The sequence below is a fragment of the Martes martes genome (assembly GCF_963455335.1).
Source record: "Martes martes genome assembly, chromosome: 8".
Taxonomy (NCBI): Eukaryota; Metazoa; Chordata; class Mammalia; order Carnivora; family Mustelidae; genus Martes; species Martes martes.
In genome coordinates this window covers 19,870,649-20,014,827 of record NC_137895.1, presented here as the reverse complement: position 1 = coordinate 20,014,827, position 144,179 = coordinate 19,870,649, and the positions used below count along the sequence as shown (strand labels likewise).

The 144,179-nt window shown below is 38.4% G+C and overlaps 1 protein-coding gene across 11 annotated transcripts; it reads left to right on the top strand.

The window, feature by feature from the left end:
- The first annotated feature begins 50,174 nt into the window (after positions 1 to 50,174).
- MYBPC1 (myosin binding protein C1) lies at positions 50,175 to 137,494 on the top strand. Of its 11 annotated transcripts, none has more exons than XM_080811283.1 (32): positions 50,175 to 50,476; positions 67,921 to 67,965; positions 70,136 to 70,177; positions 77,892 to 77,930; positions 78,448 to 78,483; positions 80,093 to 80,203; positions 82,154 to 82,302; positions 82,639 to 82,756; positions 84,194 to 84,245; positions 86,311 to 86,367; positions 91,858 to 92,024; positions 94,121 to 94,253; positions 95,789 to 95,913; positions 96,817 to 96,922; positions 97,912 to 98,078; positions 99,740 to 99,902; positions 100,856 to 100,962; positions 101,319 to 101,452; positions 110,312 to 110,471; positions 111,827 to 111,931; positions 112,722 to 112,910; positions 114,000 to 114,134; positions 118,321 to 118,488; positions 122,368 to 122,456; positions 123,762 to 123,957; positions 126,124 to 126,263; positions 128,912 to 129,071; positions 130,045 to 130,181; positions 131,823 to 132,009; positions 133,713 to 133,771; positions 135,194 to 135,236; positions 136,597 to 137,494. In XM_080811283.1, the coding sequence occupies exons 1-31, from the start codon at positions 50,452 to 50,454 to the stop codon at positions 135,197 to 135,199; spliced, it is 3,507 nt and encodes a 1,168-aa protein (XP_080667409.1). In that variant the 5' UTR covers positions 50,175 to 50,451; the 3' UTR covers positions 135,200 to 135,236; positions 136,597 to 137,494. The 11 variants fall into 11 exon arrangements, with proteins under 11 accessions (XP_080667409.1, XP_080667414.1, XP_080667412.1 ...); XM_080811282.1 differs by having other exon boundaries at positions 50,202 to 50,476; positions 133,713 to 133,780; positions 136,597 to 137,492; XM_080811284.1 differs by lacking the exon at positions 78,448 to 78,483 and having other exon boundaries at positions 50,202 to 50,476.
- The last annotated feature ends 6,685 nt before the right edge of the window (positions 137,495 to 144,179 follow it).

Sequence of the window (144,179 nt, the reverse complement as noted above, 5' to 3'; positions counted from 1 at the left end):
ACTTAAATTTAAATTTTTTACTTTGAAAAGTCTGTTGACTGATTTTAACAAATAAATCAGATGAGAGTTTTGTAAACATGTTTTTGAAACTGCATATTTACTTCCCAGGAGTAAAAGGAAATGTATGATGTTGTGGGAACATGGTGTTAAGGATCAACATGCTACTTCATTTTGGAGAACAAATTCTATGCAGACAGAGACAAGAAAAATCATTATTTTTTTATTAAAACAAATTTCAATGCATTAGTGATAGAACACAGTATTTCCATTAATTTTATTTATTTGACATATAATGTATTATTTGCTTCAGGGGTATAGGTCTGTGACCATTAATTCTTATACTAAATCATAAAATGATTTTTTACTTCTGGTGAACTGTTTCAGTTTACATACTCCAGAAATCATTCTCCTTGAACTTAAATGGGGAATTTTTTTTTTAAAGATTTTATTTATTTGACAGACAGAGATCACAAGCAGGCAGAGAGGCAGGCAGAGAGAGAGGAGGAAGCAGGCTCCCCGCCGAGCAGAGAGCCCGATGCGGGGCTCGATCCCAGGACCCTGAGATCATGACCCAAGCCTAAGGCAGAGGCTCAACCCACTAAGCCACCCAGGCGCCCCTTAAATGGGGAAGTTTGAGAAGCAGTGATTGCATCTAATTTGCTTTTTCCTCCTTCCTTATTGCTACAATGGCCAGGAAATTCAAAACATAACATCATAAACATTTAATAACAATCCGTCCCTTTCATTTATTTAACCATTTAAACACTCTAATTCATAATCCTGATTTAATTATCCATCTTTTGTATATGCTTATTTATTTTTTCTTATCTTCATTTATCAAGCATATTTTTTTTTTTTTTGAAGGGGAGAGCTCTCAAGCAGGGTGGGGAGGGGCAAGGGGAGAAGGAGAGAGAATCTTAAGCAGGCTCCGTGCCCAGCACAGAGCCCCCGCACAGGGCTCTATCTCTCGACTCTAAGATCATGACCTGAGCCGAAAACCAAGAGTTGGATGCTTAACTGACTAAGCCACCCAGGTGCCCCTATCAAACACACTTTCATGTGTATTTATTGCCTGCTTCTTTATGGCTTTCTTGGATAGATTGGAGCATAGACTACATGTGTATCTATCTATCTATCTATCCACTTACTGCATTATTTTTTTTGGTAAGCCTACTGAGTTTTCCTTGAAAGACAGTGACATGACTTTTACATTTTGTGTGGCACTTCTACTAAAATCACTGGGAAATCAACCTAATCTAATATAAAGAGATTATTCTAATCTAATCTAATCTAATCTAAGAATATAAGAGACATTAGTGTTTCTTAGGCTATTCAAATGGATTTATTATACTGCAGTACTTTAAAATATGTAAGGTACTTTAAAAAAACAAGGAAAACCATTACTTGTATGCATTTGGTTACAGGAGATTAATATTTCTTTTAGGTTTCCTTATGTAAATTTTTTCAGAGGCAAAAACAACCCAACATTTATTATGGATATTTTTAGAAGCCTTATATGTAGGGACTACATGATATCAGGATGATGTAAAAACATTTTTGTAAAGCAAGAATATCCTATCATGTCCCCTGAGTGACAGAAGGAATATGTCATTCAAACTCATAAAAATATTTTTGCTATCTTATTACCTCCATACTGAATAACTTAATCAGCTTATTTGACTTTGGGTCCACGGTCACACAGCTAAAAAGGGGCAGAGCTGGAATTTAAGCCTAGACTGTCTGACTATTGAGACTCTGATCTTAACTACCATGCCGGTACTACAAAAATCAAATAAGTCATTAGGCCTGTGAATAAATTTGGAAATTTAATTTACTAGCCTTATGTAGAAACATTTCTTTTCTGTTGATTGTGCCAGATTTTCAGCCTAAAATGCATTATCATATATTAAGATTCCTCTACTTCTACACAGCGCCCATCATTCCATTATGTCTTCCGTATGGGGTTAAGGAAGAAACCCTTCAGCCTCTCATAGAGTGTGTGGTGTACCTGACTTTGTTAAAAATCTTCCTACTTCTACACTAGCATTAAGAATTGACATCAATAGAATTTGACTGCAACATCCTATAAAACTGCTTAACTTCTTTGTTAATTTACTTCAAAATGATCTATTTCTTTATTCAGTAAACATTTATTAAAGGCTGCTATGCTCCAGACACCAGAGATACAGTGGGGCACAGGATAGACAAGGTCTCAGCTCTCATGGATCTCACGTTCTAGAAGGGAGAGACAGATCATAAACAAACAAAAATGTCATAAATGTCTTGCAGAGAACTAAAACTGGGGACATAAAAGTGAAATGGTGGAGAGAGGCTCTGTCACTGCTCACAGATCCTTAAGACTTTTCATTTTAGATGATGGTTTTCTTCCCTTGGAGAAAACTCAGCAAGCACAAAGTCTTCCTTCAATTTACCATGTTACCAGTAATAATAGATCCAGGACTCCTTCTGCTATTGATGGGTAAAATGTCTACATCTCTTCAAGGGATTGGTTTGGTTGGGATAAATGGGTTTACCATTTGTGATATCCTTCTAAGGATTGGATTGAGAACAGTTTCTGGAGGAACCCAGATATAGAAAGAGAACACGGAGATAACTTCCAACTTGGACTGGCCTTAGGCATGCTCTTCACTTAGAGCTGGTGATATCCCCTATAGAAGAGGAAAATATGATGATCCAACTCAAATGCCTATTATTAGAATTTAACACACACATATCCTTAGGATATATTGTTTCTTGTATTCATTTGCTAAAGTTTCTGTAACAAAGTACACCAAATTGGGTGGCTGAAACAATAGAAGTTTATTGTCTTTAAGTTCTGTAGACTAGCAGCTTGGAAATCAAGATGTCAGAGTTGGCTCCTTCTAAGAGCAGTGAGGGAAGAATCTGTTCTTGGTCTCTTTTCCGGTGTCTCTTTACATCATCTTCCCTTTATGCATCTCTCTGTGTCCAAATTTCCCTTTTTCATAAGGACACTGGTCATATTGTATTAAAAGCCCACCCTACAGTGGCATGACCTCAAATTAACTAACTATGTATTAATTCTATTTCCAAATAAGTTCACATTCTGAGATACTGGGGGTTGGGACCTCAACATATGAATTTTGGGGAGACACAATTCAACCCAAACCCAGCCACAGAGAACTTTGTGCTACATGTGATAATTGCATAATATTTAATATATTTTTTAAAGTATTAATAAAAAAAACCCTCTTTCCAATTAAATATTTACTCAAAATGTTATGCAGTTTAAATGCATTGACATTTAGGCAGAATATCCAGTCAAGGGGAGCTTGAGAGGAAAAAACCATACCTCTAAATTAAAGAGCTAAGAAAATTAACATGGCAGCACATGTTGATTTGTGACACTAGCACATGGAGAGGTAAGTTTTATTTTCTCTCTGCAGTGTGTCCATTATATTAACTCTTGTGGTCAAGGTACCTGAAACTCTTGCAGCATTTAGTTTCTTTTCTCACAGAGCTCTCTGCCTTCGGTAGACTTCTATTACCCCTATGTAAATAGTGGTCCTGGTCCCAGCCAAAGCTTTCCATATTAATTAGTTCCTGTGAACTGACTATAAATGTGTGGATATAATGGCTAGTTAGTTTTTATTTCTTCTTTTTTCCTTCATTGACTTTTCAGATATTCTTTGAACCCAAAACTATACATCTAATCTTGATCTCACATGTAATCATCACAGTATAAGAAATTTGATATAATTTCAGGAATAGAACACTTTCTTTCATGATGATGAAAACCAAGCACATGCTAAGGACTTTGGCCTTTTCTTACCTAATCTTTACCTTACAGGATTCCCCTTAATCAGTTGGTCAGGGACCCCTTAGATCACCATCTTTTTTCTTCAAAATGGCAATTGCTTCATTTTTTTTCTGGTTGCACACATACAGGGAATATGTCTGGTAAAAAGTTTGTAAAATACAGATATGAAGGCCCAGTAATACCTAATACCTTTTAAAAATATCTCCTTCCAAACCTTATCTGTACACATATACATGTGCATGTATTTTACAAAATGGTGCCGTAAGTGTGCACTCTGTTTGCAATCATCTCTTTGCACAGAAAAATGTAGTATGAACATATTTCTTTGTAGGCAAATAGAGCTTCATATTATCATCTTAATAGCTTCATGGTATTCCTTGTATAGATATGGCATGATGTATTTAATAGATCCCAATCTTGATCCATAACATTTCCAGAAAATTTTTCCAGATTTCATACCGATCTTTACCTATTTCTTAGGGTCCAGCCATTTTCAGTTCAAATTGCAAGTTTTAACAATAAAATTAGAAACCCAGGGCCCTGACGCCTGAGACAACTCCCGTCAGGTCACATCCTGTGCAGAGTGCCACCATTTTTTCCACTGTGAAACGTTACTTGAACAGATTCTCAAAATAGCACTCCCTCTTTTTAGCATGCCAGCGTCTCACTTGTGTTATCTGGCCCTCCCAAGCGGCCAGCAAGAATTCTCAACTCCTCGGCCTCGGAGTCCCTCTGTCCCTGTGCCAGACTAGACTTAGCAATCAGAGCATCACGTCGGGGATCTGCAAGCAGTTGGACCTTTGGGACAGCAAGTGGGAATGTAGACACATGGAGCCGGCCAGCTCCCTGTCTCCACCCATGACAAGATATCCTGGTGTCATGCATAGTAGTGTTCTGAGTTGGGGATAAAAGGTCAGGGGTACAGGCTTACGGAATGCTCTAAACCCAACCTAGCCAACTCCCATTTTGTACTTGCTGTTACCTACAAGTTACAGAGCAAATCTAGGGAGATTACAGATTTTTCAATTCTCTAATTTTCACTAGACATAGTATAACTTAGTAAAAGAGCATTGGCTTCAGAAACAGTCTTCAGTTCAGACTAGATCTGCCACTTATCCATGAGCCTGACACAAGGTACTCAATAAACACTTGAGTAAATGTGTTGAAGGTATGTCTGTGAATTTCAGTTTCGGTAAAAAGGGGATGATAATAGCAAAAAGGGGATGATAATTACACCACTTCACTAGATTGTTGCGAGGACCGTTAATGAATGCACAATTGGCATGTAAAAGGTGTTTCATAAGTTAGAGCTGCCACTTTACTATTCTCAGAAGAAAAAATAGAGCTCTTCTTACTAGAATCAGTTCTACAATGCCCTTGACCGATTTGCTTGTTCAACAAATATTATTGAATAGGTACTATGATCATGCCATTCCTCTGCTAAAGCATAAAACATAAAACATAAAGCATAAAACATAAAATCCCACTTAGAATAAAATGCAAATTTCTTATCTTGGCCCACACGCCCTGCATGACCTGGCTCTTTCTTGCATGTCCAACCTCAACTTAGCTTTCCCTTCACCCTCTTACGCTCCAAAGATTGTCAGCTCCTAGAACCAGCTAAGCTTTCTTCTGCCTCAGGCCTTTGCATGTTCTGTTCTCTCCATCTGGAATGCCATCTCCTAGGCTCTTTGGATGACAGGCTTCTTCTCATCCTTCATGTATCGGCCTGAAGGTGAGCTTCTCAGAGAAGTTATCCCTATGCCCAATGACCAGCATTTATTCCCCTAGCACAGCTCTTAGCATCTTGTTTATTTCCTTCCTACTACTTTTTACAATGTGTTTATCATTTCTATTTATTGGCTTACCTGTTTATTGTCTATTTTTCCCACTAGAACACAAGCCCCATGAGCAGGAACCTCCTCCCTTAACCATTGTTTGCTCTTCATTGCCTAGGACTGTGCCTGTCACATAAAAGGCATTTGATAACTTGTTATATGGAACAATGAAGGAATGAATATTTATTTATTTATTTATTTATTTTTATAAAGATTTTATTTATTTATTTGACAGACAGAGATCACAAGTAGGCAGAGAGGCAGGCAGAGAGAGAGGGGGAGACAGGCTGGCCTGCTGAGCAGAGAGCCTGATGCGGGACTCGATCCCAGGACCCTGGGATCATGACCTGAGCCGAAGGCAGAGGCTTTAACCCACTGAGCCACCCAGGCGCCCCGAATATTTATTATTGGAAACCTTCAGGAATAGAAATTCTGAACCTCTATGTTGGCACTCTCTAGAGCAGAGGTATTTTGATGTGAAAAATTATTTTTATGTTAGGATACACTTTGTAAAAAAAATTCCAGTATAATTAATGTACAATGTCATAGTAGTTTCAGGTGTACAATATAGTGATTCAGCAATTCTATATATTATTCAGTGCTCATTAAGATAAATGTACTCTTAATCTCCTTCACTTGTTCCACCCATCCCCGCACCTGCCTCCCTGTGTGATACACTTTAAGAAATGGATAGATTGTGACTTGGGGAGAAGGGACAGTCTGTATCCTTTAGGAGACAAGCAATGAGGAGGACATTCCAGCAGCAGAGAATTTGAAAACTCATTTTTATTCAGGGATACCAAGAGTTGCTTCTCCACGATTTTCTGAGTAAGGGTTCATGGTGAAGAGGATGGGCTTTGGGGCCAGGAGCCTAGATTCACATGCCTGCCTCACCACTTAGAAACTGTGTGACTGGGGACAAGTCAGATGATGGCTCCAAGTCCATTTGAGTGAGAGATGGCCCCCTGAGTCTACTACAGAGTAAGTGCTCAGTACATGTTAATTAATTATCCTTTTTATCTGCTAAAAGGACTCTTTTAGACATACAATTGCAAATTTAAGTTACACCAGTAATGGGGTACCTAGGTGGCTCAATTGGTTAAGTGTCCCATTCAATAACTACTACCTGCATGCGGCTATTGAGCATTTGAAATGTGGCTAACACAGTTGAAGCACTGAATGTTTAATGTTTAATTAATTTTTATTAATTTAAATTTAAATAGACACATATAGTTAGAAAAGCACAAATTTCTACTTAACAGTCTCCCCACCCGCCCCCCCACGCCCCAGACCTGGGCAGAGCTTCCTTGTGGCAGCTCTTTGGAAAGCTGACAAACACAGGGCAGTGTGAAGACCTGGGTGTGTATGGATCTACTACTTTCTAACAGCTTGACCTTAACCAAGCAACTCCATTTCTCAGCAACACAACCTCATCTGTAATGTTAAAAATTTCCTCAGAAATTCTCTGTTTGTTCTATTGTGATAATTTAAAATCATAAACGGAATACAATTGGAAGGATTTTTTAAAAAAACATTTTATTTATTTATCTGAAGAGAGAGAGAGCGAGAGAACACAAATAGGGGGAGCAGCAGATGGAGAGGGAGAGGTAGGCTTCTTGCTCAGGGCTTGAAACCCAGGACTCTGAGATCATGACCTGAGCTAAAGGCAGACACTTAATCGACTGAGCCACCCAGGTGCCCCGGCAAGGATTTTTAAAAATTAATTAATTTATTTATTTGACACAGAGAGATATATCACAAGTAGGCAGAGAGGAAGGCAGAGAGAGAGAGGGGAAGCAGGTTCCCCACTGAGCAGAGAGCCCAACGTGGGGCTCGATCCCAGGACCCTGGGACCACGACCCGAGCCGAAGGCAGAGGCCTCAACCCACTGAGCCACCCAGGCACCCCAAGAATTTTTTTTAAAGCTTTATACCACCCTTTCAGATTTTCTTTCCTATGACCTGCTTTAAGGGCAATGGCTTTATCATCTTCAGCCTTCTGTGTCCATAGTACCCAAATACATAATAGGTCCTGAGTTAAAATACAGCCTCCATGCTGAATGTCTTCTAGTTTGACCTGCATGTCTCGGTGCCCCAGGGCATATAGTAAAAAAGAGAGAATATCTATATTATTTTTATTTATTTATTTGTTTATTTATTTAGTAGATTCCATGCCCAGTGTGGGGCTCAAACTCACAATCCTGAGATGAAGAGTCACATGCTGTACTGACTGAGCCAGCCAGGTGCCCCCTTCCCCTTTGCAAAAATATTTATATTATTTTAAATACACTAATATGCCTTAAAAATTAATCATCTGGAAGTTTTTTTAGTCTTTATTTTGTCCCAGTTGTAATTCATAGTTATTTTAAAGTTGGAAAATGCAAAATATTAAAAAGAAAAAATACAGTTCATCTATAATATCTCTACCTCATCAACATTTTGAAGCACTTTTTCCTATTATATATTAATTTCTTCATTCATTTAACAAATATCTCAAGTATTTGCTATGCGCCAGGCATTTTCTAAGTGATGATACTACAGCAATGAACAAACTAAATAAAAAACTCTGCCTTCATGGAACTACATTCTAGTGCATGATACATGAAGACTCAGTAAAACATATACACAAATTAAAAAACTAAATCAAGCTAATGTTGTTTATATTCTTGCATTTCCATTTGTTGTTTATTTCACTTTCTGTTAGGTTGGGAGCCATTTCTAGTTTTTGTTTTTTAAGTACGTCTGACCTTAACATCCATTGCCTGCTGAGTCAACACATGGGGCTTGCTGGGGCAAAAGGAAAAATAAATACTTGAGTTATGTCTTTAGGAAATTTATCTGGGGCATATTGTTCTTGGGGGATCAATGACTGTCCAGTGAAGGTCCCATACTGCGTACCTTGGAGTATCCTGTTCAGAGAGCCAAAGAATCCCAAGTCTGGGACTCAATGTTCACATCTCAGTTTCTGAGTCTTCAGGCATTACCATCTCATCTTGTGACTCTGAAACATTTCTTTAAGTCTTAAAAAGACATTTTTCTGATGTCATCAGGACCCATGTAGTTTGTGGTCCACCCTTTTCTATTCCTGTATGAATAACCTCTGGCTAATTACTCTCTCCCTTTGCAGACTCAGATGAAAACAACTAAAACATAAACCCTGAAATAGGTGGCCAAGTCAAAGTAGTGAGGAGATGGTGAATGGGGAAGGGAGAGCAAAACTCATACTGTGACAGGGGGTTGTGGCCACTGGACAGAGAGACAAGGAGAGTTGGTCCTCTTTTTACCCTGGAGCATGACCACCATGGTACCCTCCTCTTCAGTGGAGTCCCTCTCTTCTTGTTTCTTTCTTTCTCTCTGCATGTCCCCACACCCATTGCCACTTAGGATCTGCAAAAAGGGAGAAAAGGAGGCTATATTTCCTCAAAACATCAAAGGCAAGGATTTCATCTGACTTGGGAATAAAAGACCAAATCTATGAATGGATGCCATTTCTAGGTAGGGGGAAACATTATGTTGAAGGGCCCCAAGGTAAATCATCAGGAAGAATGTTTTGTTTTGCTCTGTTGTGTTTTTTTATTGTCTACAAGGGAGTAAGGAAGATGTTAATTGGTTGCTGGTGTCTACCCATTAAAGGCTTGAACCAGGACAGAGTCTAGAAATGAGCAGGCATTCTATACAACAAATAGTGCCACAGAGCTATATGTACTGAAGACAATAGCCAACATGTCTCACTGTTTTGACATTTTACTGCTGATGACTTAAAGGGACATCTCTGCTTCTCTTTTGTTACACCTGATTTGCATTGCTAATAGTCCTATATAAAATGCAACCATTAGCAATGAAAGGCCTTGCTACCAGATGAAAAGACAGTATAATGCAGTTTAAGAGTATGGATCAGTGCTGTCCAATAGAAATAGAACACAAGCCATGAATGTAATTGAAAATTTTTCTCATATCTTCATGAAAAAAAGAAATAAATGAAACTAACTTTAATCATGTCTTCATAAACTCTATCTAAAATATCATTTCAACATATAACCAATAGAAAAATTTAATGAGATGTATGTGTTTTATACTAAGTCTTCAAGATCTAGCATATAGCGCATCTCAATTCTGACTGGCCACATTTCATTTGTTCAACAGCCACATGAATTAGTGGGCACTATATTGGGCAGTGTGGGTACTCTGCAGCCAGAGTACCTAGGGGTGTAATCTTAGAAAAGTTAAATAACCTCTGTGTTTCAGTTTGTTCATCTATAAGCTGGGAGAAATGATAGTCCCTACTTAATTTAGAATTGTTATATGGATTAAATGAGCACTTAGAACATTGCCTGACACAGAGTTGGCGCTCAGTAAATTTTACCTTTTATTATCATCAGATATCCATTTAACTACATCCTTATAATGATCAAAGCAATCTTTCTTTTTTTTTTTAAAGATTTTTTATTTATTTATTTGACGGACAGAGAGATCACAAGTAGGCAGAGAGGCAGGCAGAGAGAGAGGAGGAAGCAGGCTCCCCACTGAGCGAAGAGCCTGATGCGGGGCTTGATCCCAGGACCCTGGGATCATGACCTGAGCCGAAGGCAGAGGCTTTAACCCACTGAGCCACCCAGGCGCCCCAAAGCAATCTTTCAATAAGGTCCAGCTCTGAGCTTTCCAAATAGGGACTATATGTCTGACATTTTGCAAAGATAATCATATGCCACTCCAGAATTCCTACCTCACTTCAAATAAAGACTATCAGGGAGAGTTTGGTCTTGAGCTGTGCTTTCACAAAGCTGGGTAGCCTGTAACTCAACAAAGCTCCTTATATTATTATTTTTTAAGTTCCTTATACTATTAAGTCTGCAGAAAGGTTTTTTTTTTTAAGTAGGCCCTAGGCCCAACATGAGGCTTGAACTCATGACCCCATGATCAAGAGTCATACTCTCTACAAACTTAGCCAGCCAGGTGCTCTTGCAAATAGACTTTTTTTTTCTTAAAGATTTTATTTATTTATTTGTCAGAGAGAGTGAGCACAGGCAGAGGCAGAGGGAGAAGCGGGCTCCCCGCTGAGCAAGGAGCCCGACGCGGGACCCGATCCCAGGACGCCAGGATCATGACCCGAGCTGAAGGCAGCCGCTTAACCAACTGAGCCACCCAGGCGTCCCACAAATAGACTTTTATTGAATTTTCCAAATAAACAATATCATATTTTTATTGGGATATAAAATTAGGCTCACAGCTATAAAAGTATCCCAGCTTGCTTTCCAGTGATCTTCTCAGAGATTGAAATCATGATTCACTATAATAGAAGATAGCACTTGTCTTCTTGAAACTACAGCTTACAGCTACAAATCCATATTAATACCCCAGGATATATTTGAGGGCCTAAGTACCATGATATATTAATTGTTACCTGGAGCACTTTTATGACAGTTTTTGAATAAACAATGGAGTAATTCTACAACAGTTGTTTTGGACCACTTACAAATATATTTTTGATGTCTCTAAATCTTAATTCTTTCATTTATTTACATGTATGGTCATTCAACTATCCATTTATTCAACAAATGCATATTGAATGCTTACTATGGGCCAGAAATTTTGCTAGGTACTGAGGAGTCAATAGTAAACAGAACATACAGTCCCTGCCCCATGAGCTTACAATCCAGTGGGGGATAAAAATGTTAACCAAATAGGGCACCTGGGTGGCTCAGTGGGTTAAGGCCTCTGTCTTCAGCTCAGGTCATGATCTCTTGGTCCTGGAATCGAGTCCCGCATCGGGCTCTCTGCTCAGCAGGGAGCCTGCTTCCCGCCACCTCCACCCCACCTGCTTCTCTGCCTACTTGTGATCTCTGTCTGTCAACTAAATAAATAAAATCTTTTAAAAAATGTTAACCAAATAATTACACAAATAAAATTGCCAACTGACATAATTGCTATTGAGAAGAGAAAGGATTGCTTTGAGAGCCTAGGAGGAAGGCATTTGATTTGGTCAGGGAAGTTTTCCCCAAGGAAGTGCTAATAGGGCTGAGAGCTGGATGAGTAGGAGTTAACCAAGTAGAGAGAGCGGGGAACTGCATTCCAGGCAGAGGAAACAACAGGAACAGAAGTTGTGGGGTGGCAGGGGCACAGTGAGGAAGGGACAGAGACTGAAACAGTGAGGGCAGGTTGCCTGAGCTTTAGCTAGAAGTAAGTAGGGCTCAGCATCTTTATATTTACATAAAGAACATTGGGAAGCTGTCATTGGGTCTCCAAAACTTAGGGACACTTTTCTTTGCTGGGTCAAACCTCACTTTGATTCTTTGTCATTATGATGAAATAAAATGTCAGAACACCAAGACATAGAGACCAGGCAAAGGGCTACACATGGTCTTGTTTCTTTTTTTTTAAGATTTTATTTATTTATTTGACAGACAAAGATCACAAGTAGGCAGAGAGGGAGAGAGGAGGAAGCAGGCTCACCACTGAGCAAAGAGCCCAATGCGGGGCTCGATTTCAGGACCCCGAGACTATGACCTGAGCTGAAGGCAGAGGCTTTAACCCACTGAGCCACCCAGGCACCCCCTACACATGGTCTTTATTTCTTATCAAGTGCAACCCAAAATAACAGCCAATCCAGCTCTGCCTCTGGTCCTCCCTTTAGCTGCTCTTCTTCAGTTACCCAACCAATTCTGAGCCTCAAGCTTATGCTTCTCTCAGTGTTTAGCAGAGCATATGATAGCAATGTTTTGATCATAGCTTATGTGAACTCCTAAAGAAACCAACTGTTCCAGAAAAGGAAGTGAAGCTCTTACATATTTAAGTCTGACCAAAGAATCTCCATTCTAGGTAAGATCAGAGGAAAGACATGATCATATTGACCTTTTGAAAAAAATAGCTAGAGGGGTGCTTGGCTGGGTCAGTTGGAAGACCATGTGACTCTTTTTTTTTTTTTTAAGATTATTTATTTATTTATTTGACAGAGAGAGAGAGAGAGATCACAAGTGGACAGAGAGGCAGGCAGAGAGAGGAACGGAAGCAGGCTCCCTGCCGAACAGAGAGCCTGATGTGGGGCTTGATCCAAAGACCCTGAGATCATGACCTGAGCCGAAGGCAGAGGCTTAACCTACTGAGCCAGGCAGGTGCCCTGCGCATGTGACTCTTGATCTCAATGTGTGTTTGGATCCCACACTGGGTGCAGAGATTACTTTAAAAAAAAAAAAAAGAAAGGAAGGAAAAGATAACTAGATAACAAGGTGGGGAAAAGAGTAGAGAAGGTTAAGAGAGGATGCAGGTTGATAGCAATACCATTGCTATCTCCAGGCAATAGGTAAAGTCAAATGTGAAGACAAGTAGATGGATCTGAAAGATAGAAGGTAAAACCAACCTGGCTTAGAGATGTAATGGTTATAGAAAGTAAGAGAGAGGGGCATGTCAGGAATAACTCCCAGAATTTTAAGCAGTCTAACTGGATGGATGGCCATACCCTTCCTCAAAAGATGAAGCACAGAGGGAACAAAATTTGAGGTGAGAAACACACTGAGTGCAATTTTTGACTTGTGGGGTTGGCAATGCCTCAAAGATATCCAAGAGAAGAGGTAGTGTAAACAGTGGATGTTAAGATCTGGGACTAGACACTTACATTCTCCAAGATGCTTGATGGATGTTTTCAGTCTAGAAGCTCACATACTTCAGTCTGTGAAACGTTCTTGAATATTTCTTTGAGGCTTTCCTTGCCTTCTTTTTCTCTGTTCTTTCTTACTATAACTCTTATTATTCAGGTGTTACGTTTGCTCTATTTTTCTTCTCTTTTTCTTTTTGACATATTGGAAGATTTCATCAAACTTGTCATCTAATATTTCTATTGCACATCAGAGAAAAAGGAATAAATGTAGGCTGGGCCTCACAGGGAGATATCTAAAAATTACCACACAGACCTGCCTAGTGGTTAACACCACTGTAGACTGAATGTTTGCATCCCCACTAAATGTCTTTTTATAAAAAAGATTATTCATTTATTTATTTGACAGACAGAGATCACAAGAAGGGAGAGAGGCACTCAGAGAGTGAGGAAGGGAAGCAGGCTCCCGGCTGAGCAGAGAGCCCAGTTCGGGTATCGATCCCAGGACCCCGGCATCATGACCAGAGCAGAAGGCAGGGACTTTAACCCACTGAGCCACCCAGGGGCCCCACCTACCAAATCTCTTATATTGAAACCTATTTTTCAAGTCACCTTTGCAAACTCCTACAATTGAGTCCTGAAAATATGGTGAGGAAAACCACTGTAGTCCCTTTCCTAGGTAGAGGGACCCTACATAACTCTCTGTGCCTCAGTTTCCTCATCTGTCAAAGGAGAGGAACAATAACACCTATCTCAGAGAGCTGTTGCATAAGTAAATCAATCAACATATATAAAATGTCTACACATACAAAATAGTTTTTATGTTTTGATCACTAAAAAAGCATTAGTGATTTCTTTGTCATTATTATCAATACTAATATACGACAGCTGGGTGGCTGATAGGAGACATTCCTGGTCTAGCGTTTTCTTGAGATGGTATCAGAGAGAGTGAATTAGTCTTTGAGAGTTCCTGATCTGTCTGGAATGGATGAATGTGCTACAGTGTCCTTTTTGTACCCGCCAGAGACTCATGTGGACCTTAAACACAGCTCTTGAGACTTTTCCAAGGTATACAGAGTTACCGAGCAGACTGAAGATTCCTTGAGATTCAAACCACCAGACATTTAAACCTATCAACCCAAAAGTTATGGGGCACCTGGGTGGCTCAGTGGGTTAAAGCCTGTGCCTTCAGCTTAGGTCAAGATCTCAGGGTGCTAGGATCGAGCCCCACCTCAGGCACTCTGCTCAGCAGGGAGCCTGCTTCCCCCTTTCTCTCTCTCTGCCTGCCTCTCTGCCTACTTGTGATTTCTCTCTGTCAAATAAATAAATAAAATATTTTTTAAAAATAAATAAAATCTAAAAAAAAAAAATCCAAAAGATAATACCCTCCACTCTTAAAAGGAGCCCAAAGTAGAAGGCTTTATCCATCCCTGCATCGTAATACCAAGAGGACAAACCGAAGCAAAGGTGGCACGACCGTGATAGGGTAAGTGCCATGGTTGATGCAGCAAAGCACAATTTCACAAAAAAAAAAAGCCCTGATCAGATTTTTATTTAGAGAATGTTAGGCCTTGCTATTCCTGGAGCTGATCCATTTGCTCAGCAACCCTTGCCCCTTGCCCCTCACCCAGGGTGTGATTTATGCATGACTGAAAGCACACCAGCTAATTCTCTTTGAGCCTGAACTTCTCCCCAGCTTGCATTTGAAGATGGTTTATGGGCACAGAGCTCATTTCTGGAATGCTGAAAGAGCTAAATATTTGCCCAGTGGGCACTGCACCAAAGGCGGCTGCAGCTTTTTAGCTTCGATGGTTGTTTCAAGGTAGGCTTTTACAAATCTGTTTCGCTGCACGCTTAACCATAGAGACAGAACTCTCGGTTTGGGGAAGGCAAGCCGATACACAAATTCCCTTACCCAAACTGAATCAATTCCCCTAGACTGCCCCAGCTTTCTGATTCTTTCACATTACTCCTTTCACATTACTCCTGTTAATTAACTATGATTAGAGAGGTGTCAAAGAGCTTCAGATAAAATCTGAATTAACTTTGAAGTGAGGGATTCTCGTCACTGAGTTTGAGAAGGTCCGTTCCCTTCAGCAGCAGGTGGTGTATTTTCATACGTATATAAAAGCATTCTCTGGAAATGTCAATCCTACAGATCTGGGGGCAGGACATAAGGTAGATTTAACCAATCGGGAGATATTTTTCATGCCATCTCAAAGTAACTCACAGATGCCTGACAGCTGCAGCTGTCCCGGCCCCTTGAGATGGCATTGCTCTATGACTCAGAGGGATGTTTATGCCAGAGAATGCTACCACTGCAACACTACCCCAGAGATGCCCCAGGAGAAAATAATTTGAAAATAAGTGAGAGAGGAAGGTCCTTGGGCAGATTTGGTCAAACCCAGCTCCATATGTAAGTGCAAATAGTAGTATATGGGAAGGCGGAAAATGCATAGGTTTGGGGGTCAGACAGACCCGCCCATAATTCTGAGCTCTGGTATTTTATATTCAGCCAGTTATTAATGCATTCACCCACTCATTCAGCTAATATTTATTGAGGATCTACTATGTGCCAGACACTGTGTTCAGTGCTGAGATAAAAGATAAGCAGGACTAGCTACATACTTTGTGAGGCCAGTGAAAAAGGAAAATGCAGGTCCCTTGTTCAAAAAGCATTAAAAATTTCAAGATGGTGACCACAGAGCATTAAACCAAGCAGGGGGCCCTTCTGAGCATAGGGACTGTGTGACTACATTACATGAAGCCAGTTCTTATGATAAGCCTTGGGAAGTGAGCATTTGTACTCTTGGAGCTAAATTCTGGAGGGAATTCATTAATCACACCAATTAACTGAAAATCATGACTCTCTAAGGACATCTGAAGGACAGGAGCATGGTGCCATGCCTGGAAGGGAGCGTGCCTCAGTCTGCTCAGGCTGCCACCACAAAATACCACAGACTAGGCAGCTTTAACAACAGAGATCTATTATAGTTCTGGAGACCGGAAGTCCATGATCAGAGTGCCAGCATGGTCAGGTTCTGGTGAAATCTCTCTTCCTGGCTTGCACATGGCCACATTTTCTGTGTCCTCACATGGCAGAGAGAGAGAGAGGGAGAGAGAGAGCTCTGGTCTCTTCCTCTTCTTAAAAAGACTAATCCCACCATGGGGCCCAACTCTCATGACCTCATCCAAACTTAATTATGTCCCTAAACCTTATCTCCAAATACCATCACATTGGAGGTTAAAATTTCAATATATGAATTTTAGAGGGACACAAACATTCCATTCACATGGGGGTTTGATTAGTCAAGGAGACCAGGAAAGCCCTTCACCAAGGAACTGATGCTTAAAATGAGATTTGAGTGATAAATAGGCACTAACCAGCAAAAATGAGATCTGACCTGTGAAGGACACCCATCATTCCAGAGCCAGTGATGAGCTTGCAAAGGAGAAAAAGAAGCAAATGTCAACACAGGAGGAAACTGGGAGAGGCATGAGTCATGGGAGCTAAGGGAAGGAAGTGTTTCAGGAAGCACAGAAATCCTACGTGGGTGACCCTGGCAAGTGGTCTCATGTATCAACACAGGGATATGCCCCTGAAGGTTTAGTGGGATTGGTGGCACACATCATTTTTTATTCCTTCCTGGTAATTGTGTCTATCCGAAAGCAGGTTTATCTTTTCCCAAATAAGTAGTCCAGTTATGAATCTTAGTGCATATTTCAGATAGGGAATTGAGGCAAAGAAAATCCCAGTTTAAGAGATTTCCAGGAGTGAAATAATGATCTAGGGAATAACATGTGAATACACATGGTATGAAGCCACCAGACGCCACCTCCAACTCCAACCCCATCTCCCCACTCTTCATCTCATTCACTAGACTCTACCTTCCCTGTGCTTTCAATCCCAGAATGTAGCACCATATTCCCCACTCCTTAACCTTTGCAGGGCTGTTGCTCTGCCTCCATTTCCACCCTCAGACATGGCTCAGCACCATCACTCATTCTTCTGATCGTAGTTTGCTAATGTTTCCTTAGAAAGCTTCCCTTCCCCCAAGCTTCTCTCTGTTTTCCCCTTGTATGCTACCACAAATAGGATATGGAAATAAATAACAAATGTAAAATAGAATTCTCCTTATAGCCCCTGTTCTTTGCTTGGTGCCATGTATCCTACTTATGGTTCTACTTGCTAATGACGGTGTCTTATTTCACCATTGACCCCTGGCAGGCAGGTATGTGTTTACCATAGTAGGTCAATTACCTACCACACTGAAGTTATTAAATGAATGAACATAAAAATGTGTTCATCACAAGCCAAGGGAGCCCAAAGTGATGCTCTTGCTCAAGCCTGACTTTGAGAGGAAAACGTTCTTGAAGATTACTTAAGCTTCATTTATAATCACTTCCACAGGCTCCTCCAATTCTGCCACTCTCCCATCACCATAGCAACTCACATATTAAAAGAGAAATTTTCTGAAGCTTGTACTCTGACTCTTCACTTACGTTGTGTGTGTGTGTGTGTGTGTGTGTGTGTGGAGGGGAGTCTTTTAATCCATTGAACAGGATGTGGAGTCAAGATGAATACTGTGCTCTGAGATCTCCTGTGACTGAGAATTTACTTATCAGTCAGGTTGTGTTCCTAACTGGGAGATGGCACCGGGGTAGGGCTGGGGTAAAGGATGTAAACACTTGGGATTGATTATGGAAACATATCTCAAGTTAGACATGTTCATGCCAAATTCCTAGCAAAGAATGGGAAAAAGAGCAGATTCCAAGTTTTCTGCCTCTTTTCTGTTCACTCCAACACCATCTGAATATTAGACCTCCTTAAGAACAATGTTGGGCTCGGCAGCATTTGTTTCCTGCAACTTACACTTGCTGATGCTATTCAACAAGTTCGGAAGCAAAAAACAAAAAAAATAAGACTAAGTTCACATGGAGAAGAACCTTGGCCATCTTCCTCAACAGAGTGTAGCCAGCAGTTCAAAAAGGGCTTGGCTTGAAGTAGATATTCCTGCAGGAAGCATTAATAAAGAGGCAGAGAAGAGAGACATGGAAGAGAAGGCCAATAATGGTGTGTCACTGAGCACCTGACACGATCACATTGGGGAAATCTGGGAGACCATCTCAGAGGCATCTCAAAATTATTTGCCTTCCCCAGAGGGGAAGAAGCTAAGGTATTTATCCTCCAATTCCCAACCACTTAGCCTGTTTCCAGGGGACCAAGAACAGGCCCTTAAGGGAAGATGACTCCTACAGGCATGACTGGAATGGTTAGTGCCCAGGGGTCATGGAAAGGGCACCAACAGGATCTGTTATGGAGAAAGAGAAAAGTAGAGTGAAAAGCAAAATGAAGAGAACACAAAAACAACTGTCTGTGTGCACACAGAGTAATATCTATAAAAAATTTTTTAACTAGTAAATAGAAAAACCTCAAAATCAACCCCCTATACAACTCCTCTCTCTACCTTAAATAAGCTCTTTTACATTTATCAATTTATAAAGATTTATAAAGACTGTTGTTTCTCATTCATGGATGTTCAATTAGAGCAACACATTATAAAGCACTTATAAATAAAAATGGATTCATAGAAGAGAAACTTCCCTCCAGGGCTAATAAACATGATAAATACATGAAAAGATATTCTACCTCACTGATAATCATCAAAATGTATATTAAAACAATGAGATACCATTGGGGGGAGTACTTGAGGAAATATTAAAAATATTAAAAATAACCAGTGTTGACAAGGATATGGGGGAATAGACATTGTCATGCATTGCTATTAAAAATTTAAATTACTAAAAAAAATTTTGAGTTACTACAACTTTCAGGGAAAGAAATGTAGGGTATACACTAAAATTCAAAACATTCATACACTTTGGTTCTTTCTGGAGTCTCTCCTGGATAAATAAAAGCACCAGAATATAAGGATATTTATACAAGGATGTTTAGTGTGACATTATTTGAGCAAAAATATTAATTCCATTAATATAAAAATATTAATTCCATTATATAAAAATATATATAAATATTAATTCCATTAATATAAAAAAGAAAATTTGTAGTATATCCATACTAGTAAAAATAATACTGTATGTATTTATTTTAAGTACGATTCATGATACAGTGAGAAAATAAGTTATACTATAATGTGTATAGCTCAATCCATTCAAGTTAAAAAAGGTAAGAGGAAAAGCCCTCCATATATACATATATATATACACATATAGCCCTCTATATATACATATATATATATACACACACACATATATTTGTATGTGACAGAGAAAGATATGGAATGATATATTTCAACTGTTACTATTAATTACCTTGAAATTTGAGGAAGAATGATTTTTGTGGTAGTGGAAATTGTATTGTTGGCTTGTGGCAAAAAGCAGGCATTTCTTTTGAGATTTGAAAAGAAAATCAAATAAAGGGTGAGGGAAAAAATCCTCATGGTTGGCAGGACTGTTGAGCAGCAGATATTGTTGACAGGTAATTGGGGGCTGTAAGAATCAGTAACGTCATTGTTGAAAGGAGCTGAGCCACGTAAACAAATTTCCTAGAATAAATGGCACTCACTTTGGGAATATACCCTGAAGAGATAGCTACCTCTCCCCTCTTTATGACCCCTTTTATTTAAAAAAAAAAATTGTATAAATTTTTCTTCAACAATGCAATAGAAAACTCACATGGTTGAAAACCAGGGTGTAATTATGCAAACTGTAATGTACTAAGTACATTGCAATACAATCATTAAGGCCGGAACTAGATATATACTCTGCCTGTGATTGAGTCCTGGGTCTATCGCTTGCTGACTGTGTGACTTTAAGAATGTGAGTTAATGGGGCACCTGCGTGGCTCAGTTGGTTAAGCCACTGCTTTGGGCTCAGGTCATGATCCTAGAGTCCCAGGATCAAGTCCCAGGATCGAGTCCTGCATCAGGCTCCCAGCTCCGTGGGGAGTCTGCTTTCCCCTCTGACCTTCTGCCCTCTCATATTCTCTCTCTCAAATAAATAAATAAAATCTTTTTTTAAAATGTCAGTTAATTTCTTTGGGCTTTAGTTTCTTCATTTTGAGATGGAGATAACAAGAGTATCTAACAAATATATTTGCTTTGATGATTAGCTAAGATACACATATCCTTATGGTTACTACTACTACTTCATAATTTATGAAATAAGTGAGAAAATGAATAGATAAATGGAGAACTCTGTATGGGATACAGCTAAGTGAAAAAGTAGAACAGGACATGTGTGCTTTATACTAGTCATATAAAAATGATTTACACAATGATTGAAGGAAAAAAGAAAATTTATAATGCTAGCAGTTCATATTTTAACATGGAATTATTTGCCTCTTTAATTTTATTGACCTTTTACTTTAAGGTTAGTTAATTACATAATAACAAAAATATATATATAATATTGAAATCTGATTTAAGAAACAAAATTTCTTAGATGTTTGTCCTTTGACAACAAAAACAATGTTTTCTGGTGTGCTTGGGACAAATGTTTATTATGTCTCTCCCCATGCCCCTTCAGACACACACACACACACACACACACACACACACACACATCTCCAGAATATCCTCATTGTTCCAGGCTTCTCATCAAGCTGTGGCGGGCAGTTGCAGTCTTACCAAAACAGAGTTTTCTAGGACTTCTTACCAAAAGGACCAAGGTACAGGCTGGTGGAAGCATTGAAGCAGGTCCACTCAGAGACTAGAGAACAAGGAATGCACAGCTATATGTCTATGCAAGAAAACTATATAAGCCTGGTTATTTAAAACAAAACAAACAAACAAAAAAAGTGGGAGGGATGTGTGAGGGACTCAGTCATTGAGAGTCTGCCCTTGGCTCAGGTCTTGATCCCGGAGTCCTGGGATCGAGCCCTGTGCCAGGCTCCGTGCTCAGCCGAGGAACCTACTTATCCCTCTCCCACTGCCTGCCACTCCCCCTACTTGTGCTCTCTCTCTGTCAAATAAATAAAATGTTTAAATAAATAAATAAATAAATAAATAAACAAACATTTAAAAAATTTAAAAAAGAAAGAGGAAGCCTGAGTTCCTTAGCAGAGCAGATAAGGCCCCTCAGAATCTGGTTCAGCCACCTTGTTGTCTCTGCCCCTGGTACCGTGCAGGCTCCAAAAGACACTTTGCACCAGCCCCACCAGCCTTTCTGCCAGCCCCTGAACACAGCATGATACGTATGCTTCCATGCCCTTGCTTTGGCTGCTTTCTCTATCTGGAATGTCCTTTCTACCCTCCAGGGTTCCTCTGCAAATTTTTCCCTGATTATTTTCTTCTTTCCCATAGAAGATGGAACTACTGTCCGCTGTTCCCAGCACTGGGCACATTTCTCCACCAGACCACCCACCCTCCTGTACTGTTTGGTTCTACATTGTGATGCCCCCAATGAGATTATCATTCCTACTCATTTTTTGTTCCTCTTTTACCCTGCACAGTCAGTCACTAGTAAATAACAGGACTCCAAATATGTTGGTTGGCAAAATCCATGCAGAATGAAAACCCAGAAAGAAAACTGGATATTCAGTGACATCTAAGGACGACTTAATTCAACAGCTCACTGTTATGCAACCAACTCTAACACAGAATTAGGCATAAACCAAGGTCATGTTCAGATGTCACCAAGGGGTTCTAGTTAGAAGAAGCACAGAAACAACCATGATAATAATTTCACCTAATTTTATCACTGCCTTCCAAGAGTTCAAGCACAGTAATAAATGCCACTTGCCAACAATTTCCTTTTTTTTCTTCTCTCTCATTTTTAAAAAAAGATTTATTTACTTATTTCAGAGAGAGAGAGCATGAAGGAATGGGCAGAGGGAGAGGGAGAGTCTGCTTAAGACTCCATGCTGAGCATGGAGCCCAGTGTGGTGTTTGATCCCACCACCATGAGATCACGACCTGAGCCAAAACTAAGAGTCAGATGCTTTACTGACTGCACCACCCAGATGCCCCGCTTTTCTTCTCTCTTTTCCTCTTTTCCTTCCTATCCATTTCATTTACACAAATTTTGACCAAGCATGTAGCCCCATGCTACCATGTTGTGTACAAGCATTCATAAGATGTCATTCCAGCACCATTTAGATTTAGAATCTTGGTGTTATCATTTAACCACAGAATGAACTTTTGGGATAGCAACCTCTATGACTCAGTTTCCTCATCTTTGAATTGACCTAGCTTTTCTTTCACCAAGCAAAAATTCTTCTTTTTTGGGGGGCTTTGGGGAAAGAGAGAATTCTCTTTGGTGAGGCAGTGAGGAAAGGAAAGTTGTAGATATTCTGGCATCACTTTTTTTTTTTCTTGGTCCCATCACAAGGGACCTTTCACATGCCCTTCCACTGCTAACTTGGTTCTCCTCTTCCATTTGAGTCTGTCACATTCCTTCCTGCAGGTTGCCAAAGGAGTAACAACAGCAGGTGGGTTGCCAGGACAGAAAGGAGAAAGGGGTGACTAACCACCTGACTGTAACTTAAAATATCTTTTTTACCCTACTGATATGGCTGTTGGATGTTATTAGTATGGTAGAATTTGCGCAGCTAGTGAATGAATACTATCCAGAGGGATAAGATAATCTGGTATCTTTGGAGAAGATGTTATTGCTTCAATCTTTAAGTATTATGTGTGAAAGTGAATTATTGAAGAATTGTATTAGCAACAAACACCTCACTGAATTGTGCTCAAAATATATGAACAAGCTGACATTGAGTGGGGAGATAAAATGAAAGACTGAGGGTATTACTGAGCTTATATTTTCTCCAAGCTTCAAACTACGGGCTTGGAACCTAATAATCCGGAGTCAGATCTCATCTCCACCACTTACTAGCTGTGTAACTTGGGCGAAAGGAGTTCCTTCATCTGAAGAATAAAGTTGATAGTACTACCTGCCACAAAGGATTGTCGTAGTGATCAATAGTAAGGAGTAATATTACATTAGCCCTCTTGAGATGGGGAGTTGAGAATGATTTTCTTCTTAAAGTAAATGTTTGATGAAATAGAACTTGAGCATTATAATTGAATCTGAATGGGATGAGGATAGAAAGCAAAGGGGCTAGGAGAAATCTTCATTTGAATGACTTGTAATTAGCTTGGATAATAGAATCACAATATATTACAAGGAAAGAGAGCACAGCAGATGTTTTGCCAGGTCCTCACTGAAACTTAGCACTTCGTATATCAGAAGTTAAACCTAACCCCATGAGTAAGGCAGTTTGAGCCTATATTTATAACTGCCCTGGAAGTCTGTTGCTTAGATGAAAGGTCCTCGTTCATTTGGGATCCAAGTCAAGTTCAGGCCAATGAAGGAAGGGGGAAAAAACTCTAGGTGGCTGGTACTGACCTATAACAGGGCTTGGAATCTACATTTTAACTTGCTACAGAGCTTTTTTCCAGAGCGGATACTGAGTAATATTGAACTTGAAGGGAAGTTAATATTATCCAACTAACCACAGTGTGGTTTGTTTTTTATCATAAAGTGTTTTTCTCACTCCAGAAACCAATATTGCACTGTATGTTAATTAATTAATTAAATTTTTTCTTAAAAAATGATTTTCTCTGTATTAGTATTTAAAAAGTTATTCTCCTGTAGGAAAGTCTTGAAAGCTTGAATATTCCTGAATTGCTTACCGGCAAAGGAAAATGACTTTGGTCATGCGTTCTTGGTAGTGCTGTTTTTCCTTTTCTAAATTCAACTCCCACCAGTAGCCAAGGCAGTGCTCTGAGGACAAAGTTGGCTATAACCAGGTGTAACCAGAGTTAGTGACATTTCCTTACTGTACCTGTCACCAGCTGTATCAGATGCCCACTCTGTTTCATCAGTCCTATCAAATACCCCCTAAGCAGACAATTATAAATGCCATGAGAAAACGAGCCTAACATGCATTTGGGAAGTTACTGGTTTTTAGGAGAAAGGCAGGCCGAAAGAATGGAAAAGACCCCCATCCATTAGCCTTTTGGTTGGAGTTTCACAGTTGCTTTAGATTTGGGGCACTTGAAACACTTCACTCCCATCTGCAGGAGGATAAGGGAAGGAGAGGTTCTTTGTTCAGGGTTCAAGTACTCTTGTGACCATCTCAAAATAACTCCCAGTGTAATACAGTGGGGCCTCACATAGCAAAACCCTCAAGCCTCCAGCTCCCTATCATTGTCACCCCAATTGTTCTCTCCTTCTTTCTTAGGTGAGCCAGGCACTTGAATGAAATTTTCCGTCAACACTCAGGGTTGCATAAATCCCTGTTTTTGTTTTCCAAGTCTACTGGGAGCCTCCCTGTCAGTTAAAGAGAAAGTACATAAGCCGGACTTATCAAGTACTTCTCTAAGTAAGTTTTCCTAGTGGCTTACACTGTTCTTCACTCAGATTCGAACCAGATTAAGTCAATCTTCCCAGCTGGTTTCATTTCACCAAAGGATCTGATTTTCTTAATTGGTCAGATTTTGCAAGAATTGGGATATTTGCAACCAGTCCTTTATTTACGAGGCCCTGTGTGCCACTCTTTAACATGCATTTATTCCATCAGCCAAGTTATTATGCTGAGTTGAGCATTAAAGAAATCTGATCGTTTCCTTGGTCTCTATTTTGGAAGATGCTAGAGTTTTATCCTTAGTGACGGCATGAAAACAATATTTAAACTAGGTTAACAAAGAGAAGGGGCTGAAATGGGAGGGTAAAACTGCGAATGCTTTGTGTTTGAAATTACCTCAGGATGCAGCATAGGAAATGAAAAGGAGCGTCTTTAAAACTGGGCAGTTTCTAGAGTTATTGTAAAGTGGCGCAGAAAAGCAGCACATAAACCGTGTGTATAAAGAATAGTGTGGAACCGACACCAAAAGGAAGGAAACAGACCAACAACATTGAATACTTGGGTAGTCGAATTTCAGGGGACTAATTTTTTTCTTTTGTATATCATGTGGGATTTTTCCCCTCTCTATTTCTATAGCTTTTCTATATCTGCATGATTTTACACAATCTTTGCTATTTCATTCAAGTGCTTTTTGTACAATAAATTTCTAGAAAAGGAAGTGCATATGTAAATCAAAATTTTTTAAAAGGGCATGAACCATTTTTATTTTAGAAATAAAATTTAAATAATAAAATATTACATAGCTTAATCTTGCAAACTTCTTACTTTCCTTTAAAAATAATTTATGTTGGGTTTTTATAATCCTAGTTACAAATGGGACATGGTATAAGAACTGTCACTATTTTAGTGAATAATCCTCCATATTATTATTTACAAAACAGGTTCACATTAGATATCTAATCAGTTTCCTATTACTGGGCCCTTGGCTCATTTTCTTAGTAATTGCAAACAGTGCTACAGTAAATACCCTTTTACGTAATCTTTACCATCTTGTGCACAGAGTTTTGTGAGTAAATTTTTAGAAATGGAAATGTAAGTTTCCAAAGCAGGCTGGGGAATGTGCTTGACAGCCTTTCCAGCTTATCATGACAACAGGATGATGATTTGTATATCCTGTAACCAGCTCCTGCACACTGCATTGTCTGGAAAGACACTTAAGTTTTGTTGGAAAAATGGGGAGTGTTCAGTTTCTTCACCAGTAGATGGCACCTAATCTTCCTTTATATTGACTAAAATCCCCCCTAACTTCCACGCATTCCCGAGGTGTCACTGAGCCCGCACTAACAAAGCGATGATCACATCACGTACAAATGCTCCTGTCTCATTCCACTTAGCCCATGTTTGTATTGTTCTGGTTCCAGGACGCTGAGACTTTAAGCCCGAGGCTCTAACTTGAGCAGGAAGAGTTTATTTTGGGATGAAGAATCTTCCCCCATAGGAGGGCCTCTCAACCAGTGTCTCTAGTTCTTTGTCTTTAGAAACTGGGAAATTCTGGAGGGGAGAACTTTCTTTAAGTCCGCAGAGCTGTCTTTTTCTCTCAGAAAATTTCAGACTCCTGTGTTGGTCACTCAGTTTACAGAGGGGAACACAGCTGCAGGGACATTGAGAGGTCTCGAAGAACAATTTTAGTCCATTATGCTTGGGAAAGGGACTCTATAAATCTCCTTAAGTATATAGAGTTGGTGGGATAAATATATACAGAGTATGCATTTCATCAAACCTATAAATATACGTGTTTAAAGTGGCCAAAGGGAAAGGAAGGAACAGCAAAGTCTAATTTTTAAAAAATGTGATGACACATCATTTTGCTTTGAGCAGGCAGCAGTGTCTTTTAAAATAAATGTATCAGAAAAGCTCAGCGTAAGAGTTTAATATTTTACTTTCTTTTAAAAAAAGCTATTTTGATCAGAGTGACTGTAAAGTTTTTCCTACAAAAAAAAAAACACAAACATTAATATGACCTTGAATGTACCTTGAAGAGAAATATAAGAGAGAACTGGAAATGTATGATTTATTTTTTCTGTAAATATGGGAATGTCCCGACGGAGTTCTTTTCTCTCTGAAAGAACAATTCAAGCACATGGGATTTTCTCAGAATAGATAAGAAAGACGGGCTTTTGGGTTTGGCAGGAAAGGGAAGATAACAATTTATGACATATTTGACCAATTGCGCCATGTAGCACTGTGAAAATTCCACTTTGGTCCCTCTGGGGCTGATTTTATACTCTGACACACGGGTTTGCTTATCATCAGCATAACCTGCAAAAGTATAGTCTTCAAAAAATATCCAGATCTTCTTTCTTTCTCCCATTTCCCTTTCAAATCAATTAGAAAATGTGAAGTTAGGGTCTTTTCTAACAGACAATTTCATAAACAATCGGGTGATGTGGACCAGTAATATACTAAAAACACCTTTGTTTTGTTCTAAGTTAGTTGAACATATCATTGACCCCTCCCCTGGAATATCATGATATTGTTATTGGGGAGGGGGGAAATAGGCGGTGAATTTTCACACATCTTTAAAAGTTATATAATGCAGAATTATTAGATCATTGCTATTTGACAAAGAAGCTGAAGTATCAGTGAGCAGCCATGAAAGAAAAAATGGTCTTTTGAAATTATAAAGTTAGTGAGCAAGAAGATGTTTATAATTTCAGTGACCTTTCAGGAATAACCCCACTGTAAAAGGGAGCTACACCTGCAGGAATCCTTCCTTTGGACCAATCAACCACACCACTTGGTCCTTAAGAGTCTGACTGCTGAGACCTGTAGTTACAGACTTGGCTGTGCTTTTTAATCACCTGGAAGAACATGAGTTAAAAAAATCCTTATGCTGGTGCTCTCTCCTATCCACCCCAATTAAGTCTGAATGTGGACCCGAACAAGGCAGTGAAAGGCCTGATATAGGTATTTTTTCAAAGTTCCCCAGGAAATTCTGATGGATAGGAGGGTTGCAAACCCCCTCAATCTGAAAGAAATTTTCTATTTCAAATTCTCTGAGCAACTTGCAAGCATCTGCTTAGAACTTGACATTTTTTCCCTCCCTTCCTCAGAAGAGGGCAATTGGACTGTAATAACCAAGACAGTTGAGGGAGAGAAGAGAATCTGACTTGTGTAAAGATACCCATGGAAATTATTTAAGGAAAGTGAACTTGTCTTACTGACGGTGCCTCGTGGCTACTATTTATGACGTTGTGCTTACCAAGGTCCTTTGCATCCTTCAGAACTTTTCCTAAGAAAGGATGAAGCCAGTTGGCTTCCTCTGATGTCTTGCCCTCTCCCCTATTTAGTAAGCCCTCAAAATGTGAGCCTGTGACACTTTCAAGTGGAGGACATTTTTGGTCAAACGGCATTCTCCTACTTTAGGAAATAGGGACATGTCTTAACAATTTCTTCCCAGCTTTTCGTGATTGACTGAAAGTGAGAAGCAGAGACCACAGCAGTTAAAGGGTGGTGTTGGAGACAGACCACATAAATTGAAATTCTGACTCTTCTACTTCCTAAATATCTATATATTTGGACAAATGACTCAAATTCTATCAAACTTGTTTTTTTCATCTGTGAAATGGTGATGATAATTTCAGGGATAGTGGAAGAATTCAATGAAATAGTAAATGCAGAATCCTTAATAAAGGATTAAATCGAATCATCTATACAAAATGCTCAACATAATGCTTGAGTTAGATACCCTATCTAAGTAGTCAAGGAATAATAGATATTATTACCTTTTTAAAAAATATTTTATTTATTTATTTGACGGAGAGAGAGAGAGAGAAAGTGCAAAAAACAACCCTCAATTTGTTTCCTGAGATTAAGAGTCTTTTATGGTTTGTCTCCCACCCTGGTCCCATCTTGCTTCATTTTTTCCCCGCCCTACCCCCCACTATACTCCACCCTCCCTCTCAAATTCCTCATAACAGAGAGATCATATGATCATTGTCTTTCTCTGATTGACTTATTTCACTTAGCATAATATCCTCTAATTTCATCCATATCATTGCAAATAGCAAGATTTCATTTTTTGATGACTGCATAGTATTCCATTGTGTGTGTGTGTGTGTGTGTGTGTGTGTGTGTGTGTGTGTGTGTGTATACCACATCTTCTTTATCCATTCATCTGTTGATGGACATCTAGATTCTTCCCATAGTTTGGCTATTGTGGAACATTGCTGCCATAAAACTGGGGTGCCAGTGCCCCTTTGGGTCATTATGTATCTTTAGGGTAAATACCCAGTAGCGTGATTGCTGGGTCGTAGGGTAGTTCTATTTTCAACTTTTTGAGGAACCTCCATGCTGTTTTCCAGAGTGGCTGCACCAGCTTGCATTCCTACCAACAGTGTAGAAGGGTTCCCCTTTCTCCGCATCCTCACCAGCATCTGTCATTCCCTGATTTGTTAATTTTAGCCATTGTGACTGGTGTGAGGTGCTATCTCACTGTGGTTTTGATTTGTATTTCCCTGATGCCAAGTGATGTGGAGCACTTTTTCATGTGTCTGTTGGCCATTTGGATGTCTTCTTTGCAGAAACATCTGTTCATGTCTTCTGCCCATTCCTTGATTAGATAATCTGTTCTTTGGGTGTTGAGTTTGATAAGTTCTTTATAGATTTTGGATACTAGCCCTTTATCTGATATGTCATTTGCAAATATCTTTTCCCATTCTTTCAGTTATCTCTTGGTTTTGTTGACCATTTCCTTTGCTGTGCAAAAGCTTTTGATCTGGGTGAAATCCCAATAGTTCATTTTTGCCCTTGCTTCCCTTGCCTTTGGCGATGTTTCTAGGAAGAAGTTGCTGCAGCTGAGGTTGAAGAGGTTGCTTCCTGTGTTCTCCTCAAGGATTTTGATGGATTCCTGTCTCACATTGAGGTCTTTCATCCATTTGGAGTCTATTTGTGTGTGTGGCATAAGGAAATGGTCCACTTTCATTCTTCTACATGTGGCTGTCCAATTTCCCAACACCATTTGTTGAAGAGACTGTCTTTTTTCCACTGGACATTCTTTCCTACTTTGTTGAAGATTAGTTGACCATAGAGTTGAGGGTCCATTTCTGGGCTCTCTATTACATTCCATTGTGTATGTCTGTTTTTGTGTCTGTTCTTATGCCAGTACCATACTGTCTTGATGATGACAGCTTTATAATAGAGCTTGAAGTCTGGAATCATGATGCCACCAAATTTGGTCTTCTTTTTCAACATTCCTCTAGCCATTCAGGGTCTTTTCTGGTTCCACATAAATTTTAGGATTATTTATTCCACTTCTTTGAAAAAAACTGATGGGATTTTGATAGGGATTGCATTAAATGTGTAGATTGCTTTAGGGAGCATAGACATTTTCACAATATTTGCTCTTCCAATCCATGAGCATGGAACATTTTTCCATTTCTTTGTGTCTTCTTCAGTTTATTTCATAAGTGCTTTATAGTTTTCTGAGCACAGATTCTTTGCCTCTTTGGTTAGGTTTATTCCTAGGTATCTTATGGTTTTGGATGCATTTGTAAATGGGATCAACTCCTTAATTTCTCTTTCTTCTGTCTTGCTGTTGGTATACAGAAATACAACAGATTTCTGTGCATTGATTTTATATCCTCACACTTTACTGAATTCCTGTACAAGTTCTAGCAGTTTTGGAGTGGAGTGTTTTGGGTTTTCCACATAAAGTATCATATCATCTACAAAGTATGAGAGTTTAACTCCTTCTTTGCCATTTTGGATGCCTTTTATTTCTTTTTGTTGTCTGATTGCTGAGGCTAGGACTTTTACTACTATGTTGATTAGCAGTGGTAATAGTGGACAGCCTTGCCATGTTCCTGACCTTAGAAGAAAAGCTCTCAGTTTTTCCCATATTGAGAATGATATTTGCTGTGGGTTTTTCATAGATGGCTGTGGTGATATTGAGGTATGTACCCTATATCCCTACACTTTGAAGAGTTTTGATCAAGAAAGCCTTTGTTCAAAGGCTTTTTCAGCATCTACTGAGAGTATCATATGTTTCTTGTTCTTTATTTTATTAATGTATTGTATCACATTGATTGATTTGCAGATATTGAACCAACCTTGCAGCCCAGGAATAAATCCCACTAGGTTGTGGTGAATAATCCTCTTAACGTACTGTTGGATTCTATCGGCTAGTATTTAGGTGAGAATTTTTGCATCCATGTTCATTAAGGATATTGGTCTCTAATTCACCTTTTTGATGGGGTCTTTGTGGGGTTTTGGGGGTCAAAGTAGTGCTGGCTTCATAAAATGAGTTTGGAAGTTTTCTTTCCATTTTTTGAAACAGTTTCAGGAGAACAGGTATTAATTCTTCTTTAAATGTTTGGTAGAATTCCCCTGGGAAACCATCTGGCCCTGAGCTCTTGTTTGTTGGGAGATTTTTGATGACTGCTTCAATCTCCTTACTAGTTTTGGGTCTGTTCAGGTTTTCTATTTCTTCCTGGTTCAGTTTTGGAAGTTTATACATCTCTAGGAATGCATCCATTTCTTCAGATTGTCAAATTTGCTGGCATATAGTAGCTCATACTATGTTCTTATAATTGTTTGTATTTCTTTGGTGTTGGTTGTGATCTCTCCTCTTTCATTCATGATTTTATTAATTTTGGTCCTTTCTCTTCTCTTTTTGATAAGTCTGGCCAGGGGTTTATCGATCTTATTAATTCTTTCAAAGAACCAGCTCCTAGTTTCATTGATCTGTTCTACTGTTCTTTTGGTTTCTATTTCATTGATTTCTGTTCTGGTCTTTATTATTTCTCCTCTCCTGCTGGGTTCAGGGTTTCTTTGCTGTTCTCCAGCTCCTTTAGGTATAGGGTTAGGTTGTGTTTTTGAGACCTTTCTTGTTTCTTGAGAAAGGCTTGTATGGCTATATACTTTCTCTCAGGACCGCCTTTGCTGTATCCCAATGTGTTTTCATTTTCACTTGTTTCCATGAATTTTTAAAAATTCTTCTTTAATTTCCTGGTTGACCGATTCATTCTTTAGTAGGATGCTCTTTAGCTTCCATGTGTTTGAGTTCTTTCCAACTTTCCTCATGTGGTTGAGTTCTAGTTTCAAAGCATTGTGGTCTGAGAATATGAAGGAAATGATCCCAATTTTTGGTACTGGTTGAGACCTGATTTATGACCCAGGATGGGATCTATTCTGGAGAATGTTCCATGTGCACTAGAGAAGAATGTGTATTCTGTTGTGTGGGAGGGAATATTTTGAATATATCTGTATGTCCACCTGGTCCAGTATATCATTTAAAGCCTTTATTTCCTTGTTCATCTTTTGCTTAGATAATCTGTCCATTTCAGTGAGCATGGTGTTAAAGTTCCCTACTATTATTGTATTATTGTCAATGTGTTTATTTGACTTTGTTATTAATTGGTTTATATAATTGGCTGCTCCCATGTTAGGGGCATAGATATTTAAAACTGCTAGATCTTCTTGTTGGACAGACCCTTTAAGTATGATATAGTGTCCTTCCTCAACTTTTATTGTAGTCTTTGGCTTAATATCTAATTTTTCTGATATAAGGATTGCCACCCCAGCTTTCTTTTGATGTCCATTAGCATGGTAAATTGTTTTCTATCCTGTCACTTTAAATCTGGAGAAGTCTTTGGGTCTAAAATGAGTTTCTTATAGACAGCATATCGATGGGTCTTGTTTTTTCATCCATTCTGGCACCCTGTGTATTTTGACTGGAGTATTTAGCTGATTTACATTCAATGTATCTATTGAAAGATATGAATTTAGTGCCATTGTATTGCCTGTAAGGTGACCATTACTGTATATTGTCTCTGTTCCTTTCTGGTCTGTTACCTTTAGGCTCTCTCTGCTTAGAGGACCCCTTTCAATATTTCCTGTAGGGATGGTTTGGTGTTTGTAAATTCTTTTAGTTTTTGTTTGTCCTGGAAGCTTTTTATGTCTTCTTCTATTTTCAATGACAGCCTTCTTGGATGTAGTATTCCTGGCTACATATTTTTCTCATTTAGTGCTCTGAATATGTCATGCCAGTCCTTTCTGGCCTGCCAGGTGTCTGTGGATAGGTCTGCTGTCATTCTAATATTTCTACCATTTTATGTTACAGACCTCTTGTCCCAAGCTGCTTTCAGGATTTTCTCTTTGTCACTGAGACTTATAAGTTTTACTATTAGATGACATGGTGTTGACCTATTTTTATTGATTTTTGAGGGGGTTCTCTGTGCCTCCTGGATTTTGATGCTTGCTCCCTTCACCAAATTAGGGAAATTCTCTACTATAATTTGCTCCAATGTACCTTCTACCCCTCTCTCTCCTTCTTCTTCTGGGATCCCAATTATTCTAATATTGTTTTGTCTTATGGTATCACTTATCTCCCGAATTCTCCCCTTATGGTCCAGTAGTTATTTATCTCTCTTTTTCTCAGCTCCTTTATTCTCCATCATTTGGTATTCTTTATCACTAATTCTTTCTTCTGCCTCATTTGTCCTAGCAGTAACAGCCTTTGTTTTTTATTGCACCTCATTAATAGCTTTTTTTATTTCAACTTGGTTGGATTTTAGTTCTTTTATTTCTCCAGAAAGGGATCCTCTAGTATCTTCTTTACTTTTTTCGAGCCCAGCTAGCACCTTGATAATTGTCATTATGAACTCTAGTTCTGACATATAACTAATGTCCATATTGATTAGGTCCCTAGCCATTGGTACTGCCTCTTGTTCTTTTTTTTTTTTTTTTTGAGGTGAGTTTTTCTGCCTTCTCATATTATGCAGATAAAAAAATAGATGAATGAGAGGACAAATACTAAAAGGGTAGCAATGACCCCAGAAGAATATACACTAACCAAATTGGAAGAGACCTGAAACCAGGTGGAGAAGAAAGGAGAAAGAAAAAACAAAAACATATGTATATATATTAGACTGGTGAATAGAACAGAGCCACACATTTGATTTTGGGTGTATTTTCATCTCTTAGAAGAAACTGCCTCCCAAAATTTTAAAGAAAGAAAAACTTACAGATATACAAAAATAAGGCTAAACATGGTGAAGGGATGTACTATGACTGTAAAGATGGAAATTTAAGATTCTTTTTTTTTTTAATTTTTTTTTTAAGATTTTATTTATTTGCTAGAGAGAGAGAGAGAGTACACACAAGCAGGCAGAGAGGCAGGCAGAGGCAGCGAGAGAAGCAGGCTCCCTGCCAAGCAAGGAACCCGATGCGGGACTCGATCCCAGGACTCTGGGATCATGACCTGGGCCGAAGGCAGCGGCTTAACCAACTGAGCCACCCAGGCGTCCCAGAAATTTAAGATTCTTAAAAAAGGGATTGATAAGATAAGAAGTTGCTTGGAAAAAGAAAAAAAAAAAAAGAGGAAAGAATGTGAATAGGCTGGAGACCAGAACAAAGCCATGTGTTAGATTTAGGGTATATTTTGACCTGTTAGAAGAAATTGTATCCAGAAATTTTAAAGAAAGAAAAACCTATATTTTTAATTTTTTTTTAATTAAGGTTAAATATTAAAATTAAGGTTAAATACAATGAAGGGATAGAATATGACTATAACAATGAAAATTTTAAAAGATTTTTTAAAAGGTATTGGTAAGATAAAATAGTTAAAAAACATTAAAATAAGAAAGAAGAAAAAATTTTAAAAATAGAATAAGAAAAAAGTAAAATTTAAAAAATTTAACTTTGAAAGACTAAAGAATCATGGGGGAAAAGCCATGAATTCTATGTGCTGTATTCCCATAGCTCTGAAATTTTGCACTTCTCATTGATCGGTGAACTTGATTTTGGCAGAGTGTTCTTGTTGATTTTCTGGGGGAGGGGCCTGTTACAGTTCTCAAATGTCTTTGCCTGAGGTGGAATTGCACCACCTTTGCCTGGGGCCAGGCTAAGTAATCTGCTCCGGTTTGCTCTGGGTAGCTTTTGTTCCATTAATATTTTCCATACAGCTTTGGAGGATAGGAATGAAAATGGGGACCTCCCAATCTCTGGCCCTGTAGGAGCCAAGAGCTTGGGTCCCCACTCCTCATTGCACCCTCAGAGAAAAGCAGTCAATCCCTCCCGTCTCCCTGGTCTCCAGCCACACTCCAAGCTCACCCAGCCTGTGATCGAGGATTTCTATCTCTGGCTCATGGCCCCATTTGAGTCTCCAAACCCAGCAGATCTTTGCAGTGTGCTCTCGCATCACTCCTCCCAGAAGAGGAAGGAGGAGGTCTCCCCAGATCTGCCACCTGTGGAGTCCCTGCTTGAAGATAGTGGCCCGACTGTGCCTTGGATCACAGTTTAAGGTAATCCCAAGCTGAAGACCCACTCCTCCTCTCCATCTCCATCTCTGCAGCTAGTTTCCCTCCTCTAATACCTAAGAGCTCTGCCACACTCAGACACTGCTGGCCTTTTTGTACCATGTGGGTTCTGAGACCACACTGTCCCAGAGAGGCATTCACCCCCTCGCTTGGCCTCTGGAGTTACATCCCTCAGTGGAGCAAACTTCTAAAAGTTCCGATTTTGTGCTCCGCTGCTCTACCGCTTGCCGGAAGCCAGCACCTCCCCACCGTGCTCTATCTTCCCATGTATTGCCTCAGATTCACTTCTCTGCACATCCTACCTTCCAGAAAGTGGTCACTTTTCTGTTCCTATAATTGCTGCTCTTCTTCTCTTCAATCTCCTATTGAGTCTGTAGGTGTTCAGAATGGTTTGATAACTATCTAGCTGAACTCCTGGAATCCAATGATGTTTAGGTCTCTTACTTGTCCACCATCTTGCTTCTCCTTGTGGTCTCTTCTGAATAACAAGCAGCGCTGCCTTAACCTACCATTTTATCATGTTGAATAAAGAAGCTTTTACTAAATTATTATTTTCCAAGTGTTTCACACTAGAAGAAAATGGGGAAAGGTGATTTCATTTCCTCCAGGCAGAGTCTTTCCAGTCACAATTAACCTGAGAGAAGTAGTCAGCTTTTTTCTCTGGTTTTTGTATTATTATAAAAAAATTCAAACAGAAGAATAAGATCATGAACTTTCATTCTATGGGTATAATGACCCATCACCCACTTTCAACAACTATCAACTCATAGCCAATCTTTTTGATTTATATGCTACCAAGTCCCTTGCTTCCTGTATTATTTTGGAGCAAATCCTATATTCCCAAAGTTGATCTTTTCCATAGCTAAAATACTTATTTTATTGTTTCCATTTAGAAAATGTTATTGAAATTTAATATGCTTATGGAAAAGTGCATAGATAATAATAATATAGCTCAATTAATTTTACAGACACAATGCATTGGTGTAACCAGCATCTAGATTGAGAAACAGAACATTATAACTTCTAACAGCATAGGTTAGCTTTGCCTGTTTTGTTCTTCATAGATGGAAGTGTATAGTATGTTCTCTCTGTGTCTTTTGCTTCTGTACAGCTTTTGGTTAGCATTAGGTTTGTGACATTCATCCATATCATTTATTCTCATTGCTAGCTAATATGTCATGACTTATCCATTATAGTGGTGGTGAACAATTGGATTATTTCCAGTTTTCTTTATATTATGACAAACATTATTTATCTTGTCAGGTGCATAAAAAATGCACTTCTGTTGGGTATGTGACTAGGAGTGGAATTGCAAGGTCAGATTCAGCTTTTTATAAATATTGCCAAGTATTTCTCCAAGTCGGTTGTTTTAGTTTCAGTTTTTAAGTATTTGTTTTGTGGTGTTATCCTGGGAGGTTCAGAACCCATCCACATGGTCCTGAGGAGCTGAAGGGCCTGTGTGGGAAAGTTCTTAATCCCTAGAAAGAAGATCTAAGAGGTTTTAGATACCATATCTGTACCTTCTCCCTCTTTAGTAACTTTCTTTGGAGAAAATGTTTAATTCCCTAATTGGGATTATAGAACAGACCAAACTTCAAGGGAGCTTGCTAACTAAGGTCCTGTGTAGGTGGCCCAGGATCACATACATGCAAACCGCAGGGTTTAAAAAATGTTATTGGAGGCTTAGACCATTTATGTAATATAAGTTTGGTAGATCTTCTACTTGGGAATATGTCCCAAGAGACAAATCATACACAAATAGAGACACATGGATATAACAGGAAACTTGGTCTAGATGTGCAATGTGAAGATCTCCCTTTGTCTATAAAAGGGTGAATGGGGGTGACTGGGTGGCTCAGTGGGTTAAGCCTCTGCCTTCGGCTCAGATCATGATCTCGGGGTCCTGGGATCAAGCCCCACATCAGGCTCTCTGCTCAGCAGGGAGCCTGCTTCCCCCTCCACCCCTGCCTGCCTCTCTGCCTACTTGTAATCTCTGTCTGTCAAATAAATAAATAAAATCTTAAAAAAATAAAATAAAAGGATAAATGACCATGGTGTTATGGTGGAAATAGACTTAGTAGAGCTTGAAGGATAGTGGGGACAATGTGAAATCAAATACTCTAGCTTAGATGACTGGATTGGCGGTAGAGCTATTAACCCTGGCAAGGAATATGGAAAAGCAATAGCCATGCTCTGTGGCTAATGCAACTTTGACTGCAAGAAGTCTTTCATGCAGGTGGGGATAGATCCTTCTTCAACCAATGAAAGAAATCGTATCTGGCTTCTTGAATAGTTTCATGGTGTCACCAACAATCACACTAAATCAACAGTGGCATCAGAAACAGTGAGCTCTGGTCCACTAGGTAGTATTGAAGAAGTGTCAACCCATCCCTCCACCATGAGTCTGATAATGCGGTGAACTGCCTTGAGGTGAATTATTAGTGTCTGTCTCCCCAGCAAACTATAGGCTCTTTGAGGGCAGGCACTGGGTCTTTTCATTGTTGAAAACCCAGGCTAACACTGTGTTAGGCCCAAAGGAGGTAATCAATAAATAGACATAGAATTGAATTGTATTGAAGTCCCTTATAAGGATTAGTCATAGGAGTCTTGGATATCTTAGGAAACCGTAATTGAATCAAATGATAGATAAGAGACGCTTCTTGCCCATGGGTTTAAGGTATGCTAGAGGCTTTTGTATGCAGAAAAGATTATTCAGAAACTAATTTGGAATAAACAATTTATTTTCATTGCACATTATAAATCTAGGGTTTTTTTAAAGCTTTTAAATTGAACTTACAAATATATTTTTACCTGGGTAATATTTAGCCATCATTTTTAAAGAGGTAACATTAGATTGTTCTATTTGAAAATCTAGTGAGCTAAATCATCTTTCTAAAACAGGACATCACTCTAATAGGCTGTTTTATAAATTTATGTATTTGGTATTCTTTTAAGAGATTTTACTTTTATTAATTAAATAACACCTTAAATATTTAAATAACTTGTGTGTGTATATAAAATAAAATTTTCTGAGATATGCTGATATTGCCCAAAATCTCAATGAGGTTTCAACTTAAAACAATTACACATTTTACACTGGAATTATGAGGCTGTCTCCTAAATAGTACAGTACAAATGCCAAAGAGCAATACAAAAATATTCATAACATGATTTTGCCTCTCTGAAGCTTTTCTACACTTAGTTTTAAATATTTCCAGAGTTTAAAGAAACACATTGTCAGTTAATGAAGATGATTACTATGTTAGTTAACTAAGCTTGCCCTTTTCACAATGAAAAAACTATTCTAGAGATTTTGTCCAGATAGGAGACCTAGAACTCCAGAGATATTCTGCACTCCACTGTCAACCTGGAGGTCCTTCTTGTAGTCATTATAGTTTGGGCTTTGAAAATTGATGGGAGGCTGTCCTCTATCTTGTAGTACCCAGTTCTCCATTGTCAAGAGTCTGCAGCTCCCTACCAACTCTGAACCATGATAATCAGATGACTATATTTAGTGTTTCTTCAGCTCTTAAGATATGTGTGTAGGTTTCTCACTTATTCCTGAAGACTTTTGGACTTGATATAATTTGAAGATACATAAATGTTTTTCTTCTTAACTTTAAAGACTTAGAAGTTGGGGCTCCTAGGTGGCTTAGTTAGTTAAGCATCCGACTCTTGATTTCCACTCAGGTCCTGATCTCAGGAATGTGAGATGAGTCCCACACCAGGCTCTGAGCTGGGAGTGGAGCCTGCTTGGGATTCTCTCTCTCTCTGTCTCTCTGCCCCTTTTTTCCCTGCCCTCATCCCAGGTTCATGCAGGCGCTCTCTCTCTTAAAAAAAAAAAAAAATGATTTAGAACTTGACAAAGTCCTAAGATAAGAAAGTGTTTCTCTACTTTACTTTATTGAAATTAAAGACAATATACCCTTCAAGAATATTAAGATCGTGCTATGACTTTGATTTGTGGTCCTAACTCATGAAATCATTCTATTGATACGTTCCCTCAAAATGAAGAAACAAAGATCCTTTCTTATGGATCTTTCCACTTCATAATCAATAGATAGACATTCTGAAAGTCCGTAGCAGATTTTGCTAATGGATCACTCCTTTTTCCTCACTTAGCCCAAATGGTATTCAATGTCCTTAAAGTCCTGCTGGTGGTGACATTACAGAGTTCTATGAAGTAAGCCTACAGAGGGAATCTCTTTGTCATCCTCGTCATCATGCTAAAGGAACATTAAACAACTGAGGGTTGGAAGAAATATGTTTTCAAAGGAAAGATGTTCACCTAAATTTGAGGAAGTATAGTTTAATTGTTAAGACTATGGATTTCTGGGGCGCCTGGGTGGCTCAGTGGGTTGAAGCCTCTGCCTTCGGCTCAGGTCATGATCCCAGGATCCTGGGATCGAGCCCCGCATCAGGCTTTCTGCTCAGCGGGGAGCCTGCTTCCCCCTCTCTCTGTCTGCCTCTCTGCCTACTTATGATCTCTCTCTCTGTCAAATAAATAAATAAAATCTTAAAAAAAAAAAAAAGACTATGGATTTCTGGGGGTCCCTGGGCGGTTCAGTTAGTTAAGTGTCTGACTCTTGATTTCAGCTCAGGTCATGATCTTAGGGTCCTGGGATCAAGTCCCACATTAGTTCCCTGCTCACTGGGGAGTCTCTCATGCCCTGCATGCCCTCACTCTCTCTGTTTTACAAAACAAAAACCAAACAACAACAACAACAACAAAACCCCATGGATTCTGAGAAACAACTGCTTTCAAATACTTGCTTCACTTCTTATTAGCTTTGGAAAACTTTTAATCTCTTTGTACCTCAGTTTCTTCATCTTAAAATGATGATAACAGTGTTGCCCATCTCACAGAGTTTTTAAAGAATTAAATGAGATAATACATGTAAAATGCTTAGCAAGATGTCCAGGACACTATAAATGTTTACTAATAAATGGTGACGGTGATTGCCCTGAATTCTCTGGGAGACAGCTGAGGGAGGAAACACACCTTCACCCAGAGAGGCAAACTGAGGGCACTGTGGGGCAGCAGCAGCAGTCAGGGCAGCTGAGAGGGACCAGAGTCTTTTCAAACAAAGGACAGGGCAGAAAATAAATCTGAGCCCCAGAATCCCATCTCGGAGGCCCCAGGGCTGCAAATAGCAGCTGCAGCTGCAGCCCCAGGACTGGCCATTACATGTCCACAGTGTGAAAGGACTCCCAGCGACAAACCCGTCTTTTCCATCACACCCACACACACACACAGCATCAGCAATCCCTCATAGGAGTAAAGTCTGAATATTAAATGGCCATTTTTAGCAGAATATAGCCACCTAACTGATAATATGGACTAGGTGAGAAAGAGGGCTTGGCAAATTTCCTCAAGCGATGAGATGTTCTTGTATCTACCACAGGTGATTCTGAATCACTTCACTGCCAGGAATGACCACTTCCACCCGTAAAACCCTTAGCAGGTCCAGACACGGTGCCACGCACTTCACATGTGTTAGCTCATTTAAGCCTCCCACATCTCTACAGTGCTGATGTTATTATTGTGCCCATCTAGATCTTGAAAGGGGGCCAGCAAGAGTTGAAGGAAACTGAGGCTCAGAGGGCAAATACTTTGTTCAGTATTAGAAGATTCTAAGTACAGGGCCAAGATCTAGACCCAATTCTATCTGGTTCCAGCATCTCATCTGTTTAATACTTCTCTGTGTGGCCTTGAAATGGCAGTGATATCTCAGTCACAAATTATTCCATGTGTATATTTCTTGTTACCTCAAATAGTCCCTTTTGTGATGAGGCAGGGTGCTGCACTCACTTGTTTTGTATCTCCAAGTTTTCAGCAAATAGTAGAAGATGAGTAGATACTTACTGACAGATTTGGAACAATGTTACGAAGCGATAGGGGGATGGGAGGAATTGGTCACATCTCAATGGCATACTCCAAACTTGCTTAAAAAAATACTTGCCTCTTGGACCAGATGCATTTATTTTTTTCAGCTGCTGTAAGGCTATAAATATGATTAAGAGAAAATCCTGCCTCAAGAATACTATAGTCTAGACAAAATATTGCAAGTTCAAATGCCCACCTGGACCAGGCATGTAACACAAATGATTGAAGTGGCCCAAGAAACAACTAGGGTGGCCCTATAAGTTCCACCATATTGTTTCTATCTGGACCAGATATTTCCAAGGGAAACCATACATTCATATTTTATATGATATTTATATTTTTTGTATGAAGTATGTGGGCCTAGCAAAATTCACCTGCAAACTGGATTTCGCTTATAGGCTACCAGTCTGAGATCTCTGGCTTAAGCAATAAGACACATAAATAAGGACCATATGAGGTAAACAAGACTGTAATTACCCTGCAAGGATTGTATATGAAGTATTCAGAGAAGTAAAATATAATTTGCAGCTAGAACATTAGAGAAGACTCTGAAAGAAGTCACCTTCGAGTTTATCCTTCCAAAATGGGTCAGCTTTGGAGCCACTGTGATGGGCAGGAATGCTGCTTCAGCTGCCGGAAACAGTAGGAATGAAGATCTGCAGATGGGAAGTGATGGGTCAAGGTCAGGGAACTTGAGTTCCATTCCACTCTACTTTGGTTTTTGTTTTGCTTTGTTTTTAGTTTCTTACTGAAAAAAACGTATTTTACACATCATCTACAGTCATCAAACTTAGGAAAAATTTTGCGTGTTTTCAGTAAGCACTGTAAGCACAGAGAAAGAGATACGGAGGCTGGAAATTGTTAGGTTCCATAAATCCATGGAGATTTTTGAGGCCAAGGAACTCTCACTGCTTGTAGTCTACGGCATGGTGTGTGGTAGGACATGAAGCTTAAAAGAACATCCGAGTCTTGGAAAGGGTCCAGCAAAGGCACCAGGACTAATTTGGGAGATGAAGGGTATGTCTTATGAGAGGAGGCTTAGAGAGCTTAACATGCTTCTGCTTTAAAATAAGGCGGGTGAGCAGAGTTCTATTGATAGCCTGCAAGGCTTCCAGCATGAACTTGTACTTGGTGTGAGATGAAATTCAAAGTCACACTAAGGAATGTCAAGAAGGCAGGTTTCTTTCTTTCTCGTTTCAAGAATGAGGAATCCAGGAGCATTTTGCGCAAGAAAGTTTTTAAAAATGGAATAGATTCTCCTTGAGTATTGGGGGGGGGCATCTTCCATTTATCACCATCTGTTCATTAGCGGGCTAAATTTAAAGACTGGTTATCCATAATGTCAATTTATAATGCCATGAGTAGAAACATCACTGTCCTGGTAGTTGTAAGGGCACATAGAACAAACTTCATACACACACACACGGAAAGAAAAAGAAATAAAATTCATTTTAGTCATTGCTTTGCAAAACTCTACTAAAGCTTTCACCATCTTTGCCTCTTCTTCCTTCTTGTTTCACATACAATGAGGCAGTTTATGATCGGGAAAATTGATGGACATGAGGGTATCAGTAAGAATTCTGTGGGGTCAGGTTTCACATTTTAAATTACTAGATAACCTGTTTTCTGTTGTATTTTGATTCATCTCATTTTGGATCCTGGGCCTGTGCTTTTCACAACTTAGTTAAAACTCAAAACTCTCCATAATATATGTATGGGAAGAAAATGGAAGAAAATATAACAAATATAACAAATAGGGCACCTGGGTGGCTCAGTGGGTTAAGCCCCTGCCTTTGGCTCAGGTCATGATCTCAGGGTCCTGGAATGGAGCCCCACATCAGGCTCTCTGTTCAGCAGGGAGTCTGCTTCCCTCTCTCTCTGCCCGGCTCTCTGCCTACTTGTGATCTCTCTCTCTCGGTCAAATAAATAAATAAAATCTTTTAAAAATTAAAAAAAAAAAAAACAGAAAACCCCAAATATAACAAATAAATATAACAAATATAAAATATGTATGGGAAGAAAATGGAAGGAAATATAACAATATAACAATTATAACATCTCTAATGGATTAAATTTTTAATATCCAATACACATGGTAGGTTCAGAAGTGGAACTCGGGAATGAGGTCAGAGATGGGTTCTGGGAGTCATTCACACAGTATTAGCTGAGAATGCGAGAGGGAATTAGCTCACCAAGGGAGAGAATGTACATAGGGAGCAGAGGGCCAGCAGCAGAATCTTGGGGAAAGCCCCCCAACCCTAAAACCCCAAGGGCCCAGGCAAAGAGAGAGAGGAAAATCAGGGGAGAGGCAGGGTCTGTTTCCTGCCACTTAGATATACAGACCTCTTCTTCCTGACCACTGTCCTCTTCTGAAATGGGTCATTTAAACAAGGCCTTGAAGCTATTTTGTTCACATATCTTTTGCTATGAACTGAACTGTGTGCCTCCAAAATTCATATGCTAAGTCCTAAGCCTAAACTGATGGTATTTGGAGATTGGGTCTTTGGGAGGTAACTAGGCTTAGATGAGGTCTTGAGGATGAGATCGTCATGATGGGATTAGCGACCTTATAAGAAGAGACACCAGAGGGGCACCTAGGTGGCTCAGTAAGTTAAGTGTCCAACCCTTGATTTTGGTTCAGATCATGATCTCAGGATTGTGAGTTGGAGCCCCATATCTGCTCTGCACTCAGCGGGGGCTCTGAGGATTCTCTCGCCTTCTCTGCCCCTCCCCACTCTAAAATAAATAAATCTTTTTTTTTTTTTTAAAGATTTTATTTATTTGTTAGAGAGAGAGAGAGCACAAGAGGGGGAGGAGCAGATAGAAGGAGAAGTAGGCTCCCTGGTGGGCAGGGAGCCTGATGTGGGATTCAATCCCAGGACCCTGAGATCATGACCTGAGCCGAAGGCAGATGTTTAACCAACTGAGCCACCCAGGTGTCCTTAAAATAAATAAATATTAATTAAAAAAAAAAGTGGCACCAGAGAGCTTGACCTCTGTGTCTCCCTGCCACATGAAGACACAATGGAATGCCCCTGTCTGAAGACGGGGAAGAAGGCCAGAACCTGACCATGCTGGTACTCTGATCTAGACTTATAGCCTCCAGACTTGTGAGAAGTAAATGTCTGCTGTTTAAGATACCCAATCTATGGTATTTTGTTATGGAAGCCTGAGCAGACTACCGCACCTTCAAAGAAAATTTTGGGCAATCTTTACAGATTTTCAAAGTGCTTTTTTTTTTTTTTTTTTTAAGTAGGCCCATACCCAGTGTGGAATCCAACACTGGACTTGAACTCATGACCCTGAGATCAAGACCTGAGCTGAGATCAAGAGTCAGACACTTAGAGGCACCTGGGTGGTTCAGTCCAGTAAGTGTCTGACTCTTGATTTTGGCTCAGGTCATGATCTCAGGGTTGTGAGATCAAGCCCTTTGTTGGATCCCACACTGGGTGTGGAACCTGCTTGAGATTCTTTTTCTCTTCCTCTCCCTCTGCCCTGACCCACAAACCCTGCACATGTGTGCACACTCTCTCTAAAAAAATAATAATAATAATAATAATAATGCTTAACTAAGCCATCCAGGCACCTCTTTCCAATTGCTATTTAAAATTTTCTGTCATAAGCTTAAATAGTTGCAAAGAATGCCATTTCCAACCTTCTATAAAAGTTGGCATCAAAAATAAAAATAAAGCTGTAACCTCACTGTTTTAAATATCTCCATGGAATAAAAATGTCAGAGTGATACTACTAGCTATCATAATATATTCTAAACATATAAATAAGTTCTTTAATCCCTGGAAATTTAACATTATTCCCCTTCTCCCTGAGTAAATATTTTCATTCTATAGGATTCTACTCCATTTAACATAATTTCTTGACTTAGGTTTTGTTTTGTTTGTTTTTTTAAGATTATTTATTTTGAGAGGGAGGGAGAGAGAGAGAGTATGAGCGGGAGGGGCAGAAGGAGAGAGAGAGAGAATCTCACATAGACTCTGCGCTGAGCGCTGAGCACACAGCTTGATGTGAGACTTGATGGGGGGCGTCGATCTCATGACCCTGAGAGCCAAAATCAGGAGTTGCATGCTTAACTGATGGCCCCATCCAGGCTTTCTGCCTTAAGTTTTAAAAAACTTTTATCTTATATTTCTCTGCTTCAAAAGTTATATAATTAGAAATTTTTAGAAACCTTTTTTTTCTGTGACCACAGAGCTTTAGTGTTAGCAGTGTATTTAGAATTAAGTTATTTTTATAAATATTGTTTATACACAATTGATTAAAGCAACATAAAAGATACTACTAGATAAGTAATTATTAAGCACAAAATAATATTTTATTGAAAATAAAATACTTTTTTCCCAATTAATATATTTATTCATACTTGGATATTATCTATTGTCAGAAAGGGATAGAGGTTGGCATCAATATCAGAGAGACTATTCCAGCCACAAAAGGTCACATACTATATGATCATTTATATAAAATAATCACAGGATAGGTAAATCCACAGAGACAGAAAACATATTGTTGGTTGCCAGGGCTGGGCAGGAGGGTGAATAAGGAGAAATGGCTTAATGGATTTAAAGAGAAAGCACACTAACCAGTGAAAAATATACACTGCATCTATGAATAGATTCAAGTTTATGTGGGAACTTAACATAAAAGCTAGGTAACATTTCAGGTCAGTGGTAAAGTAACAGTGACATGGTGCTGGCATGAGTCCCTGTTAAGTTGGGGAATGGGAACAAAAACAAGTTTATAGTCCCTAATTCACACAATAAAAAATTTTAATATTTAAAAGGACTTGAAGAAAATTTATAAGAGTCTTTGAATAATCCTGGTTGGAGAGACTTTTTTTTTTTTTAAGTAAGTCAAGAAATCTAGAAACCATAAAGGAAAAGATGACATATTTGAATAAATACAAATTTTAAAAATTTGTTCTATTGAAAGACATCATAAAATCAAAAGACAAAAAAGGGGAAACTTATTTGAAACATACATTACAGAGTTAATATTGTTAATAAAAACTAAAGTATTTGAAAAAAGCAATTCACAGAAAAAGAAACAGATCACCAATAAACATGAAATATTGCCTAACCTTTTGGAAAAGTGGAAACTTAGATAGATAATAAATAATAATTTCTTACATATTGAGTTGACTAGATTTTGGTTTTTTAAATGATAACATCCAGAATATGAGAAAAATAGATAATCTTATATATTGCTGATTGATCTGTTGTATAGGCAACATTTTTTGGGGAAAATATTCTAGTAAAAATCTATTAAGATTCAAACTATGCATCTGAACCAGCAAGCTCACTATTAAGAATCTATCCTACTAATTAGAAAGTATCAATATATAAGGTTATAGTCTATAATGTTTGCTACAGTATTAATTGTGGTGGTGAAACACTGAAAACAATCTAAATGTCTACCAAAAGGAAAGTTAGTTGAAAAAATAAGGCACATTACAGCATACACATACCATGAATGATTATTCAGCAATTGAAAAGATTGAGTTAGGGGCATCTGGATGACTCAGTGGGTTAAGCCTCTGCCTTCGGCTCAGGTCATGATCTTAGGGTTCTGGAATCGAGGCCCGCGTTGAGCTCTCTGCTGAGCAGGGAGTCTGCTTCCCCCCCGCCCCCGCCTGCCTCTCTGCCTACTTGTGATCTCTGTCTGTCAAATAAATAAATAAAATCTTAAAAAAAAAAGACTGAGTTAGGTATATGTATGTGTACATATACACATGTGTATATATGTGTATGCATGCACACACATATATATAGATACACATATGTGTATATATGTATGCATTCACACACACATATTAGCATGAAGTGACAGGTTAAGTGAAAAAAGCAAGTTGAAGAGTAATGTAAATTAAAAAATAGATGAATAACTCCCCATATATGAATATATACGTTTGTGTTTTTATACACAAGGGAATTTAGACCTTAATTCACATCATGGAGTGAGAACAAGGTTAAGAAAAGGATGAGGCTTATATTTATACTTCTCTGTATTCTTTGGTTGGGGCCGGGAACATTATTGCTTTTGTTTTGGAAGCTGTGGCAGAGATTGATACTTGCAGGTCCAACACCCATTCTCTTTACTCTTTTTAGCAATAAAAGTCCATTGCCACTGAGAACAAAAAAACCACACTTCCCAAATTCTTTTGTAGCCAAATGCAGCCATATAATCAAGTTCTAGCCAACAGAATGTTTCTTTTTTGCTGCCGCCTGGAATGTGGATGTAATGGCCAGAGCAGTAGCAGCCAAACTCGGCCATGAAGTTACCTGGAGAATGGTGGAGCAGGAAGAAGCAGCTTGGATTTCTGATGACACTGCAGAACCACTCTAGTGACCCTAATCTAGTTACTTTTGGATTTGCTTTATGTGAGCAAGAAATACCTTGGTTTAACTGTTGTTGTTTTAGAGCTATATTCACCCAAATAAACCCTAAATAATAAAAAAGGAAAAACCCAAAAAAGCATTTAATAAAATACTTTTTCTTTAATAAAAGAAAAAAAGAGCCTTTTTGACCATTTTCCCCACTTCCTGAGAGTGTTGTTGAAGTCTGTAACCTACTAGATGGATATATAAGATCTGAAACAAGGATTATGTGTTCCTAAAAACAATACAGTCCTAGAAAAATTACATATATCTACTTACTATTCTAATTTAAATCTTACTTGAAACATTTTGTACACTTCACAACCATTTGTCCTAGAATTTGTCCGTACTCCAATTCCTCCAGTAAGTTCTTGTCTTTTTATAATCAAGTCCTGTATCACTAAAATTTTTACAGGTCATAAAATATTTTCTCCATGGGTTGCAATGTATCCTGGCATTTGTTCACTTCAGTAAAATGATCAGTGCATTAAAAACCCAATGGAGTTTCTGCAGAAGCCAATGATGGCATGGCACCTCTTTTGTGGCACGTGTGAAATCTGTCCATCACTATAGACATTCTTCTGCAACATGACACCTTGTCCTTATGTCCCTTTCATATGTGGTGTCCAGCGTGCTGGGAATGTTGGGGGGGAAAAGATTCTTTTTAGGGACCACTCATAAAGAATCATGATGTTAAACCTAGAAGGGGCCTCAGAGGTCATTTTTTTTTCAACCCCTCACTTTACACAGAAGAAAGCTGAGGCCTAGAAAGGCCACCCCTTTCTTAGACTAACTCAGCTGGTTAATGGTAGGTTGAAAAATAGAACCCAAGGGTCTGACTTCAGATTCTAGCCTCTTTACTTGGTTTCATCTGTGAATAGATATTCTCATGGTAGGCTCAGGAAAAAAAGTTACTGTTTCTTTCAAGGCACTTCTAACTTTATATTACAGAATCTGCTGTTTTCTGGCTGACGTTTAGCTGTTTCACATCTAAGAGCACAAGAATATCTTAAAAAGCAGAACAATGTGGCCGGTCTCATTATGTGGTTGAAAAAGTCTTTCTTTGTGGAAGATGTTCACTGACCTTCTTAACTGGCTTTCCTCCCCCTCCCCACCACATAGCTAAAGCATGATGCCATTGAGTTCTAAGTTGAGTTTCCATCCTTATATGAAAAGTTAGCTTGGCACAGAGTTTGGTAGAACTAAGTCTGACCAGCTGCGCTCTTAGCCACAAGGGAAATTAAACGAGACAGTGTGGCTGGTTCAGTACAAATCAATCAAAGTCCCTTGAAAATAATCTCAAAAACACATACCAATAAAGATACCTGAACAGTCGTCTTGTCACGTAAACTAATTTTAGTCCCGGTCTTTGAGGTGCCATGTATGAGACAAAGAAAGCAAGGTGTGTTTTTTAATTTGACCACGTGATAGTTCATATTTCTTCATCAGTTCCATGAGAGTTTTGGAAGAAAGTGGCCAAATCTGACACAGTCTGCCAATGTGTGAGTTTACATTTGTGTGTCTGCTTGCCATCCTGAAGCAAGACAATGGCTACTGGTCTGACTATCTTTCCTCACAGCCCAAATATTTTTAAGTGTACAATTCCTTGGCTTTTAATATATCCACACAGTTGTACAACCATCACCACTACCGGATTCTAGAACACATTTTCATCATCCCTCAAAGAAATTCCATGTCTATTAGCAGTGACTCCCAATTCCAGCTCCCTTTGGCCCCTGACAACCACGAACTGACTTTCTGACTCTATGGATTTGCCTAACACGGACTTTTCATATGAGTGGAATTGTACACTGTGGTCTTTTGCACCTGGCTTCTCTCACTTAGCATATCATTCTCAAGCTTCACGCATGTTGTAACTTCTGTCGTTACTTCATTCTTTTACACGCCCTGTAATTTTTTTAAAGGACATTTCTTTTTTTAAAATTATTTTTATTAACACATAATGTATTATTTGCCCCAGGGTACAGGTCTATGAATCACCAGGCTTATATATTTCACAACAATCCCCATAGCACATACCCTCCCCAATGTCCATAACCCAGCCACCCTATCCCTACCGCCCCACCCGCCAGCAACCCTCAGTTTGTTTTGTAAGATTAAGAGTCTCTTATGGTTTGTCTCCCTCCTGAACCCATCTTGTTTCATTTTTTTAAAGGACATTTCTTGAAAAAAGTAAACGCTATGTATTCCTCAACAGAAACACTTGATATTCTTCAGAAAGAAAATGAGGCAGGATCATCAGTATAGAAATTTGGCTTGATGGGGAGCCTGGGTGGCTCGGGTGGTTAAGTGTCCAAGTATCTGACTTCAGCTCAGGATCTGGGATCGAGCCCCAAGTCGGACTCTCTGTTCACCGGCGATTCTGCTTCTCCCTCAGCCTCTCTCCCTGGTTGTGAGCTCGCTCTCTCTCTAATAAATAAATAAAATCTTAAAAAAATAAATTTGGCTTGACAAATTAATGTTAACGTGTTAATAAAAATGGGAAAGAAAATTAAAACCAGGGCGCCTGGATGGCTCAGTTGGTTAAGCATCTGCCTTCAGCTCACGTCATGATCCCAGGGTCCTGGGATCTAGCCCTGCATCAGGCTCCCTGCTCAGCCCAGAGTCTGCATCGCCCTCTCCTTCTGTTCCTCCTCCCCACTCGTGCTCTCTCTTTCTCTCTCTTTCTCTGTCATTCTGCTCCCTCTCTCTCAAATAAATAGATTAAAAATCTTTTTAAAAAGAACATTAAAACCAATGATTGAGAACAGATAAATAGGAAAAGCTAATGGGAGCATAAAATTGTTCTCCAAACACAGAGATTTTTTTTCCTTATAATCTTAGTGAAAATTAAGGTGTATGCTGAATGAGCATATTATGATTTTTAACTTAATTTTTTACCATCTGACAAACATTTTGCGCTCCTGAGTTGACACATGCCTCTGTCAGACAGAAAGAGAAAAGTAAGAAGGAACACGAAGGTGCAGCTGAATTTAGAAAGTTAGAGTGCTCTCATAGCCACATGAGATGGACAGGAGATTCCTTCCAGTAGGCGAGAGAGCAGAGTGCAGACAACAGATGTGAGAAAGGTCCTCCTAGCTGTCAAGTTCCAGCATCCTTGTGTTGAAGAAAGGGAGGTGCCAACATGATTGCTGTGCAGACAGCGTATAAAAGCCCTGGACTTTTCCCCAGCTGCTTGTCACGCTGACCTGCACCCTTTCTGACTGCTTGTGGGGTTTCTGTCAACCGGTGTCGGAGGGGAACAAACTCTTTGGAGAATAACATTTTCTTGTGGTCATGCCAGAACCCACTAAGAAAGAGGGTAAGACTCATCCATAAATCTCTTTGTTGCACTTTTTAATAAAATATGTTTATTTCTTCAACAGACTACAAGATAATAGAATCACTGTGATTTAAGGAAAAGATCCTTTACAATAAACAGACCAGAGGAAAATTATAGGAAAAGTATAACGGACTGAAAAATATCTGATACAGATGGTTTATGAAGGTATAGGGACTAAAATGATCAAATTTTAATGTTATCATTAAGTTGAAAAGGATCATCAGAGTGTCATGTAAAAAAGTTAATTGCTCATGATGAATAGACTGCATTTTCAAGCATATTCTCTTAGATTCAGTAACAAAGTTTTCACCATGTGTTTGAAACTCGTGGGTGGTGGGAGGGACTTGTAGCGCTTTCTTAGTTAATAAATTTGATCGAGATTTCAAAAAAGAATTTATGACAGTATCTCCAGATTTGCTATAGTTTTTCATGGAAAGACATTTAAAATATACAGATACACAGATGCAGGTATTTTTTTTGTTTTTATCGGTGTTTTGAAACTTCATTACTTACTATATTGCTAAATTCTTGCATGCAAAAAGAAAATCAGACAACTTGATAAAGGAATATTACTGCTAGGTTGTGTTCTTTAATGGGTTTTGTTGTAGACCTATTCATAATATGTAGCCTTTTAAAAATAATTACACTGAAAATATGATAATATTCTTCATTAGAAGAAATGCTTCCTCCAAAAAGTAGTTTCTTCTTTCTATGAGAAAATAAGTATTTGAAAACTACTGATTAGCAAAAAAATAAATTAGAATTAGAAATTACTAAAATAACTAATGAAAAAACCCAAATTAGCTGCACAAGTACATTGAGTTTAATTTTTAATGGAAATATCTTTTAAAAATATTATTTCATTCATGTTAGTCTTCATTAGTGCTTACTGAATCTTTACTTTTTACTTCTGCAAATAAAACAAAGCAAAAAAAAAAAGATGAGCAGGAAGCATAAAAATAGTATTTAGTATTTTCAATTTTAATTCTTAAAACTGCTTTTAACCACTGTTTTGAAGAACTTTGGAAAAGATGCTAGACATTGAACCCGAAGTTGAAATACTACCCAAATTATCAAAAGTCTTTGAAATGTATTTTCTTTATGTAATTAAGTAACTAGTGTTGACAGGCTGGGGTGATCAGTTTACAGGTTGGCTTTACTTAGTGGTGGAGGGCATTGATGGATGAAGTCTGCCACCCAAAATAACCACACCAAATGCATGCATTAATATGGGAACTTAATCCCGACGATCAGGCAGTGAGTCCAACCCCTGCTAAAGTGTCTTATTTGTAATGCAAATGATTTACATGTGTATTAAGTGTCCTTTTTATTTGATCTGTCACTTGACTGGCCTCTTCAAGGTTTATTTGGGTGAATTGCATTCTAAGTTTCCTGACTAAGGACAGAATATTGTTTTAATTATCCTGCATTTAGTGGATGAATTTGCGTGTGTTATTTTAGCACTCCATTGAAAATGACAAGCTGAAAAACTAATAAATAAGAGGACAGACTGTAGAGCCTATAAAGCTAATTAAATTATTCTGATTGCTAGAGGTGATGAAGTTTTACTCTTGGTCTGACAACGGAATCTGACCCACTCCGCTTTTAGAGACAATGACATTTTAGAGCTACAAAGAGGAAGATCTATCTTTAACTTCAGCATACTGCCCCAAAAGGTTTCTTTTTTCCTTTTGAATTAATCAAAAGGAAAAAGATCGTCGCCGCGATCATCTTTTGCCATAAAAGCACTGTTGATATGCTATGTCGGAGTCCCCAGACCCAGGAGAGTAATTATATACTCATAGATTCTTTGGTTAGTTTAAATTTGGATGGTGGGGATAAAAAGAGTTTGACTGATCTATTTGAAATCGTTTGAGGAAGCACAGGAAGTTATTTGTTTCCTTGTCAGCAGAACTGATTCTTAAGGGAACTGCACCTTACACAGTTTTCCTAATGAAATCACTGCCTTTTAATAGTGTTTCCATTAGGGAGTAAGGAGTGCGGCAGTTCAGGAACGGTTCTGGTTCTTGCACCTTCTCCTAACTGATTTCATTTTCACTGGGGGTGGTTTTGTTCCATAAAAGCATCCCCCTGGACGATAGCCTCAAGAATAAAACATGTCACCAAACCAGTTCTTCAGGGTCATTTTGAACTATCAGCAGAAACACCCCCAAGGGACGGGTTCCTCCCGTCCCTATAGATCTCCTGACATCTCTTCTCCAGCTGGGAGAACCATGCCCAGGAAGGACGTCACCACTTGCTCTGAATCTTAACAGGGTACATGGGCCTAGGATCCAGGAGGACCTGGCAATTCCTCAAAAGAGGCTGAGCTTTCAGCACCTGTAAAAGATATCTCTCTTAATCACCTCCCAACCTACAGTGGCTGACTTCTGGGAGCTTCAAGTTGGGTCTTGGGAGAACTAAAATCTTCTGAGGAGGTGGAGGAAGGACAGGTGTAACTTTGTCCCTCAAGGAGGAAGTCTAGTGGAAGTAATTAGTCAACAGTCCTGATTTAGGCTCTTGAAAATATTCTGGACAGCTCAGTAACCCCTTTTGGAGAAAGAAAGCCCTGTTTTAAGGAGTAACCATTTCCCATTGCCCTCCTCTCCACCTTCGTCAATTGTAGAGTTACTCATTAGAGAACTGTAATATTTGTACTGGTCATTTGGAAATAAAAGACCTATCTCGCACTGGGGAATCATGCAGAACCCGAGGCCTAGCAAAATTAGGTTATTCCAATCGAATAGTAACAGGATGTGAGCGGAAGTTTCAGATTTGTGGGAATCTCCCAGAATGCCTTACTGATACATGTATTTACGTATCAGCCATTAACTGAGGACTTACTATATGCTAGTCTCTGGGATTCTGTTCTAAAAACCCTCATGGTTAATTGCCTCTGGGTTCTACCATGTAAAGAAATCACCTTTCACTAGAAATTTCTCTTTTCCTGTCAAAAAGTGATTTCTATCAACGTGAAACTAGGAAATTTCTAATTAGAAATTAGAAAATTCTTCTGCAGTAGAATCCCTAATAGTTTAAAATACTGTAAATGGCTTTTCAATCCACAAAAATGATTTCCTCAGAATTCTGTCTCCACAGTACGTGATCGTTAAAATCTGGTTCTTTAATATACTTAGACAGTTGTTAACTGCCACAATCGATAGGGCTTAGAAAAATTAGCTTCTAAAATACCAAGTTGAGGCCTTAACAAGAATTTCACTTTTTGTTATGCGATATATCAAGCCCTGTTATATTTCATGTGCTTAACTTGTAGGGAAAAGGCCTAAGTTCTCTTTGGTGCTTGGGTGCGATTCATAAAACCTTGGGAGAGACACGGTAGCCTTCTCGTCTTCCATGTAAAACCTCTTCCTGAAAATTCAAACATATGGCAAAACATAGGTTCACTTATGACCGTAACTTTAAGGGGCCATTCCGACAACTCCAGGGATCAAAGGTATGGCATTGTTGCTATGGACTCTTTTGTCATATCAACATACAAGATCGATCTGTCAAAACCATCTTGGCCTTTTTCACTAGGAATAAACAGGAACATGGTAATAGAGAAAAACTTTCTTTCAGTCCATGGCAGATTTTCCTTTGCTTTATCCTTCCTTCTTGGTCCCTAGAGATTTCATCACAATTTAAACTTCTGTCCCAAACCCATCTGAATGTAGAGCAGGATTCATGACCTCTTGCTTATTCCTCAGCATCGCCCAAGGCTTAGTCATCGTCAGAAAATGTGCCCTGGTGATGGCAAACCTCCCTCTCAGATTTACTCCTTGACCTTCAAGTTCTACCTGCATGAGACTGGAAGGCCTATTTCAAACACCAAAATAAATTTGGGGGGGAAATGTCATCTCACATATAGAATACCACCTTTCATTCAAATTGAGGGAGAAGGGGCTCCTGGGTGGCTCAGGTCATGATCCCGGGGTCCTGGGATGGAATCCCGCATCAGGTTCCCTGCTTTGCAGGAAGCCTGCTTCCCCTTTTCCTACTCCCCCTGCTTGTGTTCCCTCCCTCCCTCTCTCTCTCTCTCTCTCTGTCTGTCATATATATAAATAAAATCTTTTAAAAAAAATTGAGGGAGAGTTAATTTGTAGGAAGTAAGGGAAAGAATGGGAGAAGAGGGAGGAGCTATTTGATCAAGGGCAACGACTTTCCTGCAAATTTGAAATGGTTCGTGTAGGCCAAATTGCAGATTTGGATGAGGAATAAAGAAGTTGTATGAATGAATGCCATGCTCTTTTCCCCCTGAAAAAGTTTTGCCACGTCGAACAGGAGATGGGTGGGGGAGATCCGAGCTCTTTGCTGTAAGAAGGAATACTCTGGGGCAAATGCACACCAGAGAGGCTTAATACTTGGCAAAATCATTCTTTTTCAGTAGCCTGCTTTTATGACTGCCCGGGCTGCACCTGTTAGGAAGATAAATAAAGGACTGGCCAATTCTTTCCTCTCAAGCGTCCTAAATATATCGCTTCAAAAAAACTTTGGAAAAACAAATTGTATCCCTGCTTCTCATCCAGTAAATCTGAAGAAGTCTTCCCCAGGCCTTTCAAACCCCAGCCAAGTCAGCGGTAAGAAAGTTCCTGAAATGAACAAAGGAAAAGGCTGGGCTCTCCCGTGTGTCCAAGGGACCTAAGAGAAGGGAAAAAGGAAAGCACCCACAGGCCTCCCTTCCCGCAATGACTCCCTTTATTTTGGACGCAAGACATGGCCTTGAAACATGTTATTTTAGGCCCCTTATGGACACACAATTCACACTTTTCCTTATTTATAGCAACTTCAAAGAATCCCTGAATCTGACATGAACGTTGAAGAAACCATCCAGGCTGAAGTCGCTTTTAAGAAATGAATGGGCGCAATGACTAAATAAACAAGTGGCCTTTTTAGAAACTTGAGCAAATATAAAAACAATGGTTTTGTAATACTTTCGTAAGCAAATAGATTCCTTTTTTAAGTGTTAGAGAGTTGTGGGATGAAACGGCCATGAAAGAAAATAAGTGTGTTTTTTTTACTGCCCTAGAAAGCATTTTTGTTATTTTTGCTGAAATTTCTTATAATTACTTTCTCTAAAATTTACTTGTAGGTTCTTTACGCACACACAGAGAAGAATTTTTATTATTGTTAATAATGACTATTTTTATCTGTGCTCCTCCTTAACTAGTCTTTGAAACCTATATTAAGAGACACAAAATATTCTTGGCAGCCTATGACTTCTGGTAATTCTAGACCTCATCTCTAGACATACTTGGATGTGTTAGGTAATAAAGAACAGGATTAAAGAAAGCTCAAGCAATCAAAAATAAGCAGAGAATTTTTATTTTATGTGTGTACCTGAGGGACTTCGGCCATGTCTTCTTTCTTTGTTTTTATTCTATGTTAGTTCTTGACAGGAACAGATGTGTTTTCTGGAGTACTTGTTGGTACAGCCTATTACACCCTAGGAAAACCCAAAAAATATGTAGAAAGGCAGTTACTGACTTACAGTGTTCCTAGTTAGGGTAATCACGAAGTAGCTATTATTTACTCAGGAGCAGCTTCCTCAAAGTTGAAAGTATAGTGATAAAAGAATATGAAGCTGTGAAAAAGAAGACTTTATCACTTAACTTCCTCTAAGTATGCAAATTGTCTCATAACCAGAGAGAACAGGGCTTCAGTCCCCACAGCTTTTTATAAAGACGAGCCCAAACTATAAGAGTGACAATATTGTTTGCTCTCCTTTGTGTGGCTAGGCCCAGTTTTAACTTTAAAAAAGTACATTTGTTTTGGACAGCCTCACCAGTAGACAACAAGCCGAATTTCAGGATGTTCCCATTCACGGACAGATTATTTATGGGTTTTCCACTCCTGTGTTATGGGCAGTGCATTATTTATGCATTTCCAGAGTAAAATTTTAGATTCCATCAGACTGGGGCATGAAGTAGTCGATTTGGCAAACCAGGATCATTTAATCACACGCTTACTTCTCTCTCTAAAATGAGTTCATAAAAAGCTAACTGTAATCTGACTTTCATTATGCCTTTCAAGTCTGAAATCCACTTTGATAAGTCTTTTGCCCTTTTACACTCCCTTAGGAATCTTTTTATGGGCCAGTTTGGCACATCAATATAACACCTAAAGTTATGTTTAATAATATGTCAGATGTTAGATCTTATAATTTTTGTTTTATTCATTTTTTGGCTTGTACTGTAGATATTTACAAGAACCTAGGCTAGAAAATATATTTTCTTCCTCCAAAATCATCTAATTCTCCCTCTAAATAGTACCAAATTTCTTTTTAAACTCCTCAGGAATTCTTTGCTTGTATCAGCTATTAGCTTTTGCATTTAATAAAATTTTATATATCTTGCAACAGATGCTCTATTTATAACTAAAAATTCACCTATTTGTATAATTCTTCATTTTAATTTCTCATTTTTTAGAAGTTAGAGTTGTCCTGCATATAGTATGCATTTGGGCTTTTTCCTTATGCCTATTAACTAATATTCATTATTAAGCAGAGTGACATAAACAAAGTGTACTATTCATAGAACATTCTAGATTCTTCCAATTCCAGCTGAACCATGTATTGAGTTAGTTACACTACATATGCCTCACCTTCCTCCTCTGTGAAATGTGAATAATAATAATACCTAACCCATTAGGTCTTTACACGAAGGAAATAAGATAAATAAGGTAAAAAGCTTGGAACAGGACCTAGCTCATAAGAGCTTAACTCTTTTCCTTCTAAAACAGTAAGCTCAGAATGTAGCATAAGGTGTTACATGCCTTCTTCTTCACATACGTTTTGAGGGCATTCCAGAAACCCATAACAACCACTGTAAGGTACCTAACAATGCCTGCTCCTCTACTCAATATTTATTTAATAAATATTGTCAATATTTAGAATACATTCCCAAACAGTTGCTGTTATTATCCTAGCCATGATCACCACCAACATAAGTATTTCCTTTTTTTACTTGTAAATCATCTTAGCTTCCCCCAACAGAAGCCCAGATCAAATAAGAGGTCTATGCTCCAGGGCCTCTGCTGTGTTCCCACTGAAATATGCCATGTCCAGTTGGGGATCTCCAACTGTTAAACAGATAAAGATGACCAGTTGTTTCTTCACTGTTCCATTGTGGGAGCATGGCCTTTCCCACTTAGATGAAAGAGTCACCCTGCACAGTTGACCGTGTAATTATAACCACCCCCAAAGTTTGAAAGGCTTGGGTTTGTGGAACATTAAGATTTCCCTCCCCACCAGGGGTGCTTTTAGCAGGTGGGGTCTTCCTCACGTTTGAATATTTCTAGGATATCCACGTAACGAACTCTCCATGACCACATATGGATGTAATTGATTGAGTGCCACTGTGTTTACTGCTGTGGAATTTTATTTTTATGACCCCACCTGGCAGCAGGCCTGTCCTTCCTCTATTTTTAAAAAGTCACCCAATGTGAGGCCCAGCAATGCCTTGGGGCAAGGCCTTTAGGGGATTTATCTGATAACCATAGAACCACTTAAGAATGGTGTGATTGTGGTGATGGTCTGCCCAGGAACAGACTCTCAGGAGAGGCATAATCAGGGACTAAAAGGGGAAATTGTTAACAATTCGAATCACTTTTGCAATAATTTCCTTGTGACCTGTGCTAAATTTTTAAACTTTTTCTATTTGCGTAAAGATTTTCCCATACCACCACCCCCATCTATGCCACTCCAACCCCTGTTTGATTCTTACTTCAAAACATGATAAGAATAACATAAAAGAGACAATTCATCAGATATCAGCAAATGACCTCATTTTCATCCAGCCCCATGTTAACAATGAGAGGCATAGTGTTGCTATGCAATACTAACTATATTTTAATCCTCTTCCTGTGTGGAATGACATCTGCAAGCTGAAACACAGTGTAATTAGAAAGACGTAAGAACAATTTGACTAGAAGGGGGAAAAAATCCTGTGAGTTCAGGGAAATTCCATCAAACTGAATAATGAGTCATTGAAAATTTGCATACTTGATGCACAATTAGATTCATCTCTTCAGAGTCTTAGAATATGGTCTGACAATATTTAGCCACAGTGAATGAATATGGATTTAATTGACTGAAGCTTTCTGAAACAGCTGATTTCCTTGGATATCTAAAAGTTTATTTTGCTCTTGAACCTTATTATTTTAACCATTTTGGGTAGAAACATACTGAAAATGGAACATATTACTCCTTGCTTTAAAAAAAAAGGACAGCTGCGTATAACTTTGTCTTAAATTATAGATGTCAGTTAGTGTACATGATATCCTGAGAGCCCAAATTATTTGCTTTTGTATTAAATGGGCTCATATTACTTATATTTTGAGTTTGTGTACAGTTTTTCATAGCTCTCCTGTTTTATCCCTTGCTACAAGTCCACTGTCTTCTTTTATTACTCTTGTCAATCAGTATGTGACGCTACCCTCTCTTTTCTTTGTTGTTTGTTGTGGACCCAAGGCTAGGTCTTTAATCCCCCAGAGTGGGGCTGCACTGTGGAGTGTCCCTGGGACACCTGTGGCAACATGTTTAAGGAGGCACTCACTCTCAGGGTCGTGCAAGTGCTGGATTGGCACTTGTGAGCAAGTGCCTCCTTAAATCTGGCCCCTGGCCTGCCTCACCCTAGTCCCACTTCCCAGGCTAGCTGAGGACCTGGGTGGGCTCTCTTGTGAGTAAAGCATTTGGCGCTCTCAGTGCACAGAGCTTGAGGAGCTGGAGACAAATCCACTTTGCATTTTGGAGACCTTTCTAAACTGGCTGGTCAGCAGCTGTTATCTGGACAAGTGAGGTTGCTAGATACTTGAATTCTGAGTAGGGAGATGGGAGGTACTAGACAATATTGCCCTTTTGTCTCTATTACTGTACACAAAGGAAAATAACTTATATTTCAGCCCACTAAATCAATTTATGGCTTTTGACTGCTTCATTCATTTTATTAATCAAAGCTACAGATTTTTGCTTAATGATATATGACATGATTCTTTTTTTAAAGATTTCATTTATTTATTTTACAGAGAGATCACAGGTAGGCAGAGAGGAAGGCAGAGAGAGAGATGGGGAAGCAGACCCCCTGCCAAGCAGAAAGCCTGATGTGGGGCTCGATCCTAGGACCTGGGATTGTGACCTGAGCCGAAGGTAGAGGCTTTAACCCACTGAGCCACCCAGGCGCCCTATTTTTTTTTTCTTTAAATCCATAGACAGAAAATAATTTTTAAGAAGATTTACCACAAATTCTAAGTGTTTCTTAAACTTTTTGGTCTCAGATACATTGGCACTTAATAATTATTGAGATACTAAAATGTGTTTGTTTACACACATTATATCTGTCAATATTTACTATATTAGAAATTAAAATTGATAAAATTTTAAAACATAAAAATACACAGTACACGTTCTATTAGCTTTCAGACAATTGATGTCATCACACGTTATATATCCTCTGCATATTTGTTGAGAGAATATGAGTGAAAAAGGCAAATAATGTCTTAACATTATTATGAAAATAGTTTGGCTTGATAGACTCCCCAAAAAAGTCTCATGAGTGCTTGAGGAGCCTAGACAATACTTTAGGAGTCACTATTATAAATCAGTAAAGAATTGCCTCCAAAAAAGTATCTAAATCCTTAAATACCAAGGTATAAGATATCCACACCCACAGCCTATAATGAATAGAATAGGGGACAAATTAAGCATATAACTATGAAAATGACACATTAAACATTCATTTATGTCCAAAATCTAGATTCTGATGCATAAAGAATATGACCAGTACAAATGCATTGTCATTGTGTTTGCTGATATTTTTGATGATACTTATAATTCATATATCCAAAACTTCTCCAAGTATTATTAACACCTTCATGCAAATAATATTTTATGTTAAAGCAGTCTCCATTGTGCTGGACACATGAGGTCTAGGCTGCAACATGCACGCAGTCCCAAACCCCACTATCAATGGGGGATATGACAGACGTGTTTAGCCTATTTAACCTAAGAAGAAAGATAACTTGCTATACTACCAAAAATGACAAAAACAGGAGTTGACCAGATATATCGAGCCTCATTCACCACAATGTTTACAATATATAAAGCATTCACATAGCTTATTTCAAACCAAGAGTGAGACTTTGAGAATAAATAATATTTAAGAATAACGTAACAGGGGCTCCTGAGTGGCTCAGTCGGTTAAGCGTTTGCCTTCAGCTCACGTCATGATCCCAGGGTCCTGGGATCGAGCCCCGCCTTGGGCTCTCTGCTCAGAAGGAAGCCTGTTTCTCCCTCTCCCTCTCGTCCTGCTTGTGCTCTCTCTCTCTCTCTGTCAAATAAATAAATAAAATCTTAAAAAAAAAAAAAAGAATAACATGTCTTCATCTACACACCAAATTACCAAAACATGGTTTTAGCACATTTAATTTATCCCAAAAAAGTGACAAAAAGAAAGCCACAAAAAAGACATACAATCCTACCACTCAGTCATAACAACTGTTATTATTATGTTCTCCCTGTCTTTTCCATGCCTATACAACACATTCATATGTTGTAATTACGCCCTCCATGCTAACAAAAGGCTAAATTGAGGGTCAATAAGATACTTTTTTTTTTAATAAGATACTTTTAAGTAGGTCAAACAATGTATTATATGAGCCCGTGAGCCCATGGGAAGGAGAGAGCTGGGATGTTTCTATCATTTTGGTGTGGAGACACCTAGATAGAGAGAGGCAGGTTAATTAATGTCTCCTAAGACTGAAGATTTTTCTTCCTCCTTCAGTTTACTGACTATGGAACCCTTGATCCTGGAAAATAGGAATGGACCTCATTGGAGAAAACCTGACCATTTATGGAGTGACTAGGTTCTGGTCTTCCAGCAGAGCACCAAGGCCACATATGGGCTGTCTGTTTACTAGCTGCCACCAGCGCCCGTCAGTTAGAATGCCCTGGCACACTCCGTGCAGGCATGCCATTGGTGGCATACCTGTGCTTTTTACAGTAGGTGGTCATAGGAAAAATCCACCATAAATAGATCAAGCCCTTTGAACACGTTTCAGGGTTGCAGAGGGAGGGAAAGACTATATCTGTGAACTAAAAAGGATCAAAGAACAGCCGTCCTTGCCTAAGGAAGAAGGAGGTAGCTTTCGTGGCTGGTTCAGAATCTAGTTAGTTTTCATGTTGTCCATAAGAATATTTCCTTGGGCTTATTATTTTCTGGGTTTCTGAGTTTCTTCCTTTTATTAAAAAGAAGTTGAAAACAGCAGCTTCTGTATCCTTTAGTCCATCCCGTCTGTGTGCTTCCTAATCAAGGCAAGAGGAAGAGGGAGACAAAAATCCGACTTCATTCACCTGGCAGAGAAGTCCTACAAAAGCTGCCTTTGGGTTTTTGAATAAGCAGAAGCATAGCAGGGCCTCCCTTCAATAAATAACCTTCTGCTCGAAGTCTAAAGACGTGGAGAGCTTCCCAAGGACAGGTGTCTCCTGAGAGTGTGGACAGGGCTAAGCTAGTTGACAGTGGAGCTGGCATGGCTGATTGAGGGTTATTTGGTGAGATTTTTATTATTTGGGTTATTTGCAGCCCAGATTTTGGAAGGCGGAATTCCTTAGAAAGGCAAGCGTTGTATTGGCACCAAGGGGCAAAACTCTAGCCTGATTGCTCTCCTGCCATTGTTAAGAAACGATGGGGTTGGGTGAATGCCTCCCAGCATTCAGCCAGCAGGAGGGTCGCCAATGGGAGACATAGTGTTCTCTGTGGGTAACGCAGATGAAGAAAGTTACCCTTGGAGTGCCAGCAAATGGTTCTTGATTTCTTGGCAATGAGAAGAAGGGGTTTTTGTGCGGGTAGGAACAGTCTGCCAGTCAACTATATTTATAGAGCACCTGCTGTGCAGAATTTGAAAAGGAGGAGGAGACAGGCCTTGTCCTCAAGAAGCTTGTGATCAGAGAGGAAAACTCCCCATGTACTGTAAACCCTTCACCACTTACAATCACGTTTGAAATGGGACAGGAATAGGTGCTATTTAGGGCATAGTCTGAGCTTACTTACCCAAAGTGTGGGGTGTGGACTAGCAGCATCAGAATCACCTGGGAGCCTGTTAGAAATGCAGAAACGTGGGGCGCCTGGGTGGCTCAGTGGGTTAAGCCTCTGCCTTCGGCTCAGGTCATGATCTCAGGGTCCTGGGATCGAGCCCCGCATTGGGCTCTCTGCTCAGCAGGGAGCCTGCTTCCACTTTCTCTCTGCCTACTTGTGATCGATCTCTCTCTGTCAAATAAAATCTTTAAAAAAAAAAAAAAAAGAAATGCAGAAACTTAAACCCTGCCACAGACCCCCAGAATCAGAATCTGCACTTGACCAAATCCCTAGGTGATTCATATGTGCACAGCAACTTCAGAAGCCCTAGAGGGACTATAGATGTTGAGTCTTGAATGTTTTGAGAGTGCAAAGCCACCTGCTTTTGTGACTGACTTGATAGAAAAGAGTAGTTAATTTACCTGTGAGCTTCTTCTTTTTTTTTTTAATTAAAAAATGTTTAAAATAATCTCTATACCCAACATGGGGTTTGAACTCACAACCCCAAGATCAAGAGTTGCATGCACCACTGACTGAGCCAGCCAGGAGCCCCAACCTGTGAGTTTCTTAAACACAGGCATCCCATCTTATCAGTGCCCACTCTTGGGAGATTTATAATAGATTTATGCTCAATGAATTCTGGCCACCTGGGTCCTTCTTCCTACAGTCCCCATTTAGTGGGTACTGTGGAAATCGTTGTGAATGAGTCGTTGTTATAGAGGCAGCTAATGAATCTGGGGAACATACAAATGGCTCTTAGAAGTGTGGGTGAAGCTGGGCTTGGCACAACCTGTCAGCGACAAAAGATGCCTTGGAGTAAGAGAGATGTATGAGCAGTTCCTTGAGGCAAAAGGGGATGCCTTGGGTTCTGAGACATACCTGTAATCGTGCATTTTCAACCTAATTCCTTTAATTCCTTTAATTCGTGGCCTTTACCATTCCAGCTTCCCCATTTCTCTAGGTCTAAGACAGCTGGAATTCTTCGTTTCAAATGTCTTGCAAACTATTGAGAGTTCATCTTTTTATCCTTTCTGTTCTACCAGGATTTACTGATTGGTGGGTCCATTTATCTACATTGTACAGACTCTGCCGTGTATGTAAATTTCATCAAAAATCAGTTATTATTACCATTTTACGGTCAGGAGAGTGAGGGGTCTACCTCCTCTGCTTCCTCACTCCCCCCAACCCAATTCCAAACATGTTCTAACGTGATACAGCCACAGACCTAGAAATAAGGCAAATCCCTAGCAAATGGCATGTGTAGAAAGACAGGAGTGCTGTTCTCACAGATGTGTCAGAGTAAAATTACGACAATAACAATGATAACAGTAAAAAGAGATTGAAGTGTATATGGTGTCTACCACATTCCTTGCTTCTGCAGGAATTCATCCACTTCTCCCAACAACTCTTAAGATAGGTTACGCTATTGTTTCCACTACAAAGATAAGGAACTTCAGGCACATTCCACTCCTACAGCTAGTACAACACCCATAGGAGGTTATGTGGCCGTGGCAATAGATCCACCAACTCACCAGGAAAAATGGAGTGATATTTCTGGAAAGCCCATCAGTCCACTTCTGCCTTCACCGAATATGAAAGCTGAGAAGGGAAGCGCAGCCCCACGTGACAAAGTCCGGGTTCTGAGTCAGGCAGACCCAGACCGAGCCTGGCTCCACCCTTCAATGGGCTGTGGGACCTCAAAGGGCCTCACTTCCCATCTGCAAAATGGGGATAATCAAAGCACTGATTTCAGAGAGTAGTAAGGATGGTAAGGATTAACACACATTAGCATACACTGTGTCCTTCATGCAGTGGGTGCCTGTAAGTAGTTGTTGCCTATTTATTTCTCCACTGGCTATAAAGTAACAGGGTTTCTATGATTCCAAGAAGGAAAAGTTCTGGCTCTGCCTTCATACCAGGCAGGCATGCATTTTCCTACTTCCACTTCCTGCAAACATTCTAAAAATATCGGCATTAATATTCTATAATATTTCTGTAGTTCTGATGATAATCCAATTGGCAGTTAATGATGGAAGTTCTGTGGATTTGTTGGAACTTGAACCAAGCCCTTTAAATTCTCATTTTGTTTTGATTTGGGGGCTTTTACACACAAACACAATGGAAACGGACAATTCACATTCAGAACACATTTAGTTTCAGTATCCAGAGTAATCCTCTTTTATTTATTTTTATTAGAGTTCACCCTTGGCCTTACTTCAAAAACAGGATTTTAAGTAAGCACAGCTTCCCTTACAAAAATGGGCTTTTGTTTACATAGATGCTGAGAAAGCATGGCCAGTGTGATAGTCCCTACACGATCACCAATGAAGCCCTTTGAATTCTTTTTTATCAATTCACTATGCATTTAATGTGTTTCCAACAAGAAAATGAGATATTAGGGAGACAAGAAAGGAAATGAAAGATCCCTGTCCTTGTTCAGCTAGGAGGGAAAAGAAACAAATACACTGAGATAAATGGAAAATAATTTTATTTTTAAATTTTTTAAAGATTTTATTTATTTATTTGACAGAAAGAGATCACAAGTAGGCGGAGAGGCAGACAGAGAGAGAGGAAGGGAAGCAGGCTCCCTGCTGAGCAGAGAGCCCAATGATGCCGGGGCTCGATCCCAGGACCCTGAGATCATGCCCCAAGCCGAAGGCAGAGGCTTAACCCACTCAGCCACCCAGGCGCCCCTGGAAAATAATTTTAAAATAATTAGTGAATAAAGAGTATATTATCATGGGGTTCAGAATGCCAAGAGAATAAGGGAGGGGAACAGAAGGGAAAATCAGTTCTGGGAATCCTCAGAGAAATATAAAAAGATAGACCAAGACTGACAAAATAATGATAGTAGTTATTGTTATAAATTATAGAGCTCTATCTACATACGGGAACTGTGCTTATAATTTAGTTAGATTAGTACCTTGTTGTTATTTCACAAATGAGTTCACGGAGGCTGACAGAGATTAAGGCATTGCTCTAGATTACACAACTAATAAGGTGTAGAGTCAGGATTCGAACTGGGATCTACCTGAAACAATCACATTCAGAGAATAAACAAAGTCTGTTGGGGAGATCATCCCTCTTCTCAGGGTCAAAAAGGTCAGACGTTGAAAAGAGAAACCAGAACAGAGGGGGCCACCAGGGTGTGCTAAGGGAAGGGAAGGAGGAAGTGCCCACTGGCAATGGCTTTGAATGTGAACTTGAAGAATGTAGACCTAACCAAATAGGTAACAGAGACCCTCTCTGGTAGAATAACAGGATGAAACACAGTTGTGGCATTAATTAAGCCCTGCAGTTATGGGAAAAAGAGGCTGGAAGGCAGAGAAACTCATCTGCAAGGAGAGCAGGGCAGAGGTTCTCAGGCATTAGGCAACAATGACCCTGTCCAAAAGATAGTATGCCAAAGAAGTTGGCTTCTTGCTCTCTGTATTCTGATATCTGTGTGCTGCAACGACTCACCCAAAGCCAAGGGGTCAACATTAGATTCCCATTTCTGCACTCAGATCTCTGAAAATAAAATGCTTTGGCCGAGGGCTTTGTCTTCTGGTTGATCTGGCACTACAGATCCTTTCCATGACGTGGTAAAGGAACTAAAGCGTTTCCCTCGATGCCATCCAGGGACACTTGTTTCACTGTATCCTCAAACTACATTGCATCCTGCCACATTACTTTCTGCCCAAAAGCTATACGTTTTCTCTCCTTTGGTTTTATTTCTTCCTCTTTAGTAAATAGTACCGTATTTATGGGCATCTGAATGAAAATAATTTTTTTTTTAAATTTGGAGTTTGTACCCAGCACACACACAAAAAATTAGTGATGGAAGGAGATATTATGGCATCCTGACAGTGCTGTGTTGTTCCTTTCTTGTGTGTGTGTGTGTGTGTGTGTGTGTGTGTGTGTGTGTGTGTTGTTCCTTTCCTGATTTCTGTTGGGGTGCAGTCCATTCTTTCTTCTATGTTCATTCCAGCCTGCCTGGACTACACATAGTGATGACCTTTGGGCTAAACTGTTTGCTGTGAGCTGTTTTCCTCTTTGCATAGAAAGAGCCAGTCGTGGGAAAAATAACTAGAAAATCCTAGATCTGGACAAGAACAGAGCTCCTGGGGTCCCTCATGTGCTTATAATACGAAAATTTTTCTCTGACAAGCAGAAAATAAGTTTAAAGGAGATTACCTTCATTAACTGCCTCTTCCTGCCCTGGAGTAGGAGAAGCTGATTCACACACATGTCACTAATTCCCAGTTCACGGAATCCATGGGGATTCAACAGGGGAAATTCCATGCCCTTTGGTCATGGGATATGCCTTTAGCTACTTGGACATAGTATATTTTTTAACAGAAGTTTCTTTAACAGAATTCACTGCCAGCCTTCTCTATAATTCTGGATATCCAAAGCCAGGTATAAAAACCTCAGAACCAAAGCTCTCAAAAATTTGGATATGTGTAGATAGAAATCTACTCCAGGGGGTGTCTGAGTGACTCGGTTGGTTAAGCTTCCGAATTTTTATTTCCACTCAGGTCTTGATGTCAGGGTCCTACGGTCAGGCCCTGCATTGGGCTCCGTGCTGGGTGTGGAGCCTGCTAGAGATTCTCTCTTTTCTTCACCCTCTGCCCCTCCATTTGTCTTCACATGCACTCTCTCTCTCAAATAAATAAATAGACAAATAAATAAAATTTTTTTAAAAAAAGGAAAGAAATCTACACCAGATACGTGCATTCCCAGAAATGACCGGGAGAGGATTTGATTCTGTTTCCCAATGAGTCTTGCTTTGCCTTGTGATAACTCTGCAGAGCCAGAGGACTTTGGTCTCATCACCATTCAGGAAGTATGTCTCATGGGGGCAAGATGATGTCAGAGATGCTGCAGTGTCATTGCTCTCTGGGGAAAGCGGGCGCTCATTTACCGAGCACTGCCCTCACCTTAGGCTCTGCAGGGTGTGAGTACTTTGGACCATGAGGGACATGCATGCCACTCAGTGTGTCTCATCTTATCCTCTTTGCAACCTGTGCATATGGGACAGGTGTTGTATTCACTTTTCCAGAAAAGGAAAACAGGCTCAGTTTAAATGCCATTAAATGTTCTGTCTGCTGGCCAGGACACCCTGGATCCCCATTTTACCTGTGCTCTGCCCATCAGTACCATGGAAATCTATAGAGTACCATTTAGATCCTCACCTCATACCACACACTAAAAGGCAGTATGTCTTGGCCACAGGTTGAAGCTTTTCCTGCTCCATCCCTCTTGTCAGTACAGGTGAGTTGGCTGCTTACAGCTGAGTGCAGTGTGGGGCTGTGGAAAATAGCTTTTGCCTGTGAGAAGTGAGACTAACACTTCCCTTCTTCTTTTCATTTCCAGAAAATGAAGTGTCTACCCCAGCCCCAGCCCCAGCCCCACCCCCAGGTGAGTAAAAACACCACTTCACGTGTTTGGGCCGCAAATACAGAACGTCCATCCCAGCATGATCTGGCCTCCACTGAAGCTGTGAGTTTTAACCTAACTCCTATGGAGAAGTTGGATGACCACACCTGTCATAAGTTTTTACTAATAATAATAGTCATAATAATAATGTACTGTATTTATATATCCCTCTCATGGTACCTGATTTGAATGGCATGTCATATACTTACAAAACCTTTCTAGCGATGCCAAAGTTGTTGTTATGCCCATGTTTTAGCTTGCCCTTCATTGCCCAAGGGAATGAAGGATTTGCAGCACTTCTTCACATAGAGCTAAAGGCAAGCAAAGCCCACATCTTTCTTGTGAGTTTAGGGAACGCATTTTACCTCAGTCCTGGAAGACAAGCAGCCCCCTGCCCACTTGAGCTGTATCACCAGCAAGCACCTGGAGAAACAGTTTCCAGGACAGTTTGGTGGCCTCTGAGGCTCCACTTCTCCCATTCTTAGTACCCTGTTGTCCACCAGGTGGCAACAAAAAAACAAGGAGTAAAGAGTTGTAGGGAGTGGCAGTGGGCATTACTACTTCACAGAGCAGGTGAAGCCCGCTTTTGCGTTCACGTAGACCTAAGGAAGAGAAAAAGACTGGAACTCTAAGCGGAAAACATTTCCCTGGATTCTGTCTGCTTACAACCGAGTAGAAGATAAAATACAGCCTGAAGAACCCCTCAGTATAACACAACCACCATACTGAAACACAACCAACACCAGGAGAACCTCCCAAGGCCATCTGTGATTTAAGGCAGGTTTCTTAAATTGACAATATGGTGTGAAGGAAGGGGGTGAGAGGGCACTGGAGACCACAGTCTAGGTGAAAGAGAAGCTGACTAGGCCTTAGTTGCTGATGATCTTTTTGCATGGACATTTATAAGGGGATTATGAAGCTCTTCCATCCTGGAGATCATTTTCAGGAGGGAACTTTGAGAAATCTGACTGTTCACAGGAGCCCCTTTGTCCAGCTAAGAACACTGGATTCACACACTCTCCAAGCCCTTAAACAGTATAGAAGAATATTGGTATGTATCAAAATGAATGATTGAGGCTCAGTGCCATGTGGGTTCAAACAGGGACAAGCTCTGTTTAGTCTTCTTTTAGCCGGTATAGTGTGACATTCTTCTTAGGATGTTCTTTGGTATGTTTTCTCCTTGCACATACCAATTTATTTTTGACAATACTGAGTACGCTGAGGATCTACAGGCCATTACAGACATAACTTTTCCTTCTGTTCTTCAGATCAGTTGCTGTCACTGAGCCGCTCTAAAGTTTCCCTTGTTATAGCATAAGCATATTTCATATTCATTGTGTGATACTGACCTCCTGTTGCTAAAACAGGTCTCCTCCCAAACTCCGCTAAAATAGTTATTAGGTAACTGAGATTCAGACCTCTGTTCATCAATCCAAGAAAGAGAGAGAAGTCATGCTTAAAATAATTATTTTCTTACATATATCACAAGTCAGACACCATTTGCAGGTATCTAAATATGATTCCGGACAGAGAGAAGTAAGCTAGATAGTCTGTCTCAGCTGATGAAATCGGATGTTACTGCTCTTGGGTTGCATTAATTGCAACTCAACTCAACCTAGAAGATTAGTACATGCACCAAAATATTTTCCTTGAAACTACTGGACAAAATATTTTCCTTGAAACTGCTGGACAATTATAGATTTTATACCCTGACTCATTACTATTATATTAACCGGAAGTCTAAACAGTTGGAATCATTATATGGGTCAAGCTTCCTTAAAAAGTCAGTCCCTTTTGGGATCTAAAATGAAATGACCCACATTTTATACTCATTTTCACACCAGCATGTTTAACCTAGTCCCTGCATAGCTAAGTATATTTTAACAAAATCTGTATTGCATGTTTCTGTGTATACTTTTTTCAAAAGTGATCAGATTTATTCATTGCTTTTATTAAAAGTTTAATGTGATTCTGCATTATCATTCCCAAGTTCATAACTCATGTATAGAATAATAAATGAATATGTAGCATCATTTATGATCTCTTCTGTTCTCATTAATTTCTCTTCTCCCACCCTTCACCCATTGCTCATCACATAATAAAATGGTTTCTTTAAGACACTTTTAAAAATGTGCTTGTACTTTCCACACAGAACCAAATAAAGAGAAGGAGGCTGGAACTACACCAGCAAAAGGTGAGTTAGAGGGAGGGAAAACAAGGCTGAATTCAACAAAATTAGAAGCAGAAAGAGGTCAGTAATGATTGTCATGATGGTCTGATAGAATTTCTCTGCATTTCCTTTCATCAGTATGGTTTTGAGTTCTTCATTTGCATCTTCTCTGCATGACCAGTCAGCATAATGAATGAATCAGTTTTCATGATACGTATTTCTAAAAGAAAAACAACAATAATAAAAATATCACAAGTGTTTGTCGAGATGCCAGCAAATTAATTGGTAGTTTGCAAGTTATGTGCATGTGAAGGAAAAGACGTGTCTGATCTTTAGGGGGTTACGCCAATTTGAAAAGTTATCTGGATTACACATAATTTTTAAAAAAAATAAACTGTTTTTGTATTACTGTGTGAACTGTTCCAGATTTCACTAGTAATCTCGAAGGCTAGCATCTCATTTTGTAGCACTATGTATTTGCATGGACTTATATAATGGCTTATATATGTTGACACATACAACCTTAAGCAAACATTATATTGCTCCTTATTGAGCTGGAAACTCATTTATCATTACAATATTATTCTATTTTTACTTTATATGGACATAATTCAATCTGAGAAAATGAATAATCTTTATCATGTACTGCTGTGGATCCATGAAATATTCATTCCTTTGTCTCCCCATGGAGGAAGTCATTGTCATTACTGACCAACTCTTCTAAGCTAGGGAGCATTACTCTTCCATAAAAGAAAGTTTTCACAGAGGTAGATTTGACAATTCTGCCTATATGTTTGTATCATCATTTTTAAACATTCATCTTTTATTTGTGAATTGAATCACATAGTTTAAATTTTGGAATAACCAATTATTTCCTGATTGCAACAAGATGTTTCTCTTTGTCTTGGATGCTACTCAAAATTATGCTAAGTATTTCTTTGTTCTTACTATGTCATATTTCATTACCTAATTCCTATGGTATTATTGTCTCCTATACATTAATAAAATACTCTTTTCTTTTTTTCAGTACACTGGACCTCTTTACTTCAGCTACCTTAAACTTACACTCTCATAAATGAACACACAATGTTGGTGCACTCATTTTGTCCTTGACCTTCAGTGGCTCCCATGGATAGTAACATGAATACTACTCCTGGCCATGTGGGCTACAGTCTGAAGGTTATTTGCTTATGGAATGCAGACAGTGTAAACTCCTAGAACTCCTTCCATGAGATGGGTTCAAGGATGTTTGGGCATCTTGGCTGAAGCTATTGTAACATTATTCTCTACAAGACCAATGGCATACACCTCTGTTTCCAAATTTGGAAAGGTAGTTGGACTAGGCTGTAAGGCTCAACCAACAAAGTAGATGATATAATCCCAGAGAGCAAGCTGTCAGTGTTTCAACAAAGCCTGTGACTGACCCTTAATGTGAAAAGTCATTATATTCATATGCTTACATGAGAATATGGTTAAAATCAACCAGTCAACGTACAATAAAAGCTCATTACTATATGCAGAACACAGTATGATGAAAGAGCAAAGGCAGATGACTAAGGAATCCTGAAATTAGCCTCACTTTTTCTGACATTTGCAGAAATTAAGCAAGTCCATGGCCACATGTAGTCACGTGCCCAACCACATAAACTGCCATGTTTATATTTGCTCTACGAGATTAGGAAGCAAATCGGTTTATGATACAAAGTGACATCCCTAAATAAAGAAAGTAGGTGGTTGGAAGTTATTTCTTAATACACAATCCTCTTCAACTATTACTCACTTTCATCAAGGACAGGGAAATTTCAAAGAAAATGCTTAAGTAAAAGGTAGACATAATCATGGCTATATGTATTTCCCTGGCTGAGAAAGAAGGCTTGCATGAGCATAGCAAGACTGACAGGGGCAACGAGACATGTTCTTCTGCATTGACCAGAATGTCCCTTCCTACCCTTCACCCTCCCCCAGCCCTCCACCCATTCCATTGTTCTTTAACCAGTCAACTCAGGTTCCACTCCTCTGTGCGGCTTCCACCTGACTGTCTTAGCTCACTTTCATCTGCCCTTCCTCCTCCTGATTTCTCTTGGACCTATCGCCTCTGTTGCTAAATCGCTCTTTTCTCCACTTAATCACGTATTAGTGGTTCACTCCTTTCCCTAACAGGTTGGAAGTTTTCTGACAGTCAGGCACCATGTCTTAACACCTCTTTGGTCCCCTTAGCTCATTTCTTCCAGTGTTTGGCAGAGAGCTGCATGTGGCAATCTCCTAGTAAATACTTGTAGAATGAACAACTGAGTTTCCAGGAGGGCTTAGCTGTTGATGATACAGACAGTGGTCATCTCCAGAGATTTGTATTCCCCTTTGCCATGTTTGCTGGACAGGAGCATGAATATCCCATGCATACTTTTAGTCAATGAGATTGAGGAGGAGACACTGGTGTTGTGCATTCTGAGTGTTCTTCCTCAGAACATATGGATGACTTTTACTGTAAGGCCAACTCACTTAAAACTATTGAAAATGGTCACTCCTGGATGTTAGTACTTTTTCAGTACTTTAATTCGTCCTCTGTTGAGTTAGTTGAAGTATATTCAGTTAATAGCTCCAAAACTATTACCGGTAAGAACATTATTCACAAGAAAGTAGCCTTAATATTTTTCTCAGGTTGCCTGAATTTTTCTACAACAATCTGGAAATGTTCTGAAGTGTTTTTTGTTTTTTTCATAGCTGCAAAATGTTGTTTGTTTCCGAAATCAATCTTATAAGAAGTGTTTGTGATTAGATTTGCCAAATTTTTCACATTTACTAAGGGTCTCTATCTGGGAAATAGCTGGTTTCCCAGGAAGGAGTTTTAATATGTGTTTGTTAATTTGCTCGCTTGCCTCTGGAGTTGTCCATCCAGCTATCCTGCTCCCTAGTACTGCCAACTTTCTCCTGGAATTGAAACAAAAGAGATGACAATATAGAAATGTATGTAATCAAACAACAATACCAGAAATTAGATGCACAAATCCCATTTAGAGTAATCATACTGGGAAGCAATGTCCTCATAAAAACAACGCTATCATGGCTTAGAATTCATCCAGAATAATACAGGTGGCAAATCAACGAAGTACTTTCTATATGCTCAGGGGGACCAAAGATCTGTCTTTTATCCCAATGTCCTTTTATTCAGCAAGTTTTCACTAAGTGTTGGCTCTGTGCCAGGCACGGGTCTGGCTGCTGGGTCCTGCAGTTCTGAAGCCAACTTTAGGGAGCTTTGGAGAGGAGAGCGACTGTCAGCAGAGGACAGTTTTAGAAGCAGGCAATTGTCACGGAGAGCTATGTGTAAAGAATAATGTGGGTGATCAAGTAGGATCATACTTTTTTTGATCAGCCAACCTTGGTACATGTGAACACAGGGTAATGAGATTGAGTCTCTTCTCTACCTTAAGAATTGGCCCTAAGGGAGGTTCAAAACAGGTCTTGAAAGTGGCTCCAGATGTGTCAGAGCATAGAATCAGACACTACTTTGAAGAGCAGTATTCATTTCAATGCATAACTTCTGACATTTAAAAACAATTTTTTGTTTTTGCATCTTAGTTTATAGTCTGTCCATATTTCAGTAAGCCCAACTGGGATATTTATTGCATCTTTTTATTTTTCTTCCAGAAGAATATTTGGTTTTGTAATCACTGCAAGTGAATAAAGATGTATTTTCTTTTTCTAGGCATTAACATTAATATTTCCACATAAACTATCATGAATGAACCTTGTACATATTAAAGATCTCACATAACTTGAGATGAAGAATCTTTTATTTGGCGTGAATGTGGTTGGCAGATGAGGAAGTGAATCAGACCAAGTTCCAGCAAGTTTTCTCCTAACTGATATGAAAATTCTTAAAAGAATGACTAAACTTTTTTTTCTTCATTTAGATCCCTTTTCTGCAATAACATTATTCTGGTGCTTTTTACTCACATGCTACATTTTTTTGTGTGTAATTTTACCTTTAGGTGTCAGACAACCAACCATCTAATGGACTTTCTCTATGCTTTCTAATTACATTAATTTTTTGTAATGATCTTTGTTAGAAGCTAATATTACCACACTTTTCAATTCTGGGACACAACCATTATAAGTTGCAACATAGATTTAATAGATTTGGAGGGGGAAAAGACTCATCAAATATATGTATTTGATTTTAGAAGCATCAAGGTGTGAAGGCATGTGCCTTTTCATTACGAAACTATGATAAATTTATCCAATGCCTCCAAACATGATGAATTCATGTTAGCTGTTGATGCTATTGCCTTCCACACATGGTTGTTGTTGCTGGTGGTGTTATTTTTGTCATGGGAGCCAACGTTTTCCACAATTGATTTCTCCACTTGAGGATTCTGAACTTGGTCACAATCAAACAAGGTATTATATCAGCATTTAAATGAGGTTTGTTAACCTTCACATATATTTTAATTTTATGTGCTTTTTGGTCTTTTCAAAGATCTCATCAATTGTCCCAAGTTTGCATGACTTAAAAATTAATTTAGAAAGGCAACTTAAATCAGTCACAGGTAGAAGTCATTTTATGGCAAAGTAAGTATGTAGAATCATAAGAATCTATATATTCTACTCTCTCTTCAGTTCTCACCCTGCATTCCAGATTTCATGTGTGCCCCCCTAAAATCCCAGGCTTGTAATATGAGACCGAGTTTCTTCTCTGCTTTTCAGGCCTTCTTCTCGAGGAACTTCAGTTATTTCAAGAATCATTTTTATGGTTTTACAAATGCTATTTTCCCATGACTTAAAGACAAGTGAAATTTTGCTTTGGTAAATTTCCTTCCATGAACTAGGGGAGAGAGTCTGCTGCTGTGGTCTGTGGTCTTTAGATATGCTATATCCTAAGGATCCAAGAACAGATGTCTTTCATCATCATGGTAGTCACTTGTAAAGAGAAAAAAAGAAAATAGAACTTACATATTGTATTTTTTGTTTTGTTTTGTTTGAAAATATTCTTTGTATGATGCCATGCCTTTCATATATGTGTTGTTGAATTAGGCACAACGAGAAGAGTTGGATATTCAGTTTCTCTTCTAGCAGTAGAACCTGTTTTCTCACAGTAAATGGGAACAATTAGACCTTTCATTCTCATCCAATTCAACCAAATTCAAGCAGGCAACTTCTCAAGAATTTAAGGTCAGGATCCAATATCTTAACTACATTTCCAATCTAATGGGATGCCAGGACCAAAGCTACTTTTGAAAGGGAATCAAAAACTTTGCCCCTGGTCCATTATATTTTCTAGCACTTCAGTAAATTTGAACATGTATGTATGATGAATCGTCAATTGAGAAGTAACTGGTGTTTGGAAGTAATGTTGGATCATCCAGAGTATCATTTCATGATACCTTAAAGCATTGCTTTAATACAGTAATAGTCTAAAATAATTGGACATGTCCCCCCAAAATGTTTTAGGTTTGCTTTGAGTTTTTATTTAAATTCTAGTTAGTTAACATATAGGGTAATATTGGTTTCAAGAGTAGGATCTAGTGATTCATCACTTCCATCTAACACCCAGTGCCCATCACAATAAGTGCTCTCCTTAAAGCCCATCACCCAACTAGCTCATTCCTTGCCCACTCCCCTCCATCATTTAGCGGACTTTGAAACTACTCACCTATCAAATGTTTACTTAACAAATGGATTCTCCTTTCATTTTAGTTTTATGAAGGTATGCTAATACTCTTTCCTCAATCATTTTGAATTTCAGACAATTAATTCAATTCACCATGCACAGTGCACAAAGCAAACACGCAATCATAAAAATGCCTAAAATGAAGCGATCGTTTGACTCAAAATGGTTCTAGCTTCTACTTTACATATAGTAAAGATGCTCCTTTCTAGGATTTGTTTGAGGTTTAAAACTTTATTTTCAAGAATTTCGACAGGACTTTAAAATCAAGATTCTTTTTTTTTTTTAAAGATTTTATTTATTTATTTGACAGAGAGAGCACAAGCAGGCAGAGTGGCAGAGCAGAGGGAGAAAGAGAGAAGCAGGCTTTGTGTCGAGCAAGAAGCCCGATGTAGCACTTGATCCCAGGACCCTGGGATCATGACCTGAGCTGAAGGCAACCGCTTAACCAACTGAGCCACACAGGCATCCCTAAAATCAAGTTTCTTTACATATTTCAGTAAATAAGAGTCTCTGAATAGGTTGCAAGAATAAAATTCTAAATACTGAATTAAATGCATGGTAAATAATACAGAAAAATGTCAAGATATTTTATTTTTAGTTATGCAGAATTGTGATTATTTAACAGTGTTTTGGAATAGCTCAGACATACCTATATTTCCCCAAATGCATGATTTTGTGGAATATTAACAGATGTTTCAGAAGAAAAGTATTGAAAAATGAATGAAGTTTGGGAAAGGCTAACTGCTGGATCTTTTTTTTTGTCTCTATCCCTAAATGTGCCCATTAGCACACAGAAGTCTGTGATACCCTTCAGGAAGTGCACATTCATACAATCCAGTAAAATACATGCATTTAACTTCATTTAGTTTGGCATTTTTCAAGCTTCTTTGAGCCCAGAAAGTTTCCTCTGGAGAATCCTAAATCCCACAGTGTTCAGCGAATCTCCTCCATTTCAAAGATAATGACATTAAGTTTCTTACGTATTACATTCATTATTTTGTTAAAAAGTAATAATACATATTACTGGTTGGTAGTTTTAGAAAAGAATTTCAGGCTAGTAAATAATCTTTGTAGTAACTATTCTAATAGATTATATAAAAATGTGCTATTTTACCTCTTGTTGGGAATTTTTTAAAGCACTTTAAAATTAACAGCTGGGTGCATGTTTCCTGTATCCTATTTTATATAGTCATATAGGTTTGTGCTTTGAAATTCACAACTATTCTAGTGTTTTAAGTACAAAGATTATTATTATTTACACTAACATTAATGTTTATGCTTTGGGAAAGGAAAGGCAGAGATTCAGATAACACCAAATGCCTATTTAAACATCTAAAATTGTAAAGACACTTTGAAATTCAGACATTTTAGAAAAGGAGAATATCCAGTGCCTCTGTACATAAATAATATAAGGCATATTTTGAACTTTACAAACATGCTTTCATAAGGATTAAAAAACTATACAGCATAACAACATTAATATAATCATGGGAAAATGCCCTCAAATTTCCTAAAATAAATATTGGTGAATTTAGCGAGCATGACAAATTTATTTATCTTAGTTAATGTAGTCAATGTTGCCTTTTGTCTCCTAAATATAAAAGGGGAATTAATCACAAGGTTTTCAGGGGCAGAAGAGACTAAGTTCTCATTCATTTATGCTTTTTTATGTCTATGTCCAAAAGACTATGGCATATGAATTACGTCTGACATTGACTTTAGTTACAAAATAAGAACTTGAAAACACCTCTATTGTTGACTTTGTCAAGGTTTGGTTTTTAACATTAATTTTTTTCCTAACGTACAATCACAAGAAATATTTGCACAGTTTCATTTCCCAATCTACACTTTCACAGGATTTCTCTATTCTCTCATCCATTTACTTACTTATTTTTCTCTTTGATCTGAAATATTGAGTTTAATCTTTTAGGTACTGAGTCTTCTGAAGCTTACTCATCAGTTTAAAGCATTTTGTGTTTTCTTCTCTTCTTTTTCAGCTTTCTCTTTTTGCAGGATACTCAGGGCAAAATCCTTTTCTTCTTGACTTTTTATTCCTATTTCTTGTTTCAGATGAAGAGGAAGCCTCCCCACCTAGCGCCCTGCCTCCAGGTTAGGACAATTCCAACACCTTACCCCACATTATAATTATTGTTAATTAACAGTAAAGAAAAAGAAAAGGCAGAGAACCTTGGTGAGACAGAGTGCAGAACAGGGGCACCAAGTTTTGCCCCTGTCGGCCCAGGAGGGAGAACTTTGGTTTTAATGGTGATCTTTTATTTTTTTTTTAAATGAAAGGAGAATTTCTTTGTGAAATAAATACGATTAGTAAATCTTGGATATAAATTTTAGGGACAAAATGTTTGTTCTATTTCCAGCTGTATGCCCTTATCCCCTGTTCTTTAGATATATGAGTTATTTTATTTTATTATTGTTTCTTAAATAAGATGCACACTTTTTATAGATGCTTTCATAGTTGAAGGTCTACTGATTTTCAACCCAAGCTGACTCTAGTTCTTTCTCCCCATCATGAGGAGAGACGGGGTTTGGGGGAATACAAGAAGGTTGAAGTCAGCTCTCCATTTTCACTTCTTGCCCTTGTATCATCCAAATCACGCTTTCCTTTCAGGTATGGGTAGTCGGGCCCTGGAAAGAAAAGATTCAGGTGAGCACTCGCCTGGAGTAAGGCGTCCGGATGCCATCCTAATATAGTCACTAATGACCTCATCTCTTGAAGCTGTTTTGATTCTAATCTTTGTTTTATTCAGTTTGTAGCTTTTTTTTTTTTAGCAATCTTTCATTATGTACCCTCTTACAAGAAAACTAATTTATTGAGAAATAATTAATTTTGCATGACACAAACACAAATACAGTAACTTAACCACATATACCACAGATTTGTGGTCATTATAGCTGACATTTTTAACATTTAGCAAATGCTCAGAGATGAAGAAACTGAAAAACTCCATTTGGGGGATCTGCTAAAGTTAGAGAATAATTCACATTTCCATAGAACTTTATTCCATTTTATAAAAGCCTCCAAATGCATCTTGTCACCAATCCCTACAATTCATTCAACAAAGTCATGTTGAGGACCTAGTACAATCCTACTGTGGGCCTCATGGGCCGGACACTTTTGCAGATACTTGTAGGTATAAAAAGGAAAAAAAAACAATACAAGTTCCTGCCCTCATATTACAAATATGAGTGGCCACAATTCATTATTACTATGAATTTCACAGACATACACATACTCCACCCCACCCCCCACATAATCATGTGACTACATTGCATAACTTCATTGTGAAAGTTCACATCACGTCATGATGATCTCCATGAATAGCATGATTGATAAATGAAAACTAAAATAACTAAATGTTTTTCCTTCTTTTCAAGAAACATTAACAGAGTTGGCACCCGTGCATTTTTTTTCCTCCAGTTACTAAGTGGCTGAAACTGAACTTCTCTACATTTAGCTCGTGGAGACAGAGGGAATGTCTTCAGTTCTCTCCGCCACCCTCCGCACTGGAGTGGACTGCTGATTTATACCAGCTGAGCACCTGGAGTGCAACCTAGAAAATGAAAACAATCTTCACTTTCAGCTTCTCTCTCTTCATGGGAAAACCTCAAAGAATTGATTTTTTTGTTTTCTTTTTCTGTTTCTCTTGCATCTAGTATTGTTGAAATTTGTGCCTGCAGGGCATGATCCCTTACTTAATCGTCCAACTATGGCCTCATTTATACAACCCTAATGGAATTATCTAATCCTATAGCAGCAAGGAATCTAGGAATACCAGGCCAGGTTTGGCTGCTTGATCCTTCCCAGTTGACTAGCAAACTGACTTATCCCTTTAGTTTTTTCCAGTTCTGTTGTTGTATGGATGTGGCACACTGTAGTCATTCACCTAATATGACGTGGTACTGCCTCAATATACTTCCCACCTTGTTTATCTGTTAGGAGACAGACAGAATGGAGAAACAAACCATGGCTGCCAACAAACACAGAGTAATGATGTACCTGAAAAGTTTTACTATTTCTATGAATACAAAATGTTCTTTACCCTGTCATGAAAGAGGCATCCCGGTGAGAATGAGAATCTGTCACTCTCTCCTGATGGCTGCAGGGGAGAGGGATGGAGAGAATGATGTTATATTTATCCAGGTTTATTACACAAAGAAAAGCTTCAGCATTGACAAGAACAACAAACCCAGGTAAGTCTGCCTGAGAAGAACTTGGTCCTGAAATGATCCTTTTCTTCCTTTCTGCTCATTAGAATGGTCTCTAGGTGAATCACCTGCTGGGGAGGAACAAGACAAGCAGAATGCCAATTCCCAGCTGTCCACTCTGTTCGTGGAAAAGCCTCAGACGGGATCAGTGAAAGTTGGTGAGTGCCAAGCATTAAGTCTTGCTTTTCTCTTTATTTTTTTTTAAGATTTTATTTATTTGCCAGAGAGAGAAAGAGAGAGAGGGTACACACAAGCAGGCAGAGAGGCAGGCAGAGGCAGCAAGAGAAGCAGGCTCCCCGCTGAGCAAGGAGCCCCATGCGGGATTTGATCCCAGGACCCTGGGATCACGACCCGAGCCGAAGGCAGCGGCCCAACGAACTGAGCCACCCAGGCGTCCCAAGTCTTGCTTTTCTCTTTAAATGGAAGTGAAACTCACATTGCAGCACTTTACCTTTAAAGTGAACAAATGACCGGTGGTTATCAGTGTTGTACAACTGCCACTTCTAGTTCCCAAATAGTTTCATCACCCCGAACAGAAACCATGTATCCCACTAAGCCATTACTCCTTATTCTCCCTCCCCTCCCCCTCTCCTCCCTCCCAACTACTAATCTGCTTTGTGTCTATGGATTCGCCTATTCTGTATATTTAGTATAAATGGAACCACACAATATACGACGTTTTGTGTCCTGCTCCTTTCCCTTAGCATAATGTTTTCAAGGTTCCTTAAAGCTGTAGCATGAATTGGTACCTCATTCCTTTTTATGGATGAATACTATTCTTTTGTATTTATATACTAAATCCTGCTTTTTATAGCCTGAAAAGAAGAGTGACAGCTATCATTTCATAGTAGTTGAGTGCCTGGACCCTGGAGCCAGATTGGGTTCAAATCAATCACCTCATCTGTAAAATGGGAGTACTACTTGTGAAGTACAATGAACAGCACCCGGCATATCTCAAAATTCTGAGCCAGTGTTTGCTATCATTATGACAAGCTCCTTCCATAAGATGATTACAAATCTGCATACACATTGTATGATAGGGTGTAGTATCTCAGAGGAAACTAGTGGGACAGGGAGCTCAACTTTGGAGATATTCATTCAAAAAATATTGATTACACCACCTGTTTTAGGCACTGTGCTGAGCACTGAGTATAACATGTGAACATTCAGAACTCACAGTCTTAATGGGAGGAACATACAACAAGAAATTAGACAAACAGGTAATCACAAAAGCCAAGTGCCATGAAGGAATTAAGCAGTATGGTAAGTTAGAGAGGACTTGGGGGTCCAGGAATTTTGGTGAAATAAATTTTTTAAAAAATATTTCTTTATTTATCTGACAGAGAGAGAGAGAGAGAGAGAGCACAAGCAGAGGGAGCAGCAGAGGGAGGAGAGACAGGTTCCCCACTGAGCAGGGAGCCTGATGTGGGGCTTGATCCCCAGACCCTGGGATCACAACCTGAGCCAAAGGCAGATGCTTACCCAACTGAGCCACCCAGGTACCCTGCAAAATAAATTTTTATAAGGAATATATTGTGATCACAACAAATGAGCACAAAACTGACTATATTCTAAAATTACTTCTTTTAGATCTATAATACAGAATAATACATACTGCAGGTAGATGGAAATATTTGTTCCCTTGTGTTTCTGGAAGATGCCAAAGTGCTGGGCTAGAGTTTTGATGACCTTAGGGTCCAGTCAGTCAATACAAACAGATAGGCAGGTTGATTTCAAAAAGATTAGTTTCATTTAGTCATAGTTAGTCATGTAAGTCCAGACTTCCCATCATCTTACCTAATAACAAGGATAGAAAAAAAAGCCATACATTTATGAGGCTTTCTATTTTTATTTCATGTATATATGATAAAGCCAGACAGAAACTATTCCCACCGATTAACCCATTTCTCCTTTTCTTTCTCCTAAACCTCAAAAGCAGAACAAGTTGGAGTATCCTAAGGACTCCTAGAGCATGCGTAAAAAATTCAGGTCACAACTCCAGGGGCACCAGTCACATCGTAGTCTATACAGTGCAATCCTCTATAACTCCTTCCCAAAACAAATAGCAATTTTTAAGCCACAGTCTGAATCACTTGTGCTTTTTCTAGGTGAAAATATCACCTTTATAGCTAAAGTCAAGGCTGAAGATCTTCTTAGAAAACCCACCATCAAATGGTTCAAAGGGAAATGGATGGACCTGGCCAGCAAAGCTGGGAAGCACCTGCAGCTGAAAGAAACCTTCGAAAGGCAAACTCGGGTATGGCTCTTAACTCCTGGCACAGGGGCTTGGCTAGGTCATTCCTTCCGCGTGGAGAGAAGGTCATTTTCAAGTTCAGCTTTGAGAGATTTCAGTTCCAGAAAATTTCTCTAGAGTTATCATTCCTGGTGTCTGCACTCAAGCATGGTTGCCCTGTTGCGCCCTGGGGCTGGGAATCACACTGACCCATCCTGTGCTGAGAACGCTGGGCTGGAATGCCCAGATACAGACACAGCTTTAAGCCAATGCTGAGGAATTTCGTAAATCATCAAAATGTGATAGCTTCTTTCTGTTGACACGGTGGGTCTGAAATGTGCCTGATGCATTTCACTGCAGATATACACATTCGAGATGCAGATCATCAAGGCCAAAGAGAACTATGCAGGAAACTACAGGTGTGAGGTCAGCTATAAGGATAAGTTTGACAGCTGCACATTCGATCTTGAAGTACACGGTAAGAGAGTCTTCTTGTCTGGATAGATGTGGGTTTTTTTTCATGGTGTGTGAGGGGATAGAAGAGAAGAAAGTCATTTAATACTATGAGATTTTGAAAATAAAGTTTTCTTTCAAACTGTGTGTGTTTCTGATTGTGGTAGCCCCAGGAAGCCTGCTGAGTTAAATTGTTATGAAGCAATTTTAAAGTGGAATTTCAGGGATTTCACTGCTAAGTATCTCTTCTTCATGCTACCTATACTCCTTCAATCTCCCAGATAAGGGCTGGAGCCTGTTTCATTGGGTCCACTTATTCCCACCTAAGTTTGGGGAAAATTTTTAGGATGTCAGGATATCTGGGTGGAAGGGAGGATTTCTCTTATAAGGACTAATGTCAGATGGGGAAGTTATCCATCCACACGTGCTGTATACTGTCCAGAGTGGGTTTAACAGGAGTACATGTAAAGGTGTACATGTAGATTGGGGGGAATAAAACCACTTCTATAAGTACACAAAGAGAAAGTTGACTTGGCAGCAAAGATCATAAACTTAAGGCGAATCCAAAATGTGATAAAGCTACAAGAAACAAAGCTGGTGTAATTTAATACTGGGCTATTATAAGTGGTATAGGACCTAGGTTTAGGAAATAACACTACTCTCTGCAACATGTTAGTCGTTCCACATTTGGAGTAATGTCTTTGGCCATGGTCACCACACATCAGCCTGGATCTCTTATAGAGTATGGTACCCAGGAGGATAAAGAACTCAGAAACAACACCCTAGTCAGCTGAATGTAGTGTGAGGGAGGCCAGGCATAGACAACTCATAAATAGGGGAAGTGCTGTCACACAAAAGTGTTTCAGACAAATTAGAATCTAAAGGTAGGAACTAGGAGGAGGTGAATTTTTTGTCTTTACTTTAGCATGAGCTTTCTCATTAAAGCTCTGTAAATAGCCTGGGAAAGGTGTGAGAGGCCCATCTCAAGAAATCTGAAATAAAGGCTTGGGTGATCATGGAGGTGCTGTAGAGATTTCTGTACTGAGTGGGAATCTGGTGCTGAGTGATGCCTTTTCAACCTGCCATTTCTGAGAATCACCTGAAGGGCTTTTGAAGAGTATTGATTTCTTGGTGCCCATCCCTGATCTAGTGAATCAAAATCTCCAACAAGGAGATCAAGAAGATGATTTTTTTTTTTTAAGTTCTTCAGGTGATTCTAGTGGGAAGGCAGGTGGAATGACAACTGGATATGGTAATTCCTGCAGTCCCCACATTGATTCTGTGTGAAGGAGGATGAGGTATGAGACCTCAGAGGCTCAGCCATCCAGGAGGAGAGCCATCCCCACTCCCCCTTCACCTGGTGTTCCTTCCATCTGAAGAATCCCCACAGCCTGGAAAGGAACTGAGCACAAAATTGCCTACTTAATGGGTATTTATTTTATTGTTTTCTTTCCTTTCAAAGAATCTACCGGGACTACTCCAAACATTGACATCAGATCTGCTTTCAAGAGAAGGTAACTTCAAAAGGGGAATTTAGGTAGCTTCTGTATAATAAGCAAGTGGAGGGTTTTCAAAGCACACATTCCCTTCCTCCACACTCTGTATTCCAGAGAGAGCACCTCTTCACTGTAGTCAAACATACTGTGTACCCAAAGGTCAGTGTTCTAGAAAAGCCATAGGTTTAATGTATAAACTGATCATTTTTTAGAATATTCTTGTCATAGTGAAGCTCCCATTTTGCCAGGTTTCACAGTTGCCTTATAAAAATATACTCTTATGTCTTCACATGTGGTTTCTTCCTTAATTGCATTATTTTCGACCAGATGGCCAAGAAAGGTATATGATAATAAAGCATCAGTTAAGTAATGTCAGAAAACTTTCATTTATGTTGCTTTTCATCTAGAAATTACTTATGGAGCTATTTAATCATGTGTCCAGAAAACCACGATTAAGTAGCTACTTACTGAATTTAGCCCTATTTAAATATTGAATTGCTAAACGAAAGACCACGGAGTATGACAGAACAAAGAACACTGTAGAAAGATAAAATATAGATACCTATTTGGTTTATTTTGCAGTTGCCAAGGTTGAAAAATTAGGGGTGGGTGGGGACAAGGAAGAAAAATGAAAAAAAAAAGTTCTAGGCTATAAGAAATGTAACTAGCCCCTTCCTGACATTATTTTACTCTCTGCACTTAATTTTTCTATAATATATGTTCATCAATGAGAGCAGATATTTTGTTCTTCTGAAGAATGAATCTACTTAGTTTTGTTGAATAAGCAAAGTCATCCCAAACTATTATAAAGCAATTATTTAGTGTGTTAATAAAAGGCGTATTTCTCTCCTAAATTATGAATAAATGAAAATTTTAATTGCTTAAAAATATATTCAATATTACCTGATCAATCAATTGGTATTTTTTTAAGTCATAACCTTAATTCCTATTACTTTCCTTCCACTTTCCTTCACCCCATGTTCAACAAATGCAAAGGGTCCAAAAGTATGCTCATCCAATGTATGAGCATATTCTAAGAGAAGGAGATGTTTTGTGCTACTAAGTTTTGTGCTTTAAAAGAATAGAAATGGGTTTATTTCAAAAGGTCTTCTCTAAATACCTACTATTAAAGAAATTTTGAAAACACATTATTTGACTTTAATTCTTATAACTTACATGTTATACACACTGTTTTTAAACCCGCAGACTCTTTTCTTAGAAACCATAACTAACATTTGTAAAGAGCAGGAAACAAAATCTTCATTAAAAAATTAAACATGTAAGTAAATACGTAGTGCCATTTAAATGTCAGCTCCATAGCTTCTATTTAGAGTTTATATGAAATCATGAAGGTCAATGCATGCCTAATTTAAGATGCATTTCTCAGTAGGAAAGCACTCCTAGTAAAGGGCTCATCAATAATTCAAAAACAAATTTTTGAAAAATACATTTTAAAAGGTTTAAATATTAACAAGAGAGTGAAAAGCTTATAATGATATCCCTTTAAAACAGAAAGGAATGCATCTCGTGGAAAGTTCTGCACTAGCTCCATTTTTATGTTATGTTGGTATCACATTATCTGATTCAACAATTGATGGACACAAAGAAGTTACCTTTGAATATAAGCTTTGTACTTATATATTTGACACTGGTATACTTCGTCCTCCAAGCCAATCTCTGACCTGAGTAACAGAGATCAGCAAAAGTCCTTTGCTTTTTACATAGGTATATTTCTAGAAACCCCAACTTGGAAAAACAAAGTACTTTGTGTTGCTTGGCTTAAGTGCATTTGTGTTACTCTACTTTAACACAAATCCAAGCAGTTTCATATATGCAATCTTCAAAAATATGTCTTCTGAAATTGTAGAGTAACACAAGCTTCTCATGTTTACTTTTCCACAAGTACATACTCCAAAACTTAAAATGTCACTTGTGTGAAAAGAAAGAGTTTGTGTTGATTTAGTCCCATGACTTGTGTGCTGGTACGAAATGGCATATCCGTTATACGTAGAGTGTTTGGGGGAAACTGTGTGTATATGTCTTCGTATTAAACCCAGATTTGCTTTTCTTTTGTTAATGACAGTGGAGAAGGTCAAGAGGATGCAGGGGAACTTGACTTTAGTGGTCTCCTGAAACGTAGGTGAGAACCGAGCAATGGAGTGAGGTGCTGTGGCCTGGAAATCTTTTAGACACCCACTCAGAGAAGTCAAGTTTAAAGTGGATGTTTTTCAAAGAGTTTCTCATTTCCTAAAATGTGTTTCGCTTATGGAATATAACACAGAGTCAACTAAGAAAGAGGCAGAGAAATCAGTGCATACTAATCTGCTAAAGATTTCAGCTGATGCTTTTTAACCTTCTTTTTAAATCTTTTTAAATCTTTCTTAGTTGGGGATGAGGAGATCTGAAAACTGATGCAGAAGACCTAAATACCTAGAAGTCTCTGATTTCTCTGATGATTTCTATCATTTCCATCATGATTCCTTGTCATGATCAAATAAATAAAACCTCTATTCTCCTGCCTTTGATATTTTACCAAAAAATCAATTTCACAATTTTGGTAAAAGTCTCTGCAGGTGTATATATGTGTGTGTGTGCGCACATATTTTATATATATACATAAATATGTATATATATTAAATATATATGTATATATATCAGATCTACTTTAAAATAGTATTTATGATTAACTGAATTCCATCAAACCTAAGACACAATTCATTTGAATATATACCTGTATTTCATAAATTACTAAGCAATGAAAAAATTGCCCCAAAGTGTTTATTATGACGCACTATTGATTATAAGATATATCCTTATTTAAGATGTTTAAAATGTCAAAAGATATGCATTTTAGAAGAGATAAAATACAGGAGTAAAATGGAAATAAATATTTAGTATTATCACTCACACTCCCTTAAAATTGTCCTCTTACAATAAAATTTATAGATTTAGTTGTGGATATTCAGTGCATAACCATCTCACAGGATTTCTGCCCATATATGCATATATATAATCATATATATGTGTTATACGTAAAGCTATACATGTCCAGATATTTACTATAGTGCAACAAAAAGAACTTGATTTTTGCTGGGATTTTATTTAAATATGAAATTTGTGCATAAATAATAAAACTATGATTCTAAATTAATAATATATAATTTTGATATTCGTTTTCATTTAGCTTTTCAGGTTCGCTTTTTATTACTTTTAGTGCTTTCTATGGTTACTAAAGAAACCTAAATATATATGCTTCACAACAAATCACAAATAGTAATAAACTGGACTTTATTTAGTTTAGTTGGATGGCTTTATCCACCTCAGTTTGGATGGCTTAATCATTCTCAGTTTAGTTGGATGGCTTTATCCAAGTCCCTATGAATGAAAAATTTGGTTGAAAACAGAAATATTAACAGGTGCAATTTATTAATTACCAATGGGTATTAGCCAATCAAGAGACCTTGGCAGTATAAAATACATCTTTTCCTCTTTAGATACTTCAAATAATCATTAGTCTAAGTAATATTTATTAATTCCCCAAATTTATTTAAAGCAATAGTATAGGAAGTGGCCCTCCGTGAACCTTGAACCTTACCCTTCCTCATTCTACAGGTGAGAAACCAAAGACCAGAGATGTCAGGTGACTTACCCTCATTCACACAGCGTTTTAGAAACAGGGCAGGGACCTAAATCCAAGTTTCCCTCTAAGTCAGCTCATTTCCTGTGACTCCACATAAGAAATACCATTCTGAATATGCCTTGGAAGTTGGGTGATTCGGTTTATAATACAAATTGAGACTTTGAGAAGAGAACATTTTTTTTCCTCCTGCTATCATTTACTCAGTCAGGAAAACGCTAAATGCTTTCTTTGTGCCAGTGCCTTCCAGTGTCTGGCACACAGGAAGGGTTAGATACGCATTTGTGGGAAGAAAAAGGTAGCAATAAAAACATGGATGTGGGTCTCAACTCTCCTAGTTACTAACTGCATGACTTTGGTCAAATTACATGTCCTCTCTGAGACTATTTCCACATCTATAAATGTAGAGAACAAAATCTAGTTAAATCAGTTATGTGATTTATGTGTAATTATGTGACTAGTTGATCAATTATGTAAGAGGCTGGCTCATAGCATGTGTCAAATATTCACTCCCACCAAAATGTGACTTTTTCCCTTGAAGAGCCTATATTCACAAAAAGACATAATACACACAGGCACAAGCATGCGCACACACACATGAATCAATCAAGATGTGATACATTCAATTATTAAACCCCATGCTCTGATTAAGAAGGAAAAACAAAAGAAAAAAGACCAAACTACTGCAGTAGTTTGCAGAGTAAAAGAAATCTAATGCATGATCAAAATGAATTAAAAAAAAAAATTTGAGCCAAAAAAAAAAAAAAAAGGGCAGCCAACAGGTCTCCAGTTCTCATTTTCTTTACATCCCCTAATTATGATTTTGACTCATAATTAAATTGTTGTTAGCAAAAGACTATACTCATTTAATATGATATACTAATCTACCAATATAACTTTAGAAATCATTGTGTTTCCCTACTAATTTGTGATTGCATGTGTTTTCATTGTGGTAATGACACCATTTCTACTCCTCCAAGAGTGTGTGGCAAAATCCCTATCAGAATAAATATCTTTACAACCAACATCTCTCTACAACAAAAGATCTCCCTGACCTGAACAAAGCCAGAGTATTTCAAATAGACATGAACTAAATCAGATTAAATCTATTAGGCAGTATCTCGTTATGGGATTACACACACACACACACACACACACACACACACACATATATGTGTGTATATATATGTCAAATATATATATACTTGAAATTTTTATTCTATATAAAATTTCTATAATTGCTTTGTACTTTACTAGGACCATTAAGTTAGAGAAATTTTGATGTAGATGTAAGTACTGCAAATGTTATATAGGTCTATCCCAATGCTTGAAAAGGCATCAGTGGTGCTTACAGAATTTGAGTTTTTCTTCCTACTGTAATTTAACATAACCATGCAGATAGGGCCATGTGCAGCCACCATGGTAAGTAAAGACATGTTCTGGATGAGTTAAGGTAACCTCATTTTCTAGCAAAAAATAATAATACTTCTTGCAATTTGGAATTGAATTAAGTAATGGATAGAAAAAGAAGGAATAGGCAAGAAGTCACTGGTATGTGTATACCAAGTTTGATAAGATTAGGAGCATGGTAGAGTGAGGTATATTTTGGTGTTTTCATGAAAAAAAATTGTGAGGATGATCAGTTTTATGAATCTGTCAACAAAACTGACTTAAGAAATCACAACGAAAATGATGATCTTTATATTGGCTTCTCTTATATAAATATTCACCTCATGGACCTAGGTATGCCTCAGTGTTTGACCTGTGCTGCTTGCTATTTATTTTAATCTAGTTTGGTATCTTTGAATCCTTTCACCAGTGTTAGGAGGATGGCTGAAATGTATACTTAATTCTTGGTTGAAATACAAATTTAACACAATGTAATATGGCATAGTTTTACAGTTTGGGGACTATATTTAGGCTGGACTATGACAAAAATAGAGCATTAATAAAGTGGTTGAAGAAACATCTACAGAGACAATATATAGATACATACAGACACATTTTAATTGGAATTCTCCAAAACTTCCTATGAAATATTTAAAGGATGTATTTAAAATTTAGACTGCTTTCAGGCAATAGACCTATTAGATTTGGCAAGTATTTACCAATATTCCAACTTCAGGACAATTTTCTTAAGCTTTTCAATTTACCTGTGTTAATAGAGGGTGTAATTATGATTTCATTGACATATGAAGATAATACTTGTTTCTTGAGTCTTTAAAAATTATTTATTCATTTATTTATTTTAAGTGGGCTCCACTCCCAGTGTGGGGCTCAAACTCATGACCCTGAGATTGAATCCCATGCTCTATTGAGTCATGTCCATGTCTACCTGAGACATCCAGGTGCCCCGTGTCTTTAGTTTTTTAAGAGTTACATTTTCCTAATGGTGTTGCCTAGTCCTTCTCATAAAGGTTACTGATGGACCAATGCCCTCTCACTTCCTTCCATTTTTCCAGGAGATTTGCCTCAGCATCATCCCCCACCGGGCAAAAAGACTTACAATGTAAATTAGATACTCAAAAGTCATCCTTGCCTAACTCTACCTTAAATTCTCTGTTAATATTTACATTCTCCTCCTCTTCCCTACAATTACAATCTGTTTTTTTTTCCTTAAAAAAATTTTTTTTTCCTTAAAAAATTTTTTTTCCTTAAAAAACATTTTTTTCCTTAAAAAAAATGCAGAAACAGGTGTAATTAGTGTGACAATGCAAACATATGTAACCCATCATTTGCTAACATGATAGCACGAATCTGTTTTCACACCGGTGTTTAAGATCTGTTGACCAGTTTTCCTGGAAAACCATATCCAAACCAGCATTATTCACAATAAGTATTCATTATAGTATTTCCAAATAAACCTGATAGAAACAGTCAACTAAATCTTAAAACAAAACAAAACAAAACAAAACAAAAAAAAAAAAAAAAACAAAAAAACCAGGACTATTTAGCCGGCAAAGGAAATCAATTTAAATCATATTTTGCATTTACACTAGGGCCCTTTCCCTAAAGAGTGTTTATTCTTGAGTTTTTCTTTCACTTAGTTGGTTTTAAAATAAGGGCAGACAAGTGTATTTTAAATCTTATGTTTTCTTACTCATATATGTTCTTTATATTCTCTGTATATTCTTTAGTCAATGATAAAAATTTGGGTCATAATTTTGATACTTACACTAACAAGTTACCTTCCCTTTGTTCATTGGAACCTAGCCATTTGCTTTACAGTTTAACATTCATATTTTTGTAATTCATACTCAACCTGCTTTCAAAAAAGTTCAAGACAGTACTTTAAGATGAAATATGAGGGAATTTTTTCCTTCATTTTCCTTTTCCCCTGCCAAGTTAGAAAAAAATTTTGTTAAAAAGTCAATAAAGCCACAAAAACATATTTAAAACAAAACCTTCTGGCAGTTTCAAATATTTTTTTGCATAAAAAACAGCAAAATATGATTAGTGTGCACATTTACTAATATGATAGGAAAACTGCTATTTGCAAATTCCTAGGATTTTAAATACTTATTTATACTGTCTTCATATATAGCTAGATTGTGTACAATAATGAAGGTAGAAAGAGATCATTTTTCTTTCATAAACCAATGTTTAAATCTTCTCATTCTCGATCCACTTTTCGAAATTATTTCAGTACCCATATCCTAGGTGACAACTGATCTTAAATTCCTCAAAATCTCACCTTCTCCTTACACTTTCAAGTGAAAATAAATAAAAACATATTCAGAATATTTTCTTTCTCTCTTCCTAATATTCTGTTTTTAACCAGGAAAACGAGGGTGCTAATATAAGTGCATACATCTAATCTTTAACTGCCTGGAAGCTTCCTTGAGACTGCGGGTTCTACGTGCTCAGGCTTTAAAAAAAAAAACAACAGGGCTTTTAACCCTGAACCGAGAAATGGGTACCATACTCCGACCTTCATTGTCCTTAAGGGCCGGTGGGCGGCTACTAAACTAGGGAATGGTTTTCCCCGGTTAGGGAGGTGAAGCAGCAGGAGGAAGAACCCGAGGTAGACGTGTGGGAGCTGCTGAAGAACGCGAACCCCAACGAGTATGAGAAGATCGCCTTCCAGTACGGGATCACCGACCTGCGTGGCATGCTCAAGCGGCTCAAGCGCATGCGCAGGGTGGAGAAGAAGAGCGCAGGTGAGCCCTCTGGGGGGTGTGGCTGCGGGGACCGCCTCCTCTACACAGCAGACTTTCCGGTTTCTAGCTGGGTTTGGGGTGGGAACGGGTGGGGTGGCATTTGCAGTCGTTACCCTTCTTTTCGTTACCTGTGACTTCAGGCGAAGTGGTTCCCCGCTCTGCACATCAGTAGCTAGGACGGTAGCCGATAGCTGGTGAAAGTTTAAGGTAATGGAGATTTACTTCACAAGTACCACATACAACACGTAGTGGAACATCAAATACGTTCGCTGTCACTGGGAATTTCTTAGCGGCCCCTTTCTCCAGCCTCCACATCTCCCTCCCTCTCAAATTCTTGATTCTTACTTAGGCAGAGTTGGTTCTATGTTCCTTTGTTTTACCATCGTATTCTTCTACTCGTTTACTGGAGAGTGGGGAATTCACTTCTCACACCAAATGCAGTAAATTATTTTGTAAAACAGCTATGCTCCTCTGCATAAAGATCTGAAGTGACTGCATTTTGTTGTGGTTTTAAATATCTCTTTAAAAACTTTCAAATGTTGCGATTTAAATTTAAAAAAAAGAAATACATTTTAAATTGATCATAAGCTCTTCAAAATTTCCTGTACTTGGTCATTGTCAGTTACCCGTTTTGTGACACAAAAAGGTAACATATCAGTCCTATTATTGTTCATTGTTTGTTAAGGTCCAAATAGAATTTATTTATTTAGGCGCCCAACCTGGGTGTCCAAATAGAATTTATCTATTTAATTTATTTAATTTATCCATCTCTTTTTAAAAATCTGCCCTTTGTTTCTAAACATCCCTGTAAACTGGTTGAACAATTAGACCCAAAGAAATACAGAAGTGTTTTGTTTTTGCTTGTTTATATAACTCAGCTATTCCCACTATTTCAAAGCTTCAGACCTTTTTGAAGTTTTATTCTTGAGAGGTGTCTGAGATGGTATAGTCACAAACATGTGAATGCCAAGCTGACATCTCTTTTCCTCACACTGGCCCATCTAACTCTTATAACTCAGCTCTCAATTGATGTCTTGAGGTAAATGATAGATAACATTTTTAAAGCTAGTGCGTATTATGTTAAGGTATGAGGAGGTGAGCTGATTTAAGCAATAGTATAACAAAGTTGGAATGATGGAAATGCAAGCATAAAAATTTCATGAGGCATTCCACACTTGTGTGTATCTTCCAAACTGTCTAAATGAGTATTATATTAAAATCAGGGGAAAATGATTAAGTCAAGCAAAGAAGTTAACAACTGCTTAGGACCTTTCAAATATTTAAAAACTACTATGTTTTTTGACATTTAGAATGTTCTGATCCCAAGTTCCTAACCATTTTTATATAAGGAGTGTTTTAAATGTGTCATTATTTGGGCAAGTTTCCACAGTACAAAAACTTTGATAAGCCTACTATTTCAATTAGTCAAAGGCATTCAATTTAATCTTACGAGTCATTGAGTTTATCTCATAAACTCTGTGATTAAAAAAACTATCATATACAGGGAGTACAAATACAATGCCAATGATCCTGATGGTAATCATGCTAGAAGAACAGGCATGCTCTTCAAGTTCAGTTTCATTTGGATGCTTTATAATTTCCTGAAGAATTAGGACAATCACTTTTAAAGGTTCTTCAATAATTTTTTTTCCTTTTCTTTTTTTCCATTTTTTAAATTTAAATTCTATTAGCCAACATATAGCACATCATTCGTTTTAGATGTAGAGTTCAGTAATTCATCAGTTGCATGTAACACCCAGTGCTCATCACATCATGTGCCCTCCTTAATGCCCATCACCCAGTTACACCATCCCCCCACCCACCTCCCCTCCAGCAGCCCTCAGTTTCTTTGCTCTTCGATAGTTCTTATGTTTCTTTCAAAAAAAAATGTGGACTCTTCAAATTTTTAAACCATCTTATCATATATAAATCAACACAGTATTCTAAAATATAGAGGATAATTTGGAAGATTCCTAATTTTTTTCTACTTCAAGTCTCAATTTTTCATTTAGTTTTAGGTTCTTCGACATACATCGCCTAAGTTCACAGCATATATATGCACATACTGACATAGTTTTGCTTTTTCTCTCTACCAGCTTTTGCAAAAATCCTTGATCCTGCATATCAAATTGATAAAGGAGGCAGAGTAAGGTTTGTTGTGGAACTGGCAGACCCAAAGTTGGAGGTGAAATGGTATAAAAATGGTCAAGAAATTCGACCCAGTACAAAGTAAGTGGGCTTTGAAAATAATCAGTGATAGCTATATAAATCTAACAGTAGTTTGACTCAATTTTCTGGGAATAAAAACATTTTAGTTATACCTTTTTAATGCAAAATCATATGGAGGGAGAGTAAGAACTTTTCATATATTTTAGAACCATTAAAGTTATCATGCTATATAAATACAACCTTGTTTTTTGTTTTAATTCTATACAAACTATTTTTGAGTGATTCCAGTTCCAGATGTGCCAATATATGTTATATGTGATTATTGTCAAATACAATGTCTAGAGCATTGTCAAACTTCTCCCAATTTTTAAAATAGAATTTTGAAATACATGTTTGATATAACAACTGGAAATAACACCTTACAATTAGAGAACTTTTGTTTTTCCAGAAGAGCATCTAAAGCCTGTGTTTTATTTTTTGACCCTCTCTCAAATGAAGGAAACAGACTAATCCCTGATGTCTGATGGTATCGCTAGTCTATTATGAAACTACTTTACAGAGATCCTTCTCAGCCTGAGAGATTTTCAACTCCAGTATATTTTTTTTAAGTTAATAGGAGTCACATGTACATTTACAAAAGACTTTAATCCTGAAAATCTGTCACTTCTGGAATACATTTAGGTGGTTTCCAGTTTCTTAATGGGGCCATCCCTACAGAGTGACTTTGTGATGATAATGTTTAGTCTGATAAAAATCTCTTGAAAGTTGCTTGAATTTACCAAAAACACAATTTTAATCAGTTGTCTCTATCTAGAAAATGTTGTGTAATGCTTTATTCTTGAAGTGTTCAATTTGAGAATTTTCCAAATGAGAACTTTTTTGTTAGTCTGCTATAATGCCCTAATATACTTACCCATAATCAAGATCAGACAATTAAATTTTGTGGTATTCCTGGCTTTTAGTTTTTTGTTTCCAAATGCTCAAATTCTTTTTTAGTAGGTGCTTACTATGATATGATAACACTAGTTCTTAAGCTCATTTAAAAGACCATCACATTATGTAAAATTACTGCCTATGTTAGTGATTAAGTTCATAGTATTGCTTAAACCGTATAATCACTTATTCACCTAACAAAATCTTTTGTGACACTGTACTAGGCAATGAGTGGAACCAATGAATCAATGAGTAAGATTGAGTCCCTGTCTACCTATAAAGTAAAAGAACTGGTCATTTAAAAAAATGTACAGGGTTCTAAATCTCCCTGACAACCTCAGCCAACCCCATTTTCTAACAATGGGTTAAAAAAATTAAATAACAAATATATGAGTACTAATTTATAGATGAAATGAAAACCTACAAAAACACAGAAATTATATATTATATGTAAATATACATATGTATTACATTATGCATTAGAAAGGTAACAATTGGCTTCATGTTTTGTATTAACTAGGGAGGGTGTGCTACATAAATTACAGAGCAAAATTACATCCCTGACTTTCAAACATTACTGAATTATAAGCCAGATTTGCTGGTAATAAAGCAAAGAATAAAATCAAGTTCACAAACTGTTATCTCCCTCCTATTTAACACAGATACATCTTTGAACATAAAGGATGTGAAAGAATCATGTTTATCAATAACTGTGCACTGACGGATGATTCAGAGTACTATGTGACAGCTGGTGATGAGAAATGTTCCACCGAGCTCTTTGTGAGAGGTAAAATGAAATCTCTTACTATAGTCTTGAACAGCCTCGGCACCTTTCCTCTGAGGGGTAGTAATCAAAATGAGCGTGACAAGGTGAGCTCTTGAGCTCCAGAGCAGAGGTAATAGTACCTCTAGAAATGGGTTAGCCTGGGTATTAGATTGACTCTGCCTGGAAGCTTCTCTACACTGGCAGTTATAATTAATAATAATTAATTATTATTATCCTAAGTCATCCTAATAAATCGTCAAGTTTGTTGAAGACGAGAAAAGCTGAGGGGAGAAGAAAACTGGTGAGTCAAAATGCCTCATGCTTTTGACTCAAGCAAGCGGTATATAATTATTCTGGATATAGTTTCTAAAACCCAACAAACTCTACTGGATAGTCCTCACTTCACGCATTCAGCTGATCACAAATAGATTTCTGTTGAAACCAGCTTCATTAATAAAAGGGTATCAATGTTTGACACTGAGGGTGCTGAAGATGATCATTGATTTAAACATTGTGAAAGAGCCTGAGGGTGTCCATGAACCCTCTGAATACAGACAGCTCTGCAATCTCTATCATCCGTCTAGAACCAGAATCAAAGAATCATACTGTTATAGATTCTCCTTCATCAGAAATTCCTACCACATGGTTAGTCATTTGCCAAAAGAAGGATATTTGTTACATGTTTTGCCTGTTTCCCAGAACAATAATTGTTTTGATTTGAGGAAATTAAGAAAACCTACTCAGGGTTACCAGCTATTTTGCCAAAAAAGCTGTTAAAAAAAACCCACCGACTATCTACCACCATCTAACCATAGCCCTATGGTGGATGATACTTTCTTACTGTTGGTCTTTCATCTGTGAACAAATCTGTGGTCATGAGTTTTGAACATTTAATGATTCTGATTCCCCCTTTTTTCACACTAGAGCCTCCAATTATGGTAACCAAACAGCTGGAAGATACAAATGCTTACTGTGGGGAAAGAGTGGAATTAGAATGTGAGGTGTCTGAAGATGATGCCAATGTGAAATGGTAAATAGCTTTCCTGAGGTCTGTCCATTTTTAATAGATTAAAAAAAATGTGCCTTCATGGATTGGAGAACAGGAAATGGCCTTTACACATATGAAAAGAATCGCAATCTCATTTGTGTTCGTAGAAGTGGTAACTAAAACTGTGAAGATACTTGGGGGTTTTTTCACCTATGAAGCTGGAAAGCAATCCAGAAATCTAGATTGGTAATGTAGGGAAGTAGGCACTTACTAAGAAATGGGTGATTTACAGTTGCCTGGGTCTGTTAGACTCTAAATCCGGTGGATGTTCCTAACTTCTATACCTTGCTTACTCTCACTATGGCATGCTGGCAACTTACATGAAAAAATATACTTACATATATATTTTTCATTTAATTCACAGTTACCTTATTGTTACAGTACCACAGGAAAATATTTTAGACTAAGAATCACTGATTACTTTAAAGAATAAAAGCATTTCTTTTGTCTGGATAGGGAATGTTTTCTCAAGTTCTATGTGAGTAACCTCAAAATTAAAGCTAAGAGTTTCAGAATCCTAAAATGAAATCGTTTATTAAGAAGTATAGTAAATTTCACAGCATGTATCTGTGGTAATTGGCACAGGGTAGAATGTTTATTCTAATCTAGAATCATAGCTAACTTTAAAACATATTAAAAGATGCTGTTCTTACTGGTGTGGGTCAAGAGGTAAAATCTACTCTTAGCATCTTCATTGGATTGATCTTGAATGGGAAGAAGGGACTTACGTTCTTCTAGTGTAATTTTTCAGACAGTACTTGTTACATTATTAATCCATTTGATATAATGATCCATACATTCTTTAATTCAACAAATAGTTCTTAGATCCCAAGATATAGCAAAAAAAAACACCAAAAAAAACACCCAAAAAACAAAACCAAGACCAATAATATCCATCTCCTAAAAGAGAGTTTTATAAAAGCTTTATAAAACTCTTTTTAAAATCTATTTTATAATCTACTTTAACTCAGGTTTAAGAATGGTGAGGAGATTATCCCTGGTCCAAAATCAAGATACCGAATTAAAGTTGAAGGCAAAAAACATATTTTGATCATAGAAGGAGCAACAAAGGCTGACAGTGCGGAATATTCTGTAATGACAACTGGAGGACAATCGACTGCTAAGCTCAGTGTCGGCTGTAAGTAAGATGTCCTTGGGTGTCTTCCAAGTTGGCTAAGTATTGGTGTTGCATTTGTTAATTCAATTTTAATTTCAATCTATCTAATTTCTACTTCTGGCAATTTTAAATATGTAAAATTGGATTCCATCCTAACTGAGTGTCTATGTCACATCAGTCAGGGTCTCCGAGATAGAAACCAACTATTCAATTTAATAGTAAAAACAGGGGGAAGGGATAGGGTGGCTGGGTGATGGACACTGGGGAGGGTATGTGCTATGGTGAGTGCTGTGAATTGTGTAAGATTGATGGATGATTCACAGACCTGTACCTCTGAAACAAATAATACCTTATATGTTAATTTTTAAAAAGGGGGAAAAAAACAGTAAAACACAGTTTTGGGGAGTATAAAAATCACCTTCCAGAGAAGTTATCCAAATAGTTAAGAAATACTTTAATACCAAGACCACATAAATAGATGGTAAATACTTAGATGTCATATAAAATCCTGACATTTGCATAACCCATGGGTGAATTTGCTATCTATTCATTAAATAAACATTCAGCATTCTGCAATTATATTTGGAGTGTGAAGAAAGTTGCTCAAAGCAAGAAGGCTCAAATGAGAACGTTGTAAGAAATTATTTGCTACCAGGATCCAGAGGCATATGAGAATTTATGTACTTCCCCAAATGCCCCCAAACAGTAGTCAGTCCTCAGCAGCAGTGTCTGTCTCTTACAATTATCTATGAGAATTAAAATAACAAATCCCACAGGAAGTTTGGTGATACATGCAGAACAGAAATCCTGCTTCCTAACTTCTTTCTTAGTCCAGTTGTGATCCATAGGATCCCTGGATTATTCAGAGGTTATCTCAGTTACACTCCTTACGCTTCACAGAACTGCGGCCATTTTAGTTTACTATGAAAAAAGTTTTTCAACCATAGGCAGATCCTTCCCTGAAATTTGTTTCATTTAAACCAGTTACAAAACAAAAACAAAAACAAAAACAAAACACACCACACACACACACATACCCCCCCCCAAAATAAGTAAATAAAGCAATTCCAGTCAGTTCTGCTATAATGCAACATAGGCATTTCTAAAATCATTGAGCTATACGAAGTCATGCAATAAAACCACAAGACTAACAGGGAAGGTGAGGTTATGGGCACAACACACAAAAGCTTTGTCAGCCGTACATTTAAAAAAAAAAAAAGAACCTAATAAAAAAACCAGTATCACAGTTTTACACATGTCAAATAGTTAATAAATATGGCACTTTACATTACCTGGAATTTGCTTGTGTAAGTGGTGTGGGAAGTGTTGCCGCCAGTGAGCCACTGTGAAGTGATGGAAAGAGGTTGTTTGAAATTGGATGGACAGTGGTAATTTCAGATGGGCATGAGTGTGGCTCATACCGCATGGGTGAATTCAGGGAGCTGGTAAATGTTTGACGTAAATGTTTTTCGTGCATTCTTACCTGGCTCAGTCAGCTGGGTGCCGTTTTCTCTTTTTCATGAATCAAATCATGCATCATCAAACACAAAAATTTTGTTATGTTCCTGTTGCCCCCTAACGTATCAATTGCACTGGAACACATTTTCATTTTCAAAACAAGAAACCATCTTGGCCTCTCCGGAGTTTGAGTTTAGCACCTATAATTATCTATTTTTCTGTAGTGAAACCTCTGAAGGTTTTGACACCTCTGACTGATCAAACTGTACACCTTGGAAAAGAAATCTGCTTGAAGTGTGAAGTATCTGAAAACATAACAGGAAAATGGACTAAAAATGGCCTACCTGTTCAGGAAAGTGACCGTCTAAAGGTTGTTCACAAGGGAAGGTAAGCAAGTCAGGTGACTCATAAGGGAGGGCTGGTCCCCATATCTACTCTCTTCACTTCCTAAATTATGTATTTGGTGAGGAGGATTGGAGAGTTGTCCTAAAGAGAGGATCTCTGTGTCTGGTTCTTTGCTTCCAAATAGCAAGAACATGTGATTTCTGTGTTCTACGTCCTGTCCTACCAGTGAAACTTTATCTGCACCTCGTGGCTTCGTGCTTTGTCTATTCAAAAGCCATTAACCGATTATTTCCATCTAAACATGAGGTTAAAGGACTGATATTGAGTCCTAGTTAAGGAATGAATCAAAATGGATTAACAGTCCCTAACTAGTAAGTGTCATGTGACCTCCCACAATTTGGGGGGTGGACATAATACCCTGGGATCTAGCAAATATCTTAAAAGGCGAAAGTTCTTAACCTTGGATCTATGGATCCTAGGAGATCATGAATCCTCTAAAGCAAGGTCTGTGTATACAAAAATACACACTTTTCTCTAGAGAGAGGATCCATGATGTCCATCAGATAGTCACTGACCCCCCCCTCCCCTCCCCCGCAGAGAGTTAAGAACTACTGCTTTTAGATTTGGGATAAAAAGCCAAGGTCAAGATTATTCTTGGTAAGTTCTTAAATCTTAAAGTGTGGTACTGGTGAGATGTTATATTTCAGTCTTTTTTAAAGCTGTATGATGAGAAAAGAATAATGGACTCTTGCATGCATGATAAGCAGGTTGTATTCATACAGATAATTTCATATACTCCAAAATGAATATTCAGTGTAGGTCAATAATAGGATAATTAAGCCTTCACATTCATATTCTCTCTCTCAATTTCCTGATCTTTCTCTCCAGCTAGCACTAAACAAGTTAATCAGATAGAGGCCAGGTATCTCTTCAATTGGGCGGTAAACCATCTGAATCTTTGTAAATTCTTAGAAATGTTTTTCTTGTTTCCTTAGAATCCACAAGCTAGTGATAGACAATGCTCTCACTGAGGATGAAGGTGAATATGTATTTACACCAGATGCCTACTCTATTACTTTGCCTGCCAAAGTTCATGTTATTGGTGAGTATGAGTATTGGATCCAATCCAATGAGTATTGGATCATTGCAGAGTTTTATATTCATGTTTTGTTGTTGTTGTTTGCTTACCTTGGAAATATAACACATACAAAACTGTGATATTTAAAGAAAAAAATGCATGAATTAGTATGTTATTAATCGTAATAGTTGATTCTTACGAAGTCTTATAGTGAAGTTGTTTTGCAAGGTCCCGGGCACCTACTACTTTGACTCCTCTTATATTCTTTTTAGCCAGATAAAATATTGGTTACTACCAGTATTTACCACTAGGAAAGTACTAGCCCAGATATTCGCACAGAAATGATTGTCTGATAACAAAAGCTATGTTTAATATTCTAGATCCTCCTAAGATCATCCTGGATGGTCTTGATGCTGACAATACAGTTACAGTAATTGCAGGAAGCAAGCTTCGTCTTGAGATTCCTGTCACTGGAGAGCCACCTCCCAAAGCCATTTGGAGCCGAGCAGATAAGGTTTGTTTTGCTTACACACACACACACACACACACACACACACACACGCACACACACACTGATGATCCCACTTCCCATTTGCAATTAGTCAGATGAAAGAAAAAATCTAATATACACACAGGGGTTCAGTAAAGATATAATTCCTTTGATTAAGGAAGATGACTAATTTTCACGCAAATATAATCATCATTGATTTGCTTTTCATTTTTCTGTTTACTACGTGACCAGGCAAGTTTGTGTCTGTGTGTGTGTTTATTGTTGTTTGTTTGTTTTTTCACCAGGCAACTTTTTATGTACAATGAACAAGATCCCATTTTTCATTCTTTTTTAAAATTCGTTTTTAAATTTAAATTCAATTAACATAATATATTATTAGTTTCAGAGGTAGAGGTCAGTGATTCATTAGTCTTATATAATACCCAGTGCTCATTACATCCTGTGCCCCCTAATGTCCATCACCCTGTTACCCCATCCATCTCCCCTCCAGCAACCCTCAGTTTATTTCCTATCGTTAAGAGTCTCTTATGGTTTGTCTCCCTCTCTGATTTCGTCTTGTTTTATCTTTCCCTCTCTTCCCTTATGATCTTCTGCTGTGTTTCTTAAGTTCCACATATTAGTGAGATCATATGATAATTGTCTTTCTCTGATTGACTTATTTTGCTTGGCATAATACCCTCTGGTTTCATCCATGTCATTGCAAATGGCAAGAGTTCATTTTTGTTGGCTGAGTAGTATTCCATTGTATATTACACCACATCTTCTTTTTCCATTCATCTGTCCATGGAGAACTGGGCTCTTTCCATAGTTTGGCTGTTGTGGACATTGCTGCTATAAACATTGGGGTGCAGGTGCCCCTTTGGATCACTACATTTGTATCTTTGGGGTAAATGCCCAGTAATGCAATTGCTGGGTCATAGGTTATCTCTATTTTCAACTTTTTGAGGAACTTCCATACTGTTTTCCAGAGTGGCTGCAACAGCTTGCATTCCTACCAACAGTGTGAGAGGGTTCCCCTTTCTCCACATCCTTGCCAACATCTGTTGTTTCTTGGCTTGTTAATTTTAGCCATACTGACTGGTGTGAGTGGTATCTCATTGTCCTTCTGATTTGTATTTCCCTGATGCCAGGTGATGTGGAGCACTTTTTCATGTATCTGTTGGCCATTCATATGTCTTCTTTGGAAAATGTCTGTTCGTGTCTTCTGCCCATTTCTTAATTGTATTATTTGTTCTTTGGATATTAAGTCTGATAAGTTCTTTCTAGATTTTGGATACTAGCCCTTTATCTGATATGTCATTTGCAAATATCTTCTCCCATTCTGTCGGTTGTCTTTTGGTTTTGTCGACTGCTTCCTTTGCTGTGCAAAAAGCTTTTTATCTTGATGAAATCCCAATGTTTCATTTTTGTCTTTGTTTGCCTTGCCTTTGGAGACGTGTCTAGCAAGAAGTTGCTGCGGCCAAGGTCATAGAGGTTGCTGCCTGTGTTCTCTAGGATTTTGATGGACTCCTATCTCACATTTAGGTCTTTCATTCATTTTGAGTCTATTTTTGTATATGGTGTCAGAAATGATCCAATTTCATCCTTTTGCTTGTGGCCCATTTTTCATTCTAATGAGTATCACAGAATGGAGTGGAAGAGAAATAGACAATAAATTATTAAATAAGTAAATGAGCAAAGTCACTTTGGATAGTAATGAGTGCTATGAAGATTTTTTTAAAAACAGAGTAATATGATTAGCAAGTGATTATGAGGTAAAATGACAATAGTCTTTCTGAAGAACAAGGAAATCATTATGTGACGATCAAAGGAAAAAGATTTCTGGGTAAAGTCAATGCAAGTGCAAGGGACAAGAGGAGAGGAGAAAATGAGCTTGATGTTTTAAAGAAGTTGAAAAAAAAGCCAGGAGTTAAAGGAGGTGAAAAAAAGCCACTCTGCTTCAGAGTGAATGATGAGGAGAATAATAAATAAGGTTGGAGTGGTAGAGTAGTACTAGTTCAAATGTCACTCTTTGGCTCCCTATAAAATGTATTATAGGCAGTAAAACTATCCCATATGATATTATAATGATGGACATCTGTCATTATAGATTTGGCAAAACCCACAGAATGTAAAACACAAGAGTGAACCCTAATGTAAATTTAGACTTTGAAGAATAATGATGTGTCAATGTAGGTTCATCAGCTGTAACAAATATACCACTCTGATGTGGGATATCAGTTGTGGAGGAGGTTGTGCATGTGTGGGGAAGGGTATCTATGAGAAGTCTCTGTACTTTACATTCAGTTTTGCAGTGAGTCTAAATCTGCTTCAAAAAGTAATTTATTGGGGCAACTGGCTGGCTCAGTTGGTTAAGCAACTGACTCTTGATTTCAGCTCAGGTCATGATCTCAGGGTCATGAGCTTGAGCCCTGTGTTAGGCTCCAATCTGGACATGGAGCCTGCTTAAGATTCTCTCTCTCCCTCTGCCCCTCAACCCCACTCTCTCTTTCTTTAAAAAAACAAAAAACAAGAACAGGAAGAAGAAGAAGGGGTGCTAGGTGGCTCATTTGTTTCAGCATCCACTTTCAGCTCAGGTCATGATCCAGGAGTCCTGGGATCAAGCCCCATGCGGGGCTCTCTGCTCACTGGGGAGTCTACTTCTCCCTCTCCCTCTGCCCCTCCACCCTGCTTGCTCGCTCTCTCGCTGTCTCTCTCTCTCTCTCATGCTTTCTCTCTCTATCTCAAATAAATAAATAAAGTTTTTTAAAACAATAAAAACATTTTTAAAAGAATAATTTATTAATCAAAAAAAAAATGAGTTTCTGTTTGATAGTGGAAAAAGAAAGAACATCATTGAGCTTTGGGACAACCTCAAGCAGGGAAATATATGTGTATTTGGAGTCCCCAAAGAGGACAGAAGAATATGTAAAGAAATAAGGATCAAAATTTTTCCAAATTTTATAAAAACTAAAATTTCAGGTACAGGAATCTCATTAAAACCTAAGTACAAGGAACATTAATAAAACCACATCAAGACCCATTATAATCAAATTGCTCAAAATCTGTGATTAAGAAAAAAACTTAAGTAACCAGAGAAAAAAGTCACATTAAATGTATAGAAACAAAGACAACAGTGACAGCAGATCTCTCTAGAAGCAAGGCAAGTGAGAAAACAGTGGAGGAACATCTTTAGGGAAAAAACTATCAATCTATATTTCTATGAATGCCAAAAAATTCCTTTTTTTTAAAAGATTTTTATTTATTTATATTACAGAAAGAAACACAGTGAAGGGGAGAAGGAGAAGCAGGCTTCCTGCCTAGCAGGGAGCCTGATGTGGTACTCAACCCCAGGATCCTCGGATCATGACCTGAGCCAAAGGCAGATGCTTAATGACTAAGCCACCTAGCCACCCCTGAATTCTAAAAAGTTCTACAAATTCTAAAAAAAAAACAAACCCTATCAGTCTAGAGTTCTATACTGAGTAAAAAAATAATTTTCAGAAATGAAGACAAAATAAAATTGTTTTCAGATATATAAAAACTGAAAGAAATCATCACTGGTAGACCTGCACTACAAGGAATGCTAAAAGAAGTCCTTAAGGGGTGCCTGAGTGGCTCAGTGGGTTAAAGCCTCTGCCTTCAGCTCAGGTAATGATCCCAGGGTCTTGGGATGGAACCCCCGCATCGCATCAGACTCTGCTCAGCGGGGAGCCTGCTTGCTCCTCTCTCTCTGCCTGCCTCTCTGCCTACTTGTGATCTCTGTCTGTCAAATAAATAAATAAAATCTTAAAAAAAAAAAGTCCTTAAGTCAGAAGGAAAATTATGCCAGATGGAAACAATTTCACAGAGGAACAAAGAACATCAGAAATGATAACTACATGGATAAACATAAGAGTTTTTTTATTATTATTTAAAACTCTTAAAAAGATTATTGACTCGTTAAAAATAATAACCATATGCTGTAGTGTTTGTAACATAAATGTAAGTAAAAATTATGACAATAGAAACATAAGGTCAAGAGGGGAGAAATGGAAGGTAAGAATTAGGAGGGTCAAAAGGGAGGTATGCTATTTTAATATCACCTGAAGGTAGACTGAAAAACATGTATACCGTAAGCCCTAAGGGAACCACTAAAATAATAAAAAGTTATAGTTAATAAGCCAACAAAGGACATAATATGAAAATCACAAAAAATATTTAATTAATCTAAAAAAAGGCAGAAAAAGAGGCATAAAGTACAGATGAGACAAGTAGAAAACAAATAACAAGGTAATAGAATTGCAAAGAAAAATAAATAAATTAGAAATTTCAATATTCTTCTCTCAGTAGTTGATAGAAGTAGACAGACCATCAGTAAGGCTACTCTGGGTTTGAAAAATAGTGGCAACCATCTTGATCTAATTAGCATTTATAGAACACTCCACTGACACATGCAGAATGGGCATTATTTTAAAATTACATATCATGGGCGCCTGGGTGGCTCAGTCCATTAAGCATCTGCCTTTGGCTGGGGTCGTGATCCTGGGGTCCTGGGATCAAGTGTCACATTGGGCACTCCCTGCTCATCAGGAAGTCTGCTTCTCCCTCTGCCTGCTGCTCTCCCTGCTTGTGCTCTTGCTCTCTCTCTCTCTCTGTCAAATAAATAAACAAAATCTTTTAAAAATATAAGTAAATAAAATTGCATATGGAAAATTTCCAAGATAGACCATAAGTAAGTCTCAATAAATGTAAAAGTATTTAAGTCATGCAAAGTATGTTCTTTGATCACAATGGGGTTAATTAGAAATCAATTAGAAATCAATTAGAAAATTTTCTAATATTTGGAAACTAACATTTTTTGGAATAAATCATGGATCAGAAAAAAGAACCACAAGGGAAATTAGAAAATGTTTATGAGCATACCACTAATCATAATTTTCAGAATGCCACTAAATCAGTATTAAATAGCCCCATATCAATTAAAGAAATGAAGTTCGTAGATAAAACCTTTCAGAAAGAAAATTCCAGGCCTAGATGGCTTTATTGGAGAATTCTATCAAAGATTTAAGAAAACAAATAATACCAATTCTACATAAACTCTTCCAGAAAATTGGAAAAAGAATAGGAGTATTTCCCAACTCATTTTTGAAGCCCAGTTATTCCCTTATAGCAAAAGTAGGAAAAGGCATTAGAAGAGACTATAAACCAATATCACTCATGAACATAGATGAAAAATTCTAAATAGAATTTAGCAAATCAAATCCAACAATATAAAAAAGGAATAATACATTATGACCAACTGGGTTTTATCCCAGGAATGCAAAGATTGGTTTCACATTTGAAAATCAATTAATATAGGGAAGCTTGGGTGGCTCAGTTTGTTAAGCATCTGCTTTCAGCTCAGGTCATGATCCAGGGTCCTGGGATCAAGTCCCGCATTGGGCTCCTTGCTCAGCAGGGAACCTCCTTCTCCCTCTGCCTGCAATTCCCCCTGCTTGTACTCATGCTCTCTCTCTCATAAATAAATAAAATCTTTTTTTTTTAAAGAAAATCAATTAATATAATTCACCGTATTAACAAACCAGCAAAAAAAAAAGTAAGCATGGTCACCTCATAGATAAAGAAAAACATTTGACAAAACCCAAAATCCATTCCTAATAAATATCTCTCAGCAAACTAGGAAGTAAAAGGAACTTCCTCAACATGATAAAAAAAAAAAAATCTGTGAAAATCCTACAATGATCATTTTACTTAATAGTGAAAGATTGAATGTTTCCCCCCTCAGATCAGCAGCAAAAGAGAGATGTCCGTCCTCACGACTTTTATTTAAGATTTTATTTGAGAGAGAGAACACATGCAAGAGAACACAAGTGGCATAGGGAGACATGGGGGGTGGGGCTCAATTTCAGGACCCTGAGATCATGACCCAAACTGGAGGCAGCTGCTTAATCAACTGAGCTACCCAGGTGCCCCCCATCTCACAACTTCTATTCAACATTGTAATAGAAGTTCTAGCCAGGGCAATCGGGCAAGAAAAAGAAATAACAGATCCTCATATTGGAAAAGAAAAAATAAAACTGTGCTTATTGTTATTATAGATGACATAATCATAGATGTAGAAAATTCAATGTAACCTACAAAAAATCTGTCACAAATGGTCATAGTAGCCTTATTTATAATTTTTTTAAAGATTTTATTTATTTATTTGACACAGAGAGAGAGAGCAAGTGAGCACAAACAGGGGGGGCAGCAACGGGAGAGGGAAAAGGAAGAAGAGGAGAAAGGAAGAAGGCTCGATCCCGATCCTGGGACCAGGATCATGACCTGAGCCGAAGGCAGATACTTAACCAACTACGCCCACCAGGGGCCCCAATAGCCTTATTTATAATATCCAGAAACTGCAAACAACACAAATGTCCATCAGTAGATGAATGGATAAACAAATTACAGGATATTCACACAATGGAATACTACTAGCAATAAAAAGGAATGAATTATTGATGTATACAACAACTTAGATGAATAATTATGCTGAATGAAAGAAGCTGAATAGCAACAAAAATATTTCTAAAAACTAACAATACCAAATCCTTATAAGGATATGTAACAACTGAAGACTCATACATCACTGGTGAAAAGGCAAACTAGTACACCCACTTTGGAAAACAGTTTGGTAGTTTTTATAAAGGTAAACATGCACTTGCCATACAACTCCACAACAAAATTCCTAGGTATTTACCCTAGAGAAATGAAGACATGTGTCTGTACAAAAACTTGTACATGAATGTTTATAACAGCTTTATTTATAATTGTCAAAGTTGGAAACAAACGAAAAGTCCAGTTGTACAAACATACAGTTTGTACATGCATACACCAACTGCACATGGAATATACACTTGGATACTACTCAACAGTGAAAAGGAAGGTACTAATAAAACATGTAGTAACATGGATGAATCTAAAGAGCATCATGCTAAGTGAAAGATGACAGATCCAAAAGATTACATATGGTTTCAGTCCTTTATATGACATTCCAGAAAAAGGAAAACTAGAAAGAAATAACAGATTGGTGGTTGCCAGGGTCCAGTGTGGAGTGAGTGAGTTGACTGTGAAGGACCATGGGGATACCATTGGGGGTCATAGAAGTGGTTTGTATCTTGATTGTGGTCATGGTTCACAATCACACAAGTTTATAAAAATTCATAGAACTCTATGTCTAAAAAGTATGTGAATTGTACTCTATGTAAATGATAGCACAATAGACAAGCAAACAAAATGTAGAAAACTAAAGAAGATAATATAACACCAGCCTAAATAAGTATTTTTCTTTTCACGTTAAAAAGAAAGCAGTACATCTTCTATAATCTTAAAATTAGAATTTAGCTAATGTGAGGAAACTTTCTTTTTTTTTTAATTTTTTTATAAACATATAATGTATTGTTAGCCCCAGGGGTACAGGTCTGTGAATTGTCAGGCTTACACACTTCATAGCACTCACCATAGCACATACCCTCCCCAATGTCCATAACCCAACTACCCTCTCCCTAGCCCCCTGCCCCTGGCAACCCTCAGTTTGTTTTGTGAGATTAAGAGTCTCTTATGTTTTGTCTGCCTCCTGATCCCATCTTGTTTCATTTTTTCCTACCCAACCCACCAAGCCTCCCACTTTTCCTCTCAAATTCCTCATATCAGGGAGAGCATATGATCATTGTCTTTCTCAGATTGACTTATTTTGCTCAGCACAATACCCTCTAGTTCCATCCACATCATTGCAAATGACAAGACTGCATTTCTTTTGATGGCTGCGTAGTATCCCATTGTATATATATATATACACCATATCTTCTTTCAATTATAAAACAGAAGAATTATGAAAACTATAAGCTATTGCAGGTATTTTTATTGCTGTCACAGCCTTTTGTTATTGAAGATGTGTGAGTCCTAATCCAAACCCAAAAGAGTAAAGAGTTAATTTAATCGTTATTAGAAAATTACCCAGTTTCTAAATTACCTTGACCTTCTCTGTGTTTTCTCTTTGTATACTGGCTGTTCATTGTCATGTAGGAAGATGACCTAGGAATCAGAAAATTGGAATGCTGTTTTAAATTTCTGGTTTAAGAAAGAAGGAAAGTAGTGAAGGAGAAGAAAAGGGGGAGAAGAAGGAGGAGGAGGAGAAAAAAAAAGAAAGAAAATATAACGGAAGGCCCAACCTACCCTGTCTTTACTTCAGAATTAGATGTTCAGGGGCACCTGGGTGGCTCAGTGGGTTAAAGCCTCTGCCTTCAGCTCAGGTCATGATCCCAGGGTCCTGGGATCGAGCCCCACATCGGGCTCTCTGCTCAGCGGGGAGCCTGCTTCCCCACTTCTCTCTGCCTGCCTCTCTGCCTACTTGTGATCTCTCTCTGTCAGATAAATAAATAAAATTAAAAAAAAAAGAATTAGATATTCATTCTTTCATGTCCTGTTAGAAGGGAAAAATCAATACTCAACAACTTGTATGGAAAATAGGCATTCTGGTCTTCTTCAACCCTTTTCGGTATTTCTAAATTTTCAAGACCTATAAGGAAATAAGGAAATCATGATTAGTTCCTGATAGGAATTTAAATGTTCTAATTTCACGTCCAAAGAGACTCCTCTCCTAAAATAACAGTTCTACGGTCATATTTTTGTCCTCCAAACTTTTCTTTGGTGAGTTCATGGTTAGTGGGCTTTTGAGACAAATCCCACAGCTTCCTGCTGTGTAATATGGAATGTTAATACCTTTGTCCTTAGGATTGGTGGAGGATCACACTAAGAACATGTATTTTAGGCATTAGCACCACATCCAGCTTAAGTTCTAAGGCACCCTGGGGTAGTCCTTGTCATACAGGTCATGCCATATTTTGTTTCTCTCCTTCTTAGGCTATTACGGAGGGCAGTGGCCGGATAAGAGCAGAATCTTACCCTGACAGCAGCACTCTGGTCATTGATGTTGCTGAAAGAGATGACTCTGGTGTTTACCACATAAATCTGAAAAATGAAGCTGGGGAAGCACATGCAAGCATCAAAATTAAAGTTGTGGGTAAGTGCTCTGGGTCAACAAACTTCTAGAATCAAGTTGGCATGTCCATATGCAGAGTAGACTTTGGCAGCTCTTGGTTCTCTTGGCTCTTCTGGGTAGCCAACAAAGGAAAACACAGTATAGCTATATTTTATAAATCACCATTTTTCTATCTTTGCCACTTCTTTTCTTTTCTTGCCTTCTCTTTTCTTTCCTTTCCTTTTTTAAAAATTTCCTTCCCAGGGCACCTGGCTGGGTCAGATGGTTATGCTTCTGCCTTTGGCTCAGGTCACTATCCAAGATCCTGGGATCAAGCCCCACATCAGTCTCCCCACATCAGGCTCCCAGCAGAAGGAGTCTGTTTCTCCCTCTCCCTCTGTCTCTGCCCCTGCTTGTGTGCTCTTTATTGCTCTCTCTGTCTCTCTCGCAAATGAAAATGAATAAATAAATAAATAAATAAATAAAAATCTTTGAAATTTCCTTCCCTTCCCTCCCTTCCCTTCTCTTTCTCTTCTTTTTTCTTGCCTAGAGGTCCAATTGTATAAATGCATAACTAAGGTTAATCATTTGGGGCTGCTGGTCATTAGCTCTTCACAGTCGTATTCCCTTTCGGTGCCCTCTAAACTAACTGAAACACAATTGCTAAACAATTTCCAACATCACAATCATTGTAGAAGAGTAAGATCTGTATCAGTCCTTAGATGACCTCCCAAGTACAAGTTTGAAACCAGGTGAAATGAGGCCAGTGGATTACTGATGGTCCAAGTTTTCATGGTCTCTTCATCTCACTTCATTTTTCCCTTAAGAAATATATTTCAAATGGACCAGAAACTAAGGTCACTTTATCCGGCACTGAACTATGATAACAGGACATGGTAATTTGCCATTTTTGACTTGGATTTCTACCAGTCAACATCTTTATTCTTCCAACTGATTTATAACAATAGTCCTTGATTCAGTTCTGCTGAAAGTTCACCTTGTATTTTAAAAAAAAACAAAACACAAAACAAAATCGCATTTGATATTTATGCAGTAATTTCTTAGTTACCATTTTCAAGGTAAAGAACAAGTGTCTTGAGTTCCATATGGGGCTTATTCTCTAATGTTGTAATACTAAAGAACTTGAATACATTATTATTTTTATCTTTATTGGGCCCACCGTCCCTTATCCCATATGGAGTGTGACTTTTTGCCTAAATTAGTTACTATGTACATTTCAATAATAATAGAAAATTATTCAGAAAAAAAATGCTTCAGTGATTATCACCAAAAATCCATTTCCAAGTGACCTTTTTCTTTGTGTTCTCATATATGCTTACTTTATTTTATTTTTTTATTCTAGTCTATTTATTCCATTTTTTTTTTGCTTACTACAGATATCCCTGATCCTCCAGTGGCACCAAATGTGACAGAGGTGGGAGACGATTGGTGCATCATGAACTGGGAGCCTCCTGCCTATGATGGAGGGTCCCCAATCTTAGGTAACTACATGTTAGTCTGTCTGTGGAACTGCCAGTGGAGTTGGAATGCTTTTTATGCTGATTAGTATAGAGCGCCTTTTAAAAACTGCATTTAGAAGAAAACCTATCATACTGTGACTTTAAATATCCATTCAGATTGAAATATATGTTGGAATTCTCTGTAAGTACTTGCAATTTAAATAACTCTGATAACTCTAATATTATCTGACTGCCTATTCTTTTTTTGTTTGACATTTACATTTAATACCTAATTTTGCAACGTCTACAAGTCTAACTTTAAATTGTCCTAGTCAGTAAATGTCTACTTCCATAGACCTATGTCTATGAAGAAATATCTTTTAGAGATAAATACTTAGAATAATTTGCTTCTCCTATGGAACAAGAATTTTTTCTACTTGAAACTCATAAAACTGGTCATTTCCCTCTTCTTACCTATATTCTTGGACTCGGAGCCAAATTTATTACTCAACTATAAGAATGGTATAAGTTTCTACAGTTTACATATCTGTGATTCATTTTTCTTTCTTCTCTTCTTATACAATTTTATTGTATTATTTTTAATATTTTAATATTATATTCTTTCTATCCATGTCCTAGAACATTAATGTTTATATTCCCTATAATCTCTCTCAAACAACTGGTGGGATAAGGTGGCTTAAAAATATATGCATACCTGACTACTTCACTTAAGTGCTGAGAATATGAGAAATTTTAAGAATTGTAACACCTGACAAAGTTTAATTTTGGAGACCATGGAAAAACCTCAATTTCCACTTTGTGTCACTTGCAGGATACTTTATTGAGAGGAAGAAGAAACAAAGCTCCAGATGGATGAGGCTAAATTTTGATCTCTGCAAAGAAACAACTTTTGAGCCCAAGAAAATGATTGAAGGTGTGGCCTATGAGGTCCGCATCTTTGCCGTCAATGCCATTGGCATCTCCAAGCCCAGTATGCCCTCCAAGCCTTTTGTTCCTTTGGGTGAGTCAAGAGAGATGCGCCTCTGTCATGCAGATCACTGCCCTGGCTTGTGACTGCTCCCTTCCAACCTCTAAATGGAGCACTCCTGAAAGCTTCTTAGAGTGGTGGGTGAGCAGAAGGTTGGAGGCAGTTAGGGACAATTTTCTAAGAAACTGAAAAACAGCTTTGGTAGAGTTGAATGTCTCCATAATGTAGACCCTGGAATTTACTACCAGAATTCCAGTGAGAGCCGTAGGCGGCTCTGGAGGCTGCTTTCTCTTCAGGCACTTATCTGAGCCCAATGACGCAGGACCACTCCCCATGTGTCCTGAAGGTATAACCCAGCACCTAGGTGTAAGCATTGTAACTAAAACAGAAACCACTTCAACAAAGCACACTTGAAAACTCGTCTCTTTGCTTTACGATCACACCTTAAATGTTATCTATTGATCCAACAAAGTCAGTTCTTTATTTTTTATTTTTTAAGATTTTATTCATTTTGACAGAGAGAGAGATGACAAGTAGGCAGAGCAGCAGGCAGAGAGAGAGGGGGGAAGCAGGCCCCCTGCTGAGCAGAGAGCCCAATGCGGGGCTCGATCCCAGGACCCTGAGACCATGACCCAAGCCAAAAGTAGAGGCTTAACCCACTGAGACACCCAGGCGCCCCAAAGTCAGTTCTTTAAAGACAAATAAACCAAGAGAAGATGTCTGCACTCTTTTATGGTAGTGAAGTCCTTCTTTCAATGGAAAGGAGATTTAGTGCAAGAGTTTGCACTTTAAAGTTAGAAGGTTCTGGGAAATTTACTCTGGATTATTAGATCTCATTCGACTTTTTTCAACTTCCTTGGGCCTCCCAGCCTCCCTCGTCAATCCAAACTAGAGGGGAAGTGTGGCAGCATTTCTAAAAACTTCTATGCCTGGCAAATCTTTGCCTTCCACACAGTATAGGCTTGAGGAGTCTTCACTGAATTTTATTAAGACATGGATGGGCCTTCTGTGTACATACTTATATGTATCCTAGTTCATTTTATTACAGCTTATGCTGTAACACCATAGTTAATGTCTTCTGTTTCTCTCTCTCTCTCTCTCTCTCTTTGTTTATCTCTGAAGCTGTAACCAGCCCTCCTACCCTTCTGACCGTTGACTCTGTAACTGACAACACTGTCACGATGAAGTGGCGGCCCCCAGACCAGATTGGTGCGGCGGGTTTAGATGGCTATGTGCTAGAGTATTGCTTTGAAGGAAGTAAGTACAACTGGTAGTTAAAATGAATACCATCATCAATAGGTGAGATACACTCCTCCCCTTTCTTTTGTTGCTCATTCTTGGGAAATCTCCTTCCGCAGAAAATGACAACAGGTAAAGGTCATCCTAACGTGGATGAACATTTAGCCCTTCTTTGGTACTCGATGCTAACAAATGGAGATCTCCAAAGTATCCTAGCTAGTCTACCAGATCAGACAACATGATAGGTCTAAGACGTAGGAGTAAGGCAGTCTGACAAAACTTCAGGGATTTCCACTTCTTGAATTTGAGGGTGAAAATTGTACCAAGCAAAATAAAAGTCTAGTTAGGATGAAGCAAGTTAGAATTCTAAACCCTATACTAAGCAGAAGTCAGCTATCAAAAGTGCTGCCTATTTCTGGGTAATAAAGAGAGATTATATTTGGCTAGTTGGTGATCATCCCCTATCTTCCTAAAGAAAAAAAAGAAGAAGAAGAATTAAGAATATCTTTCAGTGCTTAGAGGAAGCAGCATTAAACCCCAGAGAGTGTATTCCATAGATTCGACATGTGACAGAACTTGTCTCTGTATGGGAAATTTAATCACTTAAATTTAAGAGGAGAAGAGAAACAGCCCCCCCCCCACAAAATGTTGATAGAAAAAGAGAAATGACACAAGAAAATATGGGCCAGAGTGTACCTAAAACCAAAAATGATGTGAAGTTCACTGAAAGCATCTTGTGTTTTTTGATTTCCTGCTTGACATGATTTGAAAATTGGCAAATAAAACTGCCCCAGTTTGAACTCAGGTTCCACTCTAAATGATGGGAGGTGGGTAAACAGTCCACCCGGGAAGCGTGTTCCTATCTCCATAAATGATAGGCCAAGACAACCTCTGAGGAAACTCTTTGGATCCCAAACTTTAACATGGATCTTACATGAAGGAGAGAAACTACAGAGCACATTTGAGAAATCAGGAATGTGAACATAAAGCACCTTTCCAGGAGGAAAACCTCTATGGAAAAGAAACTTCGTATGAAGAAACAACTGCTGAAAAGGAAATTCCAGGCCCCTGGATTGGGACATCCCTTGAAATGACCACCATTGGTGTCGGTTGTGGTTGCGAGGGAACAAGAGGGGCGTGGGGGAGGGGCAAGGCATCCGGGGAACAGTTCCATTTTCATTTGCTTGGCTCACAGAACACTCTGCTTGATTTCTCCAGGGCTTAGAAAGCCACTAACCAAAACTAGTGGGGACATTATGAGAAAGTTCCCAGGTATCCCCGTGTGGGAGTGGGGTCGTGTCACTAATGCAACAGGTATATTCTTGAGTGCTTCAAAATAAGTTTTATTCCCATTCCATCCCTCCTCCCCCCGCATTTCAAAAAAATCCTGAGTAATCCACTCTGTTATTTATATCACCCCAGCAGCAAAATCTCCCAATCTTACATGTGATGTGGCTGCTGAGCAGGAACATTTGTGTACGTATGAAACAGAGCAAATTCTTTACTCTTTTCTTTCTGATAGGTTTAAAAAGTAAGAAGATACAGCAAAATGATAGATGGCTGTCATTTTGATGTTACCCACCTTAAATAAAATACAACGAAGTGTATTTTACATAATTTTGTGTGTGGTCTGTGTAGATATATATGTATATGCGTTTATACATATATATATGTACACAGTCATTATTATGTATCTATTTTGCCACATAACATTTTGGAATTAGCTTTCTATGGAAGTTCTTTCATAACGTGTATATCTTTCTTCTTGCAGTCTTTTCTTTCTTTATGTGGCTGCCCTATTCTTCATTCTTTTTAATGGCTGTTGTCCTCCAGACTAATTTTCTGTAGTGTTTAATGCTTTTAGATATGTCAGGTTTTATTCTGTAAGAAAATTCGTTCTTTTATAAGATCGTGTGTTGGTTTTGAGTCTGCCTTTCTCTTGTTTTTTGGGGTTTGGTTTTTTGTTTTTTTTAATGCCTGCAGCACATTACTCTTCTTTGTTGTCTTCCTTCACACTAGCTCTTTCTTTTCTTTCTTAAAAATTCTCCTCGTGTATCAAGTAACTTTCGTATTCCTTCCCCATCCCTCCGACACCATTTTCTTTCTCTCGTTTTCCTCAGTGAAAGTGGTTCAGATGTGAAGGGATGGGCTATTTTTTGTTCCCCTCTGATCTTGTTTCGTCCTGTTTTCTCTTGAAATTTCTCCTTTACTAGGTCTTTACTCTTTCGAGCACATTTTCTGTCTCCTATTTTCACTTTCTCATCAACTGTCTCTTCACTACGAAAATACCAGCACAGTAGCTCCCAATCTGACCATTGGCTTAAAGACGTATCTCTTTTTTGACGTCCTATTGAAATTTTTAAATTTTTATCAATCCATATGCCCTTGCAGCCACCATGATATTCTGTCTCCCTGTTCCTTCTCCCTGATACTCCTAGAAGGGATGGAATCAGAGAAAGGAGAAGGTTCCGTGGGCTTCCAATCCCCTGCTCCTCTCCTGAGAAACTAGAAAAGCATGATCCCAAACCAGTGGGGTGTACTCACAACGAGTCCAGGAGCCAGCGACATTCCCTCCACCCCACGTGAAACTCAGGGACCCAGGCAGACTCAATTTGTTTTCTTGACTGCAGAACTCGTTGCCATGGCAACGGGGGGGGCTGCCTCCAGAGCTGCTGGGAAGACAGGGCTGGCTTTATCATGAGTGCCCTCACTCCCAGCCTGTGACGATTGAACCCCATCGTAGGAGCACTATGTTCCCTGGGTACCTGGGAGGACCCTCCCAGGCTGAGGGGACAAGAACAGGTCAAAGGATAGACTGTTCCACTGTGGGCTTCTCCTCTGTGGAGTCCAAGACCTGCTCCTCTTTTCTCTTCAGGGTCTTGCTTTGTTCCTCTCTACCTCGTGTTCCCACAGCTGGAAGTGCCCAGCCTCTTTTCTCCTCCTCTTCTCTGTGGCAGATGCCTCAGGACAAAAACCGCAGTCTGAGCAGAGCAGGCTGTGGCTCTCCTGAGGAACTCCCCCCTTCCTAATGTGTTTGGTCTCTTCGTCACTGCTCTGAAGACAAATATCTTTGCATACTTTGCATACTTTACTAACAGAGAATGCTGACTACTGATACGATATTCTTCTGGTGTGAAAGTGGGTGTCTTTAATTAATTTTAATGACGGATTCTCAAAGGTACATCAGCAAAACAGTCTGATGAAAATGGGGAGGCTGCATATGATCTACCAGGTAAAGTATTCTATGAAAGCTTTCAAACTTTTTTACTTGTGATAAAAGTTTCTGGGAATGTTCCATGACCAAGCATGAAGTACACCTAACCGCCCACACACAAAAAAGCCCCTAGAGATCAAGGGAGTGGGTGGGCAGTGAATTAATAATGTGGAATACAAGCTTTCTCCCCCCTTCCCCCCAACTGAGGACATAATACATACAAACTTTGAGAAGTTGAAACATTTGCAAACCCCTCTCTTGATGTTATAGACAAAGTTTACCAAAACCTTTTAAAAATATCAACATTTTTGATCAAGGTAAAAAGAAGAATGCCAATTCCTTAAGAGGTCTTGGCTCCTACCCAAGCTGTGTTTCCTTTTTACCATGGGTATTAGCTTCTTGTCTTCATAAATGGGAGCATGATCAGACTCCCTGGGCCCATATTAGTGCCTCATAATAAAAAACCAGCTAAGATGAAACAGAGAGATTATGTGACTATAAAGGTCTGTGTCTCTCATTCATAAGAATAGCATTTTCCTGTTCCAAAGTTTAACATGTATAGGTGGCTAAATGTCATGATTATGTCAATCCTTATAAAACCAAATTGGAATAAAACTGCTACAAAATTCTTGGGGACAGTTACTGTAATTCAGGATACTCCAGTATCACTTTAATTTCCTGAATCGCAGTAACTGTCCCCAAGAATTCAGGATACTCTAGTATCATGGTATCTTGAATAAGAGGTTTTCCAGAAATAGCAGAATCTGATTATCCTTCTTCCTGTCATTTACATTAGCCATTCGAGACCAGTTTTCATTTAAATGTAAAAAATGCTCACCCGTATAGTATGACTCCAGACCAAAATCATATTTCCTCCAACTGATTTAATTATGAGTCAAATGCTAGTTTGGAGCCGACTGTACCAGTTAGGGTGATTTCTTTCACTAAATACCATTTCTCCTTGTTTTCTTTCTCTTTTGTGGGTTTTAGCTGAAGATTGGATAGTTGCAAACACAGATTTGATTGACAAGACCAAGTTCACCATCACAGGTCTGCCTACGGATGCAAAGATCTTTGTGCGTGTGAAGGCTGTGAACGCCGCAGGCGCCAGCGAGCCCAAGTACTACTCCCAGCCCATTCTGGTGAAGGAAATCATAGGTAGGTGGCAAGACTTTTAGAATTTTGTCTCCATTTCCAACACCATTTGGTTTTATGTTCTAACCCCCTTTTTTCTCAAATCTTCCTATTTTGCTATCACTCCTTTGATGTATAGTCAATGCCCCTCTGGAAGTTAGGAATGAACAAAACATCTCCTTTCCACCAGTGCGGAGGTCAGGGTTTGCAACTCGGTACAAGGACCAGTTAGTTAACTTCGCCAGATCCCATGAGCCAACTCTGACTGAGCTGCCGATTTCCACTAAAGAGAAGGAGCATGAATGCAGCAGGGCAAATAGACAGCAACAACATGGCTCCGATGGGTCTGCAAGGCCAGAACCATCTTCATAATGAAATGAACACATTAATTGCCCTTTTCAGTGTTTGACATCTGCACTGGTGGTGCACAAGTGATGGGTCAGCACAGACCCAGTCAGTGCCACCAAACTCTGCTAGTTATTTCTATCTTCCTCACCACCTTGAACTCGTAGTTAAAGTAAAAAAGCCAGCTTTGCCTCGACATGTTCTTTTTTTTTTTTTTAAGATTTTATTTATTTATTTGAGAGACGGAGAGAGCGAGAGAGATAGCATGAGCAGGGGGAGGGGTAGAGGGAAAGAGAACAAGGTGGGGTTGATCCCAGGACCCCAGGATCATGCCCTGAGCCAAAGGCAGATGCTTAACTGACTGAGCCACCCAGGTGGCGCACCTTGGCATGTACTTGATGAAGCATAAAAATTATTAATTTATTAAGCCTTGGTCCTCAAGGACACATTTTTCCTATGTTTATGTAGCAATGAAATGAAAAAGATGTACAGAGGCCTTACACTGCATATTGCAGTGCAGTGGTTGTCTCTAGAATAGCACTTGTGCAACTGAGTGAGAGGTTGAGCTAGTGACCTTTCTCAGAAAATTCTATTTTTACTTGAAAAAAAATGACTGGCTATTTGGCAGGCATTTTGTAGAAAATGAAAGCAATGAGCCTATCTCTTCAAATAAAACAACTTACAGTATTTGTTGTCAGTGTTTCAGTGAAAAAAATATAAGCTTTTAGGGAAAAATTAGAATTTTGGAAAACTTATATCCACCCCCATAGACTTAACTGCTCTCAACACTTATCACTGTTCTCCTAAAATAAGCAGTGATATTAATGGATGTAATTTTTTGATATTGAATAATGGAATGTGTCAGCACTTGGAAGATCTACATAATTTGGTGAAGCAATATTTCCCAAATGACAAATACATGTTAAAAATATGCATCAGTACAATGTATATTAAAAATGTAAGCTAGACCAATGGATTTTAATGTAACAGAGTGTGAAAAGTTAATTGAAGTAGTTTCAGATTCCACATTGTCCCTCACCTTTAAGAAATTACAATTTATCCGGGCACCTGGGTGGCTCAGTGGGTTAAAGCCTCTGCCTTCAGCTCAGGTCATGATCTCAGGGTCCTGGGATTGAGCTCCCTGCATTGGGTTCTCTGCTCAGCGGGGAGCCTGCTATCCCCCTCTGCCTCTGCCTGCCTCTCTGCCTACTTGTGATTTCTCTCTCTCTGTCAAATAAATAAATAAAACATAAAAAAAAAGAAATTACAATTTATCATGTTTTAGTTTAGAGTCAAAAAGGAATATCCAAAATTGTCTAAAAAGTTTATTAGAATATTTCTCCAGGGTGTGTGAAGCCAGATATTCTTCACTAAATGACTCCAACTTATGGAACATATTGAAGGCAAATTGAAGGCAGGAACAAGTTGGAGATTCCAGATCTCCTCTATTAAGTCAGACACTAAGCAGACTTGCTTAAATAGAAACCAATGCCATTAAAATGTTATTTATGTTTTTATTTTTAAATGAATAACTAAATATTTCAAACATTCTGTTTTAATTTCTAATAGGGCAAGTACTCATATATACAGCACACATAAACAAAAGCTGAGAAATTGCTTTTTTTGAGAGCGATCCTTGATAATGTTTAAGAGTGTGGTAGAATACTGAGACAACATGGCTGAGAGTTGCCATTTCAGGGGAAAGAACACTGCACGGGGGCTTGGGTATCTGGGTTCTAGACCATGTTCTGCCACAGACTCGTGTTGTGGCTGCCTGAAACCTTTTAGAAGTGAGTTACGGGATAGATGTTTGGGTGGATGGTTGGGTGAATGGATGGATGGGTGGGTAAAAGAAAACATGAAGCTTGCACGTTTTCTTAGTAGATTCTAGAGACAGCCTTTGTAAGTTGAATCCTGTTTCCATCATGTGTTAGCCGTGTGACCTCAGGCAAGAGACCTGATCTTCCTGAGCCTTAATTTCTTCATCTGCAAGTCGGGGATAATAATAGCACCTGACCCATCAAGAGGCTCTGAGGATTAAGTACATGGATCCATGTTGCTGCTTAACAGAACGCTTGCCACATAATAAGCTCTCCATATGTGTTAGCTTTTATTATGATGACTGTTTAGTTTACTGCAGAATCTGGCTGAGTTTCTTTTTTCTCATTTGTAAAATTAGGGAGCTAGGGGATCTCCAAGTTCTCTTCCAGCCCCAACATTCAATAGTCATCATCATTGTCACCACCGTCATCATCATTATCATCTCCTAAAGTTTATTGAGCACTTATTATTCTCAACTATTATGCTAAATGCTTTATACGGATAACCTTATTTAATTCTCACAAGAGTCATACAAATTAGATGCATTCATCATGCTGATTTTATGGAAGAAAAGTCTGAAAACAGAACTCCTATATATTAGATCTAAGACTCAAACCCAGATCTCGGACTCCGAAGTCCACACTTCTGAGCATGGGCTCTTAAGGCTAACTCCAGCTTCTAATCCTGGCTGTGTCACCAAGGGCAAGTTACCTAACCTCTTATACTCCTGTTTCCTTTTTTTTTTTTTTTTCAATTTTATTTTTTTATTTGGGAGAGAGAGTGAGAGAGAACACGAGAGGGGTGAAGGTCAGAGGGAGAAGCAGACTCACCGTGGAGCTGGGAACCTGATGCAGGACTCAATCCCGGGACTCCAGGATCATGACCTGAGCTGAAGGCAGTCACTTAATCAACTGAGCCACCCAGGGGCCCTCCTGTTTCTTTAACATGAAGTAAAACAGTACCTATCCTACAAGGTGTCCTTGGGTTTGAAATTAGTCCCCTCATGAAAAGTATTTTGTCCAGTGTCTGTCACATACTAAGCCTTCAAATGATGAGAACTGCTTCATCCTTGTGAGTCTACAGGCTTTTGACTCACTGCTTGTGACGGGTTTGCAACAACATGTCCTAGTACTTTATGGTGGTTAATTAATGAACATCAGTACATAGTGGGCTAGAGCCACCTAATGTGTATCTTATAGCCACACAGGGAGAGAGTTAGTATCCACTTGCAACAGAATTACCCAAATAACAAGTGCTATGTGCTTAAACTCTTTTGTTTTGTTTTGTTTTGTTTTTCTGGTGAGAAAAAATGAGCAGTCCTACCAGCTAATGCTAATGCACCAGCTAATGTGGTGCCTATAGATCTTTTGTGGAATGTTCACTGGAGAATATGCTTGCTGTTAGAACCTGTGAAAAATATATCAAAGGTCCTAAGAGAAAATTTGCTGTTCTTCTATAACGTTGCTTTAGACTTCTAATGACTGTAAAAATAGGAAGTTACCATAAAGTCAAGGAGGTCAGGGATAAATTCTGTTGAGTCAAACTGTGCAAACATCTCTGATTGAAAAAACAGAACCAAAGTTACTATACATTATCTGGTAATGGCACATCTGAGATTTTCCTGTAGAGACATCAGCACAAGGATATCCCAGTGAGTATCATGCCAGTGTGCTTCTGTAAGGCTATTTCCCATGTACTCTACTGATCACAAAATTATACTATTCTACTTTCACTCAGAGCCTCCAAAGATTCGCATCCCAAGGCACCTGAAGCAGACTTATATCCGCAGAGTTGGTGAAGCTGTCAATCTGGTTATACCCTTCCAGGTAATAATTCAGGGTCATTTATTTTCTTTTTTCAGTGCTGGGGTGTTTAAGAAGTAGAAACAGGTACTCTAGCACTTAAACTCATCACGATTCAGGATTTCTTCAGAGGGAGAGTAGATAAATAATTCAAGAGATATGGGGAGTGAGTAAATAATCCTGTGCTTGTCGAGAAAACTATTAAACTGATGGATACTGCTTCTGCCTGAGATGAATGATGCCTAGGTTGGACTGGTCTGAAGCTCAGGGACTATGGTTGGACAGAGAGGAAATACCAAGGAGATGCCCAAATAAGAAAAGCTTAAAGATTCTGGTCCTGCACACCTGTAATAAAACTAGTCTTCATTTTAAGTGAAGCTCTTGGTGTAACATTCAGGAAAACAACATGTACTTACTTCCCATAATCAAGCCAAAGGAAGAGGGATAACTGAATGTTGAAATCTTGAAGCCACTAACTGAAAGATGCAAACATTGTTAAATCATTGCTCCAGCAAAAGAATCTGTTGTTTACAAGATTAACCAGACCTCACCTACAATAATAATTTTGGTCTGATACACACACACACACATACTGCACCACCACCCCATTACCTGTTGGACTCTTTTTATGCCTCTAGCCAGCACTGTTCAATAGAATTTTCTACAATGATGGAAATGTTTTATAGCATCAATGTCCAATATGGTGGCCACCAACCAAATATGAACATTGAGCACTTGAAATGTGGTAGTTGAAGCTAGTGCAACTGGGAAGGTTAATTCTTCATTTTCCTTAATTTTAATTAGTTTTAGTTTAAATAGCCTTGTGTAGCTTGTGGCTCTTATCTCAGAAAGCATGGCTCTTGAATTAGAATTTAGGTTTCTGCACACATTTGAATACACACAGAGCTCATTCAAACCCAGGATCCCATGACAAGCAAGCTAAAGGACAGCCATTTAGGCCTCCCTTATTGCACTTGGAGCCTACAGCTTAGAAGAGGCAGTTACCTTCTACATGCAGTGTGTGAAATCAGAAGGAAAGCCAAGGAAGATGCAAGTCCTTTATCTAAAAAGTGAGGATAATGATACTTATTATCGTGCTGTGAAGATTAAAGGAAATATTAAACATCATGTACCTAGTGTAGTGCCTTGCACAAAGAATGCAGACAACAGGCAATGTGGGTATCACTGTTTCTGCCACAGTTGCTGACCACCAGACTGTCTCCAACTTTGCCTAGAATGGGGTAAGCAACTGTCATTTTTTGTAACGCTGAACAAAAAGTCTTGAGACCATCTGATTTCCCTCCCCCTCTACTTTTTCTATCTTTTTAGGGAAAACCAAGACCAGAATTAACTTGGAAGAAGGATGGTGCAGAAATTGATAAGAATCAAATAAACATTCGTAACTCTGAGACTGATACAATCATATTTATCAGAAAAGCAGAGAGGAGCCACTCTGGGAAATATGATCTGCAAGTCAAAGTGGAAAAATACGTGGAAACTGCATCAATCGATATACAGATCGTTGGTAGGTTTGAAAGAAAGAACTAGAATGTTCTGTCGAAGCAGCATTTGGTCTAATTGTCCTTGTCATTAAGGCAAGAGTAAGAATTTTTGTTAAGTTCTTTTTCTAAATTTAGAAAATATAGATTAGTAACGTTAGTATTTCAAAATAATTTTTTACTGACTGAAAAGACTAATCATTGGAGACTTAGGGCATACATGTCAAAGAAAATTAATGCACATACTTTTTAGTACAAACCATGTGTACTGCTTTATAATCCACTTCTCTCTTATTCTGTTTCTCAACTCCTTGGTGATGAAATATTTCCTGTTTTGAATTCTTGCATTTTTTATGACTACACATAGTAGATTCTAGACACAATTTACATGTTTCCTACTACACCTAAAATTTGGTAATAATAAAATTTTAATGGAGAATGAAAAGTTTTTATTAAGTGTAAGGAAGATATACCTAAATAGTTAAACACTAAATTGGTTGATCCTGTAAGGCTAGATACTCACTCACTTGTCCAAATAATAAATAAGTGTAGTTCTTCTGTCTAGAGTTAAGGGAATAGAAGGAGGATGTCTAAGAGGTGGACCCTTCTCACTTGCTATAATTTTTGCCATGTCAAGAAATACATTTAAGAGCAGTGCTATAGACTTGTTTCCAGTCATTTTTATTATCATATTTCAGTAAATTTGATGAAACTAGGGGTTTTCTTACCAAAGGAGCAACTTCCTGTGGCAGATTGGATAAAAGTTCATGCCCTTTAAATTAAGTACTCTCTTCCTACTGACTAAACTTTCTTGATTTTTGTTAAGTTGAGAAGTGTTGAGGCTACCCTGTGCCCTTGGATCTGGCGGGGCTCCATTGTCATGGGAGCCCATGTGGGAGGGTCTGGAAGAGCGATGCCCTCTGAAACATACAAAAGAAATTTTCTTTTCTACTTTGCCATGTAGTTACTTTATCAGGTAGTTATAAGAGCTTGGGCCATTGCTGGCACACTCAAAGTGCTCAATAAATAATGATTATCATTCTAGTTATTTTACTACTTCCAAATTTATGTTGGCAGAGAGATGAAACAAGTTTTCTTCATGCCCGTTAAAGGTATCTTTTGGGTATAACAGAGGAACCCACTCACAGGCTGTGGCCTCTGAGCCTCTCACCAAAAACCAGAGATGCTTGGCCCAGATGGGCTGTTATGATTTGGAGTCCCAAGTCAGCTCAGATTTCCCATTAGGCAGGGTAACCTTGTGCTTCATTGCCAGTAGCCTGTCCTTGGAGGGATGACTAATAAGGTTTGAAGTTTCATTTAAATTTTCTTTTCAAAATCCATTTCTTTCCATGAAGATGAAAGTCAAGAGTTTTCAGAGAAGGTTAGCTGGAGTGCATTCCATTATTCTGATGTTTAAGAATGTTGAAGGGAGGGGCACCTGGGTGGCTCAGTGGGTTAAAGCCTCTGCCTTCAACTCAGGTCATGATCCCAGTGTCCTGGGATCAAGCCCCACATCGGGCTCTTTGCTCAGCAGGAAGCCAGCTTCCTCCACTCTTTCTGCCTGCCTCTCTGCCTACTTGTGATCTCTGTCTGTCAAATGAATAAATAAAATCTTTAAAAAAAAAAAAAGAATGATGAAGGAAATGTGGGTAGAAATGCAGGGAAGGATGGATATTTCAAATATCCTCCTGTAATGAGGTACAGTGGTCCCCTTTATTGATGGAGATATGTTCCCAGACGTCTAAAACCATGAGTAGTACCAAACCCTATATATGCTAAACTTTGTCTTATACACCCATACCTGTGATAAAGTTCAATTTATAAATTAGGCACAGTAAGAGATTAACAACAATAACTAGCAATAAAACAGATCAAGTATAACCATATACGATAATAAAAATTAATGTGGTCTCTCTCACAAAATATCTCATTGTACTATACTTACCCTTTTTCTGATGATGATGTGAGATGATAAAATGCCTACATGATGACATGAGGTGAGGTGAATGACGCAGGCATTGTGACATAGTGTTTAGGCTACCATTGACCTACTGATGCTATGTCAGAAGGAGGAGCATCTGCTTCTGGACCTCAGTTGTCAGCAGAAAGCAAAAGTGCTGTTAAGGAGGGACCCACTGCAGAAATTGAGAGGGAAAGTGATCTTACAGTGATGCCATGAATTCATCTTATAGACCGTCCAGGTCCACCTCAAATGGTGAAGATTGAGGATGTCTGGGGAGAGAACGTTGCTCTATCATGGACACCACCAAAGGATGATGGAAATGCAGCCATCACAGGGTACACAATCCAGAAGGCTGACAAGAAGAGCATGGTAAGGTCTGGCTTTCTCTGGTTCAGCAGCAGCAGAATCACATTTTATCAGAGGTAAAGGTGGGGCATGAGGTCCTCTGTGGTGAGGAATGTGGGGGGTGGGGCATGGGTAAACAATGTGGCCTCATGGAAAGGATAAAGCCTTAGGAGTCACAGAGAGTTGGATTTGAATCCCAGTATTGCCACTTAAGAGCACGTGTACATGGACAGTCACTTAACTTCTTTGATCTCCATTTTCCTCATCTATAAAATAGGGACATGAATACTTACTTTGCTTGGTTATCGTGGGGCTAAAACAATATAAAGCAGCTGGCACAATGCTCGATGGAACTTAATTCACTTGTTCACCAAATATTTACTCACTCTGGATTCTAACTCAAATTTAATCAGTGCAACACTTTCTCCTTATAAAATAAATGTTGCGTAACATGGACAGAAAGATATCAGTTAGAAAAGAGGGATTCTAAAGGGAACAGCATGTGTAAAGGTCCTGAAGAGGGAAGGAACTTAGTGTGTTCCAGAAGCAACCCAGTCAGAATATGAGTTGGTATTACCTATATTTTATCTCTGAGGAAGCTGAGGCTCAGAAAGGATAAAAGACTTGCTCGAGATCACCAGATTTTAAATGTTAAAGTCTAGGTGTTCCTGCATCAGAATCCATCCACTACACCATACTACTGCCCTACCTGTAAGTGAATGAATGAATAAATGACTGGACACACAATGGCATAGAACCATTTTCATTCTCCCAAGAAGAGTAAAATATCTTACTTAATGATATTGATAGGAAGTCATTCGGCATCTACACCAGTAGATCTCAGTAAGAACTTCGGTTATGAAATCACATCAGATTGTAATTTTATGACCTAAGTTATGAAAGGGAGAAGGTTTTGTTTGGCCCTTGTTTGGACCTTGCCTCTTGTTTGGACCTTGGCCCAGATACTGGCAGTGAATCCAGGGGTACCATGGTTCTTATAGAGGGTCCTTCAAGCACCGCCCTCCCCCCACTTTTCCACTCCCAGCATACTTGCTCAATGTTTGTCTTCTTAGATATTCAGTCAACTCCAGATGAACCAGGACTTTCCCAATGCTTCATGTAACTGAGTTGTACCCAGCAACAGGCTGATCCCTAACCCCTGCACTCCTGTGTGTGTGTTGCATTTCAGCAGGGACAGACCTATAGGCCAAACAATGCTCCCTCTGCCCAGTGTAAGTCCCAGGAGATCACCACACCATTGTCTCATTGTGGCGACAGGTGCTATTGTCATTCATCACTTCATAAACATTGTTTTCATTGTGTGTGCCAACACATTAATTTATTCATTTATTTACTATATGTTGAGCACTGTTCTAGCTGCTGGATTGGGGAAAAAAAAGAAAAGATCACTCACAATCTAGGCAAGCAGAAAGACATTACAATACCAAATGATAGACTAATATACCAAATGTTGGAATAAATGTTGAAATAAAGTGCTTTGGGAATAAAGGAGGGCATAACTAAATTTGTCTGGTGTCTTAAAAATATCCAAAAATACAGAAATAATGATGGCCCCTAAAAATTCTGAGAAAAATCCTTTTCTTTATGAACTTTTTGTCATAAAATATATTTTCTCAATTAGTGATATTAAACATACATGGTGCAATATGGTTCTTTACTGGTTGCAAGATAAACTTTGAGATCACTATGTTTCTCAGGATGATGAGAAAATAATTGAAAAGAAAATTACTTGTTTGGGTTCTCATTCATTTATTCAAGTATCCAATAAACAATTATTTTTTGCACAGTACCTATTATGTGCCAGGTATTCTAATAGACCCTGCAGATACAGGAGTGAGAAGAAAAGTCTATCTTTACCTTCATGGTGTGTCCATTTCAGTGAAGGAGGTAGAGAGTAAACAGGTAAAATAGTAAATATATAATGTAATTTAAAGTAGCAATTTCTATTTAAAAAAAAAAAAAAAAGTCTAGCCAGGTTAAGGTGATAGCCTAGAGTGGTGGGAAGGTAAACAATTAAGATGGAGGTAATATCTGAGCAAAGACCTGGAAGGCAAATTTATTGGGTGATATTAATTTTTCTCTAGTGATTTAATGTCATCTCTTCCTCAGAATAGGTAAGTTTAAATTAAAATTCTATAATTAGGGACACCTGGGTGGCTCATTTGATTAAGTGACTACCTTCGGCTCAGGTCATGGTCCTGGAGTCCTGGGACTGAGTCCCACATCAGGCTCCCTGCTTAGCAGGGAGCTTGCTTCTCCCTCTGCCCTTCCCCCTCTCATGCGCCCTCTCTCTCATTCTCTCTCTCTCAAAAAAAAAAAAAAAAAACTTACAAAATTATATAATTAGACTTTGTTATGCAAGAGATAGGTGATAGACACTACATACTTATGAAGGAAATATAAAGGTAGGAGTTGACATCTATGATATATGCATCTAATGTGTAAATGAAGATTAAGTTATACATGGTCAAGTATAAGTCTGTTGTAAAGTATAAACAAATTAACTGTATGTCATTATTACTCTCAATATAAAAATCAGTGCTATTTTTCTTTTAGTTAATGAAACATCCCTGTTATTTATTCTAATCAACAGTGGGAATAATTGTGTATTTTTAGATTATTTTTCTCAAACAAACTTTTTTTCCCCATAGGAATGGTTCACTGTCATTGAGCATTATCACCGAACCAATGCCACCATTACTGAACTGGTCATAGGAAATGAATATTATTTCCGGGTCTTTGCTGAAAATATGTGTGGCCTCAGTGAGGACGCAACAATGACTAAAGAGAGCGCTGTGATTGCCAAGGATGGTGAGTTAGCAGTGGACTAGTTTAAAGAGGGTTCTGGACTCAATTTCAGTATGTGGGAGTGAGAAGGGTTTCCCTTTTTTTTTTTTTTTTTTTTAAAGAGAGGCTTCACTACATAAGCATGGTTGATTAAATCACTGGCCTTTGTGATTAAACACAAGCTCCAGCCCCTCTCTCTCCTGCCCCTGGAATTCTGGGGATGGGGCTGAGAGTTTGAACCCACTAATCACAGGGTTGGGTTTCTCTGGCAACCAATCCCCATCCTTGGGTCCAAAGGTCACCTCATTAATGTAAAAAAGACCCCTTTACAACTCCCCTCACTTAGGAGATTCTAAGGATTTTAGGAGCTCTGTGCCAGAAATGTGGCCAGAAGACCAAATATCTACTTCTTATTATAAATCACCATATCACAACTAGATATCTGGAAACCTCAGTTTTCCATGACTAGATGGAAAGGCCTGGAAGAAGAGATGTGACGAATGGGAATTCAGAAACTGATAAACACACATTTTTAAATTACAGTAAAAATATTCAAGCAAAATGTTCATTTTATCAGTAAAATTTTTAAATTCTTTATATTGCATTTTTTTAAAAAAATGCAAGCTTAATTCATTCCAATTTCTGGGCTGTGGGCCTAGAAATGGCTCAAGTCATAGACATAGGAATTTGATTTCAAATTAGCCACTCTCCTTAAAGCCCTTGCTCATTGCATTCACATTAAAGCACACTGTTGATCAAAATACTCAGACACCAAATTCTTCTCAATATTTCTTTCAGTCTCAGAGGACCACACTGGCTTTCTGTCCCAGGTGGGATTGACTGTCTCTTTGTACCCTTCAGAATGAATGTAGTATGATATTCACCCATGTTTTTACATGTTTTTTTTAAGCTCAGAGGAATTTTAATCATGAGTAAAGTATGCCAAGAATAATAAATTCTCAGGCCAATTTGTATATTTCTCATGCTTGTTTCTAAGGTAAAATCTACAAAAATCCAGTGTATGAAGATTTCGATTTCACAGAGGCACCCATGTTTACTCAGCCTTTGGTTAACACCTATGCTGTGGCTGGTTACAATGCTACTCTGAACTGCAGTGTGAGAGGAAATCCTAAGGTACCTTCTTTTTTTTTTTTTATCACATTAGTGAAATTTAAGAATTAGTCCCAAATTCCCTTTTTTTTATATTATACACAGTATTATTGTGAGTAATAATATAAACTGACTTTTCAAGTATTATTGTGTCTTTCTCTGGGATAGGAAGAAGGTACAGCATTATGGTGTTGGTGGCTAATTAGGTCTACCATTTAAATATAGTAATAAAACCTGTTTATATTTCTTTACTAACTAAAGGATACCTACTAAGAAAAAACAAAAACACTTATTCTTAAAAGAGCTGAGAGGTAAGGAGATGAAAGTAGTATCATTTTACCTGAAAAATTAGGGGTAATGTTAATTCGTCAAATTCTCTGAAACAGATTAAAGCAAATAATGATGATATTATAATGCAAGGCAGAATTTAAAATGTGCTGGGATAAGGATACAGAGTACCCAGAAAGAAGAAATCACATCTGATTGATGAGATTCAGAAAGGTTTTAAGGTTTCTTATTGGTATTTGAAAAAAAAAAAAAACAATGAAGTAATGAATGCAGCTCATAGAGATATCTATTCCTAGGTGGCACTGTGGGAAAAGTGCCCTAGAATTTGTAAAAATTGCAAAGTGGCATTTTTCCTGCATTATACCATGAGCAGGAACAGAGAAGTCACGGAAGAAGGTAGACTGAAGGTGAGAGGAAGATCCTGAATTCATGTTTAGTTGGAAGTAACATGGATATATCCAAATGGGAATGACCAGGAGGGAGAGGAGAAGTTCACCAGAGCTTAGGAGAAAGGCCATGACTGTGACTCTTGATTTGGAAGCCTCCCACCTCTTGGAGCTGAAGCTCTAAAAAGGAATATCACTGAGGAAAGACAGTAGTGAGTGAAAAGGCAAAGTCCAAGGGGTAAGCCTCAGTGAATGATCCCATTTGAAAGGAGGAAGGTGATAGTATGAAGGAGACAGAGAAGGAAGTCTCTAGGGTCTGAACAAGGCAAAAACATATAAAAGGTGGAAGAGAGAACATGGAGAGTGCACATTTACCAGAGGGAGGAGAAGACAATATGGGAAGGGAGAGAAGGGTCAGGAGTATCAAATATAATTCAGAGGCCAAGGAGAATAGAGTCGTCTTCCTGGGTGACTGACTGGTCCTTACTGATCTTGCATTATCTGAAGAGGACCCATTCCACTGGATGATGAGTAGAGGTGTTTGAGGAGAGATAAAATGGTGGGGAGGCATAAGCAGCACGTAAAGAATTAGAAAAGAATGCCAGGAAAAGGAAGTGAAGAAAAGCAGATGGTTAGGATACCCTATGGGGATTCTCTGAAAAATGCCCAGCAGTATACATTCTCCAGGACGAGCTGACGTCAGGGACCTGTGGCTCAAATTGGAATGCTTCTGAAGAAGCATTTGGGAAGAGAGCCCGAGAGCTGTCCTCTGAACAAGTCTGGCTTGCTTCTTCAGAACTGCTCATTTATCTTCTTGCCAAGCACTAAGTAGAATTTCATTTGAGAGAAACAATGCTCAAGTAGATGTGGATTCTTCTTAGATGTACTTTCTTTCTAAGCTACTCTTTAAAATCTGGTCCCCTGTTTTAATGGTCTCTTATTACAGTAGGTACTGATATGTTCTGACCTATTTACTTACTTCAATCTTCAGCCCAAAATAACCTGGATGAAAAACAAAGTTGCTATTGTGGATGACCCAAGGTACAGGATGTTCAGCAACCAAGGGGTCTGTACTCTGGAGATTCGCAAGCCCAGCCCCTATGATGGAGGCACTTACTGCTGCAAAGCAGTCAATGACCTTGGGACTGTGGAGATCGAATGCAAATTGGAGGTGAAAGGTATGACATCGAAGATCTCATGTATAGACTAAAATGAAAGAAAATGATTTGATTATTGCCCTTACTGCAAAATCCAAATTGTTTGCTAAAATGTCTAGGGGTGGCAGGGGAAGAGGAAAGAGAATTCTGGGAGAAGACATTATTCCATACTGCATTCACTCTGATTTATTTGAGTAGACTTATTTTCATCTCTTGTAGTTCTTGTTAACTAAACAAATATTAATTTCAGTGGAATGGTAGTATGTGTATGGTACAGTGGGAGTGAATAAAGTTAGTGAGATATGGCTTTGGTGATATAATCTATATTAGAAAAAAAGTCTAGTGTAAAAACCCATCTAATGAAACTGCATTTAAGGAATTTGTACTATTTTTAATTAGTTTACTATTTTGTGAAACCTTTAATATATATATGGGTAAGTTTGCTAACTTAGTGTTTACTATTGCGCATATAGGATATAGCATATCCATATTATAATCAGTTGCCTTTAAAATCTCATTAGAGAATTTCCATTTATAGGTATGCATTACATTTATACTAGTTTTTAGAAGTTTTGCTACTAATGTAAACCAAGAAAACATGTAAGGATTTATGTGGTAGAAAAGTCTCAGAATAACCTGTCATCTTAATCAGTTTTTGTAGTAATTGAGCTTAATTTTTATAGTGAAGTTTTTTCATGACAATCAAAACCTATTTGGGGGTATCATGAGAACTCCTACAGATGTCAGAGTCACTGTTACGAGATAATGGGTGACATGATCCAAATGTCTTTTCTCTTTTTCTTGTTATATTTTATTGCCTTTCTACGATAACCAAAATCTTTATTTTTTCTACCTCTCTGTAATGAAATTATGATCCAAAAATCAGAAAGATAACTTTGGAAATATCTATTTAGAAAAAATAGTAAATACTTAAGATACTAATGTAAGAAAGTGGTTTTAGTCCTAAGTCTAGTATAAGTACAATAAAGATATTTGTTGAAAAAAAATTTTTATAACTTAAAAAAATGTTTTCTTTCTGCTGTGATTTCTGTCCATCCCCAAGTAATACAGTATGGTAGATTCATAACTGAACAAGAGGAAATTTTTTGGTTTTTTCTCTCAAATATAAAACAATAATATTCTTAGAAAATGTCAAATGTGACTATTGAGATAGTGTTTACAAGTTTAAATATTATTTTAGCTGTTTACTAGCTCTAAATGCAGTTAACAGTTGCAGATATATCTGGTTTCTCAACTCCTAGCCTTATTATTTTCAAGGTATTGTTGGTACTTACGTCTCAATATTCAATAAAGAACAACAAAAGCCCAGTACCAGGTCTGCATGCTTTGAAAATAAACACATGTTGCTATTGATATAAAATGATTATTTCACAAATGGTTCACCATTTGGACTCCTCCATAGTAGCAAATAATATTGTACATATGGATGATATATCCTTTATAGTAATTGTATAGTAAGTTGTGTAGGGATTGCATTTAATAATACAAGTAATGTACCTTGTATGTAAGTTCATAATAAAATACCAACTGTGCTGTGTTGGTCAACACTTTTGGTCCTAAGAGTAAAGCCACGATTGTTGATCATCAGATTGTTATCTGATAATAGGTGATTTGAATCAAGTTATGCTGAGAAAAAAAAAAAAAAAGGTAAGAATGTGAACTGAGAACAAATAAATACTGGTACAAATATTCTAATTCTACAGTGATATATCAAGGAGTAAATACCCCTGGACAACCAGTCTTCCTGGAGGGGCAACAACAGGTTTTAAAAGTTCATATCCCACTGGATATTTCTACTTTCTGTTCCATTCCTCTTACATGAAATCGCACTTTGCATGTAAAGCTTGACTTTCTCATTTGCTTTTCATTGTATTTCTTAGCAGCTCATGGCATACGGTGTTTATGCCATGAACAGGAAGGCCAAATTATTCAAGGATATTAATTAATGTAGGCACTGTGTTTTGTCAGGAAACTAAGTACCGTACTACACATCTCTATAAATAAAGCCAGAGCGCTACATTTGAAGATGACCTCATGGTAGATATCAGATGACTAAAACTTGGGACTCAGTGACAGTTCTTTAATATTTTCATTTTTTGAATGTAGAGAAATATGATCTTCCTTTAAGATAGTTTCCATTATAGTTTCCTTGGATTCATGTTAAAATTCAGAAGACTAACGTTTTTAAATTGTTAAGTGGTAGAAAAGTGTTCTGGACATTTTTGTTGGAGAGAGGACACAATTAAGAATATTTGGAAATCTTTGGATCCAATATTTAGAAACTTTCATAGTTAATATTTCCGATGAAAAACTTACCAGTAGAGTGTCTGTGACCCATCTATCTGTTGGGCACTTTGGATATTTTCATAGGATCAAAATTATTTCATATATTTATAAACTTGAAAGAAAATTCCAGGCCCCATTACTAAGTGTATTAAGCAATAAATGAGTCCTATCCTATATGTATAATACACCCCCATTTGGAAGAATGAGTTAAGTTTTTTGGGCCTGGGTAAGCAACCTCTGATGTAAACTCTAATGATGTAAATCATTAGATGCCGGAGTTTACAATTCCTAGAGATAATGTCAGCTTACAAAAGATGACAGAATTAGGGCTCTTTCTTTAAGGTTTGGTAGATTAAACATAGAGTCATTTTCTAGTCTAAGTTTGTTTAAGCCTTGTGTTTATTTAGATCATATATAATCAGTTCAGAATACAATATTACGGATACGCTAGTCTAATATACCTACTTGATAATTTTGCCTTGTAGAATTTCAACATATATATATGTACACTAATGCTTTGTCTATTGTCTCTGTTTTTCTTTTGTTGAAAAACACAATATATATATGTTGTAGTTTTTTTTTTTTAAGCTAATGGTTTGGAAGCTCTTAGCATAAATATTCACTGTACAATCAGATTGGCTTTGTCACCTGTTCAGGCAAAGTGGTTGTGCATATTAATAAATGTTTTACATATTAATGATCCTTTTGAAGTGACTGGATCCCTGCCCTTCATTCCATGCGCTTCTATTTTCCTCCATCTTTCACATGACTAAGGATTAATGAAATCACCTCATCATAATTGTGACTATAATTTCATCCAACAAGCACTCAACTTTGTTTTTAGAACTTTATTAATGCTTACAACTTCTCTCTCTCTCTTTCTCTCTCTTTCCCTTAGTCGTAGCACAGTAAGGAATTTTGAATGTATATTACCATCTAAGGTAAGCTTTCATATGGTTTTGGCATATGAAGCTTATGACTATCATAAGCCATACAAAGCCTGTGGAGTATGGCATGATTTTCATTATGTAATCCAATGAAAATAGACTTTTTAAAATCTCTAACTTTGTAGTTTTAATTTGTATTTAAGTATCTTGAAATTAACAGCTAGCATTTATTCATCACAACAATCTCCTGTTGACATGGAGCAAGTTGCTGAATGCAGTAGAGCATGAATTAAAGCATTTAATGTAGATGAAAATGATACCCAAGCATTCTGAACGCTTTGCATCAAGGAATGGACATGTACATAAGTGGCATCATTTCTACCAATATGTGATTTGAATTTTTTTTTTTAAAAAAGGAGAATGACTTTCTCAAATTTGCATTAAATAAGTTTTAAGAATGTTCAAATGGCATGCTGTTTTTGCCTGGACGTGAATTTATTAGTAAGTAGTAAAGGTTCCTTAAAGGACCATGAATTTTTATGGTTTCATGGGTTCTCTTGTGAGGGAAATTTTTATTTTTTTTTTAATGTAATTCAGAAACCTGGAAGGTAAGTTTGAAATATTAGTAGGTGTTTCACCTTCAGAAGGTATTGGATGGATTTTACTCTTTTTAACAAAATCTTCCCAGTTTTTGCACATTTGACAGGATATAAATAGCCAAAGTTAGAGGAGTGGTCCCTTTTTTCTTCTCCAATGTGCTTGAATAGGAATTCTTTGTACTTACCTAAAAAAAATATTAACAAGGGCACCAGGGTGGCTCAGTCAGTCAGGCATCTGACTCTTGATTTCTGCTCAGGTCATGATCTCAGCGTCATGAGATACATCCGCACATCCAACTCTGCGCTCAGCGCAGAGTCTGCTTGAGATTTTCTCCTTCTCCCTCTGCCCCCTCCCCCTGCCCATGCTCTAAAATAAATAAATAAAATCTTAAAAAAAGAAAAAAAAGAACATTAACAAACAGGAAACAGATCTTTCCACTGATTCATAACATGGCTTGCATTTATCTGCCATTCAGTCAGAAGGCTTAAATCATCTGTAGAAGAATCCTAAAACCTCTCCAAGAGCAATAGATACTTTCCAACCAGTCAGGAATTTCAACTAAGATTGAATAATAGCAGGAAACAAAAAAACTGCTGTGGGTCTGCTGGGAACTTGCTTTCCCTTCTAGTTGCCAAGTGCTTTAAATTTTAAATGTGCTAAACCCAGAAGATTTCCAAGTAGGGGCTGAATGAATCTTTGTAACTAACTGGAACATAATTAGTCACATTCCTAGGCAGCTAGTCAGAAAGTAGTATTTGAGTAATCTTTCATGTAGACGGTTTTGACTTTGCCTTTTCCTCTCTGTCCTCTCTAGGTGGTCTTTCCTTCTGCAGGCTCCTCTTGCAAGGTGTGCCTCCTAACATAATTGATTCATATTTGCGAGACTTGCAATCAAGCAATCCCGAGGAATACTAAGGGCCTGGGCCCTGCCTCCCTACACGCCACTGCTTTGAAATCTGGTTGCAATGAGAAAGCATTTTCTGTTTTTCTACCAGGCACTCAAGTGTGGTCGTTTTCTTTCCTCCTGATACTGAAGAAAAAAAATGTTTGCACGGATTGCTTAATTAAAAATTGCATACAAAATTTCATTTGAAGTCAGCTTTTTGGTCATTATTGCCTGTGCTTGGTCACTATACTTTACCAAAAAAAGCAAGCTATACAATTAGCAAAAGCAGTCGTTTTAGTTTAAAATTGTAGGCTGTGAATGCTTTATTTTTTACAGAATAAAAACACATTGTATGGGGTGCCTGGGTGGCTCAGTTGATTAAGCAACTGCCTTCGACTCAGGTCATGATCCTGGAGTCCTGGGATGGAGCCCCATGTTGGGCTCCCTGCTCAGTGGGGAGTCTCCTTCTCCCTCTGACCCTCCCCGCTCTCATGCTCCCTCTCTCTTATTCTCTCTCTCTCTCAAATAAATAAATAAATAATATTTTTTTAAAAACTAACACACATATATCGTACAATACAGCACAGTCAGATTCTGAAAACCCATCTTTCTCTTAAAAACCCACTCCTTTCTTGATCTAGGAGATTTTTCTAAGCAAAACAGGGCTGTTTATTTCACACAATCCTTCTTATCACCAGTGGATCTGTACCCTCTTTCCCATTTGAATTCACTGCAAAACTTCATAAGTCTTTCAGATGAGTTTTCTCAATGGAAGGGAAAATGTATTCAATAAATAGTACAATAAATTTGAAGTGCTTATGATGAGGTGACAGCGTGCTCATTTATGTGTGTGGGGTTGTGTGCTCAGACAGAACTCAGGACAAAAGAGTGGAAGCTGGGGTGCTACCCAACTTGGGCCTGACCTTCATTGGTCTCTGATGGGGCCTCCTGGCTGAGTGCACCAGGGCTCCTGCCAAAACAGCTAGTCATGGTGACAGAGAGCTACTGCAGACTACAGATAAATTACAGATTTAGAGTTTGCTGATGGCATCCTTTCCGACTGATGGAGACCGTCAAAATATGGAAGTTGAGAAACATCTGCAGGAGCTCATCATCTTCTTGGTGCCTTCCTGTCACTCTTTCTGACTTTCTAGAGAAAGTTTCCGTTCAGGGAATGAAATGAAGTGTGAGTAGATCACCTCACAGCTATTGTTTATTCCCTCACCTACCCCCATTTCTTCCTTTTGGTCTTTTGCGCTAGGAGTTAAATACATTGTGACCTGCGGATGGGCCCATAGCATTCTGGGACAGCATTTTAAGATAGCTGCTCTGCTTCCTTTCCAGATTAGGGCTGGGAAGTTGTGGTGGACATGCTCCTGGGTTGATGTGAGTTCCATCAAGGGAAGGAATGGATGATCTAGGTAGTTGTAGTACCTTAGGAACCAGCAAGGGAAGACTCATGTTCTTGTCCAAACTCTGGCCTCTTCTGTTCCAGTGGGTTGGTGATCTTGCCTTACTGGTTGTTAAGAGTATTGGCTACCATCCCATATGCTCAATAATTGTGAAATAGTAATGTGTGCAACCGCAATGTAAGTACCCATTTTAATCAGAAAATTATTACACATTATTTTATGTAAAAGAAGTCTGGTGTATCTATAAAGTCAAGAAGATCGTATCTCTGTGTGCACACCCAATAAATGACTGGCAAAATCAATCAGTATGGCTGGTGGGTCAGAACCCCAGGACCCCAGCAACTGAGTTGGTTGCTTAATTCAAACCCTCATGGACTGATTTTGCCAAGTAAGGGTCAAGTTTGTTAGGCTTTTTATAAACATTGCCTAAAAGTGACTGTAAAGTATCCCTACAAAATCCTGGTTCTCCAGTCATGACTTATGCTCTCAAAAATATTTTGTACTAGACAATGTTATTTTTCTACATATGATCTCTTCTCTTATTAAGGGTGCTCTTGTACCACAAAGTTCCAAAAAGAAAGAAAAAGTCTATTTTGAAACTACAAAAAGCAAAAAATGTCAGAAACTGTCATTGCTATTAACTTTCCTACAACTTTGTCCTGATTTTGTTTGAATTTCACTTTTTTTAAGAAAAATTAAGTGTCAAAGGAATTTACCAAGAATTCTTTGTGGAAACTAAACATTTATAAAATGTTTTAAAGGATCATACTTATTTACTTACTTTAAAAGAAAGCTTAATGAATGCTTCACCTAAATTAATACAGAAATAGAAAAAAAACCACTCATTCCAAGAAACATTGGAATGAGGTAATATGTCCTTAGGCACTCATTTTTAATAATTCTGAAACATTCTATTCAGCTCAACAAATGAGTTACTGAATATCTGATGTGTGCATAGCACTATGGTGGAATTAGCTAGAACCCAACTATGAATAAGCATCTTCATATCTTCAAGGAGTTTATAACGCAGAAGACTGGTAAACAAAGGGAAACATAAACAGGGCAGACAGCAGGTATAAGAGAGCACTATAAGGATTTAGAAGTTGGATAATGTGGCTTGTGTTTTGTTACTATCCATGTATGTATCACACTAGGATGAAGTACAAGACATGCCATGTGATTTTATTTTTCTAAATCAAATTAAAATATGAGCTCTCCACTAGCCAGAGAGATTGAGAAGTTCTCTCTGTCCTGTTTGGAGGTCCTACCTTGGGTCCTAGGTCAGTTCTGTGCCTAGAAAATGGAGAAAGGGAAAGTCTCCCCATTTCAGTCCACACTGATGACTACAGAAATGTCTGTCTGTGTACAGCCCACTACAGTCCACTCAAAGACAAGTGACTGTAACTACCTGGACAAGTGTGGACCTGGGGTCTTTCAACCTCCAAAGTCATAGCTTGGCTATTTACCTGCTACTTCTAAGGGTGTTCTTTGTGGGAACACTGGATAGTTCTACCACTTAGTACTAGCATTGGAGCTGGGCAAGAGGGACCCTTCTACTTTCAAGTGCCTCAGTCTGGCCTTCCTCTACCTGTATCTCCCTCCACAGGGCAGGAGAGCCATGAAGCCAAGGGGATGTGCCTACTTGGAACCCCTCCCACACCTCCTTCTTATAGACTGAACCCAAGCTCACTTTTATGGCCTTTCTGGTCATTTTCCCTGAATTCAAACCCCTAAGCGAGAAAGTTATCACCAATTTATGCACACTGATGTCCAAGAGTTGGCTTAGAGAAACCCATTTCCCAGGAGGTTAGGGTGTGAGAGATGTGACCAGAGCTTATGCTTGAGGCTGGGGCATCTGTACATGTGTGCCTGGGAACCCTCGTGGTGTGATGCAGGAAGGAGCTAGGATGTAAAAAGCAGGGAGCCTGGAGACTGGCAGTGGGTCACAATATTTTGGCAAGTATCTCTGAAGAATCTGAAAACCCTACAATTCAAACCTGGCCTTCCAAGTCATTATGGATTCAGCTCATGAAGACTGGAAGATACTACTAGTTTATTAACCATCTGTTAGCTTGATTTATAACTTATATAAATATTTATATATACGAGCTATTAAAGTTAGGGGTCAGTCTTCCCTCAACCATATTTGATTCCTTCTCTGTATCCCATCTAACATCTCTCCCACCCCACCCCAAACTCTTCCCTCTCCTCACTCACCAAACTCCATGTCTGACCCTCCTTCTCCTTCCTCACTCAAGTTCCCTAGAAAAGAATTCTAGAAATACAAGTTTGGCCTCTTTTTCCTGGGGATAGGAATAGGATCAGGAATAATAATGCCAGTCTTCTTACCAATTCTCTTATGATATTAATTGATTCTAGATTGAACTCTACATTTGTTTTATTTCCTATTTTAGCCAGGCCACTAATTACCATCCTTGTACTAAAGATTCAGGTGGTTGCTACATGTAGATATTTATAAAATCCTTTGTAATTAGACTCTGATAACTTGGAATGGACGAGAGAAATCACCTAATGGAACAACCAGTTCTCCTGATTCTGAGGTCTGTCATCACCCTCTTAATGTCACCTGATGATCTCTCTCTGTCCCCAAATGCACTGGCCTGAGCAATCTATGGCCTAGCTGGATATTTTTCTTCTATCTGGAGTAGATTACAAAATACCAGAGAGGCAGCAAGACTGTTAGACACTCCCAGAGGGGTCATTCAGTGTGGCTCGGGGCACTGGCTGACTCAAGTCATAAAAGGAAAAAACATTGCATTTAAGTACACATCCACCATAACTTCTTTCACTCCCAAGCAATAGCTTTAGAAAGCATCTTTTAGTTCTTTGTGGATAGGCACTTACACAGCTATCCACAAGCAAGAAGTTCCCTCCTTTATTACTGTACTCTCCCCTTCATCCTAGTCATAGAACCCAAGAAAACATTTTAAAGACATTATATACCAATTTTAAAATCTTGACTTAAGAGTTTTTTAGTTAATGAAATAAATAAATAAATAAATAAATAAATAAGAACTAGGGGTTACCAGCAACACCATGGCAAGGAAAAGAACCATTATTTGGATTTTGCAATGCATCCCTCCTAAATGATTGGGACAAGGGGTAATTGGAAAGCAGCCATGTTGCAAAATAAACCAAAGCTGATTTGGAGTCATGTGGTTATTTGGAAAATTCCAGGCACTAGAGAGCCAAGTAATGTATCCCCTGCAGGCTATGGGATGAAGTGTCATTGGACTGGTCATCTCAGTCCCACTCCTAGTGTCCGCTGGGGGTCATTGTCAATTCAGTTCCCATTTCTGCATTGGGAGGCACCACTGAGCTGGAGGCAGGTGGAGTGGTAGTGCAGGTTACCAAGAAGAGGTAGAATATCTCTGCACAGGGTTATTTTTATGTACTTCTTAAGAGTTCATAGTTAGGACTCAATATACATTAGCTAGCAGTAGTAGGAGCTCATTGGTGAGATAAGTTCCATGATTGTCAAGTCCTCACAATGGCAAGCATGGACTCTGACCCAAAGTCTGCCATTAGTAACTCCAATCTCTGAAGAAGTTAAGCAGGAGTGATGGACAGACCAGCAGAAGATGGCAAAAAGGGGCTCAGTGGAGGCCAAGACCAAGAATTAACATCAAACAAGAGGGAGAAAAGGAAGACAGACTAGCACAATATTATTTGTACAGAGGGAAGGGAAGTCAAGAGCAGTGAGATAGAAATGAATCCAGAAATAACCTCATGAGGCAAAAACTAAAGAGAGAGGAAATGGCAGTGAGAAAATCAGCAATAAAAAACAAAACAAAACAAGAGCACCTAGTTATGTCCTTTAGCAGCATTATCTTGGTCACGATTTCTTAACCTTGTCCCCCACTGCCCTATTCTTCTTTGCAGAAGAAAGGAAAACCTTGGAGAGAACAAGAGAGTGTAGCCTGAAACTATAACCACAATCTCTGGTATGCTTACACATTGAAGTTCATCCATATGTAGCATTCTTCTCTGTAATATAGGAGTTTATTTTAAAAGAAAACATTTTTTTCTTCCCAGATCTTCCAATAGATGTTGCTCCAGGCATACTGTCAGGGAGTTAAAGTTCTCTCAGTATGGGAAGGACTGTATAATCTTAGAAAAGCCTCATCAACAATCAACAATTTCATCAGGGGCCAACAAGTAGATTTCAATTCCACTGAAGAGAGTACTATGTAATGAGTTTTAAATAAATAAATATATATAATATAAAATTAGAAATACAGGATGTGAGGACGATCAGGCTCCAACATCTGTCACCCTATTGATTGCCAGGGTTGACTCGGCTGATCTGGCTGGCTAGGCAGGTGTCCCCTTCCTCCCTCACCATTCCATGTGCGTCCCTCCTGAAGCTGTGTGCTCTGTCGAAGAGGACGACCTTCCCTGATAGAGGAGAGGACCGTTCATTGGTCAAGAGTATACCAAAAGCTACGCTCCCCTGCTAGAACCTCCAAAGAGGCTCTCAAGGTCTATTCGTAGGGGAACATAGGGTAGTCAAGCTTCCAAGACTCCAGATACATCCCAATAAGGTGCTGCACATGGCAGTCTGCCTTTCTTAAAAAAAAAAAAAAAAAAAAAAAAAAACCAGAAATACAAAATAAGATACTAAATCTTATGCGCCTCTCTATCTATCTATCTATCCATCTATCAATCGATCTCTTCTTTGCCCTGGAGACAATAGCTCTTTTTTTTTTTTTAAGATTTTATTTATTTATTTGACACACAGAGAGAGAGAGAGAGAGAGGAAGAAAGCACAAGCAGGAGGAGGGGCAGGCAGAGGGAGAAGCAGGCTCCCTGCTGAGCAGAGAGCCCGATGCGGGGTGATCCCAGGACCCTGAGATCATGACCTGAGGTGAAGGCCGAGGCTTAACCCACTGAGCCACCCAGGCGCCCCAAGGAAAGACATTCTGATAAAAGTGTCCCTCCTAAGGTATTCCTGATAATAACCTAATTTAATAGTGAAATGTGACCCAACCCCAGCATATAAAATCAATGCACAGAAATTGCATTTCTATATATTACCAAGACAGAAGAGAAATTAAAGAGTCGACCCCATTTACAATCACACCCAAAACCATAAGATACCTAGGAATAAACCTAACCAAAGAGGCAAAGATCTACACTCAGAAAACTATAGAACACTCATGAAAGAAATTGAGGAAAACACAAAGAAATGGAAAAATTTCCATGCTCATGGGTTGGAAGAACAAATATTGTGAAAATGTCTATGTTACCTAGAGCAATCTATACATCCAATACAATCCCTAACAAAATACCATCGACATTTTTCACAGAGCTGGAACAAATAATCCTAAAATTCGTATGGAACCAGAAAAGACCCCAAATAGCCAGAGGAATGTTGAAAAAGAAAGGCAAAGCTGGTGGCATCACCATTCTGGACTCCAAGCTCTATTACAAAGCTATAGTCATCAAGACAGTGTGGTACTGGCACAAAAACAGACACATAGATCAATGGGACAGAATAGAGAACCCGGAAATGGGCCCTCAACTCAATGGCCAACTAATCTTTGACAAAGCAGGAAAGAATGTCCACTGGAAAAAAGACAGTCTCTTCAATAATGTGTTGAGAAAATTGGACAGCCACATGCAGAAGAATGAAACTGGACCATTTCCTTACACCACGCACAAAAATAGACTCTAAATGGATGAAAGACCTAAATGTGAAATAGGAATCCATCAAAATCCTAGAGAACATAGGCAGCAACCTCTGTGACCTTGTCCGCAGCAACTTCTTGCTAGACACGTCTCCAAAGGCAAGGCAAACAAAGACAAAAATGAAACACTGGGACTTCATCAAGATAAAAAAGCTTCTGCATAGCAAAGGAAACCCTTGACAAAACCGAAAGACAACCGACAGAATGGGAGAAGATATTTGCAAATGACATATCAGATAAAGGGCTAGTGTTCAAAATCTAGAAAGAACTTATCAGACTTAATACCCGAAGAACAAATAATCCAATTAAGAAATGGACAGAAGACATGAACAGACATTTCTCCAAAGAAGACATATGAATGGTCAACAGACACATGATGCTCCACATC

Bases quoted from the DNA above. Each gene is read 5' to 3' on its own strand.
- MYBPC1 (XM_080811278.1), top strand. From the start codon at position 50,452: ATGCCAGAACCCACTAAGAAAGAGG. The intron at 101,453-110,311 runs GTTTGTTTTGCT...TCTCCTTCTTAG, and splicing joins TTTGGAGCCGAGCAGATAAG to GCTATTACGGAGGGCAGTGG. The intron at 123,958-126,123 runs GTAGGTTTGAAA...TTCATCTTATAG, and splicing joins AATCGATATACAGATCGTTG to ACCGTCCAGGTCCACCTCAA.